General features: G+C 33.0%; 6 protein-coding genes, 2 long non-coding RNA genes and 1 pseudogene across 12 annotated transcripts; 6 read left to right on the top strand and 3 right to left on the bottom strand.

Moving 5' to 3' along the window:
- Positions 1–3,860: 3,860 nt before the first annotated feature.
- LOC146942012 (transport inhibitor response 1-like protein) lies at positions 3,861–7,033 on the bottom strand. The gene is made up of 3 exons (XM_085755979.1): positions 6,425–7,033; positions 5,496–6,021; positions 3,861–5,398 (listed from the first exon to the last, which is right to left on the bottom strand). Exons 1-3 carry the CDS (start codon positions 6,925–6,927, stop codon positions 4,643–4,645), a joined length of 1,785 nt encoding a protein of 594 aa, XP_085612105.1. The 5' UTR covers positions 6,928–7,033; the 3' UTR covers positions 3,861–4,642.
- A 5,408-nt stretch (positions 7,034–12,441) lies between these two features.
- LOC146942010 (FH interacting protein 1) lies at positions 12,442–23,197 on the top strand. Of its 2 annotated transcripts, XM_085755977.1 has the most exons (5): positions 12,442–12,588; positions 18,487–18,820; positions 18,911–19,012; positions 20,077–20,348; positions 22,776–23,197. In XM_085755977.1, exons 2-5 carry the CDS (start codon positions 18,535–18,537, stop codon positions 22,947–22,949), a joined length of 834 nt encoding a protein of 277 aa, XP_085612103.1. In that variant the 5' UTR covers positions 12,442–12,588; positions 18,487–18,534; the 3' UTR covers positions 22,950–23,197. The 2 variants fall into 2 exon arrangements, with proteins under 2 accessions (XP_085612103.1, XP_085612104.1); XM_085755978.1 differs by lacking the exon at positions 12,442–12,588 and having other exon boundaries at positions 18,479–18,820.
- On the bottom strand, positions 12,680–17,919 carry LOC146942011 (uncharacterized). Its single transcript, XR_015032547.1, has 2 exons — positions 14,546–17,919; positions 12,680–13,077 (listed from the first exon to the last, which is right to left on the bottom strand). It is a non-coding gene; the product is annotated as an uncharacterized LOC146942011 (long non-coding RNA).
- Positions 23,198–43,164: 19,967 nt separating the features above from the next.
- On the top strand, positions 43,165–46,009 carry LOC146942009 (cyclin-D4-2-like). The gene is made up of 6 exons (XM_085755976.1): positions 43,165–43,709; positions 44,123–44,209; positions 44,301–44,399; positions 44,501–44,705; positions 44,846–44,970; positions 45,297–46,009. Exons 1-6 carry the CDS (start codon positions 43,392–43,394, stop codon positions 45,549–45,551), a joined length of 1,089 nt encoding a protein of 362 aa, XP_085612102.1. The 5' UTR covers positions 43,165–43,391; the 3' UTR covers positions 45,552–46,009.
- A 4,714-nt stretch (positions 46,010–50,723) lies between these two features.
- On the top strand, positions 50,724–63,356 carry ASG2 (transducin family protein / WD-40 repeat family protein). The gene is made up of 20 exons (XM_085755970.1): positions 50,724–50,966; positions 51,115–51,186; positions 51,694–51,771; positions 51,925–52,059; positions 52,136–52,243; positions 52,358–52,486; positions 54,013–54,128; positions 54,211–54,328; positions 55,167–55,272; positions 56,287–56,432; positions 56,553–56,720; positions 56,833–56,943; positions 57,946–58,057; positions 58,357–58,694; positions 59,979–60,069; positions 61,406–61,501; positions 61,582–61,652; positions 61,734–61,861; positions 62,411–62,522; positions 62,975–63,356. The coding sequence occupies exons 1-19, from the start codon at positions 50,895–50,897 to the stop codon at positions 62,496–62,498; spliced, it is 2,283 nt and encodes a 760-aa protein (XP_085612096.1). The 5' UTR covers positions 50,724–50,894; the 3' UTR covers positions 62,499–62,522; positions 62,975–63,356.
- A 5,080-nt stretch (positions 63,357–68,436) lies between these two features.
- Positions 68,437–72,463, bottom strand: LOC146942007 (uncharacterized). The gene is made up of 2 exons (XR_015032546.1): positions 71,108–72,463; positions 68,437–69,404 (listed from the first exon to the last, which is right to left on the bottom strand). It is a non-coding gene; the product is annotated as an uncharacterized LOC146942007 (long non-coding RNA).
- Positions 72,464–79,260: 6,797 nt separating this feature from the next.
- Positions 79,261–81,382, top strand: LOC146942006 (Protein kinase superfamily protein). Its single transcript, XM_085755975.1, has one exon. The coding sequence runs from the start codon at positions 79,555–79,557 to the stop codon at positions 81,136–81,138; it is 1,584 nt and encodes a 527-aa protein (XP_085612101.1). The 5' UTR covers positions 79,261–79,554; the 3' UTR covers positions 81,139–81,382.
- Positions 81,383–98,071: 16,689 nt separating this feature from the next.
- On the top strand, positions 98,072–99,888 carry LOC146942005 (zinc-finger homeodomain protein 2 pseudogene; annotated as a pseudogene). 2 transcript variants are annotated; one of them, XR_015032540.1, is made up of 2 exons: positions 98,072–98,232; positions 98,878–99,888. The product of XR_015032540.1 is annotated as a zinc-finger homeodomain protein 2 pseudogene, transcript variant X2 (transcript). The 2 variants fall into 2 exon arrangements; XR_015032539.1 differs by lacking the exon at positions 98,072–98,232 and adding an exon at positions 98,476–98,784.
- Positions 99,889–107,392: 7,504 nt separating this feature from the next.
- CUTA (Nitrogen regulatory PII-like, alpha/beta) lies at positions 107,393–110,423 on the top strand. 2 transcript variants are annotated; one of them, XM_085755973.1, is made up of 6 exons: positions 107,393–107,614; positions 107,704–107,816; positions 107,916–107,978; positions 109,548–109,579; positions 109,774–109,868; positions 110,116–110,423. In XM_085755973.1, exons 1-6 carry the CDS (start codon positions 107,466–107,468, stop codon positions 110,195–110,197), a joined length of 534 nt encoding a protein of 177 aa, XP_085612099.1. In that variant the 5' UTR covers positions 107,393–107,465; the 3' UTR covers positions 110,198–110,423. The 2 variants fall into 2 exon arrangements, with proteins under 2 accessions (XP_085612099.1, XP_085612098.1); XM_085755972.1 differs by having other exon boundaries at positions 107,398–107,626.
- Positions 110,424–114,591: the final 4,168 nt, after the last annotated feature.

The raw sequence follows: 114,591 nt of genomic DNA, 5'->3' as shown, positions 1-114,591 counted from the left end.
ATGACATCAACATCAACTTTGAGACCAAGAGCTACCATTCATGGAGGATGGTCCATTTGTCAATTTTGGAGTAGGCACTGCTTCCCCTACTCCATCAAATTTGAGATCCCTAATAAAATTCTTAGGGGCTAATGATGTGTTTGCTTTTCTCAAATTAATGTGCATAGGTGCGAAATATCCATTCACTTCTTTGAGTAAATTATTTACCAGCATGGTGGGGTTTTTCTCTAACCACATTTTTTTTCTCATAATAATCCAAATTCAGTTTTATTTAAACAAGTGTAATGTGATTGATGTCTTTAATTTCAAGTCAGGTTTTGTTAACGAGTACTTCCGGAATACTCTTTAACCATTCTAAATTAAAAAATTATTCTTTAAAAAACTTAAATAGTTCAATTTTCAAGACATTAAATACACAATTTTTCATAAAAATTTACCATTTAAGATCTTTAAAGAGTGTCCGGAGAATACTTGTTAACATTTTTTTAATATTTAGTTTAATAATTACATATTAACAATATTTAAAAAAAAATTACATACTACCATTGTAAACAAAACAAAAAAGCAAAATATTCAACCATATGTTATCATTGTGCAACTTTTACACAAATATCTATTGACAATTTACCAATTATTTGCATTTAGGATCATGTTAACATATACCTTAAGTGCATATGTTAAGGAACCCGCAAATAGTAATTATGTTTTGAAAACAACAACTTTTAACTCTTTGAAAAATCAAACACATTATTTTTAATATGAAATCCCTATCTTTAGCACATTAAAAAAAAAAAAGTGCTCTAAGATCCTTAAAAAATTAAAAAACAAGTACTCTAAGATATATGTTAGCATTTTCCTTTGCATTTAAACGTGAGTTTTGATCTAGGTTTCTTGAAATAAAAATAATTACTAGGGCCATAATTACCCGATAAAACAAAAACAAAGAAGTCTTGTACATTGCACAAGGACACCGAAGCAGGGGATGATGCTACTTTATTTTTTGAAAACTTTTTCTTTACTATGATTAACCTTTCAAGGGCCTAAAATCAACAACTTATCTATAAGGATTCCGACAATCGAACTTGATTGGTGTCCTAAGTGATTTACTTGTTTATGGACAGGACCTCTTTAGTATTATATAAGTGCATGTCTCATCCGTTCAATTAACATCACAGTCAACACTTATTCTTATGGTGCTCACATCACTGGCTTCTTCGGCTTCTTCTTCATTTGTATGTGTTTGGATTATTGTTGTCAAAAATAAAGAGTGTTTTTGACGGGACATTTTAGAAGTTTTATAGAGAGTAGAAGCTTAATGACATTCAAATATTATAATCAAATATAAATGTGATATGTATAAACCATTATTTACACTTGAATAGAAGGCAAGCTGGCAACAAGCTGCGCCGCTCGACCTTTTTAGATGGCAAAATCAATCCTCGTGAACACAACATTCATGAACCTAGGAGAAATGAATAATTAAATTCACTTCATTTGTTTATAGAATAGTTAAATTGCTCGTTCTTAAAAAAATTTAAAATTTTAGGGATCAATTTTTATAAATTTAAAGCGACCGGTTTTCATTTTTTGGATAATTTATTGGGATCAATTTAAATTTTTTTAATATCAATAGGGACCAATAAAATTCAATAAAAAAATAGGACTAGTCTGTTAAAAAAAAGGTATACATAATACATATAAAGAAAAAAATTGAGATTAATGTTCTACAAAGCAAGGAAATATTTTCCACATGTGATATATATAGTTAAATGAATAATTAAATTCACTTCATTTGTTTATAGAATAGTTAAATTGCTCGTTCTTAAAAAAATTTAAAATTTTAGGGATCAATTTTTATAAATTTAAAGCGACCGGTTTTCATTTTTTGGATAATTTATTGGGATCAATTTAAATTTTTTTAATATCAATAGGGACCAATAAAATTCAATAAAAAAATAGGACTAGTCTGTTAAAAAAAAGGTATACATAATACATATAAAGAAAAAAAATTGAGATTAATGTTCTACAAAGCAAGGAAATATTTTCAAATTCTTAACTCTTATTTGAAATTCCTCGAATTTAACTCAAAAAAAAACTTAGACAAAATTATTAAAAAACCATTTTAAAATATTTCCAAATTTATCTTCCAAACAATGAAATTTAGATATTTGAATTAACCCTCTATAATTATATTACTGCAAAAAATTGTTTCCTCCGAACAAGAGTATATTTAGATGAAGGATTTGGAAGGGGGGAGAGTATTCATTTTCCTTTTTTGAAATTACGGATACCATAAAATCAAGTGTATACCAAACTTTAAACCTCAAAGCATTTTAGAGACAGTCGCTTTAGAAAGTGCTCCTACAAATAGTCAAAAAGATCCATTTACATTTCAATAGTGTGAACATTTCTTCAATCTGGCTCTCCAACAGTAATTTATCAACACCCGTTATCATTACTGATTTGAAAAATGCATAATTGTTATTATTTTTTTGATTATGTGTGATTGTTATCGTTGTATTATAATAAAATATTAGTTTATTTTTATCAAAATAAAATGTTAGTTAAGATGCACAAAGCTACGATGTATCTCAATCTATCAACGTATAGCCCACATACTTTTTTTTAGCATTGCAGCACGTTATAATTATTTGAATTTTGCTCTCCACCCAGCACAAATCACTCGCACCCTGCAGCGTTGTCATTTTTACCCCTGTTGCGCAAGTTATATATCATGCGTGACTTAACATGCGTTGCGTGAGTTAACTTGCACAGCGTTAGTTAAGTCATATATCAGCAACACAGAAACACATTTCCCTCATTTTTCCAACTTCCCAACTTCGAAATTTTTCCCCCCACATTTTCCTCATTTATTCCGTTGTTTTATTATGTTATTTTTTCGTAATATAATTATGAGTTAATGCTTGATTGAATGAATGATGAAAAATGTATGCTTGAATGAATGTATGAAAGAAGGATTGAAAAAAATAGGGAAAATAGAGGTTTCTGCCTCTTCTGGTTGTATGCACAGAGTGTGCGTGAGTTAACTCACGCATGTGCTACTGGCTGCGTGAGTTAACCCACGCAGTGTTCACGCATGTGCTACTGGCTGCGTGAGTTAACCCACGCAGTGTTAATGGCTGCGCAAGTTAACTCACGCAGTGTTTAACATTTGCGTTACTTAAGTTGCGCAACGCATGCTAACTAACGCATACATTTACACTTGCGTTAGTTAACATGCGCAAGGGTAAATATGGAAGGGCTGCAGGGTGTGAGCAAAATGTGCTGGGTGGAGAGCAAAATTCTAATTATTTTGACGAAAAAAAAAGTTTTAAAAAAAAAACTCATTATAAGTATAATTATTTGCTATATCATCGTTGTGTATGCGTTCTAATAGCAAAACAGTATACTGCATGTGATAACTAGATACATTATGTAATTTGATGTCATCTTTTTTATTGAAAGATGGATTATCCCACAAGGTAAGACACGATCATAATTCATAATCGATAGTTTTTCAACGCATCTAATCTAATTCTAATGGATATAAAATGAGAATCATCCTTCCTTGCCTAACTAAGGTCATTATCAGTCCCTATACCCATCAGCGCCGCGCCTACACTTTCATTGGCATCATATCAAACATTATCAGAAATTATACATATTTGGTAAACTTTTTATTCAATGTCCTCACACAAATTCGACTATCTTTTGTTCCTTTCCCCGGTCAAATCATAGCTTTGAATTTGATGTCAAGTTTGCTTTGCTTTTACCATTCTGCAGCATGCTAGATGGAATCAAAATGGGAGCACCTCACATGCTGCTAAAACAATAATCAAGACCTTCAAAGTTCAAATCCATTGGAAGAAAGGCACCGCTTTCATGTTATATAATTAATGAACCATCTGAATGAATTGATCATTCTACAATCACAACAAGAAGTGCATAGATACATTTCCATAAATTGGCATTTATTAACCTTGCCAAATTGCTAAAATTAAAAAAGGATACGCTACAACAACACATTTTCGTTAAGAGATTGGGAGAGACATAGAAATGCTAATATAAATCATTTCTGTGATTTGATTCACACCTCCTACAGCTTAATCTAACTATCATCTGAATCAAAATACACAGGCCAATTCCTTACTCTAGAAGTGAATAATTTTGCATTTCTGCTGGTATGGTTGAGAAGTAGAAGAATGTCGTCACTCTCCGATGCTTTGGCTCTGAACCTAATCCTCAATAGACCATCTATTTGTCTAACCACAAGGAGACCAATAATGCTTGCTAACTAATCCTCAGACACAGAGCAGCTTGAACAATCTAATTCTCTACAATCCTCAACTCTCATAGTTTCTTCATGATGAAATGAATAAAAAGAAAAAAGACATACATTTTAAATACAATTATACAACACTCTGAATGTTCCAATACCTGCAGGATTTCATCTTCTGCATCATCTAGGGCGACCTTCCCCATTTATCAATTCCCACCACACCCTCTTCCATTATGCAGACTCCAGAATAGCATCTCTAGTCAAGAAATCAAGTGGCGGTTTTGTTTTAAAATAATCCCCGCAAATAATCTAACTCAGCAGCCGTTACAGGACAAAGCTAACAAATTGTTGAATTTTCAAAAACTAATGAAGGATGGTGACAACTTTTGGAGCATCACTCCGTGGCTTTTCAAGAGACCGGTACATATAAAGTATATCAACATCATCAATTGTGTCTTCATCAGTATTGATGACTTCCAATACGAGATGGGGCAGTGTTTGTGCAACTTCTTGGCAAGCTTGGCGTGTCAATTTACAGGAAGACATCCAGAGAAACCTCATGTTGTAAAAATGATGCAAACCAGAACGCAAAGCTCCATCACCAAATGGACTATCCCTGATTTCAAGCTTTTGCAGATTAGAACACCCATCTAGAACATACTTGAGCCCTGAGTCAGTGTCTCCAGCAAATGCAACTGATAGTGTCCTAATCATCTTCCCATACAAGCCAATGTAACAAAAAGCTAGATCAGTCAATAAACCAGACACGGCAAGTCGAGTGAGCTTCTTACAGTTCATAACAATAGCACCAAAACCCTCATCCATGGGTTGTTGAGTCAAAGCATCTGGCCTATATTGCCCAATTATACATAATCTAAACACCACAAGATCAGGGCAATTCTTTGACATAGCTACCACAGCTGCATTTGTCATTCTTGTACAGAAAAACAAAATGGACTGTAATTTCCTACAACCTTGAGAAATCGCCTCAAATCCTACCTCAGAAACCGGACCTTCTACTCCCTCCCTTGCATGAAGGGGGAAAACACGAAGCTCGCGCAAATCTTTGCAAGTTTCAGCTACTACCTGAAGACCCTCATCAAATATTGAATCAAGGACCTGCATAACAAAATAGCATAAAAGCAAACTTTAGTTTAGGGCAAAGCAAAACAACTCAATGAACATACGGAATGGCTCAAAAACAAGACATACATACCCAAAGGGTCTGTAGTTTCTGACAACGAGAAACAATCGATTTGATTTGATCTGTATCAATATCAGCATAACTGAAATTCAATGATGTGAGATTAGCACACACAGGATAAATGGCAGGGAGGTACTCAGGTAAAGTATCCCTGAATCCAGATAAACAAACTAAGGACTTGGAAGCCGCAAATGGAGTCTCATAAATTAGCTCATCATTCCCAACAACATTCATAGTATCTTCTGGTACAACAAAAGAACCCGTTCCAAGATGTGTTAGATGTGGTGCTTTATGCATCAAACGGTATAGTTGAGATAATTTAACGTGTCGATTCAATCTCAGCCTCTTCAGTGAAGGAGACCTAGCAACCAACCTCTCCAACGCCTCAAAATTAATTGGGGAGTCAACGCAATCAAAACCAAGAGATTCCAAATGGGTTTCACCCTCTGGAAAACATGATATCCAATCAAGTATTCCGTCATAGTCGCTAACATTAACATCAACCATAGATTCCTCAAGATCAAGCACTCTCAGAAACCTGATCACAAAAAAATGAAGAAATTTTTTTCAAGCAAGCCACAAACATTACAAAGCCGTGATTCATTACCCTGCTTAGCTAAATGACTTACGTACGTGTTTATCACGTAGGTGCTTGTGTATAAGCTATTTCTATTAAAGGAAGATAAAGTAAAGTTAAACTGTTTTCATAAGCTATTACGGTTAGCTTATAAAAATAAGGTAAAAACAGCTTATAACACGGGCCTGTTTGGATTGACTTATGTGAGCTTATCTGCTTCCATGAGTTTTGTAAGAGCTTATGAAAACAATTTATCTTTATTTCATGTTTAGCTATAGAAACAACTTATACATAAACGCTTATAAATGCTTGTGCTATAAGTTGTTTATCTAAAACCTTGGCAACAAATAAGACGGAACGGTACCTGCACTTGCTGGCAACAGCAGCGAGTCCAGGAGTTCCAAAACCTTCGCAACAAACAAGAACAAGTTCTTTGAAACCCGCAAAGGAATCAGCAAGAAGAGAAAGATCATCGTCAGTAACAGACATTCGCTTAAGATGAAACTTCTCAAGCCATGGGTACGCGGCAGCGAAGGTGGAGACCCACGGAGAGAAGTGGGCCCCCCAATCAACCGGCATCATATCGAAATCAGCGAACCTCGGTTTGCCTTTGATGGTGACGGACCGGATGCGACTGAACCGGGAAGTGGCGCGGTGAGGGGAGACGGAGTAGCAGTTTCCGATAAAGAGGTCGGATCTGGTGAGGGCTTCGGAGCGGTACCATGATTTGCAGACTAATGAGGCGGCATTTCGGTCGAAGCGGGAGGTGAGGCAGTGGAGGACTGTTTCGAGGACGATTTCGAGGACGTGGTCTGGGTTTTCCGATTGGAACTCCGGCGAGGGGTAGTTTGGGGTTTCTGTATTCATGATGATGTGGTTATGTTCTTCTATTTGCTCCGTTAAATGTATGGAACGGAATGTTTGAGGTAATGAGTGAGTGGTGTTGGTGAGCAGCTTGGTAGGAGACGGAGCTGTGAGTGTGGGTGCTGTCTGTGTCTATATATAAACTTCACCATTTATTGCCTATAACAAATGATATTTATACGAATATTCCGACCAATTTAAGAACGATATTTTCCTATTTTAATGCGTTCTTACTTTTTTCCTGTTATAGAATATAAAAGTAAAAGCTTAAATATATATTTGCTCCTTGTAATTTGGTCGTGTTTTGGTTTTAGTCCTTCAAAAAAAAAAATTAAAAACATTCTTGCAAAATTTTTTTTTTTGCAAGGACTAAAACCAAAACACGCCCAAATTAAGCCAAAAAAGTATTATGAATCAGTTGGTAGGCACATGGAATAATTTATGCAGGGGCTGGGGTTCGAACTTCAAACATCCTACTTCTCCACTCATACAACTAGGCTACTGGACCCAAAAAAAAGTATTATTTTTAAGGGTTAAATATGTTTTTGGTCCCTACATTTTGTCCCCCTTTGAAGAATAGTCCTTACATTTCAATAAATGTTTTTAAAATCCTCACATTTTTACTCTGTTATTACAAATAGTCACTGCCGTCAATTTCTACGTAATCCCCAAACGGAATGGTGACGTGGCATTTTTTATAACTTTTTAATGGGTTGGGCTAACAAAATGGGTCAAATAAGACCCGACCCATGGATCCAAATTTCCCCTCCTCTTTTGCGATCTCTCTTGTTTCCCAAAAACTCTTACTCTTCTCTCTTCTCTCTTCTAAACCCTTCCCTTCTCTTCCTCCCTCCTCTACTTTCACCATTTTCTTCTCTCTTCTCTCTAATCCTTCTATTCACTTCCTCCCTCTCTTCTCTCTTTGTTCTTTCTAACAACAATAACAAAGACAAATTCATTAACCCTACACCACCACAATCAAACATTTATCAATGTTTATTTTTGTTTCATTTCATTCATAATCATATAAAGAGCATCGCGGTTGTTGTTACTAGATCAAATTTTGAATATCATGCTTTGTCAATTTGGTACTGAATATTTGGGGGAAATCATGGAGGAAGGAAGGGAACGAGTGTACTAGAAGAGAGAAAGTGAGGGAGACAAAACGATGATGATGATAATTAATATGGGTTAACCCAATTTTTTTTTCTGATTTTTTTTTTATGATATGAAGATGATGTTGAATCTGGTTAACCCATATTTGGTTTATGAACAACCTATGAAGATGATGTTGCTTTATGAATGTTTGTTGTTGATGTGTTGTTATCGTTGTTGTGTTGTTGCTGCTGTGCTGTTGTTCTTGTGTTGATTATCAAGATGAACATGAGAGAAATATATGAAGAAGATGAAGAATTTGTCGTTGTGTTGTTCTTGTTGCTTTGTTGTGTTATTATTGTTGTTCTTGTATTCTTGTTCTTGATTCTAAAATGAAATTGTTGCTGTGTTGTTTTTCTTAAAAAGCTGCTGAAAAATTCTTATTTTAATTGTATTTTGTTGTTAATCAATTAATTTAGGCTTAAATGTGTGTTTGATCCCTGCACTTTTATCCAGTTTTGGCTTTGGACCCTGCACTTTTTTTTGTTTGGCATTGGTCCCTTCACTTTATAAAACTTTTGGCTTTAGTCCTTCTATCAAGTATCTGTTAAAAAAAACCAAAACTAACGGTGGACTAATCATGGCACGCCACGTGGCACACTAAAAGACAAAAAAAATTCAACTTTTTAATTATTATTTAATTCCCTACACTTTGGTATTGGTCCCTGCACTTTCAGCATTTTTTTATATTAGTCATTGCACTTTGGTATTGGTCCCAGAATTTTTTATTTTTTATTTTTAAAACATTCAATGAAATTATTATGTTTTATTATTGTTTTGTTCATTATTTTTATTGAGAATAATCATAAAAAAAATAAAATCAAAAAAATCTTTTTGAAAAAAATTAAGCTTTAATTGTATCGCATTCATTTTTTTTTTATGATTATCTATACTATATACAAAGAAAACACCCCCTTTCAGCTTTTTTAGCTGGGTTTTCTCTTTTCAAAAATGCCCTCAATTTTGAATACAAATTACACATATAAGATATAACAAATAGATAAATTTAAATTTTAAATATTAAAAAAATATAACAAACACGATATGAATATATATATATATATATATATATATATATATATATATATATAGATATATATACATGTCTGAGTTTTTTCATTTATAATTTAAAAAGTGTAACAAACTATGAGCATATTTATACTTACTTTTTCATTATCTAAATTATACCCTTAAACAACTTTTTCTATAATAAAGATCGTTATTGGTGTCATTAAAAAAAAATTAGATTATATTTTTTTTGTTATATCGTTGGTATCATTGAAATAAATAATCATGATTAGTTTGTTATAACTTGAAAGCAACAAACATTTATATTTTTAGTTTTAATCCAAGTCAAAATTTCATTAAAAAAACACGGTTAATAATTTTCTAACGTTAGCGCATAAAAAATAATGAAACATAATAATTTCATTAAATTTTTTTTTAATTTTTTTTTTATAAATTTAGGGACCAATACCAAAGTGCAGGGACTAATATAAAAAAATGCTGAAAGTGCAAGGACCAATACCAAAGTGCAAGGAATAAAATAATAATTAAAAAGTTGATTTTTTTTTTGTCTTTTAGTGTGCCACGTGACGTGCTATGATTGGTCCACCGTTAGTTTTGGTTTTTTTTTTTGAACAGATACTTGACAGAGGGACTAAAGCCAAAAGTTTTATAAAGTGCAGGGACCAATGCCAAACAAAAAAAAGTGCAAGGACCAAAACCAAAATTGAGTGAAAGTGCAGGGACTAAACACACATTTAAGTCATTAATTTAACTACACATTAACACTAATCATTTCAATAAATCTGATTTTTGGCTATATCATAATAAATTGGGGCCCACTCCCACTGCCACGTCAGCTTCTCGTTAACAATTTAACAGCGAGGACTATTTTTACTAACGGAGTTAAAATGTGGGGATTTTAAAAACATTTATTGAAATATAGGGACTATTCTTCAAAGGGGGTAAAATGTAGGGACCAAAAACATATTTGACCTTATTTTTAAAAAAAAATTGTATAAATATCATTTCTCTAAGGGTTAATTAAGTTTTTAGTCCTTATAAATATTCACACTTTTGTTTTTAATCCCTACAAAATAAGAAAAATAAAAATAGGCACCACTGGACACGGGATCCACACCATTGGGGGTTTTAATGTTATATAACATTGGGGAATCAGGGTGTGCCACGTGGCACACCCATATTTTTTTTGAAAAAAAGACAAAAGAAAAAGAAAATTACACGCGAGAGAGAGAAATCTCAAAAATTCCAACCTTTTTCTTCTTGTTCCTCTTCAAAACAAAACCCAGCCACCACCATCATAAGATTTTCATCCACCACCGGTTGCAGCCGCCTCCGACGCCGTTTCTGCAATGACAGTACTGTGTTTCTGCTTTCATTTTGTATGTTGATAATGGTTGATTAAATGGACAAGATTAATCATAATGAAACAAAGAATCTCAATTCATTATGTTCTAAACAAGTTACAAACTTATATCAAAAGAATCTCAATTTATTGTGTTCTACAAATATGCCTTTTATCAGCTTCAAATTTGCCTTTGTGCTGTCGAAGTCAAGTAGAAGTGTTCTAAGCAACCTTGTGCTTGTCTTTGTGATTATGTTTTGAAGCGGAAGGAAGAAGAAGAAAAGGGTGTGTCAGGTCGACGATAGTGAAAGCAGCGGCGGAGGCGGCGGCGGTGAAGGAAAATCTTATGATGATGGTGGCTGGGTTTTGTTTTGAAACAAATTTTTTTGGTTAAAGTAAGACTCATTTTGAAACGGAGGGAATAGTAATCTCGTATTAGAACTTGTGCGTTCAACTTCTTGGAAATTTAAAAAGTGGTATTTTCAAAAGTGTTTTTCTAACGTGTGCAAGATTGCACAGGATAAGGAGTAATTAATGCACCCACTTTTATAGGTTTATCCACATCTTATTGATGACCCGACTTTCTTGAAAATTGATTTTTTTTCCTTCTCTCCTCTGATATTATTTTTCACTTTTTTATTCTTCTTCCTCCTCACCTTTTCAGGTTTTATTCTTCTCCACTGCCACTAAAACACACCAAAGCTAAAACTTATTATGCTCTCACGTCACTTTCTTATTCAGCTTTGAAGGACTTTATGCAAGGATATTTTCAATTTGAACACCGTTATTTTAAATTTGGTTATATTGCTATCAATTTGAACACCGTCATTTTGAGTTTTGGTTCTATTGTCAATTTGAACACGGTCATTTTGAACACCGTTGTTTTGAATTTGGTTATATTGCTATTAATTTGAACACCGTCATATTAAACGTAGTAAATGGAACACCGTAAGCTGGCTCTTCACCAATATTTTACATTGAAATATTGATATTTTTGCAAGTAGCATGTGTTATGGGAGTGAGTTTGATGTGAAAAAAAACTGTGTTTCAAAGAAAAGGACTCAAAGGGTCCGTTTGGTTCGAGAATTTGGAGGGGAGGGGAGGAATTTTAACGAGGGGAGGGGAGGAGATATATTTTAATTAAAAGTGTGTTTGGTTCACAAGGGGAGGAGAGGGATTTTAAAATTATTTTACTGTTTTACCCTTAAACTTAATTAAATAAGGATAATAAAGTAACGGAACAATAACGATGTAATCGATAACAACACAATGTAGACGATGAAATAATGGATTAGTAATAGGGTTGTTACAATTACAAGCAGTAATAAAAAGTTGTTACAAGAAAAATTGTTAATAATATGGAATAAAAGTTGTTACAAGATAATATAACCTATAACCTAATAATAGTAAAAGTTGTTTCAAAATAATATAACCTAATAATAGTAAAAGTTGTTACAAGAATAATATTGAGATTTTAAATTAATATAAGGATAATTTTGGCAGTGCAATAAAATTTGCTCCCCTCCCCACCCCTCCCCTCCCCTTCTCTTCTAAAAATTGAACGAAACACTTCAAATTAAAAATCTTCCCTCCCCTCCCCTCCAAAACTCTCGAACCAAACGGACCCTAAAACGTGAAAGAAAGAAAAAAAGGAACAAGAATAAAAAGTAGAAAATGTCAACAGAGGAGATCATGAAAAAATTAAACGTGAAAAAAAATAGAAGAATAAAAAGTGGAAAATATTAATAGAGGAGAGAAGGAAAAAAAAAATCAAAAATACCTAATCATTAATAAGATGTGGAGAAACCATTACTCTTTATCCCAATTTTGCACAGGATAGAAAAACACTTTTCAAAAAACGAAATGCCAATAGGTTCCTTCAGGGTTAGAGGTTAGGTTAGGATGACCTTAATTTAAAATAAAAAAAAGAAATTAAAAAAAAAAGTAAAAATGCAACGGCAAGATCTAGAAAGATCGTTGAAGAGCAGAGCACGTAGTCAAAATAAATAATTTGACGGTTTTGGGAGAATACAATCAAATCAATGAATCATCATCATCATTTTGATATTTGAATTCAACGTCCCATTCACGTATTCACGTTTCAGAGAAAAAACCTCAACTTGAGTTTGAATTGAAATCCCTCTTAATATAAGAAAGGAATATGTTGTGGAAAACTTATTATTACCCTAACCTCATTGGCTGCCACATCCCACAATTAGGGGTAAAACATGTCTAAAAATTACTTTATGTAACTAAATGACCTCACTTAACTAATGTGATGTCATGTAACCGAAAACAACTAATAGTCTAGCTTATTTGCTCATGAGACTAATGTTTCCATTACATGCCAACTAAACAAAATGAAAAAAAAAATTCTTTTGTAACAAAGGACTAAAAGTCAGATCTACATCAATCAAATACCTTACTCTTATTACATTTCCCAATGTCACTTCAAATTCAAATTTTTGTTTCCCTCCCTTCACTTATTTCAAATTTTCTATTCCTATAAGATACTCTCTTCTCACATAAAATATGTGGGAAGCTATCTTCTCTCCCACTTTTCATTATTTAACTTTTGTCTCTTTTCAACTTCTTGTCTTCAATATCTTTTCTTGTCTTCAATACCTCTACAAAAAGTAAAACAGGGTAAGTAAATGATGAAAAACGAGTAAGTAATTGATGAAAAAAACACGGGTAAGTGAATGATCCTTTTATTTTATTTGTTTTCATTTCTATTGGATTTAAGCAATGTTGTTTTCAAAAATCTATGTAACAAGTAATTTGTCAAAAAAAAATTGAAAGAAAATCTACACAAAATACATGTTTTGACATATTTCTACTTTCTTTCATATACATACTTTCTTGTGTTAAAAAACCAAATCAATAGTACACAAACACACAAATTCCTTACTGCACTTTTTCTTTTTTGTTAATCTCATTATTTGTCATTTTCATCTTCAACTTCATTTTTGTGATCATGGAAATGTTGTTTTTTCCAGGAAAGTTGAACGATGTTTTTATCTCACCAACAAACATCAAAGAAATATATGGATAAATAAATGATGAAAAAATAACTAGAAGAGTTTGATTATGAAGTTTTCTATGTAGTTATATATGTGTTTTTAACTTCTATCAGTTTGTAACAACGGTTGTTAATAAGAAAATAAATATATATGCAAAAGGAAGAAAATAGTTCAGTTATAGTTGTGCCACTTCCAAAGGTAATCCACAATGGATGGAAAACTAATTTTTAAAAATGATAAATTTTAAAGGTAACTCCTTTTGAAAATTTGATTTGAAATACAAATAGAGGAGAATGAGATGATGAGTAATGTGCAATTTTTTTTTTTAAGTCACATGAAGGAGACTGGTTGTGGGTGAAAGGTGGTCGGTGTTGGTAGTACATGGTGGAGATGAAGAAGAAAAAGAAAACTAGAGAGGTTAAGTTGTTTTGGGTTCAGAGAGATTGAAAATGATAATGACTTTGTTTGGTTAAAAAAATTACTATTAATTATTATTAAATAATAACATTAGATAAAAAGTTTGTGTATTTTTTAAGAAAAAGTTGATGTTTGGTAAAGAATATCAGTATATCACGTGTGAACAGTTGATAAATGTGATGATAAAAAAAAATTAAATTAAGCAATAGAATGTAATTTTTTTGTGTATAAGGAGTGGTCGAAAAAATTGTTGCAATGAAAGATGAAGTGGGAGATAAATCAATGCCACTACTGCCTTGTGATGTCTAACAGAGGGAGAATAAAAAATTTAAAAGTTTCAGATTTAAATTTAAATTTATGCCATAATTATAATAGCTGCAATGCCTCTAAAAATATAATAACTGCAATGAAGGGTAATAAATCAACAATAGATACAATGCCTTTAAAAAATTGTGCACACCCAGAAGAAGAAAATAGAAAACATGCATGTTCCAAACAAAATAAACAAAAAGAAGGAATATAAGATTTGTCTGTTTCAGACAAAGTTAATAGTTTAACCAAATAAATGAAGGATCTAAAAAAATGCATATTTACCAAAAAAAAAATGCATATTTTAAAAATAGAGAAGGAAAAAAAAACAGTACCAAATTCTGACCTAGATTTGGACCAAAACATACAAGATGGGAGAAAAGCTCTTTTCCGGCATGGTGGTTGCAAGCTCCGGCGCGGTGGTCAACGACGAAGGTAGTCCGATCTTGATTTTTCTTAATGGGTTTTGTAGAGGAGATGGAGGGGACTCTTTTTATGATGATGATTTTTCAAAATCTTGTATGTGGTTGTCGAGATCTAGCCAAAAAGATGGTTGTAGGGATATTTAAAAACATCTTTGACCTGAAAATAAATTTGATAGAATAAAACTATAGATGAAAAGGAGAGGATGAAGATGGTAGAACAACAAAACGAGGCCGGAAAACACATTGAGGGAGGCCGTAAAATTTGTTGCAGCGGCTAGGGTTTGATAGAGGGTTGGGAGAGTTTTCCAGAACTTCTTTGATGAAGAGAGAGAAAAATAACATTGAAATGAATATTGTGTGTGTTGGATAAAGTTAAATGAAAAATAATAATAATAATAAAAAGAAAATTATAAAAAAAAGACTCTTTGAACCGAGATAGAGAGGAGTATATGCTTTTTTGTTTGAAAATTTGAGAAATTAGTGTAACATAATAATAATAATAATAATAATAATAATAATAATAATAATAATAATAATAATAATAATAATAATAATAATAATAATTCAATTTACCTAAAAAAATAGTTTAATTAATGATATTTTACACATATGTCTAACTTTTTTTTTAAGGAACACATATATGGAGTGATTAAGGTTAATTGCGACTCCAATCTTCAGATCAAAGGCTGGTGGGGTTTAGGGGCGATTTGCCGTAATGAGGAAGGGCTGGTGATGGTTGCATTGCAGCAGCTTGGAAACGACAAGGAAATGATGAAGTCATCGTCGCTGAAGCTTTTGCTATGTTGGCTTCGCTAACGTTAGCTTTAGACTGTGGATTCAGGAAAGTCATCTGCGAGGGAGACAACGAAAGAGTTACTCTGATGATCTAAAATGAGAAAAAGGAGATTAGATCTTATCTTGGTGAGATTATAAAGGAATTCCGTCAAAGGAACTTCCCTAAAATGCTTAAAAAATGTCACAGGGACTAAAAAGTGTGATTTTATTTTATAGGGACTAAAAACAAAATTGTGAATATTTATAGGGACTAAAAACTTAATTAACCCTTTAAAATATCAGCTCACTTCAATTTTGTAAAGATATTGAATCTTCGACAACTAAAATGTACGGGATACATGGGGTTTGTCTGAAGTTTTCTAAATAACTTAAATGCATGTCAGAATTGTGCATTGACAAAATTTTCAAACGTAACTCAAATACACGGGATACGTTGTCACTGACTAAACTAACTTTGTAACACAGGACAAGTTGATATTTACGAAAAAATTGTTCTTGCAAAAACGTTTATATTATTTAGAATATCACTGGCTTTAATTTTACAATTATATCGAACCTTCATCAACTAAAATGTGCGGGATAAGTTTTCATTGACTAAACTAACCTTGATTTACATGACAAGTTGTCATTTATAAACTATTGTTATTGCTAACACATTTAAACCATTTAGAATATCATCGCCTCACTTTAATTCTATAATGATATACAACACTTATCAACTAAAATGCACGGGATGGATGGACATTGACTAAAATTTCGTAGATAACCGAAATGCATGAAAGAAGTGGGCATTGACTGACATTTTTAAAGGAACGTAAATGTATGGGATAAGTTGTCACTGACTAAACTAACTTTGATACACGGAATAAATTGTTATTTATAAAACTTTGTTCATGTGAAAACATTCCGGCTATTTTTAATATCACCCCACTTCAATTCTATAATGATAATGAACCCTCATAAACTAAAATGAACGGGATAAATGGGCATTGACTAAAATTTCAAAAATAAATCAAATTCACGGGATAAGTTTTTCATGCTAAATCGTTTAAATTATTTAGAATATCATCACTTCAATTCAATTCTACAATGATATTACACACTTATAAACAAAAATGCATGAGACTTGTCGACATTGATTAAAAATGCATGTTAATGTCAAGTCAAACTAATTTTGATACACGAGACAAGTTGATATTTACGAAAAAAATTGTTCTTGCTAAAACGTTTATACTATTTAGAATATCACGTGGCTTTAATTCTACAATTATATCGAACCTTCATAGACTAAAATGCACGGGGATAAATTTTCATTGACTAAACTAACCTTGATTTACAGGACAAGTTGTCATTTCTAAAAAATTGTTCTAGCTAAAACGTTTAAACTATTTACAATAGCATCGCCTCACTTTAATTCTAGAATGATATTGAACACTTATCAACTAATGATATTGAACTCTCATAAACTAAAATGCACGTGATAAACGAGCATTGATTAACATTTCAAAAATAAATCAAATTCACGGGGTAAGTTTTTCTTGCTAAAATGTTTAAACTATTTAGAATATCATCACTTCAAATCAATTCTACAATGATACTACACACTTATCAATTAAAGTACACAAGATAAGTCGACATTGATTAAAAATGTGTGGGAGAAGTGAGCATCGACAAAAATTTCAGAAGTAACATAAATACACGGGAGAAGTTGTCATTGACTAAACAAACTTCGATACACATAACAAATTGTTATTTATAAAAAAATTGTTCCTTTTAAACCGTCATGCTATTTATAATATCACCTCTTTAAATAATTATTATGCACATGACAAGTAGTCACTGCTAAAAAGTTAAAAGTAATTGCTATACACAGGACATGTTTTTTGAAGGAAAAAACTAAAAAAAACAAAAATACACGGGTCATGTTACTAATATAAATTTTAAAATAATTATGATTCACGGGATAATTCATCGCTGATACATATTATAAAATTATTGTTATATACAGTTAAAACTCTATAAATTAATAATGTGAGGACCGGAGAAATTTATTAATTTAGAGAGTTATTAATTTATCGATAAATTAATAATTATTAATTTAAAGAGTTTTTAAGTAATTATATTGTACATACCAAACAAAAGGGCAAATTAGTCTATGCCTCTTAGAATTACGTTGCAGCGAACCTTGGGACTCAACGTAAATTAGTAACTACTGTGTTCATATGCATTAGAAATCAATAATGACTTTTGAAGTACAGTAAATGTAAACAAGAGGAACAAATGTGTTCAATGTATTCTTGATATATTTTTTTTTTCAGTTTCTTTGAATTATTAATTTATGATTTTCTTGAGACCGAAAATTATAAAGGGATCTCCCGAAATATTAGTATCTTATTATTTTATCAAGTTTTTCAATTTTTTACACTGGCCCAAGTCGGGACCGGACAAATTTATTATTTTAGAGAGTTTATTAATTTACCGAGTATTAATTTAAAGAGTTTCTACTGTATATAATTATTATACAACATGTGACAAGTCATCGCTAATACATATGATAAAATTTATTATACACGGGACAAATTATCACTTCTTGAAAGTTAAAAATAATAATTATAACCGGAAAATGTTGTCATTGATAAACTTTTAAAATGATTATTGTACACATCCTTGAAAAAAATGATTATTGTACACATGACAAGTTGACAAACATATTTTAAATTTTTATAAGTCGATGTATTTTTCAGAAGGAAAATTAGATAAATTGATATTATTATTGTTTAAACCTGCAAATAATTTTTTTTTTGAAATTATATAAATCGTTCGCACCGTGAATAATACCGACAAGTTAAGAAATAAATAATAAACGGTAAAAATTAATAATAATAATAATAATATCGACATTTAAATGGTATAAATATATATATATATATATTATAAAATTAGTAATAATTAACTTTTAAATGGTATAAATTTAAACTATTTACAAATATTTAATGACGAGTTCAAACTATTAAAAATCATCCCCGATCAACCGGTACCCGTGCGGATGCACGGGTATTTTACTAGTTGAAATTGAAAATATCAATCAGAATCCGATCCTCCTCAAGTCAACAATATGAGCAGTGGTGGTGATCAACCTCCTCAAGTTCAACCTCATGTTCAAGCCCAAGTCCAAGCCACCAACACAAACAGAAACACCAATCCCAAACCCCAAGACTCTGATTCTCACTCTCACACCCCCGATTACGCTCCGTATCCTAAACTCGACCCAAACGACGTCGCACCACCACCACCACCTGTTGCTACTGAATCTCGCGCCACCGATGCTGCCACCACCATGCCCGCCGAATCTAATCCCTATGTCTCTCCTGCACCAGTTCCCGAACCCACTTCTGCTAAGAGTAATTTCTCTCTCTTTTATTTTTTTTTCTTTCATATTCATTTCGTGTGTCTCAATTAAAGTAGCTATATCCTATCCTTTGATTTTGCAGATACTTTAGATTCGGTGAAAGATGTTCTTGGAAAATGGGGTAAGAAAGCTGCTGAAGCTACCAAGAAGGCTGAAGATCTTGCTGGAAACATGTGGCAACACTGTATGTATCATCAATCCTAATTCTTTTACTTCCAATTATTGAAATTCATTTAAGCTATTCAATAAATATTTCTTGGATCTTTACATGCACTGTTGTTGATTATTCATTATGTTAATTTTTCATTTTTTTTTTTTTACATATTGTCAATTTTTACTTTGTATGTGCATGGCTGGGGTTTTTGTAATGAATTTATCTTTTTAATTGTGATCAAGAGAAGATAGAGGCCAATTAGAGAGGATGTGTTTGCATTTCTGGAAATACTCAAAGCAATATTTTTACATTTTTCGTAATACTCAAGCTGTAACACCTGCGATGTTGTATGTGAAGGAAGTGTTGGGCAGTAATGAACCAACACTAGAATAAAATAAGCGTAGCAGAGATGAGGATCATGTGTTCAATGTGTGGTAAGACTAGACATAGTAGAATTAGAGAGAGAGTTGAGGTAGCACATATCGCAGAAAAGATGCTAGAAACTAGGCTTAGGTGCTTTGGAGGTTGGACATGTACAGAGAAGACCTCTAAATTTTGTCGTAATTAGAATAGATTGAATGAAGGGCATTCAAAACACTAGAGAGAGGCAACAAAAGACCTAGAAAATTATAAGAGAAACCATTAAAAAAGTGTAGAGATTAATGAGTTGGATAAGGATATGTATCTGATAGAACATTATGACGTCGTTTGATCCATGTAGCCTACCCCACTTAATTGGATAAAGCTTGGTTGTTGTATTTATGAAATACATTTTCAAAAACTTCTATGATGTCTTTTGTAATGTTTATTTTAAGGGTCTTGTTAACGAGTACCCCCGGGGCACTCTTTAAGGATTTCAAAAGAAGAAATAATTCCATAAAAAAGTCAAATATTTCAATTTCCGATGCTTTGATTACATAAATATTATAAAAAAAGTTGCTATTTAAATGTCTTAAAAAGTGCCCCGGGGGCACCGGTTAACATTTCCCTATTTTAATTAATTTTATAGCTGGAAATGGAAACAGAAAACACAGAAAGTAAACTGGTCTAAACAATTCCATTCATTTGAGCTATTTTGACTTTCCATAAAACAGTGAAAACAGGTCCTAGTTTTGCTGATGCTGCTGTGGGAAGAATTGCTCAGGGAACAAAAGTTCTGGCAGAAGGTGGCTACGAGAAGATCTTTAGACAAACTTTTGAGACTGTACCAGAGGAACAACTTCTTAAAACATATGCATGCTACCTCTCCACCTCTGCTGGACCTGTCATGGGAGTCTTGTATTTGTCAACTGCTAAGCTCGCATTCTGTAGCGATAACCCACTTTCTTACCAGACTGGTGACCAGACTCAATGGAGCTATTATAAGGTAAACTCGAATCGACTCCTTTGCTTGTTACCGCTTTGTTCTTTAATAACTGATTTGGTGCCATGATATGTATACTGCATTACTGCATCATTTTCTATGATTATTTCTCAATTCTAGAGGTAATTATTATTTTAATAGAATTTAATTTCAAGTGCATGTTCCTATAGCAAAATTTTATGAATATTGACACATACTATAAACCCCCAATTTGTGTCCCGGAAATTTAGTTGGAGTCATTAGTCTTAGAGAATGCGAAAATCACACTCTCTTCCCTTGGAACCTCAAATATCAATCATGTCAGTCCTTAACGACTAATATCACCAGCATTTGAGGATTTTTTAATTAACATGAGATTTTTGGAATTCGAAGAAAGGTGCTTCCTGAAATTATTTTGGATGATTACCCTTAGGGATCTTAAGTAATACTCCCTCCGTTTCAAAATGAGTGTCGCTTTAGCCAAAAAAAATTGTTTCAAAATGAGTGTCGCTTTCAGTTTCCAATGCAATAATAACTTTTTCTTTTCAATTGTACCCTCCAATTAATACTCTGCACACTACTTCCAAAGTATTACTTATAAAACTAACCAATAGTTAATAAGGATAATTTGGTAAAATAACCATTCTCTTTCTCTTAATCATTGCATTTCTTAATATGTGTGTAAACACCTAAAACGACACTCATTTTGAAACGGAGGGAGTATCATTGTTTGGTCAGTTCCCATGTTCAGTTATGTTGCCTTTCTTGAAATCAAGGATTCCCTTTTACGGTAGTCTTGCATGTTACCTATGAACCCAGGTACTCCAAATTTGAAGTATGAGTGGGTTTTGTTGCCGTATCCGATACTAGTACATGTCCAATACTCATAGATTTTAGATGTATCTAGGGAAGGGAGTATGCTCCAATATTTTTTTCGAGGAATTACATGTTTATTTTTTTTTGAAGGATTTTTCGAGGAATTATTGACCGCCACATTTTAAACACTACTCCAATACAATTGGGATACATCATAATCTACTTACCTCAGTGCTCCTTGTACAGTCTTTCTCTACCAAAAAAAATAGCTACTTGTTCAACCTTTTTCTTCATGGTGTTGTCTCGTGATAAACTAAGAAGCATGGGCAACTGAATAGAGCAAAGGCTTCTCTTAAATAGGACTAGTGATGCTTTATCTGATTATAACATTTGTTGGGGGGGGGGGATATGCAATTCAACTTTTTAAAAGTTTAAAAATTGTTGATTCTAACGTAAACCTACTACTTTTGGTTTCCTTAACAAGTGCCCTAAGCCCCTAACCCTTAGGGCACTTGTTAGCATGACCCTAAATTTTATAACCTTTTGTTGATGTAACTAGGCTGCATCGTAGCTCAAGCCCTGAGTTTTTAAGAGTTCCTTAGTTCATATATGTTTCCCCGATATTGGTTTGGTTCAAAGTTTTAAATTAAGACTCAAAATATGTCCAGACGCATAATTCTTTTGATGTCGAGGGTATATGCAATTCTTGCAAGATGTGTGCGAGGGCAAGAATATGATAGGGATTAGGACAGATGTGTCTATGCCTTTTTGTTGTGATTAAAAGTATATTTTTATAAATATTGATTGGCATCTACTGAGATGTATCAAATTTACAAGCAATTTATATTAAGATTGGTTAAGAGAACAGAAATAGAATATTGTATTGAGAAATGCAATATTTCTATTTTACAAAAGAAATATTGTAAAATAATATATTAAATTTTAGGGAAATGCTAAAGAGTGCGGAGCATTGGTTAAGAGAACAAAAATAGATATATTGTATTGAGAAATGGTAAAACGTGGTGAATTCAACTTTTTAAAAGTTTAAAAATTGTTGATTCTAGCGTAAACCTACTACTTTTGGTTTCCTTAACAAGCGCCCTACGCCCAACCCTTAGGGCACTTGTTAGCATGATCCTAAATTTTATAACCTTTGTTGATGTAACTAGGCTGCATCGTAGCTCAAGCCATGAGTTTTTAGGAGTTCCTTGCATCTCTCTCTCAAATTCTTATCAAGTATCCTTAGTTCATATATGTTTCCCCAATATTGGTTTGGTTCAAAGTTTTAAATTAAGACTCAAAATATGTCCAGACACATAATTCTTTTGATGTTGAGGGTATAAAGGAGTGGAAGCTAACTAAGGTGGGTTACTTCTTTGCTTGTATCTTATCCCATTCTTACTCATTGTATCCTGAATTCTGGTAGTTAAAGAGTTAAGATTTGACCGTATGATTAATAGATTACATTGAAAATTGAGAATAAATGTTATCTTTGGATGGTGATTAGTGACTACACTTATATGGTGTGTGGTGCTCTGTTTTTGAACGTATCAATGACGAAGAAATGTTATCTCAGTCATATTTTTTCTATTGTTTGGAAATATTTACAAACAAGCTTTTCATCTTATGCATTAGGTGGTCATTCCATTGCATCAGCTGCGAGCAGTGAACCCATCCACAAGCAAAGCCAACCCTACTGAAAAATTTATACAGATTATCTCCGTTGACAATCATGAATTTTGGTTTATGGGCTTTGTGTACTACGACAGCGCTGTTAAACATATTCAAGAAGCATTGCAGTCTCGCTGATACACTATGGACTGAAAAGCATCATGTAGTATACCAAACATGAGGTCTGTGTTGATAAACTATCCTCAATTCACAAAAACATGAAACATTTTATCTTTATACTGTACTTCCTTAGTCTAGTTTGTGGAGCTGTTTTAGTATTGTGATGGAAACTCATTCGTTGTTACTTGTTTCTGGCATTATGTGTTTTACATGTGTGACATCATATTATTACATTCTAAATCTGGAAATCGATCGATTTGTTGTAAGTTGGTCTTATTTAAACATGATAGTTATATGGAAGATCTCACCAACAAAATTCAGTTAGTATTTTTTTTAAGAATTAATATTCAATGAGTTTTAATTGTGAGACCTCTTACATAACTCGTATAAGAGAATCCAATTCTATTGTGCTAGTGAAGTGAACTAGCAGGTTAATCGCGCTTCTCATTTGATGAGACTTTTCTCTTCACATGTTAATTTTAGATTGTAACTTAGAAAAAATCAATTTTATGGCGATTAGCTTTTGTAAAATCTGTGTTTGGTAACGATTCAATTTAATTTAACACTATTTTGGAAGACTCCCAACAATTAGGGCTCGTCATTTTCATGTCAAATTACCTAATATATTGTCACTTCATCAAATTGAATGATTAAAATTATGGTTTGATTTTGTCAAAAAAAATAATAATAATGGTTTGATAAAAAAAAAATAGGGAGACCGAAACATTACAAATAAAATAAATAAAAGTTAATTGTTTTTTATTAAATAAATACAAAATAATTCAATAAATTGTAAAATATGTGTTTTTATATAAATAGGTATTATCGGTGGATGGATTTGTTGGATCATGAGAGGAGTCATGCCATCATCTATATTAGGTTAAAAGTATAAATAGAATTCACCCAAAACATTAAGGCATTGAAGTTGTGTTCTCTAACTTATACCTTGTTCAACTTTGACTTTTTACAAACAATGCGAGACTTTCAACTCACTTGTCATAATAATTTGCATATGTTTCAGAGTGATTTCTCCTACAAAGTAAAAAAAAAAATTATTTAAATGCTTTTGTATAGGCAAATGATAGTAGTTGATTAGTTTGTAAGATGATAGAGAAATGTTGTATGACTCTTTCAACATCTAGCTCAAATCAATAGATTAAATGAACTAACATAGTTTCTCATATATACTATTCACATAATTTATTTTGACTTTTTTTTCTACTACTAAGTAAAAATTAAATTATAATATATAAAATGTTGATGTATCTGTTTCAATGAATATTTGTAAAATATCAAATTTTTATAATTATTACGAATTGATAAGTAAATAGATTAGCAATTAAAATTATGCAACGATATGTGCGAAACAACAAACTGTATTCCTTAATATGAGTTTGAGGGAGTAATTTTTTTTGTCTCCGTTAAAAATATACCCTTCAAAAAATAAATGTAAAAGATTATAAAAAGAAATCCGAAAACAATTTTATTTTTTTACCCTTCCAACATATTTAATCACTAGATATAAACATGATCGTATAAAAAAAATTCTAGTATTCCGGGCACAAGTGTAGATATTAATCACTAGATATAAATATGATCGTATAAAAAAAATTCTTTCGAATGACTTTAATTTAAACTCAAGCACTTAGTGTTTCCTGAAAAAGTGCCAGATCATTTATATCAATTTGACACCTTTAGCGGATTCTCTAACAACAAACGCTCAACTCTTAATCTTATTTGGCTATCTTGTGTGTGGGTGATCTAGCTTGAAAGGAATGCTCGAATATTCCACCAAAAAGAAGCTTTTTTTAATCAATTGTTAGATAAAGATAAACTTCAATCATACTGGTGGCTGAAAAGCGAACCGCCCAAGTTTTGTTTTCTCCTACCATTCATGGTGGTTGAACCATTTACCTTGCTTGGGAATATTTAAGTAAAAGGGTAGTTTTTTTTGTTCCTGTTTTGACCATTTTGACATTCTTGTAATTGACTCTTTCAGATGGGGTTTTGACACTCCTTGTGCTGAAATCTCCGGCTTTCACTAATTTAATCCATTTTAGTTTCTTAAAAAAAATTAAAAATAAATCAATTATATAATCAAATATACAGATCTGTTGAATTAAATTGGATTTGTTGTGATTGAAAAAAACTCAGTATAATCCAACTTACTAGCATATACACAGTAGCAGCCAGTGTGGAATATTAACGTTTCTTTTAGGCTGTAGTTGTATTAATTATATGCACTTGAGGCCAAGTTTCTACACAATCATTTAACATGGACATAACATTAATTCATTTCATTTCATTTCAATCTTGCATAACATGCACTGCAACACTAGCATCAAATCCATCCATATATCAATTATTAGAGTATACCCGTTTGAAATTTTTTTTATGGTCTTTTCTATAAGTCCCATGGCCGTTGAACTTGAAACCGATGGTTCCTTTATAATGATAGGAGATAATGCCATAACATACAGGTAAAGATTCCACATTTCGATGTTAGGAATTTTGAATGAAGCCAAATACTAGTACTTCACAACTTAGCACAAAAATATATCTATAAATAAATAACTAAACAATCTGGTCTTGTCACAATTGTATGCCTTATTGTGATATTTATAAGTTTTTTCTTTTAAAAAAAATGGGTATCAAATCCAAGGTGTGACTAATTTGGTAAAGCAATTTCACCGTGCTCACCTCAATGGATGTATATGGTATTTGTGCTTGTACCATACCACGAGAGTATCCACTAAACGTCTATTCTACATATTTTGAGGTACCAAATAAATGTGATATTCATGCCAACATGGTTATTTCACATATTTTAAGGTGTCGACGAATATTTACATATATTCATGGGTAACATTTAAAACAAAATTGCCTTTCAAAAAAAAAATTAAAACAAAATTGTAATTACCTAAAATTTAATAACAAAAGTTTACCATATTCATTTTACTCTCAATTTAACAACAAAAGTTCATCACATTCGTTTACTTCTTTTTATCAAAACATAACATTTCATTTCTAACCGAAACAAAGTTCATCACATTCAACAAAAGGCATAATTTTTTCCTACCTCTTGAAATAACAAAGTTTCTTACAAAATTTGTTGATATGTTTATTTTACTTTTTTTTTATTAAGTGAACTAACCTATCGAAATTGACATAAGATAAAATTGAACTTCTGTAAGAGAAACATGTCTATTTTGACTTCTAAACTGAGTATGATTATAGTTTTAATATGCGAGTGTGTGTATATCGGTGGCTAGACAATTAATTGGTCTTTAAATTATTATTCTCTCATCAATTTAATCCCTAAACTATTAAAATCAATTAAAAAGTTCCTAAACTATTCCCTCTTATGACTATTTAGTCCATCGGTTAACAAAATTGGTTGTTTTCATGATAGTTTAAAGACTAAATTGATGTATTTTCGGTGGTTTATAGACATTGTAAGAAAATGATATTTAGGCAGCAAATTAACTGTTTATTCATTAATTATTTAGAGAGTAATGATATTTAGAGAATGAAACGGAGAGATTAAATTGTATGTGATTAATTATTACTCTTTTTGTTTCACAATACTTATCGCTTTTGTGGAAATTACACTTACCAAGAAATCAAATAAATTTTGTTATTTTTTATAAAATTCTTGTGTTTTTTCGATAACACCCTTACCCATTTATTATTTCATTTTATTATTTCTCTCTCTACAATAAATAGGTAAGAGTATTGTTGATAAACCAATATTAATGTTGCATTGAAACTTGAAAGTGACAAGTAAACTGAAACAAAATTATTTCCAAAAGCGACATGTATTGTGAAACGGAAAGAGTAATAAATTAAGGGTTTTGATAACAAGTGTCCTCAAACATTTTTTAAACATTACTCCCTTCGATCTTATTTACAAGAAAATGTTAATTTTTTAGATTCATTGAATAATTAATGTATCTCGTATGGAACATAGACCAGATACATTATTTATGCAATAAATCAAAAAAGTCAAATGTTTCTTATAAATATGACCAGATGAAGTACTATAAATTAAGTAATTATTATGTAAAAAAGACAAATATTTCAATTCACAATGCACTAATTAAACAGAATTTCATAAAAAAAAAATTATTATTTAAGGTCTTAAAAAATGCTCATGGACACTTGTGAGTATTTTCCATAAATTAAATCTACCAATATTATTTTGTCCTTATTTATTCATAGCCCCGCAAAGCAAAGATTAGACAGAGGTAGTGCCGGTACTGGTAGTCCGGTACGATTGGTAGTAGCAACAAACAAAGAGAGGAGACAGAAAAAATTGGGACATTTCTCACCCCATTTCCTCATGCCTATAGGACTCCATCTTTTGCCAACAGCCAAATACTTTTCTTTGTATTCATTTTCTTGTGGACTTTTGATAAATACCGTGCTTAAGTTAAGACAAACGACTTGCCAGCTCGATTAGTTCCTCATTAATCTACATCATTTCTTTGTGGCAAATATTAACATGCAGAGAAATGATATTTGAACATCTATTTTGTAATAACATTTTCTCTCATACTCACATTATTTTTTATTTTATTTTTCTATTGCTTTGGTTTTCGTACAAATACCTATTTTTTCTTTGTAAATTATGGTTGTCGCATAAGTTATCAACGAAATAGTTGTTTAAATAACACTCATATAACATGTATTTAAGTACATTTGTTAAGAAATTAAATATAAAATATTATATTAGTAGTGATGTATTCAATCTCTTAAAAGCTTGAATCATTTTGTTGTTAACACAAATTTGATTTTCGATTCCTTGACAAATTTCATCGGGATACATTTTAATTCCTCAACAAATGCCATTATATTTTATCAAGACCCCCTTTTTTAATTAAAAATGTCGATTTTCTGATAGTAGTGACTTAAGGGTAAGTTTTTTTTTTTTGAAGGATTATGGGTAAGGTTTTAAGACTAACACATTGATCCTCTAAATATATTAAAAATTAATTTGATAAAAATGTTTTATATTTTAATATATTAAAACTAATAAAGTTCTATATTCTTTGGTTATATTTTCCATGACAAAAATAGAATGCAAAGCATTACATGAGATTAAGACATCTCAATTATGTTAACGCCTCAAAAGTCTCGTCTATTATTTACATCACCAAAAAATTTATTAACAATAGAAAAGAGAACAAAGCCTCGGGGAATATCACTATTCTTAGAAATTGTAGTTGAATCTAACACAATTCCATAAAACTGATTTATAAAACCGAAAGTGTTTCCTATCAAGAGTCGTATCTATCCGACATAACTTGAATTTTTTCCAATAACCATATCATCACCCGAATTTCTCTTTACTCTAAGAAAAGAAAATAAAGAGAACAAGAAATTTATTAGGCCAGACTCACATATTGGCTGTTTGGGGGAAGAATAAAGATCCATATACCGTACGTGGACCAATCTCATCCCACGTGGGAACCTATTTTTCTAGTATAGTGTTAAAAAAATATGTTTTGTCTAATGAGCACAAATAAATGTATATTGTGTTACCACACAAAAAAAAAATTGTATTTTTTTTTAAGGAAAAAAAAATTGTATTGTATCATGCAAAAACTTACTTTTACTATTACACCATTAAATCTTATATTTCATATAATTTAATATTGAGATGTGCACCTTAGTTGTCCTAGAAAATAAAACCGTGTACTACCACTAATAATTTTAACTAATCACACATTAATTTATATATATATATATATATATATATATATATATAAAGTTGCTACTTTTAAATGCTTAAACAATGCCCTTAGGACACTTGTTAGCATTTTCCTATATATATTGGTACATAAGCAATTTTAAAACTTTAATGAACACTTAATAATCAACAAGTAAGATTTGGGTTTCTCATGTTTGACGCAGAAGACACGGCAGATGTCCTGGACACTTGTGGCAGAGGATGAGGCATTAGGCATGCCATTTCCCAGCATTGGATTGGTTGAACTATTGCATAATAGTATATGATATGGCAATAATAGAAATTATAACAATTCATTCTCTTCTCTCAACAAAAAAAAACAATTTATTCTCTAACACACTTAATCTCAATACTCCTATTCAAGTAGTAAAATTTAAATGAATTTTACTCAATTTATACGAGGCTAACGTAATTTAGTGGCGCATAATTTCAAAATAGTGAGAACTATATGATATTCGATCACTAGGATGGAGAATAGCATAATTGAGCTAACTGTTTGTATCAAGAAAAGTAATCTAGTTCTTGTTTATTATTCCGTCAGTATTTTTTTTGGTTACATAAAGTTTAGGTGGGATAGGCTCCGGTCACCACCAGGGTTAGGGCACGCCTCTGGGCTCAAAGGGCACTTATAGAGTTACTTACAGATCACCCACCAACACTGTCCTCACATCGACAGGCAGAGGAAATAGAACACACAATCTTTTGTAAGGAAGTGGCCCGTTCCTTACCAACGTGTGTTGGTTTTTATTCCGTCAGTATAATAGAATATTAAGGGGATGGACCCTTTGTAAAAAAACGGGGGGGGGGGGGGGGGGGGATGGACGGACCGGTTGTAGTACTTGTTTAACGAGGTACTGAATCTCAAAGACTTGCTTGAATGGTAGGAAATTAATTATTTGTTTAAAAGAGATAGCATGGATCTGTCTCACCTAGTTGACATGTTTATTTCCATATTTAGGAATTATTATTTGTAAATGGAAATTAAATTCTATTTGGCATCAAATCTTTTAAACAACTTCTGTGAATGTATATGCATGTGAACTCAATAAGAAATGTATTTAACGATGCTCATATTCACCTATATATCTGCATCTTTTTTCTTAAAAAAATAATCTTCATTCAAATGATAAAATAAAGGTAGTATAATTGGAATGATCATGTATTGCGACTAGGGTGTTCGCGGATTGGATTGGTTTCATTTTATAAGGAAAAATCATCCGATCCAATTACTTCGGATTTGTTATTTGTTCATCCAATTGGTTTGGTTTTAAAATCAAATCCAATCCAATCCAATCCAAATTTTTTCGGTTGGATTGGATTGATTTTGAGTTTTCATTGTTATATAATTTTTCATTTTCTCTTAAGAAAATTTATTATTTTATGACATTTCATAAAAATGTAAGGTTACGAAAAAGATGAATAAGTAGAAAAATAAAATAGTAGGTTAAGTAAAATAGTTACAAAATCATAAATTAATAATATTTCTTAAAAGAAAGAAAAAAAAAATCAACATTATTAAAGAACAAGTCTAGAAAATAGTTACGAAAATGTAAATTAAGGAAACATTTATAAAAATTTCATATAATAATATAAATACAAGTATATATTTCGGTTTGGATTGGATCGGATCGGTTTATACAAAGAAAACCGAAAACCAATCCAATCCATTTAAAATTGCGGTTTCTTTGTTTGTTTTAGGTTTTTGGTTTGGTTCAATTTTTGGTTTTTCGGTTCGGTTTTTGCGGTTTGCATTGGATTGGATTGGACATGAACACTCCTAATAGCGACACTACAATCTACATTTTAAAGTCAACATTAGTGATAAATAAAGTCCAGAATAGTCTCTTAAGTTTTACTCAGTTGGTAGAAACATTCTATAATATATATAGTGACTGGGGTTCAAGAAATTAATTAATTAACAGGCCAAAACCTTAATCCTAAAAACATAATAAACTTATCCCACATATGACCTGTGGACAAGAAGATTGCAAGATCCACGATATATATAATCATCCACCTTTGGGGAAAAATGACCGGTGGAAAAGAAGATTGCAAGATCCATGGTATATAAAATCATGGGTTAAATATGTTTTTAATCCCTATAAATTTACTAACTTTTCGTTTTAGTCCCTCTGAATTTTTCCTTCAATTTTTTGTCCCTATAAAATTTTCAATCACTACTTTTGATCCCTATTTTAAAGTTGATTTTAGTATTTTTTTTTTAAAGAAATTGTAGAGAAATGTGTAGAATATTGTAAAAACTTTTCCCAAAAGAATTAAGAATTTTTTAACCAAACATAAATTAAATATGAATTTTTAACCATAAAAAATATAAAAATTCATATTAAATTCATATTTTGTTAAAAAATTCTAATTTTTTTGGGAGAGATTCTTATAATATTATGAATTTTTCTGCAAAATTTTATTCAAAAATATGAATTCTACATATAAGTTTACTTTAAAAGAGGGACCAAAGGTGAAGATGGAAATTTTTTTAGGGACTAAAAGTTGAAGGAAAATCTTTGAGGGACTAAAACGAAAAGTTGATATATTTATAGGGATCAAAAATATATTTAACTCTAAAATCATCCACCTTTAAGAAAAAAAATATTGGTATTCATTCATATCTATATGTGGTCTTTAACGTGACCAATACAATCACATGTTGAGAAGTCCTTTGTAACACTGATATGATGTTAAGTTTGGCGATATTCCCCGTCAACCTCTTACTCCAAAACAAGTTCATCTCAAAAGACTGAACCAACAAAAGTTTTCCTATTCTAAGAATATAATATAGAAAAATTATTTGGTATACTTAAGTTTTGTTGAATATTGATATTTTGTATATATAATCTATTTGCAATTTAAATGATTAAATATTTAATATCATACGTAACCTTAATTTAGCGTATGAGAGTGTTCTTCTATAAAATACAACAATCATATTTGTATATGTCTAATTTTTATACATTTATTTAATACTTTATTTTCTCTCTACCTCTCTTCTCATCACTTCACTAATATATCACGTATATAACATCATTCTCTCTATTTCTTTATCTCTTTCAAAGTGGAAAATGGATATGGGTGTTTAAAAAATATTTTCCTATAATATATTGATAACTTGTTAAATGAAGCTGTGAGAAACGTTAGAAACTGTCCCTGCTTTGTTGAAATTCATCATTAATTTATGACATTAGTTTGGATCCAATGTCACATAAAATTTGTACACACCGAACCAAGTGTAACCAACCCAAATATAGATTTGATTTATTGCTACGCATGTGATTTTGAAACGTGACCACGTATGCAGCAAAGCCAAAGACGTAAAACGATACCCTTTGAGTTTGACAGAATGTAATGTATATGTCTTTAGAGAAATGACATTTGTCCATGAATATTTTCCATGTATTTAATTTTACACATGTTAAACTGTGGCTTTAAAAAAAAAATGTTATAGGCTGGCGCAAGGAACATATATATATATATATATATATATATATATATATATATATATATGAACATAAAATCATATTTTTATACCATTGAATGATATTTTGCAACACAATGTGAAATGTAGTGTACAAATATTTTAACATTGAGGTGTATATAAATAATGTAAGTAATAAATGGTTAATTTACTTAACAAATGCAGTATATCAGAACTGAAACCACTGTCATATGCCAAAAACATTTGACTTGACCTGGGGCATGGCATGTAGCAAAGATAACGAAAATCAAGATAAAGAAAGGTGTAAACTATACTATATAATGGATGTGAATGGTACCCCATTACCCTGAAAAGCTCGAATCTCAATCAGTGAATTAGAAGACTCTTTTTTAACCATATCTATGAGAAAAAGTATAAGAAAGAGGGTATCATATTCTAATAGTATTTGCTTAAAATAAAAAGAAAGGGAGGGAATATAGACTTTGAAATTTGCACTAAAACTGACATATGAAGCAGATATAAGGAATAAGTGAATGTGTTTAATTTGCTAGTCACGCTCTCATACACGACCATGAGATTGAATCTGCAAAAGCAAAAAAAAAAAAAAGTTAAATTTCGGATAGTATATATATTAAAAGTGGAATTTCAAAGATTGGATTGAAAAAGGGTTAAAAATTTGTGTCCTAAAGTCTCTTTTTAAAAATTACACGTTCAAGCATGTCTTATATATGCTTGGTTATTGAATCCAAGAAACCAGCATCCTAAGTAAAGCTAAAATTAACTAAGCTTCTTGCTAGGGTTTTGTGGTCCAAATTTTTACCATTGATCAAGGTTTTAAGGAACTTTATTTAAAATCTTGCCGTTGATATACTTTGTGTATTATTGGTCATTCAATATGATGAACTACGGTCAAACGGCTATAAAACAGAAACAAGGCATCTTAAGTAAATTTTTCAAAGAGTAATTGCACTAAAGATGGGATATTGAGCTTCTATTGGTCCAAGTTTTCCATATTGTCATTTTCCAATTGACCACCGACCATCATTCACCACGACTAGCTAGAAATTAGTAAGAGTCAAAATTGCATGCTAATGAGATTATTCTTCAAGTTAATAAAATTTCCGTATGGTAAGTTTTGTTTGTGTAGAATCTGATTTGTCCATACCAAAAATAAATTCAAACGGTAATTTGTATCAGTTTGTTGATATCGTTACACGATAGTACGTATATTGTCAAATCATTTCATAAACTAAAATATATCTAAGAATGTTCCAATCAGAAGTTTAGGGTCTCTTCCAGCTTATCGTGAGCTTAGCTCAGTTGGTAGGGATATGGTAGAGTTTTGATACTACTGCATTTTTGGAGTTCAATTTAAACTAAAAATTGCAAGTCAAGCTGGAAGAGACCTTTTTTTTTTTGTCAAGTTGTCTAGTGGCTAGAGCTCACACAATTTAATTGTGGAGAAGTGGAGTGTCCGGGGTTCGAACCCGGCTCCTGCATATAAGCATCCTATATCCAGCTCAAATGATTAATTCATACGGTTCCGATATACATGATTTAAGAGCAAGGTGTTCTTCACTATTATAAGCAAATATTTTTTTTAGATTTATTGAATAATTAATGTATTTGATTTATAATATAATCTAAATACATCAATTAATCAATAAATCTATAAAATGAACATTTGCTTATAATAATGATCGGATAAAGTAATATTGTTTTTCCTAAAAAAAATTGTTTTATTTGTTTTTTACAATAAATATTGTTTTTTTTTTGAAGAATAATAAATATTGTTTTATTAGTTGTATTTTTCTATTTCTTGTATAAACTATATTATAATAATTGTTTTGTACTCAAGTCTACAACATTGGTTTTATGCTCTTTAGACATTATGTGAGTCACTATAATTTTGTCATTTATAAAATGCGTCTCATCGGTCTTGATTTGAAAGCAATGTTAGTACTTTTGATATTTAATAATATGTAAAAATTGAGTCATGTTTTTTTAACATTAAAATATTGACTCACATTGTATATGTTTATCTCCATCTCACTTACTTTTTATTTGAAGTAATGACAACTTGACACACTTTTTTGAACACAAATACGACACAAAGTACTGTTCACTTTTCTTTGCAAAACTTTTGAAAATAAAAGTTTTACAAAAAAATTTTGAAACATAAATTTAGTTATGTCATTAACCAACCGTTCATTATTCTTTCATTTGTAACAACCTGCGAGACTTCCAAAATATGCATACAAATCAAATAACGCCGTATTTGACATCAAAATTTTGATTTTATATGTTACTTTTCATAAAATTTCCCTTAGTAACAGCAGGTTATTTAAGCAGAAAGAACATATTATATTTTAGTTATTGAAGAAAATCAAGTATTCTTCTTTACGGTGGCTGAATGCTAAGAAAGTCATTTTTGTTTTTGGTACTCATTTGTGGTGGTCGAGCCTGCTCTTGTGTTTGGGCATCAACTGACCTGTTTCTGTATTCGAGTTCAGACATTTTAAATTTTAATGGTCTCTTCGGTACGCCTTGTGCTGAAGAGACTGTTTTTTCAGTGTTAATATAATTCACTTTTGTTTGTTAAAAAAAAAAATTCATAAAATTGAAGCTCAATTTATTGAAGAAACGGTATAATTTGTAGTTTTCAATTAATTCCATAACCTGGATCGGTTGCCACCCTGACAACTAAACTAACATTAAATCACTGGAGTATTCTGCTTTGGTGACATTCAAAAAGAAATTGATAACTACAATTCATGAAACATATATATAGACTTCAATTTTAGCCTCACATTTAAATATTATTCTTCAAATCTTTCCCTTAGTACTTTGTCGCAGAAAAACCCAACGCAAGATACTGCTTTGCCTGCAACTAAGGAAAAAAATATTACTTTGCCTACAAACAATAATCAAAGAGCATATAATAAAATGAAAAATTATAACAACATTGCCTAGTCGAGGCGCATCTGAATGAATGATCCCAAACAAAAACACGTTCAATTGGACCAACTTTTTCTTCAAAACTAAATCCCTTCCTTTGCAAATTCCAAAAAACACGTTAATCAAGCCTCCACCTCTTTCTCTATTAAACCAAAAAATAAAAGACACATAAAAAATACCAAGAAAAATAAAAGGCAACTTGTTAGTATTTAAGTAGAAAAGGATATGTTTTAATTTTGAGGTTTATGTTATTATAATAACATATAATATAAATAACATGAAATTTGAAATTGGCAACTTCACTTCACCACTAGTGAATTGTAATAAGCAATATGGTTAAGCCAAAATACAATGTTCAATTTTCAAAAGGTTACTTACAATCTACTTCTGATTATTTGCATACACGATCAATTATTATTATTTGTTGTCAAATCAGTAATTCACAATGTAATCGTTATTGCTGATTAGTGTTAACTAATTATAGAGGATTAGGTCCTACTCAACATGGTCAATTATAAATGTTAAAAACAATTGTGTACTTGCAATCCAATATTGATCGAGACCAAAAAGAGACAAGCTTAAAAGTGGTAAAAATAACTAAAAACAAAAGGTGCGTCTCTTTTATGTGATTTGTATGAATTGGCCACTAAGCAGACATAAGAAACACGACAAAGAGAATAGTAATTTGACTGATTTTCAAGTTTTCAGATTTCATCATTATATTGCTTCCAAAAAAAGTTTTGTATTTTACTTTACCGTGAAAAGTTAATTAGTATGCATTAGAATTAAGCCAAATGGCTATTGAAATATCAACAATAGTTTATCTTAATGATTTGGTTATGTTAAGAAATGACTCTTTTTTTATGTTGGAACACACAATGAGCACACACACATGCTTATCATGCTTCTCAATCTTTCAAAAGTTTCAATCTTCAATGACTTGGTCATGAAATTTGCAATATGCACATTAGTGTTGCAATGCTGCAAAATCAAGTTTCCTTTTGTCATTTGCTTTTAAAAAATGAAGCATTATCTCTATGTATTTGCTTTTACTATGTGCAATAGGATGTTTGACTAAATTCATGGACTTTCTTTTTTATTAACCATTAAGAACATTGTATTTTCCTCTTTGATCCTCAATATCAGCATTAGTGTATCAAGCCAAGGAGCTTGACGTGCGCTCATTGTACCACATAAAGATAAGGTAACCACATATTTTTTCTTTGAACACCGAGAGAACGGTGCTTTACCTAAGAAGAAACAATACCATAAGGTGCTCATTCTATAATCTTTGTCCCCCACACCAATCAACATCGAATTAACCAATCATCTATACACCTTCACTTTCTTTCTATACCCTCTTTGGAGACATTAAATAAGGTATCTTAATCTTCTCCATCTATATGCTAATTAGGCCAAAGAGAATGCTAAATCACATCTTGTATTACACAATTACCTTAAAGATTATGCTATTTTTTTAATATATGTAGCATTCACCTCCTTTTCACTTCCATTTCTTTCTAGTTTCATACAAGTTTCACTAGGAGTCTTAGCCAAATTGTAGTGTTGCATATAGATTTTTCTTAACAAATAGTATGATGCATACTTGCATTGATGCATTAATATTATAATCCCTTCTTTTGTTCTTTTGAATTATGTTCCTAGAAAATAGAGGATAGCTCTCCCAAGTATATCGCATATGCACTTGAGAGAGCCCATATGATATAGAAAGTCATCAACCTTTTTGCTATAGGAAAATACTTGTGTGGACCAGGGACCAAACCCCATTGTGTGGTCACAACCAAAGAAATGGGAGAGAAGAGAGAGAAGAGAGAAGAGAGAGAAAATGGAAAAAGTAAAGAAAGAAAGAAAAAATTATGTGTGTGACCAAACCCAATTGTGTGGTCCTGATCCACACAAGTCTTTCTCCTTGCTATAGGCCTCGGTGCCTGCTTGATGATTGATCTGAATGTGACTTTCCACTATCTTTGTATTGATTCTCTAACTTAAATTTAATTTTGAGAATTTGATAAAATATGCAAAGGCAAATGTTAACTTGTGCCCTCGAGGCACATGTTAAGAAATTCATTATAGAAATATACGCATCAAAAGTCGTGTAGTCAACTTTTAAAAAGTTAAAATATCATATTTTCCAATACAAAGTTGCTTTTTTTGGGTTCCTTAATATGTGCCCTTAGGGCACAAGTTAACGTGACCCATATGCAAATTATGTAAGAACGAAAACATTTGTGAAACAATTTAAATAACACATGTCACCTGAGAGTGGAAACAGGTCAAACCAACCAATAGATGTCGTGGGGCCGAGGTCGGATTATTTTTAATAGTGAAGACTATGACTATTTTAGAAGTCTATTTAGTCAAAAAAAAAAAGTGAGGTCATTATCTGTAAACAATGTCTTTTAAGCCTATCACGTAAGTCTACTTAAGTTAATCTATACTATATATAAAGAAAACAACCTCTTTCAACTCTTTTGAGCTGATTTTTTCTCTTTCCAAAAATGCCATCAGTTTTCAATATAAATAACACATGTAATAAATAGATAAGAATAAATTTAAATATTAAAAAAATATATTAAACACGATATGAATATATATATATATATATATATATATATATGTGTGTGTGTGTGTGTGTGTGTGTGTGTGTGTGTGTGGTTTTTTTCTTTTATCATTTTAAAAAGTGTAACAAACTAAATGAGTATATTTATACTTACTTTTTTATTTTTCCAATTATACCCTTAAACAATTTTTTCTATAATAAAGATTGTTGTTAGTGTCATTAAAAAAAGAATTTAGAATATATTTTTTTGTTCTATTGTTGGTGTCATTGAAATAGATAATCATGGTTAGTTTAGTTTGTTATAACTTGAAAGCAACAAGCATTTATATTTTTAGTTTTAATCAAAATCAAAATTTCATAAATAAAAAAACACCGTTCATAATTTTCAAAGGTAAGCACAATAAAAAGAGCGGAAAGACGGACACAAACACCGTTCATAATTTTCAAAGGTAAGCACAATAAAAAGAGTTGAAAGATGGACACGTGAGTGCCCGTCTTTTCACTAGTATGAATAATATTTTTTTCTATTATTATTATTATATTAAATTTTGTAATTTGGATTAAATTATAATTTTTTAAACCTTCGAAGTAATTCAAGCTTATCAATCAACTTTAATTTTTCTTAGTAAAAAAAATCTACATCAATTTTTCATATATGTAAATATATTATTATGAAATAGAATATAAAATAAAATTCTCCATTAGTTATTTAAATATGTATGTTCATATAAAATATGTTTTTTAAAAAACTAACGTATGACTATGAAAAGGTCAAATTCAACCCTAAAAAATAAGTTTGCGACAAGACTTTGAACTTCAATTTTTAAGAGACTAAACTTATGTCTTGCAAAAACTAATTCTATCAACAGGTTCTCACCCCTAGTGTCATCCACAATTACATAAAATCCATAGGTCACTATTACATAAAATCCATGTGATAGTGTTCTAACATTAATGATACAATTGCATAATGCCATGTCACACTCGCATCACAAGCACGTTAGGTCAGGTGTGTGGGCTACATAATTACTTGATTGAAGGAATTTAACCCTAAGAACCAAAATGTCTTATAGAAAATAAAATAGTTAGGGATAAAGCTTTGCCATTTTTTTTTTTCTCTCACGTAGTATAAGAAAAATAAGAACGATTGTCCCAAAAAAACGAAAATAAATTAATAAGTCTATGTAATTCAATGTAATCTTAGTACAATTAATGTATCAGATTTGTTTTTTTAGGAAGTGTCAATTTTGTCAACTTGATCGCTTTATTAACTTTTTGTTACAAACCCACTTTAATTGGTTTGGCTGTCTTAACGTGAGACTTTGTGTTGGAACAAAAGTTGTTTGTACAATTTCTTTAAGGTTTTGATGATAACAAAGTATTGAAGAATAAATATTAATATTTGTTTAAGTGTGCAAGATCATAAAATATATCCATCAAAAGATTGAACATGTATTAAAGCATCAGAATCTCAAGAGAAGCTTAAAAAACTGTGGTAGAAGATCTGAAGAAAGGTCAACCAAAAGTCAACATATTAGATCAGAAGAAAAAGACACCTCCTAGAGATGAAGATTGACCTCATCTGACTCAGAAGACCCAGCCACACTCAGAAGACCCAATCAGATTTGAAAGACCTTCAGACTTCGTAAGAACTCAAGGGACCCAAACTCCACGTCACATTTGTCGTCTTCTATAGTTGTCTCAATCAAAGGATATGAGTACATATTTGTCTTCTTCTAACCACGTGTTGAAACAGACAAAGAACTTCAAAGACAATAAGAATGAACAGATACTTTCAGTTTCAACAAAGGATTTTCAAATGACTATCCGACAAAATTATTCATATCAGACAATGGCTTCTCAACGGCTCTTAATGCGTTGACACTTTTCTCTAACGTCTCTCAAATCTCTGCCTATATAAGGAGTTGAAGACCTTAAGAAGATTAACAAGACTACTGTTTTTATTGTGCCATTAGATTTTCATTTAAACTTTTGTATCTTAGAAATCCTTGAGCCAACATTTTAAAAATTTACTTTTTTTGACTAAGTGAATCGATTCATATTGCATTATGAATCGATTCACACACTCTAGAAGTATAAACATATGCATTTTTTCGTAAAGGTTAATTGATTCACATATTTGAGTGATTCAATTAATAATAATTTGATTATTATTCTAATCACTAAATCGATTCAATCATAAAAAATATATTTCCAATTTATTTTAAAAGTTTGGATCAATTCTCTGAATCGATTCACAGACACCGTAGAAGTTTTTCAAGTCATTTTGAAAGATGTAAACACTTAGTATTGTGAGTTGATTCACTACATGCAGGAACTTTGATAAGCTTAGGTTTTATCTATTTTTTTGGTGTTGCTTTGTTTGATGATTTGTTCTTTTTATTTGAGTTTGGTTCTAATTTCTTTTTATTTTATTTTTTTTTAATTTCAATTTTTTAGGAGAAGAACAATCAATTAGGGCTTCAAAGCTGTAATTAAGCCAATTTTTTTTTATAGTATGCAAATCAAACCATTTAATCGTAGACTAACATCAAATAGACTCGATCAGTGTATAACAATTTGTTATTATCCGTGGACGGATTAATCTAACCCTTTCAACTTGCGCGTGTATATGAAGCAGACTAATTAGAATGGACCATACCACATACTTAACTTTGAATACACTAGCCCTCTAGTGAAATATATGATTAAACTAACATTTTAAAAATATCATAATAATTGATAGAAAGTAAAATGATTAAAAGATGAAAGTAAAACTATCAACGATTCGTCTATAAATCCTAATTTAACAGGTAAAATATCGAAATTGATAGACCAATTAACGTGGTTAAGTTTGAACTTCGACTTTTCTATCGTATATTTGTGGGTTTGAATGATTGTTTTTTAATTTTGCCAAAAGAAAAAAAATACCATGGATTTAAATTAATAAAGCTCTTTTTTATGGAAAAAAGAAATTATTAATAAATTCGTTCTCAACCGCTGCCACCAGTCGGGGTGGCACTTTGGTGACATTAATGTCACCGTGCCATTGCATCTGGGCCACACATTGTCATTGCCATTGCATCTGGGCCACACAACACATCTAATGTCACCCAATGTGTGGCCCAGATTTAATGTCACCGTGACATTAATGTCACACAAGTATTTCTCCACCAGTCGCGTGAAAGTAGATACAATAATGATAAAATAGCTGTATTGCATATATTTAAATGAATTTTTGTTTTGATAGAGAATAGTTTTTTGTATTTGTTTTGAAAATTTGAGTAAATTGAAATGAAATAAAATAGATATTTGGCGGGGAATGGTGGAGGGAAATGACAGCTACTCCCTCCGTCCCAATTTATTTGACCCCTTGGCTCATTTTACACAGATTAAGAAAAATGTATAAATAAAGGGGAAAGTGGAATATATTGTATTGGGAATGATAAAAGTAGTATTATTTAGTGTTATATTGTATTGGGAATGATGAAAGTTGTATTGAAAATTGAAATGGGTCAGTTATTTTGGGACACTTTTTTTTAGAAAATGGGTCAGTTATTCCGGGACGGAGGGAGTAGTAATACAGAATAAGAAAAGTGACGTAAGGACGAAACGACGCTTCCAATGTCAGCGTAGCACACGCGTCGACACGGGAGAATACAACACTCTCTGCACCACGTACCATTGGTTTGCTTTGGTCCCATTCTTCCTACTACCTTTTTAATTTTACTTTAACCCCCTTTTACCTCCTTCTTTATTAACTCCACATTTCATTTGCCATTGACCATCGTAACAGTAACTACCTCTTGTAAAAAAAAAAAAAAGTAATGGTAACCACCTCTTGGCTATTTTCATCTATTGTACTAAAAATATGATTAAAGTAAATGCTGACAAGTGCTCCGACACATTGTTTAAATAATTAAATGTGGTAATTTTTGTATAAAAAATATGTAGTTATTACTTTTTTATATGTTAGGCTTGTGTTTTCAAGAGAACACTATGTTTATGTTGTTAGGATATTTGTTACTACCTCCGTCCCAATTTAATTGACACAATTTTGTTTTTCACACATATTAAGAAAAATGTATAAATAAAGGGGAAAGTGGAATATATTGTATTGGAAATGATAAAAGTAGTATTATTTAATGTTATATTGTATTGAGAATGATGAAAGTTGTATTGAAAATTGAAATAGGTCAGTTATTTTGGGACACTTTTTTTTAGAAAATGGGCCAATTATTCCGGGACGGGGGAGTAGTAATTAATGTTTAATAGGAAAGTTTGTAGTCTATTAAATGTATACTGGAATTGCATTGACTAGCAGTCGCAACGTTCCGTAAATTTGGAAATAACATTATGCTAGTTATGCTAGTAATTATACGTACGTAAAAAAAGGTAAAACATTATGCTAGTAATTATACGTACGTAAAAAAAGGTAAAAAGTACATAATTTTCGCCTGTGTTTAATTACTCAATTATTAGTACAAGCGAAATTGAAGAAATGGTAGTATATTCCTGGTAAAATTAGTGTGAAGAATGTATCTACACGGTAAAGTGGAGATAGTCAAAATGTGGAACTGATGGGTTGAGAATTTTGTGAACATCATTAAAATCTTGCATAGGCGTACATATGTACCGTAAAATTGAATGATTACATATTTTTCTATTTTTTTTAATAGACGAAATAACAAGAGTTATTGTAAACGAAATAAACTCACATAGTATACAAGTAGAGAGTAGTCCGACTTCGAACCTCAATTATAGGATCCGATTTAACAATTTCTAGATTTTACAAGTTAAGCCAAGATTTTAGACTAAAAAGCTATTACTAAAATAATTACTATAATATATTAATAATCTTTAAAAGTAAATTCATGTACTAATATCTTAGACCAAAAATCAACTACTTATTCTCTCAATATAGCTCCACAAATTAATCTTTACTGTTGTATGTAGAGGATATCGACTCTAATCGAAGTTAAATCATTTTTTGTTTTGAATGATTTTGATTAATAATTTTAGTGAGAAAAAGTAATTTCCATTTCAATTTCAAAGAGCATTAATCAAGTGTATTTTTGTTTGTTGTGATTCCTCTGTATCAGTGTACTCATACACAAAAAGAGGTAATTAGTGATTAAGGGGTCAGGATTCCCTGCTGTAATTTTTAACGCTGTTTCACACTGTAATAAACATCATCCGTTGATTTAAGATCGAACGGCCCAAATTTCAACTCGGTTTCACACCATAAAACAATCTCAGCCATTTGTTATAATCAGACGGCTGTCCTTTATTACAGCAGGACGCAGTTACAGCAGGGAATCTTATCCCGTGATTAAGTAAGTATCCAAATTTGTTTGGTACGAATTTAACATACGCAACGATCCACATTGTACATACTCATCTCTCTGTCCTCAACCCCACTCACCCCTTTACCCTAAAAAGAGGCGTTCGGTTCCTTCATAAGACCCTCTCTCTCTCTTTCTCTTGTTTCAGACCGAAACTTCGAACCAAACCATAGACACTGAAGTGAGAGAGTGAGTGGCCACACACACAACATCATTAAAAAAAAAACAAAAAACTGTGTCTCTCTCTCTTTACTTGTTTTGTTCTTGTTAATTCAACTCAGACCCAAATCTATAATCTAAATAAAGGTTTCATTTTTAAGATTGTTTTGTTTAATTGAACTAAAAGGGTTATTGGATTTTCTGTTATTTTGGAATGGCACCAAGTTTTGATTGTGTTTCTAGCCTTCTTTGCACTGAAGAAGATAGCAGTGTTTTTGATGATGGTGAATATGGTGGTGGTGGTTCGGTGGAGGTGTACGAGGATTTGTGGCGTTCTAGGAATGATCATCAGATGACCCAACAACGTTATGATGGTGTTCCTGATGAGTTGCCATTGCAGAGTGAAGAGTGTTTGGTTCTGATGTTGGAAAAAGAGTGTCAGCAATGGCCTGGTGCTGATTATTTGAATAGGTTGCAGTTTGGAGATTTGGATTTTCAGGCTAGAAATGAAGTCATCGATTGGATTCAAAAGGTAGATTTTTTTTTTGATTTGTTTGATATTGATTGTGAAAACTGAAGGAAAATAAAAAAGTATTTTTATGAAATCTTTTTGATGGGTCTGAAATGAGATATGAACGATGATTTAATTTTTCATCAAAACAGTGGCGGCGGCGTTTTAATTGGGTTTGGATTGGATTTAATGAACTATCCCTTTATGGATACATATCACAATCTCTGTGTTTGATGATGATCCATTGCTTGATAACTATTGGACTCTCCTTGTATCTGATGAATTGATGACTTGAATGGAAATTTCTGTTAGCACATTTGATTGATGAATGGATTGAGATTGGATTAGATTGGATTGGATTAGATTAGATTAGATTAGATTGAGTTGAGTTCAGATTATGTTTATCTAATTGCAATTTTCTTTGTGATTTATAGGTTCGAGCACATTTCGGTTTTGGTCCTCTTTGTGCTTATCTATCCATTAATTACTTGGATCGATTCCTTTCTGTGTATGAATTCCCTGTAAGTTAATGAATAACGAGAAGTTCAACACAAAAAAATAGGCTTTATATTCTGCATTGGTTTTGATCTAATGTTATGTTTCCAATTTCAGAAGGGAAGAGCTTGGACAATGCAATTGTTGGCTGTAGCTTGCTTATCTTTGGCAGCTAAAGTAGAGGAAACTGCTGTTCCTCAGCCTCTTGATTTGCAGGTAGGATTTGGAACTTGTCAATTTCAATGCTTGGTCTTTGTTAAGTCAATCTATTTCTATTCATCGTGCATGTGCTGATTTATGTCGATTTTTGTGTGCAGATTGGTGAATCCAAGTTTGTGTTTGAAGCTAAAACCATTCAGAGAATGGAGCTTTTAGTACTCAGCACATTGAAGTGGAGAATGCAAGCAATCACTCCATTCTCCTTCATTGAATGTTTCCTTTCTAAGATTAATGATGATGATAAGAGTTCATCAAGGTTTTCAATTTTGCGATCAACTCAACTTATATCAAGCACCATCAAAGGTACCTAAATGTTTCCCTCCCTAACTTCATTGCTCAAGTGAATTGTTGAACTGCTAGAATAACCAACCCCTTGCAGTGAAAACAATCATGAATTAGGTAAATTTAAGTTGATTAATTTTGATGGTGTGAATTCAATGCAGGTCTTGACTTCTTGGAATTCAAACCATCAGAGATTGCAGCAGCTGTGGCAACATGTGTTGTTGGGGAAACCCAAGCAATTGATGGTAGCAAATCAATTTCTACTCTGATTCAATACATAGAAAAGGTAAAATGGTGGTCCTTTCCAAATGACAAGAAAACAATGTACTATATATTAATGTATTTTTAGTTCATACATACTCTCAAGGTAAATTTTTCTGACGATGTCAATTGATCATGATCATCATATCATTTAAACATTTGAGTTTAATCATAACTAGTACTTCTTAAGCACATACTCATATAACAACTCAAACAAGGATTGATTGTAATTTGTTGACAATGTAAGACTTATGCTCTGATATTTTTAGTTGATCACTTGATTGCTTGTACTAATTAATTATGATGATTGTTTAGCTGATATTAACAATGTGTTAATTGTGGTTATTACAGGAGAGATTATTGAAGTGTGTTGAAAAGGTCCAAGAGATGTCATTGAACAGTGTGTTCACTGGCAAGGATTCAAGTGCATCTTCTGTCCCTAGTGTGCCTCAAAGCCCAATGGGTGTGTTGGATACATTGTGCTTCAGCTACAAAAGTGATGACACCAATGCTGGTGGTGGTGGTTCATGTTCTTCTTCACATAGTAGTAGCCCAGATGCTAAAAGGAGGAAGCTAAACAAAGCCTGTGGATCAGAGCTTTTGTAGTCATGTGGCATGGGAATTTTACCATATTCCATAAGGTTACTTTCCCCAAAAAAGGACATTATGTGTGTTTTATGGAAGGTGTCCCCTCAGTTCAATACCAAAAAAAGGAAGAGATATAGCTAGAAATAATTAAAAATTATAAAAATATATATTTAAGAATCTAATGCAAAGAGTACCAAAACTATAAGGTGGGTCATGAGTGGAAGGTGGGTGATAAAATGAATAGTCCTTGGTATTGCATGCTCTTGGCATGAAGTGAGTAAATTCACCAGCTGTTAAATATTTTGCATCTTTTTTTAACAGTTAAAGAAAATTGGAGGAGGGGAATAAGTCACAGATTATTATTTATGTGTAAGTAGAGTCTGAGATTTTCTTTGGTTCAATTGTTCTATATTTAATGACCTACAAAAGAGAGAACTATTATCATCATATATTATATGATATACTTGCGGGAGATATTTTATTTGCGTTATTAACTTTATTTCATTAGTTATTTAATCTGTTTTGGTTAGTGAAAAAGCTTTTAAAAAAAATATTGTTACTTTGTCGCCAAACGTGTTTTACTTTTCCACAAAAATGAAAAAAAAAAAAAAAGCTTTATTTTATCAAATTCCACGTGAGCTTTGACTGTTAGATCGTTTTTTTTTTTTTTTGAGAGGTTAGATCATTGCTTTATTGTTGATATGTACTATAATATCATTGGTAAGCTCTATTCCGTATGCACCAACGGTTAGCCCACAAAGAAGTGTACTATAAGATAAGTGGACCAAGAATGAATCATAACTTCTATATCAATTACAGTTAATGACTCATCTAGATCTATCCTAGTGATGAATTTTATTAAGTTTTTAATAAAGAATATTCAAATTATAATTAATTTTTTGGGTAATGAGTAGCTAATTTTATTTGAAACAAAAAATAGATTAATCTTTTAGGTATTAATTTTCAAAGAATGTCATGCATTTTTAGTTTTAAATTCATTTGAAACAGTTGTGTCTTATCTTATATAGTCATAAATATGCTCTCTCTATTGTGTGTATGTCAGACAAAAAGGCTACGCACGATTTTTATTTACTTGGAAAATAAATCTAATAGGGGTTATCAAGAGATGTGTCACAAAAGACTCTTGAAGAACAAAAAACATTTGAATTGTGTGTATTCAAATTATAAAATGCGTGAATAAGAGTCACAAAATCCTTTTCAAATGTCACAACTCTAATGACTTTGAACAGAGGCGGCATATATCTTTTTTGGATATGTGGTGCAAGTGCAACACCTTATTCTCGTATCCCGGGACACATTCAAATTGAAGCTACACTTTCAAGTTTCTGGTTGAGATTGACAATTCAAATTAAGTTTGTTTAGAGTAAGTAGAATTAGTTACTTAGTTGTGTCTACAACTAATTTTTTTATTGGTTGGTTAGAGAAACTTATTTCTTGTTGCACAAGTGACCGTATTATGAATGGTATAGATGTATCATATAAAGTGCAATTCAATACAAGTCTTTCATATTTAATCTTCTTATCTCAACCACGATCCTTTATCTCTCAATCAATCATATTTATTCCCCAATAAATTGGTATCAAAATCGGGTTACATGATCTCAACAATTGAAGAACAATTTAACATGGCTGGTAATAGTAACTTCTCTGCAAACCTGCTAGGTCTTGATGGAAAGAATTGAGATAAATAGATCAAACAATTGAAGGTGGTCTCCGGCTTGCAAGAGGTTCTTGAAGTTGTGAACAGTGGAGTTGAAACACTTCCTAGAAATCCAACATGAGCTTAGAGAAATTCGCATAAAGATGCAAAGAATGGAGATTGCAAGGCCTCATCCTACATTCATCAATGTGTAGAGAACAAGGTGTTCATAAAATTGTTGATGCATATAGCTCAAAGGTTGCATGGAACACACTTGTGAAGTATTATGGTGGTGATGCAAATGTGAAGAAGGTTCAATTATAGTCACCAAGAAGGTATTATGAATTATTGGAGATGAATAATGATAAAAAGATTGTTGATTACATTTTAAGATTGGTGGCTCTCACCAATCAAATGAAGCGGTGTGGTGAAACAATGATTGATTAGGTAATCGTTGAGAAAACTATGAGAACTCGACCATCTCAATTTGATCGTATATTTGTAACCATTGAAGAAACAAATGAGCTACTAGGTGATCTTAAAGTTGAAGATCTGCAAGGAACTCTCAAGGTACGTGAGATGAAGGTAACAAATAGAAGAAATGAAAGACAACAAGAACAAACTTTATTGGCAAGATTTAAGAAAGGTGAATCCAACAAAGAAAATTGCAAGAAGAACAAAGGCATGTGTGAATTCAAAGACAAGTAGAAAAATGGTGAAAATCCAGAAACTTGCACCAAGAATGGAGGATATTCTACAAAGAATCAAGAAACCATGTTACGAGGAAAAAGAACAAGAAAACTAACCATTGGAAAAAGATGGTGTGTTATTGTATTTATTTATTTTTTGTAAGTAGTCTAATATATATAAATTCACCCTACAAAGTGAATACGTGGGGAATATGCGTTCGAACTTCTACTCCCTACATATTACATGAGATGTTCCTATTAATTGAGTCATGCTCACGGCGACAGCGTGTCTATATTTTTTAATTATTGTATACCGTTTATTTTAGTTTATGCGCTTATTCTATTTATAAATTTTTGTGCAAGTTTTAACTTTTAAAAAAATGTCAATCAAATGAATCAAACCAAACCAATATATTATTCATTGATTCCTTTGGTTTCGATATCGCAACTAAAGATTGCAAAACCCAAACCGAATTGAATAATTGATATATCTGGTTTATAATATAATCTAAATACATCACTTATTTAATGAATCCGAAAATAAATATTTGTTTATATTAATGATAGAGGGAAGTGTTTTTTATTGATTCAAATGTGTTTTCTTTCGGAAACAGAATCAAACTAATTAGTTACATGGAGGTTGAGTCTCAACTAATTTGAATAAAGATTTAAAAAATTGAAAATACAAGGTTCAAATCATGTTAAAGAAAAAAAAAATTAACATACTAACATTTTTCTTAAAAAAATTAAGATACTAACATTTGTGCTTAAAAAAACTAAATAATTACAATTGTGCACACACTTAAGCTAATTTGTCCCACTTTTGACGGATTTGCGGTGTGGTGGACCAAAACCCATGTCTAAGTAACATATCCAATTTTCAAGCCAGTCATCACACCAGCCGTACACACATCACGCTACATATAGCACACTACACTCTTTCAATTACCAAAACAAAACAAAGCTCATCATTCCTTTGCCTTTTATTTATTTTACTGTATTGCTAACAAGGGCCTTAAATGACCTTCGGGCACTTAACATTTTAAGATAGAAACAATTGATAACTTCTATGTAGTAAAAGTTGCTTTTTGATATTCCAATACGTTGAATACATAAATTCTAATGTAAATTTTTACTTTAAATTTCTTATCAATTGCTCTAGACTCTTTCTAGTCTCACCCCATATAATTTTAGTTACACCCAAATTTATTTAAAATTTTACAATAATACCAAAATTGTCCTCTTCATGTAAATTTCTAAAAACCCTTATTTCATTATCATTCTAAACCCTCACCCCTTTTTCACCCACAAACCACCATGGATATGCAATCAATACCTACTAAAATCGCCAATTAAATCAACATCTCATCCATTGATACGTACTCGATTCATACAAGTAAGTGAATTTCATAATTTTCTTCGAGTTTCTATTTATCGTTTGCTCTATGATTTATTTGATGTTGTTAATTTTACCATGAATGTTTATCGTTATTGTTAATTTCACGTTTTTCTGTCGATTTGTTTGATTTAATTTTACGTAGAAGGGTAACGTAATTTACGTTTACATAGGTCTCACGTGAATTTAGTTTACGTACATATTCTAAAGAGGAATAACATACACGTAAACTCAGTTTACATGAACTTAAGTAAAATCAGTTTACATGAACTTAAGTAAACTCAGTTTACATAAACTCAGTTTTCGTAGTATATGTAAACTCAGTTTAGATAAACTACGTAAATTGAGTTTACATAAACTACGTAAACTCAGTTTACTTAAACTGTGTAAAATCAGTTTACGTTAGTTTACTTAACTTATGTAAACTCAATTTATGTAAACTCAGATTACATAAACTACGTAAACTTAGTTTACATAAACTGTGTAAACTCAGTTTACGTAGTGTATGTAAACTCAGTTTACATAAAATAATTTATTTTAATTAAAGGGTATATTAGTAATTTTGAGGTGTAACTTGGATTATTTGGGGTGTGGGTAGTATCTGTCATTGCTCTAAGAGCACTCGTTAATATTTCTCTTTATTTTATTATTCTTCAAAAAAATATTAATTATTAATTATTTAGTCAGGTGATTGGGCTCACCGGTGAATGGGCTTTCCAAGACAAAAATTTCTCAAAAATGTAAGTCCAGTTATTGATGAGAATAATTTTTTGTCCAATTTTACTTATTTTTGTAAATCATTAAGGATATTTTTCCTAAAAACCGAAGGATTAGCAAAAAAAAAAAAAAACTCTTTCAATTTCTTATTATAAGTTTTAAATATAAAATTTATGGGGTATTAACAAAGAATAATGAAGAACAAGTCAACTACTTTATTCGTCAAAAAAAAAAAAAAAACAAGTCAATTACTTTTTAATAAAAAATATGAATTACACATACAATTCATAGTTAAAAAGATACACAAAAGAATGCGATAAATTTCATGATGATAAATATTTTATACTATTACTGTCATATTATATTCTTATCAAAATTGTTATTCTATCTCTATTTTATATGAAATTGAATAAACCATCAGTTTAATTCGTGAACGATTAATCTCTTATTAATTTAATCTCTAAACTATATGAAATCCATCCATTTAGTCGTTGATATTGAGATTTTAGGAACAAAATCGATGAATTTTAACATATTTTAAGAACTAAACTGACGAATTCGATATGGTTTAGGAAGAATATGATGTATTTTTAAAGTTTAAAGATTAAGTTAACAATTTTTTTTGGTCAAAAAAAGGTCCAGGTTCAAACCCGGCCAAGAAAAAAAAAATTAGAGTGGGTTTATTGTAATTAAATAAATAAAATAAAAAAATTAGGAGAAAGGGAAGGAAAGAAGAAGAAGTGTCTGGGGTTGGGTTGGAGGGGATTGTATTCCAAAAATAACCGCCTGATTGGTGAAAAGATCACGCTGAGCTGATCAATCGATTTAGCTACTTTCTTCACTTCCTTCCTCTCTCTCTCTCTCTCTGAAGCGCAGACACAAACAACATCGATTCTTCAATGGATTCCACTCCTTTTCTCGACGGAAACATACACAAAATTCTCGATTCCAGATACCTTCACTCTCGCCCTGTATGTTTCTCTTTATTCTTTGCTTCACGATTACCCTTCTCATTCCGATTTTCAATTCCATGATGATCATGTTCTTTCTCTATGAATTTTTTTTACTGTTTCGTATAATCCTTCCTGACCAATAGAATGCTGTTTTTCTTTTGCTTAGGATGTTGTTAATCAGAGTTTGCAGACACACTCCTCTTTGATTCGCAGACTTTCTCAAGAAAAAGAGTTAGAGGTACCTTTCTAACATCATGTCATGCCTAAAACATTATCCTATTTTTCTAAAATATGTTTGATTACTATATTTTTTTATTACACTTATATTTCTTCAAAGAGGCAAGCTATGAAGCACAGCTATGGACACTTATAATAATAATAATAATAATAATTTCAGAAAATAGAATCATTGAATGTAAACACATTTGTGTCATGTTGGTGTTGGACATGACACACAAACACTATACACACGTTTGATCTGAGTGTCTGTCCTATAAACATGTGTTGGTGTCATGTTGACCAACACCAGACACACATTTGATCTGAGTGTTGGTCCTACAAGCATAGTTATCATTTTCTTAAAAATGTTGGCATCACCTTTCCATAGATTGGAATATACATTCTCTTCCGGTGTTTCTTAAATCTTACTTCATTTGCTGAGCATCTTACCCTTGTTGCGATTATATGTACTCTCATTTTGTTTGTTGCCTTTTGATGAGTATCCTTTTGCTCATGATTTGAGTAGGGACATCTTGGTTGTGTCAATGCTATTGCTTGGAATTCAAAAGGTTCATTATTGGTATCCGGATCAGATGATACGCGGGTATGATGCATTTCTTTTGTTCATCTAAACCATAATTTTGTATAGTACGTGGAAGTTTAAATATAAGAAAAGATTTGAAATTAGCTGCTTGCTGTATGGGAATTCTGTTTTGCAAAATATATCTCATTGAATTGTTTGCATGAAATTTTGCAGATCAATGTTTGGAGCTATGCTGGTCAGAAACTAGTGCATTCAATTGACACCGGACATACTGCAAATATATTCTGTACTAAGTTCATACCAGAAACATCTGATGAGCTTGTAGCCTCTGGGGCTGGAGATGCTGAAGTAATGATCCATTTGATATTTTTAGCGGCTAATGCAATTTTAATCCCCTAACTTCATATGTTTTTTCTTTTGGCAGGTTCGGTTATTCAACAGGTCTCGCGTAAGTGGGAATGGACTTAATGATAATCCCATTACTCCATCAGCACTTTACCAGTGCCACACTCGCAGGGTCAAGAAATTGGCTGTAAGTTATGTGGTCTAAGAAAATCCTGAGTTGACAGTTTCAATAACATTGCATCAATGGGGAGGTAAAAGGAAATTAAATGCATTTCCATGTCTTATATGTTCTTTTTTGCAGGTTGAAAATGGAAACCCCAATGTGGTATGGAGTGCCAGTGAAGATGGAACCTTAAGACAACATGATTTTCGGGAAGGCACCTCTTGTCCTCCTGCAGGATCTCCACACCAAGAGTGTCACAATGTTCTAGTAAGTAGTTTAATTCGTTTGTAGTGATTATCAGTTTTGTATTCTACTGAACATTGTCTGGCATGTGAAAAGACGAAGTTGGGTTGTATCTTGAAAATTCCCTTTATCTTCATGGTTAGAAGTCATTGTCCAAAACCGATTTCCCCATTATCTGTAGTATTCGAATATACATACCAATGAAAATACCAGTTGGTTTGCTTATGATCGGTTCATCTACTATAACAAGAGCATGTGCAGAGGCATCCCAACTTTTTCGATTCTATGGAAATACAAGCTTGCCTCAGTTTTGGTTGCTTGTCACGTGTTAATCAAAATCCATTTTTCATAGTTTAGCATAGAAGGTTCTAGGAAAATATTGGGACCTGGTTTAAGATTTTATTGGATGCGTAAAATATTCTTTATGCATTCTTTAAATAATTTTTTAATATTTTTAAATTTTTCTCCGCATATTAAATGGGAAGTTGCTTTTGTATGGAGGGAGGGGAAATAAGCAAACTTTTCTTTTCATTCTTGATGCAACAGTCGTAAGAATTCAATATTTTTTTTTTTGCTCTGTTGATATTTTTTATTGGAAAGCTACTAAGAAATTCAGATTAAAGTGCTCAAACAGATACAAATTAGCCGAACTAATGATGGACTGAAGATTTTAGTTTGTATTGAATTTGCTTACAATGGAGCAAAGCTCATCACATGAAAATAGAGTTGACTATTGATGAATGTAAGATAACTAGACTGCTCTCCTTATGAAGAAAACAGCCCTCACCAAGGCAACACCTGACCACTACTATCCATTTCTTTTCCTTCCCTCCCAACGACCCCAACTTCTCCACTATACAGAAATGATTCTCTATATCTCCCATCACTCTCCAATGCTAACTGTCATTTCTGTTACGTCACCTGTAATCGATTCTCTCCCTCCCATGTTGTTATACCATCATTCCTCCTTGCATATACTTGTAGGCCCACTTTTCCTGCCCATTCTGCTCCTCGGTTTGGGCTGGTATGGAAAAATCACTCCCTTGCTCCCTTTTTATTCCCTCTATGATAAACTTTTGATATAATGGGTCTATCAAACTTTATTCTGGTTCTTGAAACTATTGTGCGTTACTAGTTATTGCTGCTTATTTACATATTAAAATTAAAAGTGCAAATGGGAAACCTCTATGACCAAGGCATCTCAAGGAAAATCAAATGAGCTGTATAATTGATATTATGGCTGCATCTTAGGTCTTGTGATGCTCTCACTATCGCCTTTTATTAATCCTCTGGAATTAGATAGGATCTCAACAGTTATGCTTTAATAATGTAATTCTTCGACTTTTCCACCGAAAGATGGTAAAGAAGATGGTGTATTATGATTATTGTTTTCTGTAGCCAAACTCACTGTTATGCTTTAATAATGTAATTCTTCGACTTTTCCACCGAAAGATGGTAAAGAAGATGGTGTATTATGATTATTGTTTTCTGTAGCTGAACTCCTTGGTGTTTTTCATTTATTGACTTTCACATTTAATGGCCAATGTCAGCTTGACTTACGGAATGGAGCTAAAAGATCCCTTGGTGATCCTCCTAAACAAGTCCTTGCTTTAAAATCTTTCGATATTAGTTCAACTAGACCTCATTTGCTCCTTGTTGGTGGGAGGTAAGTATCTTCAGTGATGCTATATGTTATTAAATTAAATATTTCTATTTCAAACTGAGTTTATGTTTTCTTATTCTTGCAGTGATGCCTTTGCACGTCTGTATGATAGAAGGATGCTACCACCTCTAAGCTCCTGTGGAAAAAGAATGCCTCCACCTCCTTGTGTTAATTATTTTTGTCCAATGCACCTTTCTGATCGTGTTAGTCCTTTGCTTTAATACTCTACTATTAACTGCTTTTGAAAAAGTATGGTAGTATTCACTTAAAGCTTAAGTATTGGGGAGATAACAAGTTCCCTTTTTTGGTAAAAAGTAAATCTCCTTTACCAGGGGAAAGGAGTGCTGTACAAAGCCTTCTAAAACATAAACTATGCCATCAAAGGAAAAATGGATATGTTGGCATGCTCTGTTTTTTTATGCGCTTTTGTCATTTCTTTGGGTTTCGGTACTACTTAGTCTCTATTTTTTTATTTTTTTTTGTGTGGGGTGGGTGGGGTGAATGGTGGGGGGTATTGACACTTTCTCTTGCAATTCTTTCTTTCTCATATGATAAAAAGCTTTTCTTTTTGGTCATACAAAACTCACATCTTTATGTCAACTTACTAACAAAGGCCCGGAGCTGGAATTTTAACTTCTGTACGCACTCTTGGATGATAAAGGGAAACAATTATATCCATTTCAATTATTTTCATACATTATATGATTGCAGATTGTAATATATACTTGTCTGAAGTATTGGCCATTAGTGTATTTTTTTTTTTTTTTTAAATTTTTATTTCTGAACAGAAATAGTTAGTACTAGGAATTTTGTGTAGTTGCCAAATATACTTGAAAATATGATTCTATACCTTGAAGAAAACACCCCTCATCATTCCCTAATCCCTATCATTATACAGAAGTAATGCAGAATATACTTTGGGTTCTAAAATTTACCACAACCTCTCATCCATTATCCTCTTTGAAATGTTGTGCAGGCTTAAGTCTTCCCTTTCAAACAAATACTGTTGCACTTATACTATGTCTTTTTTTTGTTTTCCAGGGACATCCAAGTTTGCACTTAACTCATGTTACATTTAGTCCTGATGGATCTGAGGTTCTCCTGAGCTATAGCGGAGAGCATGTTTACTTGATGAATGTAAATCATGGTAAAACGATTTACACTATACCTTGTTTCTTTTTTATTTCTTATTATGTGTCACTTATAGTATGAAATAATTTGCAGCTGTTCAAATTGTTTTTGGTATTAAATTAAAAGCAGTCTAATTATGCAGCAGTTTATCTGTGCAAATTCGTTTGAACACTACCATGTTATTTAGTTATGCTATGCTTGATATCATGCAAGTAATCATTAACTCACATTAAAAGGAGAGAGTGCTGTGAGGTGTGTAGTATTCCTAAAGTAGGTCAAATATTGAAACTCTAACAAAACATTTAAGGTTCGATAAGTAATTTTTTCTTTGTTCTTGAATTGGGGTTTGAAGAGGCCACTTGATACTCTTGCATATGCTAGATCTCTTCCTTTAGCTTTTACTGTACTTTTCCGTGCATCTTTTTGCAACTTCTCTCTATTTCTTATTATATTATTTTGATGTATATTGTATCCTAAATGGGGACCCCTCGCTTCCTAAAATAGCCCTTTCAATCTGTATCGTTCATTTTATTTTGACAGTTTTTGTTTGATTCACGGCTAATTTATCATTAGGTTTTTGGTATGGTGTGGTTTCAGATGTTCTCAAAGGTCTAGGCCTAGTTTTGATTAATTTCTAGCTTATGAGAGCTTCTAAATTAAAATAAGTTTTATAGTTCACTTATGAAAAAGCCTTTATTATAAGGTTGTAGGTGTTTACGGAAAAGTTAAATGAGTGATCTTCCAAATAAATTGAGATTTTGAAGCTAATTTCAACTTCTTTACAAAATTTTTGTATTTTGTAATTTTGTTTAAAAGACTCACACATTTTGTGAGATCCAGCAAATATTTCTTTTTGTGTAAGTGCTTATTGCAGAGTTTATCTAAACTAGCTCCTATTCTTTAGCTGTAAGTTACCTGTTATGTTTGTGAGAACTGTCAACTAGCTCCCACTCTTTAGCTGTAAGTTACCTGTTATGTTTGTGAGAACTGTCAAAGTTGTTGAGATTATGCTTATTCTTGCAATATGCAGCTGGTGTGAATGAGGTGCAATATACTTCAGAAGATGTTTCAAAGCTGATGACTTACTCTCCAAGCGTTAATGGGGTAGAATTACAGCCTTTTGTTTCCAATGTCTTCACAAATGGTTTTCACACTAAAAATAACATCACTGCCAAGGTATGCGGTGTATCATATATTTGGAATCTATAGTTGATTTTGCATGATGTAGATCTGTGATGTAATAAACATTTTTTTTAATTTTACATAGTGTTTTGTTAACTAACTTGATTTGTACAGCTTGACAAGTGTAGGAAACTAATAAAATATGCTAAGAAGTCATTGGACGAGGGGGCACCCTATTATGGAATTGAGGCATGTAATGAAGTTTTGAATGGCTACAATCATATTATTGGACCTGCACTAAAACAGGAATGCTTGTGTACTCGTGCTGCACTATTGCTTAAGGTTCTTAATATTACTAAACTGCGGATTAGATTTTTCTTCTTTTACTTTCAGTTCAGTTTTCTTTTTCAATTTTAATGATTGGAACATCTTTTGAAATTACCTCGACATCCAGAGGAAGTGGAAAAACGATGCTCATATGGCTATAAGAGACTGCCATGCTGCTAGGAAATTTGATAAATCCGCATATAAACCACTTTACTACATGTCAGAAGCATTGTCTCAGGTACTCTTGGTTGTATGAACTACATTTTAAGAATGTGTTTACTTTGAATCTTTATTGAATAATGTGTAACAGTGGTTTTCAAGATTAACTTGGTGCATTTAAGACTCTCATTCGAAACATGACAAGTTAGCAGAGTCATAATTTTTTGTTTGAATAATGTGCAATGGTGGTTTTCAAGATTATCTTGGTGCACTTAAGACTGGCATTCGAAACATGACAAGTTAGAAGAGTCATAATTTTTTGTTGATAGAAATACAAGTTTGTGAGGGTTTGTTTTTAATGAGAAATAGGGTAAGTGTGCTCATATTGATGGATGAAGTCAATAGGGGAGGTGTTGTTTTAGCTTGTGTATTTGATTTAATGTTTTGTTTCAGAATTAAGGACCCCCACCCTTCTCTCGCGGTGCGTGCTTTTGTGTGTAAACTTGGGTTTCATAGGTGCTGTAGTAGTGAGGTGGGAAAGATAATTGAAGCAGAAGCACATGCTGATCATTAGTTTGTATGTGCTGTTTTTTGAGGGGTTTGCAGATGGATAATTATTTTAAAACTTGAATAGTAAAAGAGAGCTATACATATTTTGAATCATCTTGATGTATATGATTTCTGTACCTGCTAGGATTGAGGTGTGACAAGCAAGATAATTAGATGCACTCATTGCAAAAATGGGGTAGATTAGGATGACAAACTTAATTATTGAACCAGAAGATCATATAGAAGTCTGAAGGTTGAAACTTGTTTATATATGAAATTTTTTATTGACGAGAAACAAAATTGAGACATTAAGCCCAGCTTGATAGATTGAGGGTGACAGCAAATGCTTCTATAGGATTTGAGATTTAAGGCGTTTATTTTCTGATAAATCCGTTAACAGTATGTATGAATTTATGTCTACTATCACACCGTTTGTATGCAGAAGGCTTTCTGATTGCAGAACCTGTTTTAAAACTCATAACTGAATATTTTTTGGGAACAGAATGCATTACTGAATATTATTTCCTTGCAGTTGGGAAAACACAAAGAAGCTTTGGATTTTGCTGTTGCTTCCCACTCGCTGGCCCCATCCAAATCTGAAGTTGCTGAAAGAGTGGAGAATGTGAAGAAGGATATGGTTTTAGGTATGGACAAGATGGTCATGATTTGACTATAAGAACTTTTATAGTTATTCTTCCACTTTTCTTGTTAATGAAGTTTGTGTGATGCCCCTAAAGAAGTTTGTACCTCATGAAGCTCACTTTAATACGCTGTTTCTTATAAAGGCAGTCAAAATTGAAGCATTTAATAATTGCTGTATGCCATAACTGCTAAAACTTGGTATACAAAAATCAATAATTTCCAAATATTGCTTTTTATGTCTGGAAAATTACATGCCAATTTTTAATGATATTATGTGGATGTAACTGTTTTTTTTTAACAGCTGAAACTGAGAAAAATAGCAAGACAAATAATGGAAGAGGTGGAAGAATGTTATCATTAAGTGACATTCTCTACCGGACAGAGGCTAATAGTGATACTTCACAAGATGGTCAGAGATCTGACAGGGATGATTCTGATTATGACGAGGAAATGGAGTTGGACTTCGAAACATCAGTGTCTGGTGACGAGGAACAAGATTCTGATTCAAATATTCTTCACCGGAGTATGAATCGTAGAATTCATCGAAGAGGTGACTCAAGAGAAAATGCTGAAGCAAGTGGCTCGGACGAATCACCCTCATCATCATCATCATCACAGAATGGTAGAGCTTCATACCAGGTTTGTTTTGCTATCTTCTACTGAAAGTTGGAAGAAGAGTTTTGTTTATTCTTTTTATCTTATTTCATCATCAGTGATTACAGTTGAATAGGCATAGAGGAGAGAGAATGGGGAGATACAGTTTCTCCTACTTTGTCTATAGCACGCTACGGAGGAGCAGCCTTTACCTCCGCAGGACATGCAAAAGCAGAGCTGTTCAGGGTAGCGGCCACTAGCAGCCAAAATAGCGGATGTGACAGATCATAATGAGATAATTTTTTAAAAGAACAGTACCGCACAATTCATAATGAGATAAAAATAAATAAAAAAAACCTTAGAATCTAAACATTAGGACTTTCTACCGGGGTATTTTTTTATCTTTCCAATTCAAAAACATCATAAGTTTGGGGTGCTCCTCTCATACTGTCTCATTCATGCCGTCATATTTGGCCCTCTCACTAGTCAATCACAGCTAGCTGTTTAGTTTTTTTTATGTGTGTGGGTGTGTTATGTACACACACACACATGTATAAATTATAGACTGTATAAAAATTTCAAAATAGTAGTAACCTCGTTATTCACTAACACACTCACATTTTTGGGCTGGTCGCTATGCTCCGCTGCTCGGGATTGATAACACTTATCCTAACTCCTAATAATCAAGGAAATAACAAAATAGAAACATAATTCAAAAACAGAAACAAAATAATGTACAAACTTACCTTATCCTAACCGAGTAACCCCTATTGTTGGACACTCCAATTCAAGTTGGTGTGAAGATATTGATCATTCCCTTATCTAGAACTTAAAGCGTTATCTTGGTCTCTTGGGGCCTTGGGGGATTTTACTTGGAACGACAGCGGTTTCTTGAGTTGTAGGACCAAAAAGCTTGCTGATCACGACATATTTTGTTTTATGCCCAAGTCCATTTTTCAACGCACTCTTTTGATATTCTAGTTGATGTTTGCGGCTGATTGTTTGTTGGAATTTTTTTTTTTTTGTTTCATATGTATTTTGTATCCGAAGTCCGTACACAATACCTAACAGGATCACATACAGTAATATCAACATTCAATGCATGTGTTCTTAGTTTGGATTTTTGGAAATGCAATTGCACACACACACACACTTGTACCAAATGTGTATCTTGTAACTTATCCAACAGTTTTCAAGAATGTACCTTTTACATATCGTATCTGATACTCTTATCGATCTGTATCCATATATTATCGACCATTCTGTTAATAAACTAATAAGTTGCTCATACATTTTGGTTAATTGTACTCTTAATTGTTTATCATGCAGCCCGAAGCAGCTATTGATATGAAGCAGAGGTTTATTGGGCACTGCAATGTGGGGACTGATATAAAACAGGCTAATTTTCTTGGTCAAAAAGGTGTTCTATTTATAAGCTTTTTTGTGAGTTTTATAATCAGCTATGAATTTTATCATAATTTTACGAAGTGCGCAACAAATTGAAGTTATCAATGTCGTGGTCTTAATTGTAAGATTGTACGATTTTGCGATTCTACGACTGGCCTGGAATATGGATCGTGAGTGAAATTGTGTTTTGGTTAGATCATGAGTGAAATTGCGTTTGGGATCATGAAACCACACAATTTGCGACTGTACTGCAGTTTGGGTTGCTGGAATAGCGCCTCACATTCTGGGCCGGGTCGGGTTCTGCACAACCCAGCTGAACAAAACCGCTAAAACTTGACTAAACCCTAAAATAGTGAACTTTACCTTAGTCATACTATTCTCCTGTTGTGATTGCTCTGTTTCTTCCGACTGTTGTGATTGCTCTGTCCCTTCATCTCTCTTCTCTCCAATATATATAGAATATTATTTCCGTTTTGGTAGGAACTTATGATCTTGGACATGATCTTATGTTTTGTGATCTTGCTACACTCTCCCGATCTTAAATCAGGTAGGATCTTTCGACCCCAGTTACGATTTTGCTACCCCCTCCCGATCTTAGTTAAGAACATGATCTTGACAACATTGCAAAAACAACTCTCAGTTACTGTTTATTTTCATATTGTATTCTTGCGTTGTTGGAGTTTGCGATGGAGAAAATGCATGTTATGTCCAAAAACGATTTGCTTTAATGTATTCAATACCAGGGTTACATTTACATGGTAAGTACCTATTGAAATTTGGGGCCTAACTCATCCTTACAAAACCAACTCTCAGTTACTGTTTATTTTCATATGGTATTCTTGCGTTGTTGGAGTTTGCCATGGAGAAAATGTATGTTATGTCCAAAAACGATTTGCTTTAATCTATTCAATACCAGGGTTACATTTACATGGTAAGTACCTGTTGAAATTGGGGCCTAACTCATCCTTACAAAACCAGCTTGTAAGGTGAGGATTGCCTCCTCTATATAAACTCTTATCAAGAGTCTTATCTATCCGATGTGGGACTTGGGTTTTTCCCAATAGTACCAAACTGTTGCCCTTGAAGTAGATAAAATTATACCCTCTTAAGCTGTCTCTTTTACTGATATTATCTTTAGAAATGAAAAGCACTGATTTAGGTGATATGTGCATAGACACAGGACGGTTTTATTGTATATTTCCGGCATGCGACTGTTTTAATTATGCTACCATAATGAATCTCCTCGTTCTGATTTGTTCATCTCTAGATAATAAGCAGCAAGTGTGTGTGTTAAGATTTGGTCCTTATTTGCAATTTTTATTTTGAACTTCTCACTTGTATATTTATAGGTGAATATGTTGCCAGCGGTAGCGATGATGGCAGATGGTTTATTTGGGAAAAGCGAACTGGAAGACTCATGAAATTGCTGAGTGGCGATGAATCTGGTAACATTGTTTTCCTATGATTTTGGGATTTTGAAGTCCCCCCTTGTACTGTTATCTGAAGCTATTTCTTTGTCCTACAGTTGTAAATTGCGTACAATGTCATCCATTTGATTTTGTTGTGGCAACAAGTGGGATTGATAACACGATAAAGGTGAGAATCATTATTCTATGATGTATTGGGGTCGACTAAATATTTCAATCTCTGAAGCTGTCTGGTGATGGATTTTCCTAGATATGGACTCCAAGTGCTCCTGTTGCATCTTCTGTAGCTGGTGGTTCTGCAGGACCAGAAACTGGTGATGTGTTGGGTGCTATGGAGAACAATCAACAAAAGTTATCCCGTAATAGGGATTCAATGCTGTAAGAATCTCAAAATCTCCCTATATAGTATTGAGAAGTGATGCAGCTAGGTTTTGCATTATTTTTCACATACACGTGGTACATGATGTCTTTCAAGTAAATTTGACGGTGAAAATAAGCAGGACATACTTTTCAGTCTGTCATTTTGTTAATACCAGGAGTCATAAAAATGACCAGCTTCTATATTAATTGAGCTACTGCTGTTAATGTTAGGTGTGTCATGTCCAACTGCATAAATTTCTTATCTGATCATTGTTTCGTGACTTGTGCTGATAAAGTTGCTTATCTGATCATTATTCCTTGACGTAATCTGATAAAGTTGGTTGTACTTGTAGTTTTGACAGTATCTAGGTGATACATGTAAGGGTTGGATTTAATGTCTTTCTCACTTGACTGTGTTAGTCAATTGAGCATGATATTTTGATTTGTTCTTCTTTTACTTCTGTGCTAAATAGATATGTCTAAATAATTTGTCTTCTCCTTTAATGCTTCCGAAAACAGATCAGCCATTTAGGACATACTGTGGTTAGCTGATTCTTTTTTCTGCAGGCCCTTTGAGCTCTTAGAACCATTTAGAATGCATGAGTTTCCTGAAGGATCACTACGCTTGCGACCTTTTGAATGTGCCCAAACCTAAAGATTCACCGATTTTCACCTGCTGGTAAGTTCATTTCTTTTCTTCTCTCTCACATCAGTCTAATATTGACATTCCTTGTATAACCAAGAAGTTATTGATACCATAAATATCCCATAATGGGTCGGTTTGGTGGCGACAAGAAAGTTGATCTCAAGAAAAAAGTTTCATTATACATTTGTTATTATGATCTCCAATTTTTGTTTACAAAACATTTGTCTCCCACATCTTATTGAACCTGTATTTCATATACTCTGCCTTTGCTACTTAACAGAAAATCCTTACAAAAAAACACATAGGATCTAAGAACCTGCTTGCTTATTCACAAATGAACATGCATAAGCTTGACAAATTGAGTTTACTACGCTGCTGTCGAAACAAGATACCTTTTCTAGGAAGTTCATTTGTTTTAGGGCGCTTTTCTGTTTGTAATTATTGAATTATTATAAAGGTAAACCTTTCCTTCTGTACCACTGCAGGTGCTATGTTCGGCGGTACTTGTGAATCTGGATTGAGATGATTCAGATGGGGAGCCAAGCATGGGAGACATTTTAAAAAGAATAAGTTGAAACATGGAAAGTAAATTATGGGTATTATCTGGAATTTCTTGTTCTAGTAAACAAGTATTTTCCTTAACTTATCTCCAACAATAGTGTTGATTTTTTAAAAAGGTGTACAAATTTACCGATTGCCATGTTTGCTGATATACTGTGTATAGGTTTTTGGTGGTCCCTGAATTAAAAATAGTTAATTAGATTTAATCTTTGTGTATATAGCGTTTTGTAGTTTAAACGTGAATATTATAGCAACTTAATATGCTTGCACTTGAAGTTTCTTACTATAGTCCCTTATTGTTTGGAAGACAGAACTTTGCATTTTGAGATTTGCAGGCTGGTCTTTTTTTTTTTTTTTTTTCTCGATGATTCTATTCACGGTGTCTTCCTGGGGCTAGGTTGAGTTAAAGAATAAAGAGTTAGAGGGCGTGGGTTCAAACTCGGACAAGGAAAAAAAAACTAATCTAGCAACTTCAAAAAAAAATTGTTCACGGGGTCTTACTCGCTATCTTTCAAAAGAGACAAAATTGTTCATAGGGGAGACAAAATTGTTCATAGGGTCTTGTTTGCTATCGTTCAAAAGAGAGATGATATTTGTATAATTATTCTGTAACAACTTTTGACAACTCTCTCTCTCATTTTTTTTTCTCTCTATTCTTTCTATCTCTATTGTTTTTGACCAACAAGAAGAGAGAAAATGAATTTTGTCATAAAAGTTGGTTGTGCATATATCATTGCTCCTTCCAAAATGAGTAAGTCTAATTTGTAAATCAAAAGACTCGGTTTTTCGAATTGGAAATCAAATTTCATTAGAATTTTGCTCTTCTTCCAACAAAATTCACTCACGCCCAACTGATTTTACGATTATACCCATGCGTGAGTTAATTCACGCACCTTATGTTCCACCTTTTTCACGAACAATATTTCTTCCACCTTAATTCTGCGTGAGCCTTTTCGTATGCTATGTCTCGAAATTTCCATCAAACTTAAAACAGAGGCACTTTAGATATAGATGATGAGAGATCCATGTTTTTGGTATATCCAGCTGGGTCCAAATATTTTCTTGTATGCAACAAAAATGCACATATGTGTCAAAAGATACACAAAAGGCTGGATCATGCCATGGAACAGATGCCGTGGAATGGAAGGTGTGAGGTGTTTGTGATAGACACACAAGAGAGAGACATTCTTCTCTCCAATTGAAGAGAGAGACAGAAAATAAAAGCAAGTGGCCGTGCCTTGTTTTCGTTTTCGTGATCCTTTAGAATTTGCGATATATAGCATTGTTCAATTGGAATATGGATGAAACAAAACCAACGTGAGTTAACTCACGTTGGGTTTTAGTGTGTATTTTCTGCGTGACTTAAGTCGCGCTGCTTCATTTAACTAAGGCAGAAATTTACACGTGTTAGTTAACTAACGCAGGGGTATTTTGGTCAGTTTGATTGGATGGGAGCAAAACTTGTTGGGAGAAGAGCATAATTCATTTCATTCAAAATGGCAAGTAAAAGGAGAGACATCAAATCTAGTAGCTAATATACCACCTTCTGATATCAAAATATTTCAAGGTATAGATCACATGATAAAAAAATGACTAGCTATACAAAGTTGACGAGGAATAAATTAGGCAACATATCTCTCGTGATTCTTTAAGTTTGATGTTAACAACAAATTAGTTATTTAAGCGTGTGTTTGGAACCACATCAAGTGGCCAAAAATGCATGTTTTTCCTGAAGCTAAACTTAGCTTCACAAATTTCACGGTGAATGTTTCTTGGGATGCGAGAAGTGTCTGTGCAACGTGTATCCAAACACATTCTAAGTCTTTTTCGCTATAAATTGGGTCTTTAAAAAAAATTTTGCTACGAATTGGTCATTTAAGTAATAGAATATTCACATTGTTTCCCTTTTTTTCAACCAACTTCATTAAAAGTGTTTATGGACCATTTAACATTGAGGTGATAGGTTCAAATGTGTTTATGACATATATTTATATTCTTCTTGTCTTTGAATTCAAGTTTAATTTTACAAATAAATATTTATCAATCGTATTATAAATTCAGTAAACTATTAATTTTGTTTCAAATCAAGATTGAATAATACACATGAACTCTAGTTTTGAGAGCGAGAATTTGGATATAAGAACTTACATTAAACGTCCACATAAACATTTTTTCACCGAGTTTGATGAAAATAGGGTAATGATGCAGTTATTTACGACTTAAAGGACCGATTTTTAACAATTTTTTTTATAGGACTAACTTGTTATAATCATATAACTTAAATGACCGTAGATGATATTTGACCAACAAATTAAAATATGTCAACCCTATTTTTCTCTCTCTAGGTTTTGTCTTCGATTTTCATCATTGAGGGGTGGTTTTGGGTTAGTTTTTTTTTCTTCCCTTGGGTTGGTTTTGAGTTTATTTTTGCCCTGAACCCATCTTTCTTCATCATTTTCTCCATGTTTCACTCTTAATAAGTGTTTTTCTTACATAGATTTAATTTTTTTTCTTCATGATATCGTCATGAGTGTAGTGTTGCGTTGTTTACCGTTTTGTGCGGTGTTGTTTGTTTTTCCGTCTTGTTGCGGTGTTCATTTGGTTCATATTAAAAAATTGGCAATTCAATCAATGATTTGAGCGTCAACGTTGTAGATACGAAGACATGAGTATTTTGGTCACTTTACTTTTATCATATTATTTGTAAGCATTTTGTCGTTGTATGTTATATTGAATGTTGTGAGTTTGTCTGCAAATTTATCATTTATGTTTTTAGCGGTGTTGAATTATATACTCTATCAAATTTGAACGAATATCATTTTGTTTTTGTAAATATATATATATATATATATATATATATATATATATATAAATGTTTAGTGAGTTGACTTAACAGTAAATTGACTGTTCTATCTCATAAAATGAAAGAAATACAATATGAGCATAGTATTTTATTATGTTTCAAAAGTTTCAACTCATAGGTTATTAATATCATGGTGGCATTTCACATGGTAAAGGTCAATCCTTTCCCACCATGGGAAAGTTTTTTTTGACCATTAGATTACATAATTTTATCATAGGCTCTCACCACTAGATTTTTTCACATTATCTCCCACCACCATTTTCTCTCCTCCATCCCCACTCACCCACCACAACCAACACAACATTAAACCCACCACTGTCCCTGTAACACCCCGTTTTCCCAACATAAAAATTTCATAATAAATTATCAGAGTAATTCACGTAAACGGAATGCTACATCTCTTTATTCATAAAATCTTAACAAAATAGATAATAATTTATCCTTCAAAAATTCATCAACATAATATTTAAAAACTTCGCAGCGGATTTAGTTTAACAATAGAAATAGTCTCGGCACGCAGGCCTCATCATAAAAGTCTCATAAATCTTAGTTCAATAATAATTCTTAAACTTCAAAAGCAATACGTAAAGGAACAGAAAATAGTATTAAAATCCCCATCCCGTTACGTATCAGAACACCTAAGGACACAGTGAGAGATAGTCACCCACAACCGCAGTTAATCTTGATTACCTGCAAGTTACCCATACGAAGAGCAACATTTTCAAGCAGAAGGGGTGAGATTTCTCAAACAATAATATTAAGCTCATAAATCATAAATTACATTTAACAACTTTAAACTTCATTAACTAGCATCATTAATCTCCTACATTAGTCATATACTTCATCTTATATCACCTTAATCATATCATCATATATCATCATATAACATCAGTTACTAGTCATAAACATCATCATACATCATCAAATAATAATCACACACATCATCACATATCGTCAAATATTAATCATAAACATCATAGCATTATCAAACATGGTATTATCATAACAACTTCATAACCAAATTCATGGTCAGCCTCATAATCAATCATCAACATCAACTTCATATTCAACTTATAAATCAATCTTAACAACTCAACATCTTAACCTCTTAACAACTCGACATCTTAACCTCTTAACAACTCGACTCGACTATGCAACTTCTACTTCTCAAATCATCTTAGACAACTTCAACAACAGCTTAGACAACTTCGACAACAACTTAGACAACTTCAATATGTATGTGGTACTACCAGGGCATTAAGCCCCCTTCGCTAAGGTCATATTTGGACCTGTCAGGCATTAAGCCCCCATCGCTAAGGTCATAAAGGACCTGTCAGACATTAAGCCCCCATCGCTGACTATGCAACAACACAACTCTAAATGCAACTTGGACAACAACGTGAACATCTTATACAATTCCATTAAAATGGACAACTTCTTAAATCATAACAACTTAGACCGACTTTTACATCTTAAATAAGGTCGACAGCAACTTATGCAACGCATATTAATTCATAGCATATCAACATCATAATATAACACATCCTTAAATCACACATCTTTATATAACACATCTTTAAATCAAATATCTTCAAATAACTCTTCTGTACATAACACATCTTTAAAAGCACGCATCTTCAAATAACACATCTTTATATAGAACATCTTTAAATCACACATAGTCAAATAATTCATCAATTACACTTTGTTAAATAACTCATCGATTACACAATGTCAAATATCACATCAATTACATCATTTAATAACACATCATCATCAAATAATTCATCATCTAAAATATAATCAAATATTGGTTATAACATTTGCCACATAGGTATAGTTAAATGATATAAACTTCAATTTAATATTTTATAAATAAATAAAAGTTGCCGAATTTAATATTTATGTATATGGCATGGCATACGTTGAAGGTGGAAATCCAGAATCACATACAATGATCAAATTAAAACTAATGTAAAGAATTCAATTCATGATTCACATATAAAACATCAAGGCAATCAATCGAAACATATATACGATTATGGACAGAAAATTGCATGAAATCACATGTCTGTGGAAAATGAAGCAACAACAAGGGAGCCCTATTTGTCAAAAGCTTAAATCAAATTTCACAAAGTATCAAATATATAAACAAAATCTACCTCAAAAAAAATAGACAAACATCTCAATAGTGTAACCATATACCTAGGCTTTCTTGACAAAATATACTTAAGCTTTTACGTACATACTTCTTACGGAACAATATTTCAATTCTTCGGATCCTAATAACCGAGTAAATAGCCTAATTTGATATTTTGATCTCAGCAATTGAATTTATACTAATCCTAATTCCTCATAATCTCACAAACTCATTCTAAAGCAGATGCAACCTAATGATTTACAAACTCAATATTAGTGAAAGATAGTCTCACCCTTACCTTAGATTGTTTTTCTGAAATCAAAAGCAGCGTTCTTCGTTCCTAGGGTTCTCTCTCTCTGAGTTCTCCTCTTTCTTCTCTTCTCTCTTGTTCTCCTCCTTTCCAAAAAGCGGTTTAACGTAAAACTCTTTCTAACCTAAGCTTCCTTATTTATAATACCAAATACTCTTCCTAAACCTATTTAGGCCCAATAACTTATTCTTCTTTCTATTCTAACCTCCAATTCTACTTACACTAACAATTCTCATATTCTAATAAATAATAGAATAATGCCACATAATAAAATACTAACACCTCGTATATTTATTTTATTTTCGAATCTTATTTTATTTCTAAATTAAATATATCTCTACACCAATTTAACAAATATATTATACTAGTAAATACCAACATATAACATATTTAAATAAATCACATAAATAAACTCTAACTTAATAAAAATAATTAAATAAAAAGGAGGGCGTTACAACTCTCCCCAACTTAAAAGAATTTCGTCCTCGAAATTCAAGGCACAAGAGAAAATAAATTTAATTATTGCTTCTTCAAACAAAACACAAAAACCACATCAAAGTTAGTCAGTTAAACATGATCACGTAAAAAACATAACTACTAACTAGAAAACATGACGACACGACACAACGACTCATCTACTTGGCCGGACGGACCGACCTGCTCTGATACCAATTGTAACACCCCGTTTTCCCAACATAAAAATTTCATAATAAATTATCAGAGTAATTCACGTAAACGGAATGCTACATCTCTTTATTCATAAAATCTTAACAAAATAGATAATAATTTATCCTTCAAAAATTCATCAACATAATATTTAAAAACTTCGCAGCGGATTTAGTTTAACAATAGAAATAGTCTCGGCACGCAGGCCTCATCATAAAAGTCTCATAAATCTTAGTTCAATAATAATTCTTAAACTTCAAAAGCAATACGTAAAGGAACAGAAAATAGTATTAAAATCCCCATCCCGTTACGTATCAGAGCACCTAAGGACACAGTGAGAGATAGTCACCCACAACCGCAGTTAATCTTGATTACCTGCAAGTTACCCATACGAAGAGCAACATTTTCAAGCAGAAGGGGTGAGATTTCTCAAACAATAATATTAAGCTCATAAATCATAAATTACATTTAACAACTTTAAACTTCATTAACTAGCATCATTAATCTCCTACATTAGTCATATACTTCATCTTATATCACCTTAATCATATCATCATATATCATCATATAACATCAGTTACTAGTCATAAACATCATCATACATCATCAAATAATAATCACACACATCATCACATATCGTCAAATATTAATCATAAACATCATAGCATTATCAAACATGGTATTATCATAACAACTTCATAACCAAATTCATGGTCAGCCTCATAATCAATCATCAACATCAACTTCATATTCAACTTATAAATCAATCTTAACAACTCAACATCTTAACCTCTTAACAACTCGACTCGACTATGCAACTTCTACTTCTCAAATCATCTTAGACAACTTCGACAACAACTTAGACAACTTCAATATGTATGTGGTACTACCAGGGCATTAAGCCCCCTTCGCTAAGGTCATATTTGGACCTGTCAGGCATTAAGCCCCCATCGCTAAGGTCATAAAGGACCTGTCAGGCATTAAGCCCCCATCGCTGACTATGCAACAACACAACTCTAAATGCAACTTGGACAACAACGTGAACATCTTATACAATTCCATTAAAATGGACAACTTCTTAAATCATAACAACTTAGACCGACTTTTACATCTTAAATAAGGTCGACATCAACTTATGCAACACATATTAATTCATAGCATATCAACATCATAATATAACACATCCTTAAATCACACATCTTTATATAACACATCTTTAAATCAAATATCTTCAAATAACTCTTCTGTACATAACACATCTTTAAAAGCACGCATCTTCAAATAACACATCTTTATATAGAACATCTTTAAATCACACATAGTCAAATAATTCATCAATTACACTTTGTTAAATAACTCATCGATTACACAATGTCAAATATCACATCAATTACATCATTTAATAACACATCATCATCAAATAATTCATCATCTAAAATATAATCAAATATTGGTTATAACATTTGCCACATAGGTATAGTTAAATGATATAAACTTCAATTTAATATTTTATAAATAAATAAAAGTTGCCGAATTTAATATTTATGTATATGGCATGGCATACGTTGAAGGTGGAAATCCAAAATCACATACAATGATCAAATTAAAACTAATGTAAAGAATTCAATTCATGATTCACATATAAAACATCAAGGCAATCAATCGAAACATATATACGATTATGGACAGAAAATTGCATGAAATCACATGTCTGTGGAAAATGAAGCAACAACAAGGGAGCCCTATTTGTCAAAAGCTTAAATCAAATTTCACAAAGTATCAAATATATAAACAAAATCTACCTCAAAAAAAATAGACAAACATCTCAATAGTGTAACCATATACCTAGGCTTTCTTGACAAAATATACTTAGGCTTTTACGTACATACTTCTTACGGAACAATATTTCAATTCTTCGGATCCTAATAACCGAGTAAATAGCCTAATTTGATATTTTGATCTCAGCAATTGAATTTATACTAATCCTAATTCCTCATAATCTCACAAACTCATTCTAAAGCAGATGCAACCTAATGATTTACAAACTCAATATTAGTGAAAGATAGTCTCACCCTTACCTTAGATTGTTTTTCTGAAATCAAAAGCAGCGTTCTTCGTTCCTAGGGTTCTCTCTCTCTGAGTTCTCCTCTTTCTTCTCTTCTCTCTTGTTCTCCTCCTTTCCAAAAAGCGGTTTAACGTAAAACTCTTTCTAACCTAAGCTTCCTTATTTATAATACCAAATACTCTTCCTAAACCTATTTAGGCCCAATAACTTATTCTTCTTTCTATTCTAACCTTCAATTCTACTTACACTAACAATTCTCATATTCTAATAAATAATAGAATAATGCCACATAATAAAATACTAACACCTCGTATATTTAATTTATTTTCGAATCTTATTTTATTTCTAAATTAAATATATCTCTACACCAATTTAACAAATATATTATACTAGTAAATACCAACATATAACATATTTAAATAAATCACATAAATAAACTCTAACTTAATAAAAATAATTAAATAAAAAGGAGGGCGTTACAGTCCCCAGCAACATTCCCATTCCAGTTGAGGCCAATGAAAGTGAATTTTTTTCTTCTTCCCTTGTCTATTGAATTTAAATCTCATTATTGTCTGCGATTTCAACACAAAGGCGATGCATTGCTGTGGGTAACGGGAAGAGTGAAGATTAAAGTCATCACATATGATTCACCAAGGGAGCCATTATTTTCTGCAATGTTAGTGGACAATGGAAATAACAACAGACTCTACTCTAACTGGCAGATTTTCTAACGAGAGATTTTCTTGCGTTGAACCAGACCAGGAGATCCAAAAAAAATTGTCTTTTTTTTTTAGTTCTGAAAAATGAAAATAGATCAGAGAAATGAATACTCATAAGCTTTCTATCGTGAAACAACAACATTCAGCATCACGTAAAGCATATTCCATAACATCTATTCAAACTCATCACTTCAAATTCCTCACATCTTCAATTTCTTCAATTCCCATAACAAATCAAATTATTTTGTTTCCTTCAACAAACAAAAAAAAATCAAATTATCTTGTTTTACTTCTTTTATTGTGAGATTCAGGAGAATAAAATCAAATCAAAGATAAAATAATAAGAAGATTGAGTTATGAGAAACAATGACTGGTAAAATATAGAATTGTCATTTTGTTACCGAAAGTGATTGAAGAATAAAAAGATGATTGAGTTATTGAGGATTGCAGAGAAGAGTTAGCTACTTCGTCGCTCAATTAGGGAGAAAAAAATTATAGAGAGAGATTCTGAAGAATTAGAATGGTATGGAGAGTTGGACAAAATTTTAGTGTTGAGAGTGTATGATAAGATTGTGTTATTTACTTGATCTAATTGATGAAATTAACTTTCCCATGGTGGGAAAGGATTGGCCTTTCCCATGTGAAATGGCACCTATTATCATGAGTAATGATATTTTGACATCCATTTGATGACAACTTTGTTGACAACCTTGTTTTTCTCTCTTCTTATTGGTCAAAAACAATGGAGAGAGAAAAAGGAAGAGAGAGAATAAGAGAATCATGTGAGTATGAGAGAGAAAGTTGTCCAAAAGTTGTCAAAAAATGGTTGTACAAATATCATTTCTCTATTATCATCTTATCATTAGTTTGAAATTATGTGATCATCCTTCCCAGTATTTTCATGTTTCTATTGTGGTGTGCTTAAAAGGGACCAAAGTCAAAAGGAAGTATTTCATATTCTTAATATAACTATGGTGATTGGCAAGTTTTGCAAATTGATTTTGAACACGACAACAATTGTCAATTGAATTGGTTTGAAATTTGGTTACAGTATCTATTTTCTCCCATCTTCCTGTAAGTAATGGTCCCACGGGTCACAATGAAAATCTACTCCCACTGCCTGCCACTATGCAAATACTTTTCACCTAACCTCCTTGTATATATTTGGTGATTTTCATACATCAACCATATATATTGCCACATTGAACGGGATGTGACTGCTAACGTCCAACTTTATTCACCCATTATTTTCCAGGATCACTTGTATTTTGGCATAAATCCAACTGTATATGGACACAACAAATTATTAAAAACATGTGTTAATTTAATAGGGGAGCGAGAGAAAGATATCATCGTTAAAATAAGTAAAATGCTAACTAGTGTCACAAAACAAACAATTATAATATAAGAAATATAATGTTTGGTATTTTATTGATAATAGCAGGGATAAATTAATGATCTAAACAAGAGATAGGAACATACATCCTTATTCCTTCAAAAAAAATAATATCATAAGAGCATGGAGAAAATTACAGCCAGGATTAACTAAAATTGGGGAGAAAGGAGCATAAAAAAATTTGGCTAATAAATTTGCACATGAGTTGATCACTCTGGATTTTTTTTTTTTGAAGCAACTCTAGAATAATGTTGAATAGTCATATATAAACCAATCTGAAAAAATTTAAAAGATTCAGAATTGAGATAAGAGATTGTATGAGGACAACAACTTCTTCTACAATATGATTGAATTCGTCTAAATAGTAACATTGTCAAGATGAAGATAGCGAGTAATACGCATAGCATGTATTAGACTTCACATCTCAACACTTGAAATTTATTGCAACCAAGATAACGATAAAAACTCAGAATAAGTACACTGTAAGAGTCTCTAAGCAATCCAGCGCAAGCTGACAATCCGGTTTTTTTCTAAGACATGTATGCTACCACCATTTCTAAATATACGAGTTTAGACTTTTCAAGTGCTTTTATATGATTTTTGTAAAAAAAAAAGTACTTTTGTATGATTTAATTTTAACATTAACGTTTAACTCTTAATTATTTTTTAATCAAATTATTTTGTATTATTTCAATATTTTTCTTTTAACTAGCAATAGATATATTCGGTATTACTACAATATCTATTTTTAACTAACAATAGATATTGTGATTATAGGATAAATTATTTTTCTCTTACATAATGAATTTGGAAAAACAATACAAATTGTTAATGAATAACATATTACAAAAAAAAAAATCTTAATTTTCGTGATTTAGTTGAGAGGTTCTATTTTAGGTCTTTTAGAGTTTGGTCGAGTTCTCTATGTAAAATTTGTTTAAAATCTAAATTTATTTTAAACCAAAAAAAAATATGAAAACGTGACATGGGTACCATTGTGTATACCTCTATTTTAAGGAGAAATAAATTAATTGTTTTAGAAACTTTTTTTGACAAAATAAAATTACTTCATTTAACTTACAGTTAAGAGAAATGATATATGTACAATTATTTGTTAACATAAATAGAAGAATTACTATAATTTAAATAAAGTTGGTTTGACAAAATAAATTAATTATGATACTAATATTTACATTTTTTTAAAAGGAAATATCTACATTTCTTTGTATATTAATTGTCTCATAAGTTGTACAAAAAATTATTTTTCAAATAACATATCTCTAAATAAAATTGTTGGGAGTTAGAAACCGAACAATTTGATTAGTTTGTCCCTTGATAAATTTCAATGTATCCTAGTTGTCTTTTAGTTGTGGGAAAACGTATGTTGATTGTTATAAGCAAATTTTTTTTTTTTTAGATTTTCGAATAGTTGATCTACATTATAAACATCGAATACTACATTTCATTAATTTTTTTTGGAGGGAAAGAAAAATTTAATTAACGTGTTTATCTAATGAAGCTACATTAGATACCGTTTTCCGTTAGTACTTTTGATGTTAGAGTAAATTTAAAACAACCTCCATAGTAAAAGGTGATTTCAAACATTATGTAGAATATATGACCATATACCATTGAAATTGATTTTCAAAGGTAATTTTCAACTTTCAATCCCTCAAAATATACAGCAAATAGAGTAGGAAAGTTCCATTTCCCATTTCCAACATATAATGCGTAAAAACAATTAATCCAACACATAGTAGTAGCCCCAAGTTTTAGAGTGTTTAGATTAAAGCCAAATAGATGTTATCTAAGCATGTCATCCTTTGACATTTGTCAATACTCATTTTGTGGCAGTTCAGGTACTGTCACCAAAAAAGAATTATTTGGACCATGATGTCCTTCACGCTTTCAACTGTCAAACCAACTTTATTTAAAGGGTCATGTTAACTTGTGTCCTAAGGGCACAAGTTAAGGAGCTTAAAAAGGAAATTTAAAATAAATTTTATATTAAAAGTATAACTTTTGTAACTTTTAAGACATTGAATGCACAAGTTCCAAGAAAAACTTTCTACATTTGCCTTCTTAACTTATGCCTCAAGGGCACAAGTTAACATTTCCCTTATTTAAATGGTTTGTTAACGAGTGCTCAGGGGACACTCTTTAAAGATCCTAAATTTAGTAAATATTCTTCAAAAAAAGTCAAATGTTACAAATTTCAATGCATTGATTACACGAATTTTAATAAAAATTTATTATTAAAGGTGCTTAAAGAGTGCCTCGGGAGCACTCATTAACATTTCCCTTATTTAAATTATACTAATTCTTCTGTTTCTTTTAACAAAACGGTATCTGTTACTTTTCTTTTGATAAAATTAGTATGTTGCTTATGGTTACAGTTGTATAGTTTTCTCCATAACCATATGTCCAATTGTCCATACATAGTTTTAATGCTGATAAAAAGATATGGCAGATGTTCTTTAATGATTTACTTAATTTGTTGCTATAGATTCTTAACTCTCCATAACCATGCTTTGTTGTATGGTCTGTTACTCTGTCTTAGCTCTCTGTCCGTACTACAATGATTATGTTTGTTGAGTTCGTACGGTGTTGAATGATCGCATCAGCGTGGCATTATTCTTTCACTCATTTTTCCTTCCATCAAATCCTAACGTTAATGTTTAAATAAAAAAAAAATGATGTCTTATTGTTAGTGATATATGTGTGAGAGGTGTTGAAAGAACAAAAGTTTTTTTACTATGCATTTGTGATGAATGATGCCTTTTATAGACGTGGTTATGAAGTTGTTGGAGACTTGATGGGAGGCTATTAGAGACGACGCTTCATCAATGATAAACTTTAGTCATCCGTTACGCGTCATATAGAATACAAAATCCCAAGCTAGCTATTGGAGGGTTCGTTGGTTCAACAATTGTGTTTGGACCATTCGTTCGTTGGTTTGCTTCATCAATTTTGAGCCTTGGCAAGTCCAAAAGAGCTATATTCTGTTTGAGGGATGTTATATCAAGCGAAAGGCAATTGTACGAGAACCTCAGGAAGTTGTATTTTAACACAAGTTTGTTCACACTTTAATTCCTGATTTTGTGGCATTCATACGGATAGTGGGACATATGTAGCAATTAATATTTCTCGGGGTAATTTCTTAAAAAAACCTTTCGCTATACATATCTTTTCCCATTCTGTTTTACTATCTCCTTCTAAAAAATGATTATGTTAACATGTGTCATTAATTACACATGGTAAGGTTTTCACGAATAGTAACTATTTATATATAAAAAAAAAAGTTAATTATCAAAATATTTTATCATCTCAAAAACATAAGATATAAAATTCGTGTACTGAAGGATACAAAATACCGAAAGCGAAGTTGTCAGCAAACCAATATTGATTCAATTATTATCATTCTGCAATGCACTGGTAAAAAAATGTGAAAGTGAAACAAAGATATTTTTTTTTTAGGAAAAAGTGAAACAAAGATATTAAATTATCGTCATGTTAAAAAGTACTCTGTCCAAAATTATATTAAGATGATAGAGAATGTATCCCACCCATCAGGGCTCTTCAGTCATTGGCTACAAATAAATTTTCAAATATTAGAAGGATTACGGCCAATTAAGTTGTGATGTATTTATCCATATCCATATTTTAAAGAAGGGAAATACTAACTTATGTTTTTAGGACATATATTAAAAATTTCACTAATAGAAATTATGTATTGGAAATTGTGTTAATTTATTACTCAAAAAGTTTAATATATTAATTTTTTGAGCTGATTGTAGACTTGTGATATACTAAAACAGAAATATTGTATTCTAAAAAAATACATAAATCTAATAATAGGTCGTAAGAGTAAACCTATAAACTAAAACCTTTCCCTCCCTTATATTTTTCTCCAACGGTGTATGCACCCTATAATTGATATGAAATTGTGTCATTAGATCTAGATTGTGTCCTTCCTTCAACATATTTTACACATTATCTCCATTCTCTTTATCTCTACCTAACCTTTATTTGGATGATCAAGTAATAGGCAACACAATATTGGAATCCTAACACGGTGGCATTTAGGGTGGGTAAGGGAAAGAATTTCCCACTATGGGAAAACTTTTTTTGACCATTTGATTAAAGAAGAGTATTGATTTTATCATGGTCTGACCACATTATATTTTTTCTCTTTCACCATTTTCTTCATCCACCATCGGACTACCATGAATCCACCACCACCAATGACTTCAACCTCCATGGATATTGATTTGTTCAGATCTGAAATTTCACACTGCAATATTTCTCACCTTCCCTGTCCTCCTTTAAACGCACACACGACTTCCGACCTCTACTTCGGCCACCGTCTCTTCCTCTCTCCCCTCCCTCCGACGAATCCACCCATCTCCGTCGCAAACGCCGTAATCAATCAAATTTCGCCGTAACCTTCTTCTGGAAAGTCACGATACGCATCAATCTCTCCTTTAATTAACACACTCAAAACAAATTAACTGTATAACTTTGCAAACAACAGACAAACAATTTCCTTTTCATAAGATTTTAGAATTTTTATTATTCTTTTCGATAATGAGTTAAAACTTCTTTTATTATTATGATTATGATTTTTTTTGTCACAATGAGATTTTTACCAAGTTTGTTGTATAGAAAATATGAAGTGATTGTGTTAAGGGTTTATGAAAAAAGGCAAAGAAGTGGAAGAGAACAGTGATGGAGGTTGAAGAAAACGTTTAAAGAGAAAGAGAAAAAATACAATATTGGTAGACCATGATACAATCAGTACTCCTCCTTTAATCCAATGGTTAAAAAAAGTTTTCCCATAGTGGGAAACTCTTTCCCTTACCCATCCTAAATGCCACCTCCTAACACATTTAGATAACAAAATCAAAGGACTTAGGGTTTAGGTTCTGTTTCACAGTTTACGGCGTCACCTTCGTCATATTTGTTCAGAGATTCTTTGATGGAGTTAGCGATCTTAGGGTTCTTTGAAGGAATGAAAAGGAATTCAATTAGAAAGGAAAAAAAAATTATAGAAGCAAAAAACAACACATTCTAAATACAAGTTTGAAGTGTTTAAAGGGTTTAGCAACAATATTAAAATTAAGAGTAAACCTATAATATAATCCCTTAATTATCTTGGTTCTTCAACTCATCAAATTAATTTCAAAATTATATATCATTTTATATCTTATTTTCAAAGTAACTAAAGAACCAATTAAATGTCTTCGTAAACATAACACGTTGATATGAACATTGCATTGTATATGTAAGGTCCGATGCTTGAATCCAAACTCCTTAGCTATTCATTTAAAAAGTAATATCAACTAAATGGATTATTTTTAATCGCTAGGAAACAAACTCAATATCTCATAATTTACAATGTAAAAATGAACCAACTATTCACGTCAGACTTCAATCGTAACTATCTTGATATATAGATTGAGTATATTTTAGAGACTATGATATTTGTATGATTTGTAGACTAAATAATAGACTGATAAATAATGATATTTTTTAGAACAAATCGAAGATAGACTGATAAAAAAGAAATTTGCTCAGAAAACTGATAAATTAATTAAGCAAATGGATACAGTTCACTATGGACCGCATGTTAGCCATGTCCACCCTATGAATCACATTAATTTCAATTTTCAATTTCATGCAAAAGTTTGGTGCAAGAAACATGTACCAAATAAAATATGAGAAAATCTTGTGTGGACCAAGACCAAGAATTTTGGTTTGGTCACACACAAAGAGAGAAGAGAGAGAAGAGAGAAGAGAGAGCACATGTAGAAGAGAGAAGAGAAGAGAGAGAAGAAGAAAAACTTGTGTGTGTGACCAAACCAAAATTCTTGATCATGGTCCACACAAGTGTTTCTCATAAAATATTAAATTTTGAAAAATTGCCAACTGCAATGGTACGCCAATTGTTTTGGCAACTGTGAATGTGGTGCACGACTTTGCATGCAGTAAATTAAATTTGAAAGCAAGCACATCATGAAAGATAAAGAAAAAGGGAACAAAAAAGAAAAGAATAAAGAAAAAATAAAAAAGATTGTGCGTACAAGCTTGGAATGCATTCACTCTTACAACACAATTTTATCTTCCTACAAAGCTACGAATCATTTACGACTTTTTGTTCTTTAAAGTTGATATTCAACTCACTTTTCTTTCTTTATAGTTATGGGTTTTCTCACCCCATATTCCTTCTTTTCTTTCTCTACTCCCACTCTTTTCATTTCAATTTCAATTCAACCATCTACTAGTATTTTCTTTCTCTTACAATTACAAAACCCAACTCAATAACACAAACAACCTTATATTCTCATGGGTTATCTTTTTTGCAATGCAGAGTCTGCAATTGCTACCTGCGATCCACACTATTGGGATCTCAAAAAAAGAAACAAAACACTAACAACAAACCGTACACACACTATCAAAGAGTTTCTTTACACCGACCTCGTCACCGCCACTAATAGTTTCTCTGCCGAAAGCTACCTTGGCAAAGGTAGCCATGGCAGAGTTTACAAAGCAAAGTTAAACGGCGACAACAATAATATCGTTGTCGCCGTTAAAACAACAAAGTTAACTACAAAAATCAAACATAGTCACATCAATGGCAACAACAATTGCACCGGTTGTGGTAATTGTACAAGTCCAGCAGAAAACGAGATCGAGATTCTTTCACAAGTTCCAAGTCCTCGTCTCGTAAATCTCATAGGATACTGCACCGACCCAAACGGCAATAAATTAATTGTCGTTGAATACATGCCAAACGGTTCACTTCATGATTTATTACACTCTTCATCTAAACCACCCGGTTGGACCAGACGTTTCCGGTTCGCATTACAAGTAGCAAAAGCGGTTCGAACCTTACACGGTTCAAATCCTCCGGTTATTCACCGCGATATTAAATCCTCCAACGTTTTGATCGATCAAGATTTCAAAGCGAGACTCGGTGATTTCGGTTTAGCGCTAAGAGGACACGTAGAAGACGTTCGTGTAAAGTGTACACCACCGGCGGGTACGTTAGGGTATCTTGATCCTTGCTATCTTGCACCGGAGGATCTTAGCGCGAAGAGTGATGTGTTCAGTTTTGGGATCTTGTTGTTGGAGATTATCAGTGGAAGAAATGCGATTGATGTTAATTATAGTCCTCCTTCGGTGGTTGATTGGGCGGTGCCGTTGATTAGAAGAGGTGATTTCGTCGGGATCTGTGATCGGAGAATTGGTGCACCGTCGGATTTGGTCATGTTGCGGCAGATTGCAGTGATTGCGGCGAGATGTGTTAGATCGACGGCGGAGAAACGGCCGGGGATGGTGGAGGTTGTTGAGTGTTTGAAATTGGCTAGGAAGAGGTTTCATTCGTCGCCGCTTTGGTGTAGTTTGAGACGGCGCGTGACGCGTGTGGAGAACGCTCAACCGTTGATGAGATGTGAAGATTATGATAATGATTATGATTATGATTATCGTAATAATAATTATTATGATTGGGATGATGATGAAGATGATAATAAGAGCGAGAATGTTATGAAGATTGTTAAGAGTGGGAGCAGTAGAAGGAAGAGTAAAGTGTCAAGTGTGGCGAGTGTAGAGTATGAGAGTAAACCTTCGAAGAAAGGAGCGAGATCTAAGCCGTCGAAGAAAGTATCGAGATCTAAAACCGTTGGATCTTCTTCTGGGTTTGTTAGTAGTTGCAGTAGAATGAGTGGGATTCAAATGGTTACAGAGAAAGCGAGTGTAATGAAGTTGAAAAAGTCAAAGTCAATGGGAGTCTTGCAAAGTCCTAGTTTGGGTGAGGATGAGACAATGATAGCAATGTGGAAGTTGGTGATCAGAGATAATAAGAAATTGGAAAAGAAGATGCTAGAAAAACCTTTGGTTAGTAAGCATGGTTGGGAATCAGAATAACCATTAATCAAAGATAATTGGATGATTTCTGTGTTAAACAGTTGAGGGTAGTCAACCCCTGCAAAATAGAGAGCTAGATTTTTGGGGGGTTTTGTTTTTCTGCAATAGTTTGGCATTATCATTCTTTACACTGTCAATCACAATCTCCTAAAAATGGAAGAAGCATTTTTTGTTGTTTATTAATAAAATGTATTTTACGAATTTTGAATGAATCTTATGAAAAGCAACAAAAGATAAATTATCAGATCGTTATAGTAGTTATTATTAGTACATGTCTTTACATAGAGTTTGTCGTGGCTTGAAAACCCAAGTATATTTGTCTTCTAAGAAGAAGCCGAAAGGAACTAGGCCAGAATTTTGCATATGGACATTATTCACTTTCTCGTCTATTCTAACCTTATACTCCTTCCGTTTTAGATATAAAATCCATTTTAGAGTATTTATTGTATTAACTATTTCTATACAATGGTGCCATTTCACATGGGAAGGGTGATTCCTTTCCCACCATGGGAAAGTTCCCTAAAAAAAATGTCTTTGTTTTTTCATAATAGAGAGCACTGGTTATTCACTCTTGTGAAAAGTGGTCCAAAGAATGCAAGGAATTATTACTAAGAATTATAAAGAACACTATCTATTCGTAAATGTATGTCACAATTTAATCATGTGTATTATTCAAATGACGTACCATTAAGTATTTTTTTATTAATATACAAAGACAAATGTTAGTATATAAAATGTTCGATTTGTTTCAATGAATATTTTCAAATATCAATTTTATATAAAAAAATCAAATATTAGTTGATAGAGGGAGTGACACCCGCGGGTCATAATGCAATCGTCAACCATTTTTAACCCCAAAAAATTATTTTTTAACACTTCTCAAAATATATATGATTTTGAAGGGAATGCAATGAAAATTAAATAGCACAGTCACTGAAAAACTGAGAGATTCAAAATAAATGTAAATATTATACGATGTAAAAAAAATTCCATATTCTTCTCGTTCAAAAAAAGCCATATTATAATATATTAACTTAAAGAGAAGACTTGCTCAAAAAAAAAAAAAAAACTTAAAGAGAAGACAAAGTAAGAGTAAAAGTCCCCTAAAAAAAACTAAGTAAAAGTTCGGGATTGCAAAAATAAAGGTGAAGAATGTCCCATGCTCGGGTTTATCTATCTTCACACTCCCCTTAAACTCAATACCAATATTTGTAGCATGATCCAAGTTATTTGAGTGACGATATAGTAGATAACCATCGAATCAAATTTTGGATAAGTTCAGATATATAAAAATTTACACTTGTCATAATTTAATTTAATTTCAAATAACACATTTTTTTAAGAAATTTCAAATAACACTTTAACTTTAACTTTTTATTTTTATTTTTACTTTGATCTTTTATGTTATAAGATGTCAACATTGTTATCCTTTTTACGTAAAAAAATAATAAAAATACATATCATCCCTAAAACTCATCTTCCTCGCCAAACCCATTAAACTCTTGCTGTCACACAACCACAACCCACCAAACCTCCACATTTGTTGAAAATGAGCAAAATAAAATGGAACCAAATTTTTAAAAGGGACGAAGGGGAAAAGATCAGAATTAAAAGTTTGTTTATTTGGGGAAATTATGAAGCATGTTTATCACATCTAATCAAATCATTACAAGATTTGAACGAATTACTCCTCGATTAGAACAAAGAGACTTTCGTTAAACTCACACATCAACAAATCAACCTCAAATCTCCAAGGAGCGATTTGATTGAGAGAAGATTCAAGGGATTGATGTTTCTGAGGTTGATTTAGAATATATTGGAGGGATTCAATATCATGAAAGAGAAATGAGACTGTGGATTGATATTTTCGATCTCAATATTATTTTTGTGGTTTTTGGATGAGTTATTTTTTTTGGGGTTTTATTGAATATGAAGTGGAATATGATCAATTTCACACTTTATGATTATTATTTTCAGTGCAGGGTTTAGATTTTTGTTGATACACTCATCCAATGTTATTGGACTCGATGCTTGAATAATTTTGCAGGTAACTTATATAGATAGGAACACATCCAACATTAGTATGTGTAGTGCTAAGAACACTCTTTTTTTCAACATTTACTATCGAATAGGGTGAAATTCATGTGGATTCCGCCACTTTATGCGAGACATATTTCCAAAGTGTAGGATTCAAATTAATTTCACTTCATAGAAGAGTGAGTGTTAAAGAGATAGTTGAAAAGAGGGTGTTAATAACACTTCTCTTGTTAGTATTGAGTATAACTCATCTATATTTGGCCTATATATAATAGGGTTAATTATGTTTCTAGTCCCTATAAAATAGCGACCTTGTAAGTTTAGTCCTTACTTAATTTTAATAGCATTTTTAGTCCCTATAAAAAAAAATTACTTATAATTTTAGTCCCTGCTAAAACAAAGTTTGATTAATTATCCTTAAACTCTTAAATTTTTGAACGATTTTTTTGAGACAAGATTAGAACACTATGAAAGGTTCGTTTACTAAAATTTAGAATTTTCAGACATGAAATGAATTAAATATGAATTTTTTAAAACAACAAAAGTTAAAGATAAAAAGTAATAAAATCTGGATGTAGAAATCAAATTTTGCGATAATTTTTTGCGGAGGAACTTTTAGTAATGTTCTAAATATGTCTGCAAAAAATTATTCAAAAATTTAAGAGTTTAAGCATAAATTAAACAAATTTGAATTGAGTAGGGACTAATACTCAGGGCAAAAAAACAAAATTAAGGACTAAAAATGCTATTAAAATTAAGTAAGGACTAAACTTACAAGGTCGCTATTTTATAGGGACTAGAAACATAATTAACCCTATATAATATGAACTCACAAATACCTTAAAAACCCTACCAACTTTGACAGGAAAACATCGTTTTGAACTGGTGTGGTTGTGAGCTTTCACTAAATTCAAAGTTTGGTGTGGATGAGGTGTTGATACCCTTCCCACATACCCTTCATCCCCTGTTTTGCGGAACCTAAACAAAGTCAAACTAACTATTTTTAATTGGTTTAGATTTATTTTCTCACAAAAGTCGAACCAAATATCAACCTATTACAACTCACAAGGCTAACTTAATCCTATAAATTTGGCGTGTAAGGTAAGGATATCACTATTTATAAACAATTTTTGATACTATCTCTTTTGAATGTAGGGTTTATATTGTTGCTAATACGCCTCACAATCAACATTCTTAGGCTCGATCCATGGGTAAATTGATGGGTGACTTGAAGGGATAGACTTTAATATCATATTAATGTTGAGACCTTGAGTGGAGCATAAAATTAGGGAGAACTAAAACTTCAATTTTTTTGAAAATAAGAGGACAGAAAATGCATTTAAACTTTTATCATTTTATATGTATGAGAGGTAGCAAGGATGGAGCCCAAATTACAATATGGGCAAAAAACATGGGTAGTGTCTAGTTTTATGTGGTGAATAGGGGTGGAGTGTGAGAGACAAACTCTAACTTTAACAATACTACCTCCGTCCCTAATTATAAGACCCTTTTGAGAAAAAATTGTGTCCCTTTTTATAAGACCCCTTTGCTATTTCCAACTACATTAATTATTTCTTTACATACATGCCCCTATTTATTATACATCTTTTTCTTCCATCAGCAATAAATAACATGTTGAAAACATAAACCAACTCTCTCTCTTAAAGGATAAAATTGTAAAAACAATAGTAATTACAAACATATTTAATACAAATATCCACTATCTTAATTCCCGTTATTTTTTCAAAAGGGTCCTATAATTAGGGACGGAGGTAGTATAAGATTAAATAAATTTCCCTCTTAAAAACTTTTGTAGTAATCTTGTAAGGGATAAGCCGGGTGGGTATTGATGTATCGGTCAGGGTCAACCAAACATAATATGAGGTTTAAAACGAACTTTAAAATGGAATTTTTTCACATTCTTTTAAATTATTATTTTTAAAATATTTATAAAATTTATCTTTCAAACTTTTGAATCAAAGCTCTTAGTCACCAACAACAAACTCAATCTTACTTAGGTTCTATTTTGGATGATTGCAAACTATTTTTTTCTACTTTTTATAGATATTTTATGCATGTTATACATGTGCCTAAAAGCGACACACTATCTAACAAAATCTGCTCTTTCAATATTACATTGTGTTTAAACTGAATATGTTCTTAATTGTATCTTTGTTGTCTTGGTTTTTTATTTAATGTTAAAAATTGTTTAATGAATATTATTTCCACATTCTTTTAATATTTTACAATCGTCACATATAAGAGATTTTTTTAAATTCAATTATAAAGTAAACTATTTTTTTCTCATGTGCCCTTCAAAATTTTAAAATTATCTTCGGATTTTATAATGTGAAACGAGGTTTTCCTCTTATTTTCAAAGTGAAAAATATCGTTTTAGCCATAGTTCAACTATGGTTAATTGTTTTTTCAAAGTATTTCGGATTATATAATCCGACCATTCTCTGTGTCAAAATTAAATTTCACCTTTTTGCTCATGATTTTTTGACACAAAAAGAGTTCGAAGCATGTAACGTTCGTATTCTAAAATCCAAAGTGGTTATTTTTTTTCTTCAAATTTTGTAATCCGAAAACTCACATGCTTCGGATCCTTCTTGTAAAAAAATGTGAAATTTAGTTTTAACATAGGCGGTGTTCGGATTATTTTGGCAAGAATCCCGACTTGCATCAACATAAACATTCAACTTGAAAGAGGAGTTGACAGGGAACCTTGAAGAGTGAAGACATTGTAGCACTGACGAGTTCTAGGAGAGGTCATGAACTGACTTAGTTTGTTCACAACAAATGTGATATCTAGTCTTGAAATGGTACATGAGCCTTCATACATGGTGACATTGGAGAGAGGAGTCTTCAGTGGTATTGAGGTGAAGATTTGAATCCATGGAAATGAAGCCCTTCAGTATCATCAGTTTTCCTTGTACTGGTGTAATAAGGACCATGCAACATTGAGATGTTGGTGCTTCCTTTTTACTACTGAATTTTGTTGAGGCTTGTAGAGACATGAAAACTGATGGGTTGTTCCGTCGTGTTGCAAGTTCTTTAGCATTATCTGTCCTGATTATTTTGATTTACTTACTAAATCGAGTCTTTACAAATTTGGTTTGTAAGACCAATAGTGCTTCAGACTTATTTTGCATCAAATGTACCTATCTGTACCTTGAGGGATCATCCACAATGGTAAGTAAAAAATTCTTTGCATCATGAGTAGCCTCAAAGAAAGGATCCCAATTAATGTCACACAGTGAATCATCATCAAAAGGAAATTGACGTGATTTTTATGAGAGATAAAAGGTAACTTTTAAAATTTTGGAATAGTTCAAATTTGACAAGAATGAGATTGAAATTTTGCACGTAAAGTGAAAGGTAAATTTATTAGTAACAATTTTGAGTATGATCAGACAAGTGACCAAGTCTATAATGCTCATTGGTTGGCCATATAATAGTTTATAGAAGTACAAGGAAAACTAAACTCTTCATGTTGAACTAATGCAACTAGAATTTAGTACCAATCACCTTCACTTAATGTTTGTTTTGAAGCAAGAAAGCGTTCATCAGTATAGGACAAAGAATAATCTGAATTTTTAAGAGTGAAGTGAACTAACTGAAATCAAGTTAACACTGTTAAGATTCTTAGGATCTAGTGTGTTAATTAGGGTGAGTTAATAATTAGTTACAAGTTAGTTAGTGGAGTTTGAAGTTAGTTACACTTGGTTAGTCCAATTAGTCCTAGAGCTAAAAAGTGTATGGAAGTAGAACATAACTGTTTTACAAAGCATGGTGTGAACTAACTAAAGCTAAAAGTAGGGAGTGTGAGTTTTGAAACGAAAGAATTGGAATTTATGAGGGAAAACACGAGAAAATGGAAGAAAAGGGTTTCAGTGTTGCAAAAAATTGCTTATGATACCATATTATATATATTAGCGGAATTCAAAGAGCAGCAGAGGGCTTAATTTGTTTTCATCTCATTGAATGGTACTGAAGTGAGTTGAAGTGAATACAAGTGTTCTTCACCAACGTGTGCGCGGTAACTGTAAAGACACTTCAACACTCAAGTCGGTGAGTTTCAACTTTCAATGAGTTTTGAGGAGATTTCTCACGATCAGAGTGTGTATCTTGTTTTATGGATGTCACACCCTATTATATATTACTGGGTGTGGATATGTCGGATGTACCCCTGTGGCATGATGGTTGACTGATGGTTTAATCAAGTGGAGGGATCAGGGGTGCCACGAGAGAATGATTTTATGTGACACAGCAGCTTTAAATTGGTGCATGTAGACTGTAATGTGGCAGCTTATTGAAGCTTAGTACTCCCTTCGGTTCAAAACGAGTGTCGCTTTAGCCAACAAAAATTGTTTCAAAATAAGTGTCGCTTTCAGTTTCCAATGCAATAATAACTTTTTGTTTTCAATTGTACCCTCCAATTATACTCTGCACACTACTTCCAAAGTATTACTTTTAAAACTAACCAATAGTTAATAAGGATAATTTCGTAAAATAACAATTCTCTTTCTTTTAATCATTGCATTTCTTAATATGTGTGTAAACACCTAAAACGACACTCATTTTGAAACGGAGGGAGTAGTATTTATGGACTTTGGGTCCCGATGATTGAGCTACCAAGTATGGAACATGTACTTTAGTAAAAATGTTTTTTTTTTTTTTTGAGAAACTAGTTACAAACCCGTGCTTCGCACGGGTTGTATTATCTTTTTTCGGAAAATTTTGTTATAGAGGAATAGATTATTACAGACAAACCCAGATTTGTTAATATGCTTAAAAGCAAACTGATCCCAAACATATAAACCTAAAAAACCATAAACCATCAACTTAGTTTTAACCAGAATACCACTCATATATATATATATATATATATATACAGGGCCGGCCTTGAGGGGGTGCAAACAGCTCAACCGAGCTGGGCCTCCCCCAAGGATGGGCCTCAAAAAAAAATTATACCCAGTAGTATACTATCCAGTAGTACACTATCCTGCAATAAAGGGGGTGCAAACAGCGCATGACTTTTGATTGTTTTGTGCAGATTTAATTTTCCTCTTGCTTTTGGTGTTAGGTGGGGATTCCTCATGTATACGGTAGTTATTTTCACCTATGGGTGTACCGCATATATACGGCACGTTGTATTTATCTTTTAAAAAATATAAATAGAGCATTGCTCTTTTAAAAAAAATACGTTTTGATTTTATCACTGACCTCTTTTCATTCCCAGAGCCGAGCCTCCGAATTCTCAGGGACGGCCCTGTATATATATATATATATATATATATATATATATATATATATATATATATATATATATATAATGTAGTATGCGAAAAATATAAACATTGTTTTGCAGGAAATAACCTATCTAAGATTGATTCACCAAAAAGTGTTTGATCACTCAGTATAAATTATACCCAAAACATATTGTCATTCAAATATTATAGAAAATATATATCTCCAGCATTCAACTTTTAAAGGTTTTAAACCTCTCCTCAAGCAAGATCATTAGCAGGAACTATTTGAACAGATAACACTGTAGAAGGATCATCTAAATCAAATACCAGCCTGTCACCTTCCTGCAGTTTGTTATCCCTTACAAAGTCATACCAATCTCCTCCCAATGATTTTTTAGCCTTATTACGTTTAGCAGTAATAAGACGACAGTTATACACATAACCGGTCGACACATCAAGCAAGACCATTTTGTTGCCTGCTTCGGTTAAGACTTCTCGTTTTTTTTTTTGAAATGGCAAATATTATTAACCAACAAGCCCGTGCGAGAAGCACTAACAAGCTCGGGTGGAGAAAAAAAATTACACAAGGGGAAATCGGTTGCCACGAAAACGATGGCTCGAACAAAAACCCCTTAAAAAACCACCCAAAATAATGAATCTAGACAAAAAGTAGTGACACATGCATATACTAAAGACGAAACACAAGCATACCCCCGCGTCACCTCCAAAACCACCTAACCCACCATAACAATAGCACTAACACACCCGCACCAAAGCAATACTGCTGCCCAGCACTGCAGAAACCAAAAGGCCGCTGACCATCCAAAGGATCCAGCAAAAAACAAAGCAGCTGGCCCGCAAACAAACCAAACCGCACCCAAGGAAAAAACAGCAGCCACCCCTCAACAGTCTGAAAGCCGAAACCTACATAACAGGAAGTTGAAAACCTGCTGAACAACAAAGGAAACCAACCGGACAGCAGGCCAGAAAACGAGGCTAGGCAGCAAGCAGAAGAGCTGAAACAGCAGTAAGACATCAAACCACAGTCGAACATGAACCAAGCTTACGTCCGCATGATCACCCTAGCAAGACAAAGTTTTGGATTCCAACACCATTCAAAAAACAGACAAGCCGGCACGCGCATCCTATCAAGCACCCACCTCCAAGACAAAACTTTCACATCCTCCACAATATCGTCCACCCCACAAGCAACATCCTTAAAGATCAAATTGTTCCTCGCTTTCCACAACGCCCAAATTGTCGCATGCCAAATCAACTCTAGGCCCCTTTTCACCATTTTATTATATTCACTTCCACTCCAACACTCCCAATGAATAAAGAGATTGGGCGGAATAATGAAGTAATTGTCTAACCACCGCATCAACTTACGCCACACCAAACTAGCCACCTCACAATGGAGAAAGAGATGGGACGAGGCTTCATCCACGTTACTACACAACACACAAATCTTGGAGTCTTCGGGACCTATCACCTTTCTCAAAGCAAGATTAACCTTGGTAGGAACTCGATTAAGGAGGGCTCTCCACGCAAAAGCCACCACTCGCGAAGGAGCCGGACTATTCCACATCTTCTCAAACACACCTTTCTCACCCTCCGACCAAGTGGCCTCGTCAAACATTAACTCTTCCAATTTCTTATAAGATGAGCTAACCGAAAAAACACCATTGTCCTCAAGCTTCCACCTCCAAATGTCGGGATCATTAGAAAGACTTACACCTTCCAAGTCTTCCATGAGACTAAGAAGAACCTCCTCCTCCCACATGAATAGATGCCTCCTCCAACTAAGCCTCCACTCCAAACCTTGCTCCGTCACCAACCCCACCTCCCCCACCAAAGCCTCCCTATGTGCCGAAATCAAATAAAGACGAGGATATTTCACCCGGAAACAAGTATCACCCTTCCAAACATCATTCCAAAAGCTAGACGAAAGACCGTTGCCCACCTTTCGCACCACCTCCGCATTGAACCAATTATTTGTTCCAAAATTTCCTAACTTGACAATCTCCTTCCACCAAGATGACGCTCCTCTCGGCCACCCACTAGCGGCCTCCGATAACAACACACCCGAAACACCACCATACCTTGCTTCCAAAACCTCTTTCCAAAGTGTAACATTCCCATCAAGAAGACGCCATCTCCATTTAGCCAAAAGGCTTGTATTCATAATCCGGATATCCTTAATCCCCAAACCACCCTTACTTTTATGTTGACACACCAAGTCCCACTTCACCCAACAAATTTTCCTACTCCCACCTACACCTCCCCAAAGAAAGTCTCTTTGGATAGTCACCAACCGCTTCCACACTTGCACCGGGAGCTTCAAAAAGGACAAATAAAAAATTGGGATGGCATTAAGGACCGAATTTAAAAGCACAATTCTACCGCCAAAACTAATATACTTATGACCCCACAAATTCAACTTCCCGCTTAGTTTTTCCACCAACGGCTCCCAAGTAGTCATACTCTTCATATTGGCACCCACCGGGAGACCCAAGTACTTGAAAGGAATACTCCCCTTTGTACAATTCAAAAAACCGCAAGCCATATCCAAAAAATCATTATCCACATTGATCCCTATCAAAGAACTTTTGAAAAAATTAATCTTTAAACCCGAAACCATTTCAAAACCTCTAAGGAGAGACTTCATGGCCCAAAGATTTTTCATCGTTGGCTTCCCGATACATAGAGTATCATCGGCATATTGCAAGTGCGAGACCACCAACCCATTAGTACCAAAGGAAAATCCTTCAAACAAATTTCTCTCTACCGCATTCCGCATCAATCCACTAAAACCCTCCGCCACCAACAAGAACAAAAAAGGAGCTGGCGGATCCCCTTGTTTAAGCCCTCTTTTAATACAAATCTCCTCCGTTGGACTACCATTCACAAGAACCGACATAGTTCCTCCAAAAACACACGCCTTCATCCAAGCCACCCATTTCTCACACATACCCACTCTCACCATCATATATTCCAAAAAACCCCAATCCACCGAGTCATATGCCTTCTCAAAGTCCACCTTGAAAATAATACACTCCTTTTTCATCTTTTTCGCAAAGTCAACCAACTCATTCACCACCAAAACCCCATCCACCAAATGCCTCCCTTTGAGAAAAGCCGATTGGGATTGAGAGATAATTGAGTTCATAACACTTGCTAGCCTCCTTGCCAAAACCTTCGCTAAGAGCTTATAAAGACAACCAAGTAAGGAAATTGGTCTAAAATCCTTTAGTTCCAACGACGATGACACCTTTGGAATCAAAGTTACAAAAAAGGCCAATATACTTTTAGGTAACATCTCATTAGCATAAAATTGGTCGAACATAATTCTCACCTCCGCTTTTAGCAAATACCAAAACTCTTTGATAAATGCAAAATTAAATCCATCCGGACCCGGACTTTTATCACCATCACTATCCCTCACCACCGCTTCAATTTCTAGCAAGGAGAAGGGAGCCACCAAAAGCCCATTGTCATTATCGGTTAACCTCCTAAACTCCACTCCATCCAACTTTGGCCTATCCCATCTAGCTTCCGCGAAATGATCCGCAAAATAAGACACCACCTTTCTACGCACCTCAAAAGGGGACACCACCCACCCATCATTCTCCCTAAGAGCCTTGATAGCATTCCTACTCTTTCTAGCTTTGATACTTTTATGGAAAAATTTTGAATTTGCATCACCCTCCTTCAACCATCTAGATCTTGACCTTTGAGCCATCAAAGCGTCTTTGGCTTTAAGGAGTCTCCAAAGTTCTTCAAACTTCAACTTCCGAATGCCCACCTCCGACTCGGTCAACATCCCTTCCTCCCCTTTCTCATCAAGCCCTTTTATCTCCTCCACAAGCAACTCCACCCTATCCTCCATACCTCCATACTCCGCCTTACCCCACTCTTTAAGAATCAACTTTAGCCCCTTCAATTTTTCCTTTAAGACAAAAGACATCCAACCTGAAACATTTTGATTTCTCCAAGCCTCCTCGACCACACCCTTAAAGTCACTATTTTGCAACCAAAAATTATTGAATCGAAAAGGAGTAGGCCCCCAATTCCATCCACCATTTCTAAGTACCAAAGGGCAATGATCCGAGACATCCCTAGGCAACACCCAAAGAGCGTACTCCCCCCACACTTGACCCCACTCTTCCTAAATAAGCATTCTATCAATCCTACTCATAGAGCGGCCGTTGGAATGATACCAAGTAAAGCGACGACCCAACACATCTAAATCTTCCAACTCCATCTCCCCTAAGAAAGCGTTAAACAAATACATCTCTAAAATATGCGTTGATGAGACTTCCACATTAACCCCTCTCCTCTCATCTCTTCTACTCACCACATTAAAATCTCCAAGAACACACCAAACACCTCGGCCTCTACTATGCCGTTCACCAATAAGATTCTCCCAAAGTCTTCTTTTTGCCGGCAAATCACACTTGGAGTAAACATTAATTATAATACATTTAGTTTTCTCCACCCCCACTCCAACACCACACCCACATAACCTTCACCTTGGAACGAAGAAATCAAAGAAGCACAAGACTTCCTCCAAATAGAGATAATACCACCACTACTCCCTTCGGATGCCTTAAACACCCAATCACAATCTTCACTACCCCATAGAGAATAACATAAAGAAGGAGAAAACTCCTCAAGCTTGGTCTCTTGTAACGCCATGAAATCAATATTATTTTGCCTCACAAGTTCTCGAATTTTATTCTTCTTCACTCTACCACCCAACCCCCGAACATTAAAGGAGGAAATAATCATAAATTCAACCTTACCTCCTCCCTACTAGTCTTAAGCTTCTCCGCCTTTTCTTCTAAATCAACAAGTTTATCAATGATCCCTTCTTCCTTTGGAGGGAAGGAGAGCCCGGCCTTCTTTTGAATGCGTAGGACTTTCTTGGCACCCAAGACCTTTAATTGTGAACGACCACCATACTCCCCTTGCACTCGTGAAACACGGTTTGGAAAATGCTATGATGGGTTGAATTTGATGTGAAATTTTAATTGTTACAAGCCCTATAGTGTAAATTAATTAAGATTGTATACTTAAATATAATTAAATAAAAATTAAAAGTTACCTTATTAAAATTCATTTTTTTTATAGAAAAAATTGACTTATTTATTTGACATTTAATGTTACATTTATATATTACATCTTGATTGGTTGATATCATGAAGGGGTAAATACCCCTAGACAAGAGAGGGTAATGTAGAAAAAATCAGCTTTAATTCGTTAATTAACTGTTAATATTGTCTATTTTATGCTATAAAATGAGTTGGTACTTTAGAAGAGCTGAATTCCATAACAGTACATATCAAATGACGGGAGATAGTAGAAGTAAGTAAGGCTAATTACTAGGTAATAAATATTAATTAATGATGAATTTAATAAACAAAATAGAGAAGAGTCATGTTAATTAGAAGGGGCAGACTTATGTGAGGCTTGGTGTGGAACACAGACAAGATTTTTTTTTTTATATACATAGCCCAAATTCCCTCCGTTCCAATTTATAAATAAAAAACATCAATTCATATTTATTTATTGAGAAAACTAAAACATAGTAGTTTGAGATATAATTTTTTGTGTTTTTCTTAGAATAAGTTTCATGAAAAAATGTAAAAACAATTCTTATTAGTTAATGATTATGGAGAAAATAGGAAGAATAACAAATTGAATGCATTTTCCATTTAATTTTACTTTGTAAAAGTTTTACTTTTGAAATATAAAAGTTGGTCTTTTTTACGTATATTTTCGGATCAAGAAAATGAAATTTTTTTGTTTGTAACTTGGGACGGAGGGAATATTATATATCTTCAATTTGAAAACACGATCAAATATGCTTCACTGGTCTAGCGCTGAGGTGTGTGTTTTCTTATCTATTCGCATTGGGTTCAAGAACTTCGTAGAATAAATCATTGTTTAAGTTGCAACATTAGTATATACTCCGGTCCTTATTATAAGAAACAATTGACTTTTTTGGTTCATAGAATAATTAACGTATCTTGTTATAAATATAGACTAGATACATCACTTACACAATGAACCTAAAAAGTCAACTTTTTCTTATAATAAGGACCGGAGGGAGTATTAAAAGTTTGTAGCTTACTCTCATACATAATCAATAAAAATATAGAGAGGATACCCTTTTTGGGGTCAGATTTTTTATTTTAAATTTAAAATTCATTTAAATTATGTTGTCTGGCAGGGTGTGCTCATCTTGAGACTTCTCAACATTTATTTTTATCCTGCGGTTTTTTATGGTTCTTTATGGCAGGCGGTGCGGTCCTGGCTTGGTGTGTCGGGACCGAACCCTCACAGCATCTCAGATCAATTGTACCGGTTTATTCACTCGGCTGGCAGTTTACGTACAAGGCGCTCATTTTTGCAGCTAGTTTAGCTACTTTGTGCTTGGACTATTTGGAATGATCGCAATAATAGATTGTTTAATAATGTAGAAAAATCCATAGGCCATAGCTCACTTTAGATAAAGTAAAGCATGTCTCGTTAGGGTGGCTTAAGGCTAGTAATGCTAACTTTCTTTACGGTTTTACTTCGTGTTGGTCAAGCCCCTTGCTTTGTTTGGGCATTGGCTAATTGCTTCTGTAATATTGACAGGTTGTAATTATCAGGAGTCTCTTGGGTACACCTTGAGCTTGGGATATTTCCTAAATTTGTTAATATATACCATTTTTTTTTGGTACATAGAGAAAACCAAGAAAAAGAAACGAAAAAGAAACTAGACTACTGCCTTAAGAACTGCACTCTAGACGCATCATCGAGAAGAAATTCTTTCAAGCCTGGGAGGGGGGTATCCAAGCTGCACCAAGAAGAATCGTGATTGGCACCATGCTTAGTTAAAAAATCTGCACACTCATTTGCCTCTCGAAGGGTGTGGGTAAGAAGCACATTCCAAGGGAGATTAAGGAGATCATTGATATTTCTAATGATAGTTGCATTAACATGCCAAGAATTGAGAGAAGCTTGAATTAAGTTTATAGCATGCAAGGAATCTGAGTAACAAATCACATTCCGGTGCCCTTTATCCCATGAAAACTTCAAACCATGCATGATCGCAAGAAGTTCCGCATGCAAGTTGTTCGAAATACCAATAAATCCTGAGAATCCACAAAGTCATGTACCGTCCGATTTACGGAGAACACCTCCAAAGCCTGAGCGACCAGGACTACCAAAATTGCTCCCATCAACATTGAGAATCGTAGCTTCCATACGGGAAGGGTGCCATGAGGTCCAACGTTGTCGTGGGTGAGAAAGAACACTGCTACCCAAAGACGTCGAGAGAGAACTAAGATAGCTCCCAACATTATGTCGTAGTTGTTGATAGCTAACCTGCTCATTACCCAGACACACAGAATTTTGGGCTTTCCAAATACACCAGATGCCTGCCACAAAAATAAGAGGGTTCGATAGACGAAGACCTTTTTTAAGCCACGAGTGAGTGTGTAACTCCTGGAAGAAAGCAATATTATTATTGTACCCTAAGGATCTCCAAATACAAGCAGAGAGAGGGCAATCCCTGAGACAGTGCAAACATCTTCAACATGATAATTACATATATGGCATGAAGGAGACAAAGCCATACCACGATGGTGTAGAAGTGCTTTAGTGGGGAGCGACTCATGACTAGCGGTCCAAAAGAGCAACTTGATCTTCCCTGGAGCTTTCAATTTCCAAATCCAATTCCAAGATATGTCATCATTATGGAGGTCTTCAGAATGAGAGGAAAGGACCCAGGAATATCCTGACTTTGCAGTATAAATACCGTCAAGATGATCGACTCAAGTGATACGATCTGGAACGTCATTATGCAAACAGGGGGTATGGATTTCACATGGTTTTAAATATTACTAGGAAGAAGTGTATGCAACGGGTTAAAGTTCCAATTACCATTTGTGATCACGTCGCGAATACATAAGGATATGTCATGAATATCAACCCATGGAATCAGACTCGCAAAGGTTCCCAATGTGGTCCAAGAGGAATACCAAAAGGATGTGTTGTCGTTACCTAGCCGAAACACATGACCATCTTGCAAGACAGACCTCGCCTTCAAAATTGAGTTCCAAGTGGTAGAGCCATTCTTCTTAGGAACATCTATAATACTAGAATTGTCGAGATACTTGTTGGACAAAATTTGAACCCATAGTTTGTTAGAATTAGTATGAACATCCCACACCAACTTTCCAAGGAGAGAGGTGTTGGTAGTGCAAGCCACACGGACACCGAGCCACCCAGGAATATACCATTTTTTATTGTTAAAAAAAATCATTTAAATTATTTTATCTAATATGATATATATACCAGCATCATTGGACATTATTAAAATAGCTTATTTTAATCTTATACCAATATTGATGACCATATATATCATTAATTGAATGAATCTAAAAAACAAAAAACTGATTTTAAATGATGTATGTGCTCTATCACAAAAACCATATACATCATTAATTGAATGAATCTAAAATGTAGATTTTTGCTTATAATAGTGATCGGAGAGTGTAAGAGCAATCTGATATCGATGACTCTTTATAAGTAGCTAGATGGTTGATAATGATATCAGTTTGAAGTTGTATTTAATGTTAGTTACTAGAATGACTATTTTTTATATTATTTACAAACTACTATAATTAGACTCACCGATAATTTACTTGTGAGTCCGACCTTGAAAGGGCATTTTCATATCTAAGTGTTTGACTACGTAGATTGTTAGATATTTTTACTATATTTGTTTTCCTTAACCAGAGTCAGATGGCATTGTCAGTAGGTGTGGCAAAACGGGTCCAGTCCGTCGGCCTGTCGATTTGACCCGCTATTTTTGACGGATTGAGTCAAAGTTTTGAACTCGCTTTTTATAGTTGGCTCATTCCGCTTAACTCGTTGAAAAAACAAGGTGGCCACGGGGTAGGCCGCTTAACTTGTTTTTTTTTTTTTGTTAGACATATTTTATCCTTTTAGATTTATTTTTATTTTTGGATTTGTTTTATGTTGGCGGATTTTCCTTATTTTTGTTAAATATGACGTTGAGCTTGATAATTTGTTGATTGTCATCTTGTTATTACCCCAAATTTATTTGTTGACTATTCTTTCATATTTTTTATAATAAAAGCAACATAATTTTTTTTAACAATTAAGTTGTAACCTATTTGGGTTGGTTTGAGACTTTGAAGTGTGTTACTCCTAAATGTTTCATGTTCAATTTTCCTGAGTATCAATTTGGTTGGGCTAATTTAACTTTCTTAAAATAAATTAAGTTGTAAAAAAAATGCATTAAAAAAAATTATTTTTTCTCTCTAAAAACAAAGTTTTTTTGTTTGGCAGACCGACACATCAACTCGTCTGTCCACCGCTAAACGAGACAGGATGAGATTTTGAAATCGATTACGTAATTTAACTCAGTGCATCTCGTTCTATTATAAACGGGCTTAGACGTGGTGGGTCTAAACGGGACATAACGACCGGTTTTGCCACCCATAATTGGTAGCATTTTGCCAATAGAAAAAGGGTTATGAGAGTGACATCATATCATGTCGGAATAGGAGGGCACGTAGCAGCTCCCATAAGTGCCGACAGATTAATTTTCCCGATAATAATAGCAAGTCGGTGTTCGAAATTTATGGTTCCTCCCTCTTCCATTTCTGCAGCTAATATTTCTTGAATTAAGCACCAATCCATTCCTTTCCATTTTCTTTGTTCTCCCATTCCTCACAAGTTTTTTTTTGTCATATACATCGGTAACAAATGTGGAGAGGAGGTAAATTTGTTAAACAAGTTTATGTTTTCTTGTTTATCTCTTCCATGCAATTATTGCATTATTAAGTTGTTTATACGTTTCGAATATTACACGTTAAAGTAAAAGATAAAAAAGGAAATAAAGTACAACGATGAGGTAGTTAAAGTAAAAAGTTAATATGAGATATGTAGTGTTATTGTAATGGCAAGTAATTGAGAGGCTTTCCAGAGTGAAACTGACATCTCTTTCTTTTTTGCAGAAGACGGGTTATTGATGACCACATCCTCTTCCCCTCTCTTATCTTCAAAGCCATGTTCAAACAAATTAATTAATTGTTAATATAAATTATATTATTACTATTATTATCTCTAAAAAATTAAATAGTAATAATATTACTAATTATTATGACACAATCTTACCTTGTTATTATCCTCCTATCGGTCAAATTTATCATGCTTTATTATGACTTTATATTTCAACAATTGACTCACCTCACCCCTCAGAGACATTGATTGTAGATCTTCTCTCAAAGTCCTACCTCATCTCTCAAGCAAGCAAGCAAACTAGCTTAACGTACCCCAAAAACCAAATCCAAATAAAACAGGAAATTTATTTATTTATATATATTTTTTTATTAATTTAATTTAATTATTTCTTGTTTAAAAGGTGGAAAGCAGAATGGAATTTGATGAACACGAAGACCTAGAGGAGGAAGAGGAAGAAGAAGAAGAAGAAGAAGAAATGGGGTTCCCTGTTACGCCGGTGGCATGTTACGACTCGCTTGGAAACTCAGGAGTTAGGTCCAAAAATGGCGGTGGAATCGGTTCAGCGGACGGAGGAGCAGCCACAGGCGGTGGTGTCAAAAGTGGGCCAGCAGGAACGGTCAGATACAAAGAATGTCAAAAGAATCACGCCGTCAGCATAGGTGGTCACGCCGTGGATGGATGTTGCGAGTTTTTAGCTGCCGGAGAAGAAGGAACACTGGAAGCGGTGATTTGTGCTGCTTGTAACTGTCACCGGAACTTTCACCGCAAAGAAATCGACGGTGAATTCACTCCCCAGCGGTCTCATCACCCTCAACACCACCACCATCAATCATCACCTTACTACCACCGTGCAGCGTTACCTCCTCCGCCTGGTTTCCACCACCACTCCGTAACTCCACCGATATCACAACATCGTCCGTTGGCTCTTCCACCAGCTGCATCGAGTAGGGGATTCAGCAGAGAAGAAGATAACGTGTCAAATCCAAGCAGCAGCGGTGGTGGTGGTGGTAGTGGAGGAGGAAGTGGAACGAAGAAAAGGTTTAGAACAAAATTCACACAGGAACAAAAGGATAAGATGCTTGCATTTGCGGAGAAAATTGGGTGGAGAATTCAGAAGGAAGATGAAGGTGCAATCGAACAATTCTGTGCTGACAATTTTATCAAGAGACATGTGCTTAAGGTTTGGATGCACAATAACAAGCACACTCTTGGTAAGAAACCCTAACTTTGTTCTTTCTCTTTTTTTCAGTAATTTTGAGAACATTAATTAATTACTGGATTTCAGTGTCAATAGGACTAGTGTGGGACATCATGAGTTTATGATTTAATCGAAGAAAAGAACAATTTCATTTGTAATGTAAAATTTATTTATTTTTAATGGAGATCTAGCTAGCTAGGGTTCTTACTCTTACTTCATCCCTCTTTTCCTAATTGATTTTAATTTATTCATTTGATTTTCGTATGTGATGAAATTTAACTACTATACTAGTATAAGTATAATCAAGGAAAGGAAAAAATGAGATTAACATATTAATGAAGTGCTACTTTGGGAGTTCACATTTTTTGTTGAAAAGGAACCCAAAGAAAATTGAAATTTCATTCATTGAACCATCGATAATGTGCAGAAAAGTATGTAGATGAGCACAAACAACAAAGTCAAAAGTAATTCGAACTGAACAACGTACATGGCATGCAAAGACAAAGATGTTTTAATTTCAAGTTACATATTGTTTGTGATCATTCACATTTGTCATGTTTTCCTGTTTTTTCTCCTCATCACCGCTATTAATGTCGCCATTGGAACTCTTTCTCTCACACCGTGATCTTGGCATACACTACTTAAAATTCAATAACTATTCATTAATGATGAATCAAAGAAATTCATGTAGTATAGTCCAAAAAGGGAAGCTAGCTACACCGTTTTCTTTTGGTCTCATAATTGAGTCATGCATCACATAGTCATTTCAATTTTAATTAATTCCATTATTTTATGTTTCTTTTGATGCTGTTGTGTTCACTTGTTAATTTCCATTATCTGTGTACCTCGTTCTTAAGACACTCACTTAATTTCTTCCTATAAATGCGTTGCGTTGAGTCACTGGTTTTTTTTTTCAATCACCAAAAAATGAAAGAAAATATCTTCACTTATTATTTAACGTTTCAATGATTTATCCGGTTGTTCCCGTTTGTGTCTGGTACTTACTTAGTAGATGTGAAATGAAAGGTGATAAAGTAATAACGTGATAATCAGAAAACAGTAATAATTAAGGGCAAGTATGAGTGCTGGTTATTTCACGCGGCAAACTCGTACACTGTTTACTTCTACTGTAGCTACACAGTGTTGCAGAACAGACATGCAGACCTTTTCTGATTTTGATGAAGACTGAACCACGTTAATTCTGCTATCTATCCACCTTTCCTTGTCTTTTTGTTATTACTCCATGTTCTTTCCTTTTCTCATTAACGTATAATTCTATTTCGAAATACAAACTCATCAACAAATAATGAATGCGTTCAGTTATATATTTTCCAGTGTTCTGTGTTCATGAGAACTTAATTAGTTTGCTCTAGCTAACTGCATTTTAGCATGCACGTGTGCACTTAATTATCTTTTCAGTTGCAGTGTTGAGGATCAGGATCGTTGTCCATTATAGTTTGTATAAAAGCTCAATATGAAATAACTAGGGATTATTTAAATGATGTATTTCCTTTTTGATTTTTTGGGTGAAATATTTTTTTTTGTGTGTGTGTATTTTATCTTTAATGCATTTACATATATAGTACTTACTTTATTCTTCAATATATCATAATAAAATTCAATGTTCATAACAGAACTAATAACATCATTGATTAGTTTAGTAATTTTAATAGGGAGGTGTGGCTTAAGTGATTTTAGTCAAGACTTCAGAGCGAATAAGTGAGAAGGAGTTATTATCAGGGCCGGCCCTGTGCAAGTGCATCAAGGCCCTTGGCACAGGGCCTAAAACTTAGAGGGGCCTCAAAAATTGGAAAAAATGAAAAAAAAACTTGTACCTACGGCCGAAATCCGTCACTAAATGTCCTTTTTCCGTAGGTAAAAGTCTAAAAACAGCAATTTTGCTGTCAATTATGCATTGTACATAGGTAAATGCCTATTTGTCTGTGGGTAAAAGTCTTTAGATTTTTTTCAATTATTTTTAAATGAAAAATTGTCAAGATTATAACGGGGCCTCCGAATTGTCGGGGACGGCCCTGGTTATTATACCTTGAATATTTTTGTTTAACTCTAAATGAATTGAGAGAGTTGATTTTGAGTTGGGATCCATTGTTTGTTTTTTAGTGTTTATCTCTTTAAATAACATCCTTTATTTATTTTGAGAAATTAAAGAGTCCTAAATTAGTGTCTAAATAACGATAAGTTGATGATGTGATAAAAAAAAAGACATAGATAAAACGAGTGACTAGTGTTCAAGAAAAAAATAGTAACAAACAATGTACTTTTTTCTTTTGTTGTTGAAATAACCGACAATATTGAGTTTTTTTTTATAAGCTGACAATATTGAGTTTGACCAATCGTTGATGTGGATTTGCAAACAAATTTGACTGAATAAACCATCAACCTAAACTTCAAAATAATCATTATTTCTTCAAATTAATCCGTAATATTATTAATGTAATAAAGAAAAATCCTAACAAATGATTTACGACACTTGCTAAAAAGTTTGAATACGTATTTAACATATTGAAACACAAAGTATTTTTTTTCTACATAAAACTTATCAATTGTTTTTGTTTTTTAATCTTTAACAAGTGCATCAAGCACACTTTCTAAAATGAACCTATAATAAATAGTTCATAAAGTACAAATACAAAATATGTCAATTTAGTCTTGAAAGTATATAAACACATTAAATTAGTCCTTATTATCATAATAGCAATGACTAAATTGGTGGATTTTATAAAACTTTAATGACTACATATTATATTTACATAGTTTTGGGACTAAATTGAAGAGAGAATGATCATTTGTGGTCTAAAATGATGGCTTATGATCAATTTGTGCAAATGGTCCTGTAAATAGTGAATTTTGTAATGTAGTGGTTGTTGGATCGTTATGCGATAGCACAAATACATCTACAAGGGGGACGCATAGATACTCAAAAAAGTTTTTGAATTTTTTAAAGTTGGTGCAACCAAAAAATGATTTTTTTTTAGACTATGCTAATTATTCGAACAACACAAATGAAAAGTTGACTATTAGTGAAGATCAATGCAAAACATAAGATACTGAATAAGCGAAAACCAATCAAATTAATCAATTAGATGATAGAGAGAATCACTTAATTTGGTGATATTGATGATAAGCTAAAAACATATAATCACTTATTTGAAAAAAGCACTTAAGATTCAATTAGGTAACTAAGGTGATGGATTCTAAGAACCACTTCTCGATGCTATTGGTTTTTAACAAAAAATCAACACTCAATTGAGTTTCTTTTAAATTAATCAAAGTTAGGCTTTTCAAAACCCACAATTGAATCAATATAAAAATATAAATTTAAAGAGTTAGGGGATATGGAGAAAGAGCACGACGGTTTATAGAGGTTCACCCCACACCTTCCTCGCTAGTGGACTAGTTTTCTCCCAAAGACCCAATTCAGTGGAGTTTTGTTGAATTTTGAATACCAATTGTTTACGCAAGTATTGTTCCTTGAGACTTGAGAAATCTTCCACGAACCCTAGTCTTTCAACAATTCTTGATGCATCCTTTAAACTACGATACCCAAGATTTAAACCTTCAAATCTACTTGATAATCACTCTTTTAAAATAAATCTTAAAGTCTCCTCAATCTTCACATGAGCTGTTCCAAAAATTTCTTTGGGTCTCCTTCGCACTCAATCTTTGACTATCCTTTGATTGTTAAGAAATCATCAATTGATCTTGCGATGTTGAATAAAGGAACCCCCCAACTCTCGCTATCTTTCCTTTAAGTTTCAGTTGCCCCAATTGCAAAACCCTAGAATATCACAATCCGACGTACAAAAAATTTATATCTAAGTAACTCGCATTTTCTCAACTTCAAATTCTATATCAAAGAGTCAAAGAAAAAAGAAGATTGTGTGAAAAATTCATGTGTTTTGAGAAGTGATGAGGTGTTTCACTTGTATATGTTTTTGAATCAAGTGAGAAAATAAAGTTAAACAATATGTTGTTAAAATAACAGAGTGCATCAATTCATTTTCAGAAGTGAAAAAATATGTTGTTAGCTAGAAGGAACCATCGTCTATATTGAACATGTTAGTATCAAGCATCACAGATGTCATATTCATTCTCGCTATAAATATCTTCTAGATCCTCTACTATCATTATCTTCTTTTGTCTTTTATGTCTCTATCTCTCCCATTCTCATCTCATCATTTTTCATTTTCAATTTCTCTCTCCTCACTCGTAAAAACCACATTGTTGCACTTATGTAGCTGGATGTGATCCAATTTTGTCTCACCTCGTGAGAAAATAAATTTTTTTAAAATTTTATTCTTCTCTTCTATAAATCTATATATATACAAACACAGTGTAAGATCTATTTTTCCTTTGAAGGAAGTGTAAGATTTGTTATTGATATAATAGACTCGCCATAAACCTACATGTATATTATTTGACTAACTTTAGATAAGACAATTATTTGTTCAATTAAAAGATTTATCACTTTGAAATTGTAATTTTGTTTTATAATTTTAACATCTTATAATGAAGTTCTTAAAGATAATAAAATGTAACTTATTATAAATTCAAAATTCAAAGAACATGGTTCTACGAGTTAAAATAGATCCCTATAAGTAGGGGTGGCTAAACAGTTAAAGTTCATCGTTTCAACCTATTTGACTGTAATATCCCACTTTTACGATACGATGATTTACCTGATAACGTTAGATTGAGCGCGTTTAAGGCTAAGGGTAAAACGGTAATTGCTCGGGGAGGGGCTATTTAAGGACTTTAAGTTCAAATTTCCTCACAATTCATTTCTCTTTCTCTCATTAGGGTTTGTAAGAAATTTTGCTCTCCCTTCTCTCTAGGATAAATTGGTTCTCATCACCAAGTTTCACCCATAAACTTTGATTCATCCTTCTCCTCTTTGGATTCAAGCATGTGTTGGTTAGAACTTTGGATTTTTGGCTAGTGAAGTGTGGATGCAAACTTCTCTACTCCTCTCTACTCATGATCTTCCTTTAATCTTCTCCTAATCCTTCAAGAAGTTAGAATCTAAGCAAGGCTAGGGTTTGGTAGTTGTTGGTGATAAGTTGGAAGCAAGCTTCACCAAACATCCATTTCTCAACTAGGGTTTTGATCTTAGGGTTTGCTGTCAAGTCTTGAGGTTGTGAGCTTAACTTCAGGTTATTTTAAGGTGAGTTCTTAGTTAGCACCCAACCATGGAATGTGTTTTAGCTTGCAAGGAAACTGTATAATTTTTCTAGGGTTTATGTGTAGAAAAGTTACCCCTTTCATGCCATGCATCTTAATACTTGTGAATACTTGTTCAATGGCTGTTTTACAGGTTTTATATGACTTCTAGTACCATGATATGCCTTGGGATACTTTGTGTTTGAGGTTTTTGGGTCAAAAATACCATTTTTACATGTTCTGGACTGTCATAACTCGCCACGGCGAGCTATTACTCGCGCACAGCGAGCTGGAAGGCAGAACAGGGGTCCTGCTCGCCTCCTACTCGCCATGGCGAGCAGCTACTCGCCTCCCACACAACTTTACTCGCCATGGCGAGCAGACAGTGGGGGAAACTCCTTGTTTGCTCGTCATGGGTGGTTCGGGCGTTTCGCGGGCGAATTTCCTTAAGCAAATTTTTAATAATAACCCCTCCAACCAAGGCTTCAAGGCATAGGTTCTTCTAACGCTTCTTGATCATTAAACAAGTATTCATATGGTATAATTGAGCATGGTAATCGAGAGTTATGGCATGAGTTGAACGGGTAGCAAGCATTATACAAATGGAACTAGAGCCTCGACGTAGTCGTCGAGAACTAAAACGTAGATTATATTAATATGTATGATGATGCGAAGAATGTTTTCTACGCTCATGGACTTGTAAGTTATTACCCCAAGGGATCGATCAAGGATCCGAGTTAAAGGAATTTAACTCATGTAGTTAACCTTTCATGTATGCATAAGATCAAGACTAAAGCAAGATGTAGGTGTTTCGGTCTCTCGTTATCCACTTCAGGGGGATACGGGAGGTTCTCGACTCAAAGGGAATGGTTCAAGCCGTAAGGGACCCGCACGACACCGAGGGAGTCCGATGTGCGTACATCGGTCATGTATGGGAGTGTACTCGGGGTTACTCCACCCGGGACTCTCCGTAAAACGAATCAAGTTAATGTTTGATTATACAACGCTAACATAAGAATAATGAACATATATTCTTGCATGATTATGATATGATGTTAGATATGAACATGTTATGAAAGAATGCCAAAGACGATCTTAGGTTACCCTATTTGTCTGGTATTAGATAGTGCCATGATTGTTTCATGATTAGGCTTAGATACATTTAGCGTATCTTAGCAAAGCGGTTATAGGAACCCTCGACAGCCATGGCACGTATGAATTAAGCAACCCTATAACAAGTTAGGAGATGCCAAGACGGTGCTAGCTTGCACGACCGTCAAGGGTATAAGACCACACACGTATAATCAACCGTCGGGTTGTAATGTAGACACGTGATAACCATAGGAATCCCCGAGGCTATCACTAGCCTAGGGCTAGAAAGAACTCACTGATGCATTATGTCTCACCCAACTCCTTATTTGTTCAGGTTCTGAGGTTGTGCAAGGAAAAGGTAAAGAAAAAGCCTTGGATTGATCGTGACTTCATGGATTCGCCTTGTTGTAGATTAGTGATGCCTATGTTATATTATGAGACATGTTGTTACAGCTTTGTATATATAATCCGTTTTGCGAACTTTTGGTGTAAGGTTGTAACATGAAAACCTTGGAATGTTGATGTAATTAAATTCTCGACTTGATGTCGCTTTTCTGGTTGTATAATTAATGTATCCAATATCAGTTTAACGCTTATTTGAATATTCTAGACACTTTCAAATTTAGGCGTTACATTGACTCACTATTTTAGATGGAATGAGTCAAAATGTATTGAATATTCGCTAAAAATCAAAGTGGTGACATGTGGGGTGGACCTACCCGTGACTTTTAGTTTTAAAAAAACTATTTTATTTAATTGTTTTTACTGGAAAATCATACGAATTACAACATCAAATCATCAATTCATTGCTATTAATATGTTTTTAAGAGTTTTTTTTGCTAATAACGACAAATCATATGAATAATTCAAAATATTTTTTTGGATAATATTATCAACAAAATATGAACTTTTATGATTAATGTGAATAAAAAATTAAAATAAAATAGTTTGACGAGTTGGCTTGCTAGCATGCCAAGACGAGGGGAGATTTTAAACTCGACGACCTAAATTGTCCTGTCCTACTCAGTTTTCGACGGATTAAAAGTTATATTTAGGCTTAAATTGGATCGGTCCGCTTTGTCATCCTACTCGCAAGTACTTCCTCCGTTTCAAAATGAGTGTCGCTTTAGCCAATTGCACACAGATTAAGGAATGGAATAAAATAGTCAAATGTCATAGCAATTTTACCAAATTATCCTAATCAATTATTGGTTTGTTTTCCATTAAAGAAAAAATAATACTTTGGAAGTAGTGTAACATAATATTAATTGAATGGTACAATTGAAAAGAAAAAGTTATTATTGCATTGGAAACTGAAAGCGACATTCATTTTGAAAGCGACATTCATTTTGAAACAATTTTTTTTTGGCTAAAACGACACATATTTTGAAACAGAGGGAGTATCATATCAGTTACAAGTGTCACAAGAGAAGATAAGCAAGATGAAAAGGAGCGCATCAAGCAAAGGAGCAGAATGAGAGTTAATAGAGAGGAGTAACACCTTATAATAAAAAAAGATGTTCTCAACCAAAACGGCTTCTTCCACTTCAACACTCTACTCCTCCACTTCCAGAATCTTCTCCTCGCCCTCCACGCTACGACGTCGTTTACCAATCGTAGGCGCGTTTTGCATGCTCACTTTGGGATTCTCCAATTTCTACACAGGGTGTGTGCGTGCGTGCGTTCAATCTCAAATTCTATTGATTTCTTTCTCTCCACATGTTTTGTTGAATTGCTTCTGTTGTTTTGTTTCAGATCCAAATTGAGTAGCAGGTTTTCAACTAATTCCATTAGAATGGAAGGGAGTACCAATAACACCACTGTTCCAAGCATCGTTGTATATGTTACCGTTCCCAACAAAGAAGCAGGTCCCATGTTTATTTTTTATTTTTTATATCTCTTATGTATTTAATTAATTTAATGGCGTGATTGTTTGTTTGATTTGATACATGTTATTGGTTTTGTAGGTAAGAAATTGGCTGAAAGCATTGTCACAGAGAAGCTTGCAGCTTGTGTCAATAGGGTACCGGGTAAGTAACATAACAATTTCTTAGTCCCAATCTGTTTTGTTTTTTGTTTAGAATTAGTTGCAAATTACTTAAGCTTAGTACTTATGATCACTATATAAAGTGTATTATTATACACTCGTTATAATCAACTCTTCTCATTCGATTAATTCCAAATAATCAATCTTTATCTCAATTTATCTCTCTCTTTGTTAGCCAGCCTCTACCTTGCGTACTTTGGCATGTTTAGTTTCCGGAGAATTTGTTTGGTTGTTTGTTCTTTTACATTCCTCATGATTACCAAAAGGAGGATGGACTACAAATAAGATTATATTTGCATTGTGATTGAATGTATCAGTGTGAACATCCATCTTGGGTTAGGAAGGGGGTTATTTTGCTTTGTAAGACAGGGTGGGGGTTACTTTTCTTGCATCTGTGATCTATCTATATCTATATTATGAACATTTTAGCAAATTTTGACCTTCTTTTTTTGTATTTTTTGTTGGACTCTGTTTACATGATTAACTAGAGTAGAATATGGTTCTATTAATTTAAATTGGTTGTTCAAATTGAACATATTGTATTTTTTTCCTCCTTAAATTACCATTTCTGAGCATACCATGTGACTTGGGACTTGGAAGTCATGGGCTCAAATGAATTTTGAAAACAACCACTCTACTTGTGGCCTCATTTACTCTCGAGAGACAAGTTTACCATTTCTCGATGTGCCTTGTGCATTGGGCCACCCTTTACCATTTCTTAGCATATAATTAATTGCTAAATCATAAACTAAAAACAGATTTCCCTTGAGGCATTGTCATAACTGCTTTTTTGCATCCTTTGCCGTGGCTTTGACCACACGCGAGCATGCTCTTAACTTAATCTTGAATGAGCTTGATAAGTATTCAAGTCCTTGGGGGGAAGAACCAAGCCATTTATATACTCCATCAACTATCGAGCATCCCACAACTCAATGTGGGACTTGGGCACCCAATAACATCCAAGACCCTATTATCGCACCACCCATAAGAGCCGACATCCTGGCAGTTGACACTTTACAACGCTTTATTTGGCCTTTCCAGTCAGCCCTCTATAGGTAGCCCTTTGAGCCACCAACAACCATATCTTATACCAATCGGTAAGTATTCAAGACCTTATTATCGCACCACCCCTAAGAGCCGACATCTTGGCGGTTGACACTCTCCAACACTTATTCGGCCTTTCTAGTCAGCCCTCCATAGGTAGCCCTTTCTGAGCCACCAACAACCATGTCTTATACCAATCGGTAAGTATTCATGCCCTTGGGGAACCCTCCCTTAAAAGCTAGCTATTAAGGGAAAAGAACCAAAGCCGCTTAAAACCCAAGTCCCTATTAGAACTCCACTCATTGACATCTATCTTCACTTTTGAGTTTCTTTTTAACTTATGGCGTCACCGTCTCAAGCGCCTATGCAAACGGCCATCTTTCTGGTAGGGTGAAATGGATTGAGTTTCATATGATCTTCATTTAATTTGTTTTCTAACAAGTTAATTATATAGTTCTGGCATCCCATTTCTGACCTTTTAAAACCATGTGTATTATGTATTGTGCAGGTATAGAATCAGTATATCAATGGGAGGGAAAGGTATGGTGTGCAATATTCCTGTTGGTAAAGAATTACTGATATGAATTGAAACTTCTGTTTAAAAACGCCACGGTCCTAACTAACAATAAAAGTTCTTATTTTCTAGTGTGAGTTAATGTTCTTTTGGAGTTGTTTTAAAATTGAAAGTATTGTTGTAGCTTTGACTTTACCAGCTTTGTGTTGCAAACTGACAGATCCAAACTGATTCTGAGGAACTTCTTATAATCAAGACTAGGCAATCCCTTTTGGAAGCACTGACAGACCATGTTAAAGCAAATCATGAATATGAGTAAGGCTGATATACATCTAGAAAATAATCTTGCATGAAATTCAAAATTTGCTTTGCGTAATGTTTTCTGAGTTGCATATTTCACTTGATCCTGATAGAAAAGCTTGAAAAAAGGAAAACTTAAACTATATATCTGCCAAGATTCAAGAACTTAGGCACTGAATCCATATTGAAATGAATTGAGATGTAATTGTGGACAATAGGGCATTCACATGGCTCTTACTACTTCCTTTTATACTTTTTTCAGTGTGCCAGAGGTGATCTCCTTACCCATCACTGGGGGCAATCTCAAATATTTAGAATGGTTAAAAGAGAGCACAAGGGAGTGACTATCAAGTTTATAGCCTGATGGTGGGGTTCAAGTCTCGAGTTCTTCTGCCTTTGTGTGTCAAATAAACCTTGCCTGTAATATAACTAGTCAATGGTGTCTGAACATTACTAGGTAAAGGATGAGAATCAATGTTGTATTACTGCTGATGGCAGCAATGGGATGAATATGATTTGATGTGAGTGGAGATTTTCTCTGATTTTATGCATAAGGGGTCTTTTTTTTCATAGGTTGGTTTGTGTGTGTGTGCGCGCGTGCTTTTTTTTTTGAATCAAAACAAATTCAATTCATCTTATTAACAAGTAACTGACCCAACATTATAGGCATCAGTTTAAAAATATGGGGACTATCAGAAGAAATAGTCGTCCTTGCAAGTGTAAGCGACCCTATTCGCTTGTCTTCGAACATAAACCACAAAATAACTAAGATTGTTTTTCAGAAAGCTTCTTACGAGAATCAATAATTAACCCATACTCGGTAAAGTTCAGTGTTGCTATGAATGGCATGAACAACTTGTTGACAGTCTCAAACACAAACTTTCTCTTCACCTCTAGTCTCTAGAAAGTATCCAATGAATATCTTGTAAGAGAGCAACAACTTCACACCTTCATTTGTGTATATCCAGTTTGGAGCCCGGGATGTTCTCGTGGCAAAAGAACTCCTTGATAGTCTCGAACACAATACCCAGCACCGACAGCCAGTATGTCGTTGAAAGAAGAGGAGCCGACGTTACATATGAGGACGCCTTGCTGAATTTACTGCCATTGATGCATGGACTCCTTGTAAATTTTGTAGAGGCTTGGGGTTCTCTCCTAACCCCCATGACATGACCAATGTGGAGGTTTCTGCCCCTGGCTGTGTTAGCAGCAGATCAAACTTCTACAACTGGTTTTTGTGTTTGTTAAACAATCCATTCCCGGGGTTTGCTTTTAGCACTCCACTTTTATTCTTGTAGTTTCCCAAATAACCCCCTCTAACCAAGATCTTTCTTTCTTTACTGCATCCTCCTCGACATTAAAATCCTAAAACTGTTGATACAAAATTCCTTTACTCATCAATCTTCTTCCTCCTGTTTGCCCTTTGTTTGCCGTAGTGGTTTTCAATCTCATTTCATCTTTTGTTAGGTAGTAACTATATCTAAAATTTAAAGTTTTTTAAATTAAATTTTCAGAATACAATTCTTCATTGTCTAGAAATCTAAATTTTGGAATAAATTTGTGTTAGCGTTCCTAATTAGCTTTTCTTTACAAATAGTTTTCATAATTAAGTGTCCAGAAATAATTTGTAGATTTTTTTTTATATGTTTCATCGTTTTCGCTATAAATCTTTGAAAGCATAAACATATTGCAATCAGGGGGACAACTTTGCAAATAAAAACCCAAAAAAAAAACCTGTAATATGAAGAAAAAAAATTAAAACAATAAGCACTCAATTGCAGACTTTTGATATCATTTTTTTAGTGGCATCCTCTAATCCAGCCTAGGTTTAAATTTCCATAATTATTTTAACATATTCACTAAAAACCCATAAAAGTTATGGCAAATGCACAATAACTTAACTCTTTTTTAGATACAAATAAACTTCTTTTTTTGTACAAATAACTTGGCTCTTATTATCTTATATTGTTCACATTTGTTTTTTGACACAATCATCTTATACACATATAAACATGAAGGAATAAAAATTGCAATCATGCAAGACTGGTAGCTAATTTATCAGGAAAATGCTTATACACATAAATAATTCTGCTAACGCTTACTGAATACCAGTAGCAAGTAAAGAGCAGCGTCGAGATATATAGGCTTAAACACTTTTTTAATCCCTTATTTTTATTTCGAGGTTTATATTGGTCCTTTATTTTAAAAAAAAAACTTGCAAATAGATCCTTTAATTTGTTTAATTGGTACCACATTAATCTTTTCCATTCATCAGAGACTAACGACGTTAATTGCAGTGTATGTGGCATGTAAGTTAGCATATCATTCTTTCCACTTTACGATTCCCCTATAAATCAAAATTAAGGTTCATTGGAGTCCATATATCCCAAAATTCTTCGCCTCAAATTAGAGATTGCAACCAATCTTCTTCTCCATATGAGTAAACATATAAAATTCATGAGGTTCCTCATAAATTTCCTTTCCGAAATGGTTGAACAATAATGCAGAGGATGGATCCAACACAAATTCACATGGATCTTGTACTTCAAAATCATGAATTCGCATGGAAAAGACTAACGTGGTACCAACTAAACAAAATTATAGGACCTACCTGCACCGTTTTTTTATTAAGGGACCAATATGAACCCTCAAATAGACCAAAAAGGTGTTTAAACTAATATGTTTGGAAAATATCAACTCATTTTCTCCTAAAGTAGGAAAATATCTTCAATCAGTAGTTAACAAAATATGATTGGTGGAGAAGACATTGAACATCGCGACAAATGGTCACAACATTAAGCATACTTCTTTGGAATTTTTCAAAATAATGTTTGATTGCAATAGCACATAGTTATTTATTTAATTTTTTTGACAAATGCTATAGAGCACATAGTTGATATTTAATGTTTGCAAACAAAACATCCATCAGCATCATCATGTACGACAGATGTGATATATTGGCCATCATAGTTATTATGAATAATATTTCCTCTATGAGAATAATAACCACACTTTTTAGAATTTTTTTTTTCCGACCCTATTGCCAAAAAAAATGAAACATTTGACCCCCTTTCAAAATAAAATACCAAAATGGCACGCTGTATCTTTCTAGAGAAGCATTATTGGCAAACCCAATGGCACGATGTGGAATAATTTTAGCAGATTTGCCGTCATACTATCCTGCAGCTCCAGAAACCAATATGATGCCAGATGCAGACATGTGGTCAGATACACATCCACCTAACAGCCAATTCATTACACCTTCACCCCCTTACTTTGACCAAAGCTTTAACCCATCCACCAACTACAACTACAACCAAACTTACCAATCACCACCACAACCCACAAACCCATTCTTACAAAACTCCCCAATTCCATATCCAACTTATTCTCAACATAGTCATCATGGAGAAAACTCCCAAATATCAAACCATTCATTTGATGACTTTAATCCAACTCAAAACACCCCACAAACCAGTTACCGAGACCAATCACAATACACCTCTTTCAACTTACCAACCCCTCCACAAAATGTACATTATCCCCAAACAAACTACGCACCCCAATGGCCACCACCACATACTAATCCCATAGAAAGTCTGGCTGCAGGGTTTAACGAGGATGATTTCATCAATGAAATTTGGACGAACTCTGCTCCACAAGTGCAAAATGACGTCAATATGGAAACTAATGATGAGGAGGTCGAAGAGGAAGAGCCTGAGGAAGTGGAAGAGCAAAACCAACGACCCGTACTAAGAAAAAAAGATAAATTATGTGCTACGAGAGGTCATAATTTAAATTGGCGTAATTGGTTTCGAAAGTAGTTTTTTGTTTTTATTTGTAACACTATAAATAAAATAATTAATGTTTTTAAATTAATATTTATTTATTATTATTTGTATTTAATTTTACAAAAAATATATTATGCCAAAAAAGAGGAAAAACGAAAAAAAAAAAAACCATTAAGGCCAAACCAAATGGCGGTAATGAATAAAAAAATTTAAAAAAAAAAGACAAAGAAGTGATGGCTCTGACGCGCGCAGAAAAAGCAGCCCATTACCGCCAAATGAAACGGCGGTAATGGGGAAAACGACAAAACAATTTTTTTTTTTTCCAAAGTGGGTCATTTTGGTATTTTATTTTGAAAGGGGGTCAAATGTTTCATTTTTTTTGGCAATAGGGTCGGAAAAAAAAAATTCCACTTTTTAGAGGACCACATCCTTGAATGGCGACTGATCAATCCTTTAAAAGAGGACCACTTGTTTGGTATTCTAGTTGCGGCTACTTTCTAGTTGTGACCCTATGTAGTCTGATTGAGAAATTGAGAAGTGACATTTCTGGAAACAAATTCCATGTTCTATTTGTAGCGTGATGATTTAATTGTGTGGGTGACCAAACTAGAGATACACCGGTGGAGGCTGCCTTATGCAAGGACTAGAACATAATGGTCACTAGATATTTTACAGCATAAAAGGCATCTACCCTAATCAAAGGTACCCTCATTCCCTATTAACTGTCATATTAAATGAACAGAACAAACACCAGAAGGCAAATACCCAATCCCCACTCCACAGTCCAACCGACAGATCAACATCAACAATTACAAAAAGAAATTAAACTAGTTTGATCCTGAAGTCCCCAAATATATCAACTAACGCATACATTGACACAATTCAAGCCTGTCAACTCTTCCAAGAGTCCGGTGGGCGGAGCCCGCTATGGCCCTTGGATGGAATGC

This window comes from Medicago sativa, chromosome 3 (assembly GCF_051527215.1).
Source record: "Medicago sativa cultivar Bolivia chromosome 3, Bolivia_mono, whole genome shotgun sequence".
NCBI classification, from domain to species: Eukaryota; Viridiplantae; Streptophyta; class Magnoliopsida; order Fabales; family Fabaceae; genus Medicago; species Medicago sativa.
Note: the sequence above shows the minus strand (reverse complement) of the source record. Positions and strands in the feature narration are given on the sequence as shown.

What these genes read in the sequence shown, in the direction of transcription:
- LOC146942012 (XM_085755979.1), bottom strand. Translation starts at nt 6,927, where the DNA reads ATGAATACAGAAACCCCAAACTACCCCTCGCCGGAGTTCCAATCGGAA. An exon ending in GCTGTTGCCAGCAAGTGCAG is followed by an intron (nt 6,022 to 6,424) that starts GTACCGTTCCGT and finishes TTTTGTGATCAG; the next exon opens with GTTTCTGAGAGTGCTTGATC. An exon ending in AGAAACTACAGACCCTTTGG is followed by an intron (nt 5,399 to 5,495) that starts GTATGTATGTCT and finishes TTTGTTATGCAG; the next exon opens with GTCCTTGATTCAATATTTGA.
- LOC146942010 (XM_085755977.1), top strand. Translation starts at nt 18,535, where the DNA reads ATGAGCAGTGGTGGTGATCAACCTCCTCAAGTTCAACCTCATGTTCAA. An exon ending in CGAACCCACTTCTGCTAAGA is followed by an intron (nt 18,821 to 18,910) that starts GTAATTTCTCTC and finishes TTGATTTTGCAG; the next exon opens with ATACTTTAGATTCGGTGAAA. An exon ending in TGGAAACATGTGGCAACACT is followed by an intron (nt 19,013 to 20,076) that starts GTATGTATCATC and finishes TCCATAAAACAG; the next exon opens with TGAAAACAGGTCCTAGTTTT.
- LOC146942009 (XM_085755976.1), top strand. Translation starts at nt 43,392, where the DNA reads ATGGCACCAAGTTTTGATTGTGTTTCTAGCCTTCTTTGCACTGAAGAA. An exon ending in TTTCTGTGTATGAATTCCCT is followed by an intron (nt 44,210 to 44,300) that starts GTAAGTTAATGA and finishes TTCCAATTTCAG; the next exon opens with AAGGGAAGAGCTTGGACAAT. An exon ending in TATATCAAGCACCATCAAAG is followed by an intron (nt 44,706 to 44,845) that starts GTACCTAAATGT and finishes AATTCAATGCAG; the next exon opens with GTCTTGACTTCTTGGAATTC.
- ASG2 (XM_085755970.1), top strand. Translation starts at nt 50,895, where the DNA reads ATGGATTCCACTCCTTTTCTCGACGGAAACATACACAAAATTCTCGAT. An exon ending in CTCAAGAAAAAGAGTTAGAG is followed by an intron (nt 51,187 to 51,693) that starts GTACCTTTCTAA and finishes TGATTTGAGTAG; the next exon opens with GGACATCTTGGTTGTGTCAA. An exon ending in CTGGGGCTGGAGATGCTGAA is followed by an intron (nt 52,060 to 52,135) that starts GTAATGATCCAT and finishes TTCTTTTGGCAG; the next exon opens with GTTCGGTTATTCAACAGGTC.
- LOC146942006 (XM_085755975.1), top strand. Translation starts at nt 79,555, where the DNA reads ATGGGTTATCTTTTTTGCAATGCAGAGTCTGCAATTGCTACCTGCGAT.
- CUTA (XM_085755972.1), top strand. Translation starts at nt 107,466, where the DNA reads ATGTTCTCAACCAAAACGGCTTCTTCCACTTCAACACTCTACTCCTCC. An exon ending in CGTTCCCAACAAAGAAGCAG is followed by an intron (nt 107,817 to 107,915) that starts GTCCCATGTTTA and finishes TTGGTTTTGTAG; the next exon opens with GTAAGAAATTGGCTGAAAGC. An exon ending in TATATCAATGGGAGGGAAAG is followed by an intron (nt 109,580 to 109,773) that starts GTATGGTGTGCA and finishes GCAAACTGACAG; the next exon opens with ATCCAAACTGATTCTGAGGA.